At 38.8% G+C, this 144,179-nt stretch overlaps 3 protein-coding genes across 3 annotated transcripts; 1 reads left to right on the top strand and 2 right to left on the bottom strand.

Annotated features, from left to right (window-relative positions):
* Nucleotides 1–17,816: 17,816 nt before the first annotated feature.
* On the bottom strand, nt 17,817–18,392 carry LOC149072477 (uncharacterized). Its single transcript, XM_089247203.1, has one exon. It carries the CDS (start codon nt 18,390–18,392, stop codon nt 17,817–17,819), a length of 576 nt encoding a protein of 191 aa, XP_089103329.1.
* A 58,410-nt stretch (nt 18,393–76,802) lies between these two features.
* On the top strand, nt 76,803–132,480 carry LOC149072475 (uncharacterized). The gene is made up of 8 exons (XM_089247202.1): nt 76,803–76,907; nt 80,702–80,794; nt 129,959–130,013; nt 130,180–130,236; nt 130,528–130,581; nt 130,698–130,766; nt 131,079–131,135; nt 131,298–132,480. Exons 1-8 carry the CDS (start codon nt 76,803–76,805, stop codon nt 131,558–131,560), a joined length of 753 nt encoding a protein of 250 aa, XP_089103328.1. The 3' UTR covers nt 131,561–132,480.
* On the bottom strand, nt 127,105–129,962 carry LOC149072476 (uncharacterized). Its single transcript, XM_089246453.1, has 4 exons — nt 129,225–129,962; nt 128,662–128,853; nt 128,312–128,438; nt 127,105–127,546 (listed from the first exon to the last, which is right to left on the bottom strand). Exons 1-4 carry the CDS (start codon nt 129,264–129,266, stop codon nt 127,125–127,127), a joined length of 783 nt encoding a protein of 260 aa, XP_089102579.1. The 5' UTR covers nt 129,267–129,962; the 3' UTR covers nt 127,105–127,124.
* Nucleotides 132,481–144,179: the final 11,699 nt, after the last annotated feature.

Below are 144,179 nucleotides of genomic sequence, written 5' to 3'. Positions count from 1 at the left end.
CATTCTTGCGGAATGTAAACGTGCGAAATCAGGAATTTCAGCTACGTCATTCATGATTCAGGGATTGTATAGTTATTAAAATAAAAAATTTACTTTTTATATGGACAACCCGTGCCCAAAAACCGAATTAAAAAGTTGTAACGAAGTTGTAAACGAAGAAATTTCCACGTTTCTAAATGCAATATTCGCAGACACATCGGAATTCAAAAATCGGCGAAAATATGGGAAAGAAGAGTTCCCCGTCAGTTTTTCTCTCCGATTTTCTAATTAAAATATCTCAGTAAATACTTAGAAACAAGGAAATTCTTGTTAATTAAACTGATCTTTTGTTCCTTTCATTTTTTTTCTTTTCCTTATGCTACTTTTATATTGAAAGCCACATAATAAAAAAATATAACAATACAAACAAAGATTATATATAAAAATTATTTGAAAAGTTAATTTAGTATTTAAAAGGTTAGAATAATACATAAGTTATAGATTTTCTAATGTGTATAACAGGAATCAATTTTTGCGAAAATTTTTTACATGATAGTCAAAAATGAGCCACGTGATTGAAAATGCACACGCACGCGCGCGCACACACACACACCATGGTTTCCATAACTTGGTATGTTCATACGTTTCCAGACAATTTTCCAAAATTTCAATTCCACAGGTCTGAATAATCAAATTTATTATATTAAACTGATTCTAAATACGTATTGATATGGAATTTACTGAGTGGTAATTAATTTTTTTATCAAAATTAAAAACGAAATGAGCAATATGTAACATATATTTTATTGTGGTCTTTTGTTTCTATATTTCATTGCGTATATTTTTTTATTGCGGTACATGTAGTTCAATACAGTACCACATTTCTTGAAATAATCACCACATGACCGTATGTGTCGCTGTATCGAGAAAAAAAACCAATGTAATGAATGACATTTTGTTTATGAACTTAGCACAAGGTCCCGCATCCGCCGCACATTTCTGATATAAAATTTATTAAATGCTTATTTTTAATTTCGTAAATATTTGCTAAATGCTCAGTAATTCTTGTCAAATTCTTGCCAGTTTTAAAAACGCTACTCGGTTAATTGACTGTTGAATATCATGTGATTCAATAGGCCAATCTCTTGGAAATTGTATTTTTTGAAACGATAATGAACATACGCGTCGCATCTCTCAGTGCAAGCACCGCCAGTCTCTAAAATCACGTTTTTCAAAACGTAGACAACGCGATGCTCGTTCCATGAAATAAAGAGATTAACAATTAAAATACTGTGTATGGACATAGTGCCTTTTACATATTTTCGCCATATTTGAGATAACGCCATGAATTTGCTGTATATATATATATATACAGCATATATATATATATTTGCTGTGTGTATATATATATATATATACAGCATATATATATATATTTGCTGTGTGTATATATATATATATATATATATATATATATATATACACACACACACACACACACACACACACACACACACACACACACACACACTTTAAAAACACTTTAAATGGCTCTCTTGTAAAATTTCCCTATTGGCACATGGTGCCAATTATCTCCGATCATAGACTAAAGATATAAATATATTATAAAGATAATATATATTATAAATATATACATATATTATATATTATTCTTACTCTGTGTCTCCGATATACAGAAATAGTTCAAAATGCAAATGTAAAATATAAACTGTTCACCTGTCGTGTTTGTTGTTCATCTGAAAAAGAAGTAAGGCAGGACAATATAAAGATTGCAGAGAAAACATGATTTAATTGTCGTCTCTGTATTAAGACCAGGATGCGAGTCAACTTCATGTGGTTTTGCATTAGATTTTTGAACACATTGGCGCAAGGACCAATTTAGTCGAACTGCGCCAACGGTTTTGCAACCAAAATGAAACTAAATTACAATAAATATTTTTTTTACTTCAATTTCTTAAACTAGCGCTAGCTCAAACTTTTTCAATTTATCGATGTAGTATATAAAAAATATAATTCTTACACCTTATTGAATACAAGAATTACAGAGGATTCCAAACTACCTAAGATTGAATTATGGCGATTGTTTATAAATTATCATTAAAGAAAACTCTCACAAACTACAAAACGTATGAACTTATCAGAAATTGAGTACCTATATTTGATATTTACTTAGTTTGTTTTCGTCAGGAAAGTGTAGAATGAAGAGGAGTTTTCCCGTTTTGTTGGTAATCCTGCGTTTATAATCGAATGTAGTTTTGTAATACTGTATATACAATTCATAAAAATGCGGATTCTGCCGTCCCCCCATCTGCCTTTTTTCACCGGCTCCCCATTTGTCCCCCCCCCCTTTTTTTTTCAGGAAAACGTCACATGAGGAGAACTGTCCTTATAGGAGCAGTAAACTGAATTGCCTGACCCCACCTACCATTCTGTACCATGTGTGTGTGTGTGTGATTTCTTTATATTCCAATTAGTGACTGAAAACGGATGTGGTTCTGGGTTGACCAGCTTCATCCCATTTCGGTTCGCAAACAAGTTTAAAAAATCGTATTTTAATCGAATTCATCCATTCGATTTATAGCCACACACTTAACACATATTTCTATCCCCCCCAGATGGTCAACCATAGACCAAGGACCCAACAAAGCCCCGACCGGCGCCAATAAAATCATCTTTGTTGCAGAAGATTCTTTCTCATATGAAGGCGTCGTTAAAATCAATAGAATGTTCTGTCTTTTTACTTTCAAAGCGAGCCAAAATTGAGCTGTTGAAATTATCTTTGTGGTCAGCTGGGAAGGGTGCAGCAGCTTCCAGTCACGGAAAGAACCCTCTTTCTTTTTTTCTTCCTGACCACTGTACCAACACCCTCCATAGATAGCCCTCCAAAGAAGATAACCCTCCCTCTTTCTAGGGCAGGGGTTCTTAACCTATGGGTCCCTACCCAAACTTGGATCTCCGGGCTCCCAAGGTGGGTCGTTGTCCAAATCCAAACTGTCCAAATTCATTAACAACCAAGATTGGGTCCCGACTGCAACGTAATTCGCAGGGGCATCCGAGAGGGGTCGTACGAATCCATTAACCCAGGGACTCTCGAGCTATGGGTCAAAACACAGACTTGATTGGCAGGGGTTTCTGAGGTGGGTCAAAAATCCACTAACAGATAGGGAATCTTGAGCCCAGGTATGGATCACTACCAGGACTTGCTTGCTAGGGGCTTCCGAGGTGGATCGAACAAATTCACTTACAACCAGGGATTCTTGAGCTATGAGTGACGTCCGAAAGTTGTTGTGCAGGGGCTTGCAAGATGTGTCGTATAAATCCACTAACAGCCAGGGGCTCTTGAGATTACGTATGACGACCCAAATGTGATTCGCAGGGGCTTTCGTAATTAGTCGTACAAATCCACATAGTCCTGTTATAAATGCACGTATTGCGCCACTTTTTTCACTAATTTCGAAAAAACAGTCACAAGGGTCGCGAAGCTGATCTTGTTGCTGATTTTGGGTCGCGGCTGAAAGGGGCAAGAACCTCTGTTCTAGGAAATGTCGGCTGAACTCGTCTTTTTTCCAACACCATCAGTAATCTAAAATGAGTGCGGCTTTGCTTCGCTGTACGCCTACTCACCCTCCCACCTCTACTTTTGACAATACTATTTGGGAAGGCGGTGATTAACACTGTAAACAGGGAGGTTAGACAATCATATATTTTTTTACTTCAACGACAGTCTGTGTGGAAAAAACAAAAAATAAACAATATGGTTTAATAATTATATATTATTTACGATAGTAATGACACAAGGCACTTCTGTACGTTTACGAAACGAATTAAAAAAAAATATTCTCAAAATTGGCCGCCCCGCTAAATCTGCCCGCTTATAGGAAAGCCCAAATATAGCCCGCTTAGCTCCCCTGTAAATATACTACTGCACTCGAACTACTGAAGAATCATTTCTGCCCATATAACCCTCTGAAATTTATTGCAGATTTCAAACAATGAGTCCGTATATTCGTACGTTACCGAATTAAGAAAATTAGCTGAAAATTTTAAGTTTGGTGCTATTCTTGCTGAACGATTACGCGATCAGTTGGTATGTGGATTACGAGATGAAGGAACTCAACGGAAGTTACTGGCAGAGCCAAAATTGAATTTTGACGATGCTGTTGCCAAGTGCCTTGTAGCTGAAACTGCGTTTTCACAATCAAAACAAATTCATTCTCAAGTTTCTAATTCAGGAACTTCTGATTTCGTTGATCAAGTGAAGAGTAAAAAGAAATTTAATTCGAAACAAAAAAATGTTTCAAAGGATGATTTTTCTAATAACAGTTACGTATGATTTGGTTGTAGTATGGACGACATGACCGTTCTAATTGTCGTTTCAAATCAGCGACTTGTCACTGTGGCAAAAAAGGGCATATACAAACTGTATGCCGGGCCAAGGGTATTCAGAAAAATAAAGCATGCACACATAATACACATGAAATTAAAACCAAAAATGAATATTCGAATTCTTTAGTTAACTTTTCTAGTTTCAAACAAGGTATCAAGGTTTTATTGAACAACCATGCATTAAAAATGGAGATTGATTCTGGATATTATTATTCTATAATTTCTGAAGAAACTTTTGAAACTTTGTTTGGTTGCTGCAAACCTAAGATTAGAAACACTTTTGTGAAGTTGCGGGATTTTCAAGGAAATTTAATTTCACTTCTAGGTTCATGCATAGTAGAAGTACAGTTTGGGAACAAAGAAAGTCAGAACTCCCGAATCCATGGTCACTTCTCCATTAGAAGTGCTATTCATAGAAGAATTAGAAAATCCACCACTTCATGCTGTGGATATCTCAAAAATGACTATTAGAGATCCAATACTTTCCAGAGTGTTGCACTGGATACTAAAAGGTTGGCCTGTTGAGATGAAAAATTCGCGGTTCCGAACTTATTTCATAAAAAGGAATGAACTATCAGTGCATAAGAATTGTTTATTATGGGGAAATAGAGTAATTATTCCAGTGCCGGGTCGATCTCGAGTTTTAAGTGAATTGCATGTCGCGCATCCAGGCGTTGAATGCATGAAAGCTCTCGCAAGATCGTTCGTTTGGTGGTCAGGCATGGATGCTGATATTGAGAACTACGTAAGATGATGTACGAACTGTCAACGGACAAGGCATGCACCTCCCAGAGTTCCAATCTATCCGTGGGAAATAAGGACAAAGCCTTGATCCCGAGTTCACATAGATTTCGCTGGACCATTTCAAGGATAAAACTTCCTGATTCTTATTGACTCTTACTCCAAGTGGACTGAAGTACGACGAATGACATCAACTACTGCGACCGAAACCATCGATGTGCTGCGCGAGATTTTCGCTACTCATGGTTTGCCGGATGTTGTAGTTTCCGATAATGGACCTCAGTTCACATCTAACGATTTGCGCCGTTTCCTAGAAAGTAATGGTATTCGTCAAGCACTGATTGCTCCTTACAGACCATGTGCATATGGTCAAGCAGAGCTAACTGTCCAGTCGGTGAAGGACTCTCTAAAACGCATCGTTTCAGGTTCCTGGAGAAAGAGTCTTTCCAATTTCCTACTTCGTCAACACATCACGCCATCTTCAGTAACAGGGGCCAGTCCAGCTGAGCTGCTAATGGGAAGGAGGCTGATTACCGTCTTGGACCGTCTTCATCCAGACTTGGTAGCTGATAGAAGGTAGAAACAGGAGCAAGATGCAGCTACAGCGCAAAAGCAACGAAAAGTGAGACGATTCGATGCCAAAGATGCTGTCTACATCAGAAATTATAGCCAGGGTGCATCCTGGATTGCGCCTACTGTTGTGAAACAACCGGACCAGTGTCATACAAAGCCATCACCAATAACGGAGATGTTGTCCGACGTCACGCGGACCAAATGATCAACCGTTATCTTACAGATCCTACAAGTTCAGAGATTTCCGGATAGAGTCCAATTTCTGCAGATGTGTCAACAGAGATTACTGCAGAACCTTCAAGTTCAACGATTGCAAACGAGCAGATACCAAACGATAACGGAACTGTGGCAAAAAGGACTCCGTGACCGAAACGAACAATCATTCGCCCAAAACGTCTGGGAATCGACGACGTTCCTAACTAAGAAGGGAGGGGTGCTGTGATCTATTTCGTTAATGTAGATGGCAGCATCTAATAGACCTTATTCTCTGCTTTGTTTATAATGTTCAAGTGATTTAAGATTGCTGTCTGTTCTGCTTCTGTGTCTCTCGAGCATTCGCAATCATGTAGCCAACGCGTTAACATCTATTTCTTTCGTGATTCTTCCTTTATCATGTGTATATGTGTATTAAATGTAATAAGTCAAGGAGTTCACTTCGTCTTCTATCGTCTTCCACTCGGACGAATGTTTCAGCGAGTAATGAAACGTAAAAGGTTGTTGAGTGAAATAACAAAAAAAAAAATTTGTATGAGGTAATAGTTTAGAGTTTAGACAGAAAAAAGAAAACTGAATTATATTCTGAAAATCTACCACCAATAAAACAGTTGATATACATGACGTAATTTGAATGGCACATTTATACAATAAATTATTGAATTTAAAGAGATTTTTGACTAGAATTATAATAGGATTCTTCGTGCCTTTATTGCAGCAAAATCATCAATCACATCAGAGTAGTCAATATTAGAGGAAATAGAAATAATGGCAAGGGAAGATAGACATTCATTTGACATTGTAGATCGCAAAAGCGTTTTCGTCAATTTTAGGGTCGAAAACGATCGTTCAGCTGAAGCTACTGTTACAGGTACAGTCAATAAAATTCTAAGAGCTATAGTAAGGTTTGGAAAAATGTCCTGAAATTTATTTTTTGTTATATATCGAAGTGTCGTAAGTGGTGAATCAAGGGATTTTGTTGTAGCTGAATTCAACAGAGTTTTCAGTTCTGTGAAAAGCTCTAAGCCATTGAAATCTCCTAAAATATTTCCTAATCAATGGCATGATTTTGAGCTGCTCTTCATTTTCAATATGCGATATTTCAAACAAAAAGCCAAAATTTTCCTTCAAACTTTTCATCTGTTCAAATCGTTCCATAACCGACATCTGTGCTTGGTCCAGAGAGAATGATATTAAAAAAAATCACTTTAAAATGTAGTTCAGGGTCACACATCAATGTTTTCATCATCTCCTTTATAAGAAATTTGTTTTTTAATTTTTTTCCTCCGCTGCGATGAAGATTTCGGAAAAGCCAAAAAGTTCTAATCCATTTCTAATTCAATAGCTAATTTCTCAGCATCAGATTTTGAATTCCCAAACCCTTCTTTCCTGTATTTATCTAAAAAAATTGTCATATATTCAATTTGTTCAAGGGCGGTACTTATAGCAACATTTTGGTTTCGCAATATTGCAGTAACAAAACTAAATTGATTCAGAATTTCGTGCCAGATACAAATCGAGACTAGAAACTTGTAGTTTTTTATTTCTTTAGCCAATGATGCAGCTTCACTTCTGAACCTTGAATCATATCCTGTTTCTGAAACTTCAATCAGTGCATCATAGATTTCTCCAATCTGAAACCTGATAGCTTTAACACTACCTATTCGGCTCTCCCATCTGGTCTAACATAATGGTTTAACCGTTAAGTGTTTGACATGTTTCTTGAAAATTTCCCATCGTTGAATAAAAGCTGAAAACAACACGTACAAATGTTGTATAATCCAAAAAAACGTGATACTGAAGTTCGCGGACTTTGCCACGTCACTCAATACCAAGTTCCAATTATGGCAGCCACAAGGAACAAAAAAGCTCTCTAGGGATTATTTCCAGAATTCTGGTTTGAACGCCTTTCTTATTTCCGCGTATGTTGGCTCCATTATCATATCCTTGGCCCCCACAGTCGTCTATGTTGAGCTCAAGCTCTCGAAGCTTTTCTAAAACAGTTTCACAAAGATTTTCACCGGAAGTGTCTTCAACTTTCAAGAACTCAAGAAAAGCCTCGTTGATTATGTTCGTTTCTGAATGAATGTTCACATAACGAAGACTAAGCGACATTTGCTCCTGGTGGCTGACATCAGGCGTGCAGTCCAACATAATTGAGAATTATTTTGCTTTTTTTATCTTTCCAGTGATTGCATTTATTACCTTTTTTGCTATTAAATCTATGAATTCGTTTTGAATTTTGTAACTCAAATAGTGATCACTGATTTCTTTTTTTCCCATTCGACGTAAATGCTCTTATATAATCGGGTGAAAGTTGGCTACGAGCTCAACAATGCCTAGAAAGTTTCCATTTTTCGGACTTTGCCGTTTAGAGGCTCTGAAGAAATTTTGCAAATTTCTTTGCGCTAGAAATTTTATTATACAAATAAGTCTTTCTAAGACCAATCTCTTTTCTTCCTGATACAAATGTTGATTTGCAGTGTCGATGGTTTTGTTATTAGAGAGAAGATTTTCCAACTCAATCCATTCGTTATAACATTTCATGTGATTGGCAGAAACTTCGTGCTCTGACAATTTGTTTGACAAGTTTTGCCAATTGCTGACACCGCCATCACTAAAGCGGGTATCTTTTTCTGAAAAAAAGTTTTCAGCAAAAACAGAAGACTGCGTCAGTTGATTTAGCATACACAAGCCATCTCCTATCAATAGCTTCACCATTAGGCATCAGTCGTTTGTAATAAAAAGGTGAAAAATGTCTACGATTTTTATCCAGTGGGAAACTGTAATCTTGCACTGTAATGGGACCCTTTTCAACGATTAATGCCTTCGTTTGAGTTTATTTCATTTTTGGCCATTTACTATTGTCATCGAAGTCAACAAATTCTTCATTTTTTTCTAATTCTCCTATAGTCTGAGGGATATTTTATAATGAAATGGATGTTTGTGCAGGAGTGTGAAGTAGAGTTTCGTTTGCTTTGGGAGTTCAGTTCGATTTAATGTTTGAAGGATGAAAATGTTTGAAAACGGAACCTTGCATTGATAGGGTATTTGTTTGTTCTTCAGCTTTTCTGTCTTGCGTTTAAGAGCTGCAGAATCATTTTTTGATCCAACGCCTGTTCTACCCATGGATTTACGTAAAGTGAAAGGAATCTTGAGACCCTAAAAAAATGTAGATTGTAGGATGCTTGCATATAACAATAAAAATAAGTTTAAAATCGAGCGTGCCGTTTATTATATATAATATATATTAAGCTCTAGGACGGACCAAATGGGTCCCTAAGAGCTGCATAGTGTATGTTTTGTTTTTTGTCCTGTTGTCTTTATTTTATTTTGTATATCTGTGTCCATGTATTTATGTGTGCTGTTTTGAATTATTAATAAAAAAAAATAATAATAAAATAAAATGAATAATTTTTTTTTCTCCGACAGCTGAAACTTGAAGAAAATGATTCCCGAACGGTCTGTCGTTGCACCTTCAGCAGATCAACCGGGGGAATAATGAATTATAAACTTGCTTTTATGATTCCATTCATAAAATTAACCTTTTTCTAACAATTAGAGATCTAGATGTTTAAAGGCATTTTGAGGCAGTGTTTCTCAACCACCGGGCTATGAGTGCGACTCCCTTTTTAATTTTCCCTCATTTATTTTTCATTAGTCTCAGTGATGGTAACTCGTGGGAAATTTCCCATATTCGCGGGAAAAATTGGCCAAAATTGATCCACATGGGAAATTCCTTGGCGTTTGTGGGAAATTTTGAGAGTTCATCAAACAGAAGAATTTTCATTGAAAAAAAATATATAAATGAAAAGCAATATTTTTCTAGTGTAAAATACTTGACTGCATAATTCCACCGATAGATGGCAGGACAATTTTCAGAATGTGTTTTCAGAAAGGATTCCACGATCCTATGAGTAAAGAGAATTGAAATATTGTAAAAATCTTACGGGAAAACTTTATTTAATCATTATTTATTAAACTCCATTTTATAACACTTATTTTAGTTATTTCAGGATACTTTGTATGCGAGTATGGAAATTCGGGTCAAATATTTTCACTAAAGCTTTCATACAATTAAAGTATTGCTATACATACATGGTATATAGGAGAGCTGGACAAATCTCCAAAACTTTACATTCCCGTTAGGCATGAAACTTGAAGTAATACATGTCGGAATCAGTGTTTTATATACTGTTTTTTTAGCATTTTACATGCCAGCGTCGGGCATATAGTTGAAAAAGAAATGTCTGATCAAAATATTTACGTCCCGGGGAAGACAAGCTATAAATTTCTCCAGATCTGGTGTATAGATTCTCCTGAAATTAGTTTATGAAAAATAGAATGTGAGGGCGCCAATAGGCATAATAGGACGTCGTTCGAACGGTGGGGATGGATCACCGTGCGTACACCAAATCGATTGTCGACCTCCACGCTCTGACCTATGCTAATATTACAATTTTTTTAGTGAACAGGATGGTGATCATCATCGTTTTTCATCTACCCAAACCAATGGATCAACTAGGATTAGGCTGTCAAGCCATGCCATTGAAGGTTGAATTAGCTTCAACAAACATCAATGCAATTTACCATCACCGAGTAAATTAATTGCACCCGATGATTTGAAGAAGATCAGCAGACGCTGCTTCAAAAAAAACAAAACACACACACTTTCAACTTGTGCTTCCCACCTCACGTTCATTTATTAAAAACTAAAAATAACTCTGGTATTTCTTTAATGAATTTTCAAGTTTTCAAACGAAACTTTACACTTCAAAAAAGAAAGAAAAAAAACATTGTTTTGGTCCTTTTTAATATTTTGAGAAACTAGTGTGTGCAATATGGATTAAGACAGTGGTTCTCAACCTTTTTTTGTCCATGGCCCCCGTTCAACCATTTCTCATTCCTGTGGCCCCCTTGCGAACATGAATAATTTTCTACTCCCCCGTTTTCCCATTAGAAGATAGTTATTCAAAGATTGTCTGAAGTATAAATATTTTTGAATTTAATTTCATTAATTTTTAATTTATGAAAATAATGAAAAATCACAATAAACACAATAGAATACAGTAAAAAAAATAGAATAAATTGTTTTGAATCAATGAAAACGCTTCGCTTGAAGAAGGCACAATGTCATCAAGTTACTGTACTGGATGAAATTTGTATTTTTTCCAAATTAGTTTTTTTTTTCGAATTTCCTTTATATAAGATTTTTAAACACAGTTACAAAACATTTAGGGGCTAAGCAAGCTTGTGAGCCCACAAAACAATATCCAACACATATCTGTCGGCATAAATAATAACGAGAGAAAAAAGAAAGAAAAAAACACACATACATATATATAACACCAAAATATAAGTGGCAACAGGAATGGAATTGTTAAACACAAAAAAAGTTGCCAGTTAGCAGCGTATCTTATACATAAATGTGAAAGTCTGTCTGTCTGTATGTATGTCTGTTCTTTATACAAATCTACAGTTTTAGGCCGATCGTCGCCAGATTTTGCATATATACCAAACAGGACCGGGATTGAACCGTAGGCTACTTTAAAAGTTCGTCAGAGCTGGGCAAATGCCCCAAATGGGCGAAAAACTGTCGGACAACAATGGTTTTGGGGTCTCAACAATCACTTTCGGAACGTTTATTTTGGTTACCGTGGTTTCCAACAATGCGTTTCAGACGTGTATATATGCCTTTACAATGGTTTGTCACACCTATAATTCTGTTATTATAACAGTTTATTCCTTTAAAACGGTTTGTCACTTTTCCAATCCTCCCAGTAATTGAAGAAAACCCGGGAAGCGCCGGGTATTTCTGCTAGCCTATATACAGGGTATCCTGTAAGTGCTAATGCGGCCTTTATCTCATCAACCGCCCATCGTAGAGATATAGTTTCAATTTAAAAATTGCTTAAAAGGCGTTTGGATAATATTCGCTGCACAAGCTGGACGTATGACGTCGCTAACAACAGAGAACAACAACTACGACTACAAAACTGGGAATAAAAATGTTCATCGCCAGCTGATGAACTCAATGATTGCTTCAAATCATCAACCCTCTGGCACGAAGTTAAAAAATTATCCACCAACAATTGAGTTCAACTGCAAAATGACTCAGCACTGCTATCATTTTTACATTAGTTGATCAAACTTGCCAATGGTACAATGGAAGAATTGCCGTAGACCCAAGCACTGGACTGAATACGTTCCCAAATGGATTTTTTCAGTTGATATAAACCCAGTTCAACAACTTGCAAACAAAGTCTTCCCAAACATTCAACAAAATCACCGAAACCACGAGTGGCTTTGTGAGAGAGTGATTCTGGCACCGGAAAATGAGAGTGTGAACAAGATCAACGGAAAAATCCTAAAAATTATTCCGGGAGACTCCACATCTTGCAAATCGGTTGGCACTGTCACAGACTCAGCGCAGACAGTTCTATATTTTGCAAAATTTCTGAACTCTATGGATATTCCGGGTGTGCCACCACACAACTTGACCCTCAAAGTCGGAGCACCTATAATGCTTTTAAGAAATTTGGAGACACCGAGACTCTGCAATGGCAGCAGACTCTGCGTGAAGAAATTGTACAATTACATCATCGAAGCACCGATTCTAACTGGATGTGCCAAAGGAGAAGACGTCTTCATTCCACGTATGGGATCGTTAGCAGTGCCGGGTATCAACCTACTTGAGCCCTGATTTTCCCACGGACAGCTTTATGTCGCGTGTTGGCAATCCCAAAAATTTGGCATCTACACACCAGATGGAAAAACAAAAGATATTGTGTATCCACAAGCGATTCCCTGAAGTTTTTAATTAAAATATTTAAAAACTAAAGAAATTTTTACTTGATACTGAATTTTTTTTGATCGAGAAGTAATTAATAAGCTATACGTATATATATAAATTCTTTACGGCGCTGGCAACGTCACCGGGTATCAGCTAGTGCAAGATAAAGGAAGATTACATTACAATATCAAACAGATAATTTAAATCTTCTTGAGTTAACAACAAAGATTTTAAATTGATAAAAAAAGATGTACATGAAGATTGTTCTTTTATTAACTGAGGAAGTAAATTAAATTTTTGTGTAAATGATTATGATTTCATTGAGAAATTTCAGTTGTAGCTTCCAAAGTACGCATTCTTATAATGATAAAAATCGCAAAAACTGGTGGAAAGCAGTTTTATTAATTTTATTCTCTTCATGCGGATAAAAGTAGTAATGAGGGAGTAGCCACACAAATGAATCACAATTGGAAAGTTCAACCTTTCACATCCCTTTCAACAATAATACATGTATCAAAGATATGGGTTCATGTTGTAGCCCTACTATGAATTTTAAAAAATGAACTAACATACGTGTGAAAAATTTTTAAATATTTGTTTGAACCATTCATTCCAGAGAAACATGTACGCAGTGACAAAACTGTTCATGGGAACATAATAATGATTCATTATCAGGATTTCAAGCCCATCGGAAAATACAAATAATCAGATTTTCAAAGAAGAAAATTATCAGTTTGTTGATTTCATTGGATGACAAGCTACCTTCAAGTGTCTTTTTGGCCGCTCTCTCTCGAGCGAACGAAGCAACGCGCGAGTTGGTTTAAACACAGCACAATATTTCACATAACAGTCCGCACTATATTTAATATACAGGCGCATAGGTAACGGGCATATGGCATTTAACTGGCGAACCTTTGGTTCTAGAGGCATACTTCCAGTTGGAAAAAGTATCCGAATAATGTGTTCATTATTCGGTTCATTATTCAAATTCTCACATACAGTATTTGATTCATGTTTTCCAGGGGTTACATAGTTATTAAAATAAAAATGCTAACTTTTTATGCGGACACCCTGTGCCCCAAAACCCAATTGGAAAGTTGTTTCCCGGTCTCCAACAAAAAAATTCAACGTTTTTAAATGCAATATTCACTGAGATATTCGAAGAATGTTGAGAAAAAAAAATGCATTAAAAATGCGGGAAAACCATTTTACCCGCATTTAATGCTGTTTTTTCCCAAATTTCCCCAAATTTCCTCGAGAATTCGCATATCTCGGTGAATATTGCACTTAGAAACGTGAAATTATTTTAGTTGGCATCGGAAAAGACAGAGAAACAACTTCTTAATTGGGTTCTTTGGCACACGGGGACGGTATAAAGAGTTATTTTTTTTATTTTAGAGCTATACAACCCCTTACAACATGAATGACATATCTGAGTTGGACACGTAATTTGGATACTTTTTCTAGTTGGGTATGTCTCTAAGATTAATGGCTCACCAGTGAAGTGTCATACGCCCTGTTACACATGCAGCCTCCATATACACGTAAAAAAACAGTTTGAGACGAAATACAGTCAACTCTCATTTTAACGAACGAATACCGTTATAACAGGATCGTTATAAAAATATCGCTTTAACGAAAACTTTTCTGATCCCCCGAATAAGTTTACATAGGAACAATATAAAAATCTGGAATCTTCTTTATTACGAAGTGATTTCTCCGGTCTCTTGGAGTTTCGGTCTAGTGGGGTTTCACTGTATTTCCCCCCAAAATAAAATTTGATATTTTTGAAGTAAAGTAATTGAACTTGAGCAATTTGATCTGAAAACAGTCCTTTTTACTTTTATAAATTTAGGAAGGAAACAAAAGGAAGAAAGCGTGGGGAGAAAAAAAGAAAAATGGCCAAGACGGGCTCGGTTGTGCGCAAATGCCTCGAAATTCCACTTGTGCGCAAGGGGATTCACGCCTCACTCTTAGTTTTATGACAAAATTTCACATTTGAGACGTTTGACTACGGTCACGATTAATTTCTATATATATAGCTTTCAATATTAAAATATTTCATTTATACGAAGCACAATTTCAATTATTTGACATTTTCATTTTGATTCGAACTCCAAATCTTTGGCATCTAGACATCATTTCCAACTATCAAATCCACGCAGTTTTCGCAGATTGTGAAAACGCGTCGCTGAATTGGTTTTGCATGCGTATTATCAACACTAAAAACCATAAATTTTAGGTTGACAGGTACAAAGAGACGCATTAAGCGGGTTATGGACATTTCAAAGTGAAGACTTACGTGAGAATTTATTACACTTTTCTTAGAAATCAGCAGACGCAGTGAGTCTCTAATAAACGGATTTAAATTGCTTTAAATGTAGTCATACGCCCATTTAGAATTTTTTTTTTTAAAGCCCACAACAATATTCTTGCAGGATAGGAAAATTGCATTGAGATTATTTAAGATGTTGCAGGCCAGTAGTAGGGCAGTTAAAAGGAAGCATTACAGTATCGATTAGAAAAACCTTAAAGATGTAGTGTAGAGGAAGTCCCAATACAGAGGTGGCTTGAGCTTACCTGCCGCCCGGGTGCGAAGCCTCATGTGCTACCCCTAATGGAGAGCCTGCCAGGAGGCTGATAGGGCTTCGGTGAAGGGCACCTGGAGATAAACCTGATTTTTTTTCAGGAGAAAGCCGCAAATCATTGTTTACCGTGCAAAATGTGCGTGACCATACGTCCAGCTTTTGAAGTAGAAATGTTTTTTGTTCTAGAATTATTTTACCATTCTTAATATAATACCAGATAACTTAATTCTTGAAGCAACACTTACTTCTGTGAGCCATCATCACTTATCCTGTAAAAATGATATTTTAACGGTGTAATTTTCATTAAGAAAAGTTTTTCGGAAGTGTTTCTGGTATTCCAGGGGCCGGACAAGTGAAAACCAAATTTTTCCTTTGCCTTGATTTGACTATTGTGGAACGAATTCTGAGTGAGGGTATGGGCCCCTAGGTTGAATGAATGAACGCCAGAACTTTGCCACTAGACTTATCCCGTTGCCGAGATCTCTTCCAGCCCAGTTTCGTGGCAGAGTCTGGAACACTTGTTTTTTTCCCCCCATGATGTATATCGCTTATCGCGTATTTTTTTTTATTATTCATTATTCATACATCATATACATTTCGGAAAACAAATAAAATCACCAAGGGATCATACGATCCATACTGGTGATCATAGATTAAAATGTACGATTCGTTTCGTATAATATTATCACAAGTATATAAATACAATTCACCATGTATGAATGAAACGGTTTCTAATAATACTGTTATAATTCGTTTTTCTACTTTCAAATTCAATGTGATGACAATTCAATCAATTATGATGAAAATTTTTGAAGAAAAAAAAACACAAGTAAAAACAAATGAATATATTATAGAATGTTAGCACATCATTATGCGGCAAACAGGAGTGTCAGTTTTAATAAAATATTATATCAGTCGTTATAGTGTTATCTCAGAATTAGAGGGAAAAATAGATGACAAATAGGCACAAGACGTCAGATACGATATTTTAAAAATATTGTTCAATATCAGTAATGGAAAGTACGAACTTTTTAAGAAATTTTTTGAAGGAGTGTTCATTTTTTTTATTTTGGATATCGATAGGTAGCCTATTGTATTGTTTCGGAGCTAAGTAAATGAAGTTTTTACATAGAATATTTTTATTCGGTTTAGGAATTACTAAAATTTGATTTGGTCTTCTGGGATTGATAACATTACGTCTATTGCACCGAACTCGATTTCTGTGATCAGCAATGCATATTTTATAGGAATACAAATGTCTGATGGATAAGACATTAAGGTTAGTGCAGTTAATCAAAGTTATACTTCCATTAAAATTAGGTAAAATTTTGATAAATTTATTTTGCATTCGTAAAACGTCGTTAATGTTAGTGATATAGTCTCCTCCCCATGCTATGAGGCCATAATTTATTTGAGATTGAATCCAGGCATTATACAGTGTGTGTAAAAAATTATTTACTTTGAATTTTAGATAAAAAAATTTGCTTATAGAAAGAATCTTAATTTATGTGAAACATTTTTTATATGGGTTTTCCATTTTAGGTTAGAGTCAATGTAAATTCCAAGATATTTAATGGATGAGACTTCCTCCAAGTGTTGGCAGTTACAATTTGTTTGTGCATTACAGGAATTATCGTGATATGTTAGAGAGAATATGTCAGGAGTTATAATATTGTCAGTCTCTTTCAATTTGAAACTCATGTATTTAGTTTTGTTAACATTAATATTCATGTCGTTTGCCAGAAACCAGTTACGTATTTTTAATAAGTCATCATTTATATTAGTATGTATAGTATTTAAATTCTTTGAATATAAAAGCACGGTATCATCGGCGAAACTAATTAATTCTCCTTTTATGTCAAGATTACACAGATCATTTATATAGATAATGAAAAGTAGGGGGGTCCAAACTAGAGCCCTGAAATACACAACTTTTAATGGGTGTCAAAAAAAAAAAGAAAACATACAAAATTTTTACAACATATTTTCCCCGGACAATTGGATACTGTCGCGATTAACATCCATCTGTGGACAAAGAAATGACCTTTGACCGGGATACGACACTTCGTCCGCCTTTTCGAACTGGGATGTGATTTGTCTTCTCTCTCTTCATTGGACTGGGACGTGGCATCTCTTCCCCTGGCCATTGTATACGCCTTAAACGGACTTGGATGTGATTTGCTTTTCCCCTGCCATTGAATTTGTTCGCGTATCTTTTCATATATATGTAGCGACCTCTACTTGAACTTTCACCGATTGCGGAAAAATTATGACGTCGCACTTCGCAATTTTCTGATGCGAATATTTTGTTACCTAGCAACGCAAGTTGCGATAAAAAATCGAATGTTTTTCTTCGCAGTCGGCAAGCAACCATTGTCATGTGATGTCTTTCATTTTTATGTGTCCGTACCAAATTAAACATGTATTATATAAAACCTTCTGATTGTTATTATATTTAATAATGGAGCTCAACAACCGGTCCTACAGATAGGCGCCTACACACCGGTGCCCTGCATCGGTCCCTAAACTGGGTGCCTAAACTGGTGACCCGGACGCGATTGGCTGATTGCGTTCTCAGGTCGACCGGATGCTGAACAGATATTTGGAATGGCCAACTCAGCGATTTTATCTGCCATCGAAGCGAGTTGTGGAAGCCCTTCGCTCGAAGCAGCTAGTATAGCTTGGACGTTAGCGGGGAGTCGCGCTAACCACAACGATTTCAGCAAGTCATCACTAAAGTTACGTCCGGCAAGCTCACGCATTCGGGCAAGCAGATGCGATGGTTTTTGATCTCCTAGTTCTAAACCTTGCAGTAGCGTACGGATTTTCGACGATTCGCTCTCCGCGTAAACCTGAATCAATCGTGTCTTCAGCGCGTCGTATTTATTCTGCTGGGGAGGTTCTAGAACTAAATCTTGGACTGTTGATAAAATATCGGCATCGATACCAGCGATAGTATGGTTGAACTTCGTAGCATCGGCAGTTATCGCTGCGATCGAGAATTGTGCTTCTAGTTGGATAAACCACAAGTTTGGATTGTTTCTCCAAAATGGAGGCGGCTTTTTAGCGACGCGATCGACATTCGGCGGATTGTCCATTTGGAACGGAGGAAACGATTACTCGCTTACCTTGAGAAGCTTGCTGTTCGAAATCATGGCGCTGTTCGAAATCACGGCGCTGTTCGAAATCACGTCCGGCGTCGCCAGTTTATCACTGGAGCAACAAGTCGCAGCTCTGACCAAAGAGTTGAGTGAGCTGAAGGCCGCTATTCACACTTCACAGCGACAGCCTAGACCTCGATTCCATCATCGAGAACGGTATTCTCGCTCGCGATCCCACAGCCGAGCCCAATACAAACAAGCTGAAAATGGCTTCTGCTTCTATCACACCAATTTCGGAGCTCAGGCTAAGAAATGTCAACAGCCCTGCTCCTTCAAAACCTCACCGGGAAACTAATAAGGCAGTCGTCCACCGGCCAAGGCCACGGCTGCCAATTCGTCGACAGAGTCATACTGGCCGATCCTTCCACCAACTGGACTTTTTTGATTGACACGGGCGCTGATGTGTCAGTCGTCCCGCGAACTGTCGTCAATACCCACAAGAAACCCGAGAAGTTGATTCTTACAGCCGCCAATGGTTCCTCTATCTCAACTTACGGTACCAAACTTCTAACATTGAATTTGAACCTGCGAAGGACATTTGCTTGGCCATTCATCATAGCCGACGTAACCCAACCAATTATTGGTGTAGATTTTCTATCGCATTTCAACCTGTTAGTCGATAGCAAACATCATCGCCTCATCGATGGAACGACCTTGCTATCCACCACTTGTTCCATTGCAAGAAATATCGCAGCTCCATCTTTTTGCTTGAACGGTATCGATCTATTATCATCGCCATATCGGGATATAGTCAAAGAGTTTCCTGATATTCTCCGTCCACACATCCAAAATAAGAAAATTAAAGAGCACAATATCAAGCACTTCATTGAGACTACAGGTCCACCAGTTTTTGCCCGACCTCGACGGCTTTCCACGGAAAAGTTTAAAGTTGCGCGAAAAGAGTTCGAGTTCATGATGCAACAAGGACTTTGTCAGCCTTCGAAGAGCAGTTGGTCTAGTCCACTCCATCTAGTGCCAAAGAAATCTGGCGACTGGAGCCCGTGTGGAGACTATAGAGCACTAAACAAAATCACAGTTCCTGATCGTTACCCGATTCCTTTCCTCACAGATTGCTCGCACATTCTCCACGGAACGACAATATATTCCTCAATCGACCTGATTAGAGCGTATCAACAAATTCCAGTGCACGAGCCGGATATTCCAAAAACAGCAATTACTACACCGTTTGGACTCTTCGAATTTCCGTATATGACCTTTGGATTACGCAATGCAGCGCAGACCTTCCAGAGATTCATGAATACGATTCTACAAGGATTGGAATTCGTATTCTGTTATTTAGACGATATCCTGGTAGCTTCTCCAGACGAGCAAACTCATCTCCAACACTTACGTGAAGTATTCAGTCGACTTGACGAATACGGACTGTGCATAAATGTGCCAAAATGCATATTTGGCGTCCCGACCATCAAATTCTTGGGATATGAAATTAGCAAGAATGGACTCAAACCGTTATCCGCCAAAGTAGATGTCATCAAGAACTTTATGCAACCCACTTCCGCCACTTCCTTGCGCCGATTTCTGGGCATGTTGAATTTTTACCACCGGTTCATACCTAAGTGTGCGGACCTGCAGCGACCACTCACCGCTATGTTAGCAGGTCATGCGAAAAACAGCCGGAAACCACTCAATTGGACTCAACAAGCTTCACAAGCCTTCGCCGATGTCAAGGAAGCGCTATGCAACGCCACTTTGCTCGTTCATCCAAAGCCAAACGCGCACATTTCTCTCGTAGCAGATGCATCGGACAATGCCATCGGTGCAGTGTTACAGCAAGAGCATGACGGTGTGATCCAACCCCTCAGTTTTTTCTCTCGCACACTCTCCCAGTCTCAAGTAAAATACAGTGCGTATGACAGAGAACTTCTAGCTATTTATAGCGCAGTTAAACATTTCAAATGCCAGCTAGAAGGACGTCATTTTACCATTTATAGTGACCATCGTCCATTGATGTATGCCTTCAAACAAGACCTGAACAAAGCTTCGCCTCGACAACTACGGCAATTAAATTATATCGCAGAATTTACTACTGATATCAGGTATATTCCCGGACCAAACAATGTAGTTGCTGACACTTTGTCACGCATCGCAACTATTGCTTCTCCATCACCAATCGACTACGATGCGATTGCCGACTCTCAATGTGACGATGAATTACGTGAACTCCAACAAAGCTCATCATTGAAAATCGTCAAACTGCGTTTGCCGGACAGTAATATAACGAAGCACTTGTTTTGTGACATTTCTACGGGACACATCCGTCCTTATATTCCAGAATCACACAGAAGACAAGCTTTTGAATCACTCCATACTCTTTCTCATTCAGGTATCAAAGCTACTACCAAGTTGGTTTCTCAACGCTTCATCTGGCGCAACCTCAAAAAAGATTGTCAGGCGTGGACTAGAGCATGCATTGCATGCCAACGTTCTAAAGTTCACCGACACACTCGTTCCGCTCTGGCCGAATTCAAAGTACCAAACAATAGATTTCAACACATCAATCTCGACATAGTTGGTCCATTGCCATTATGCCAAGGCTCACGGTACCTCCTAACGATAATAGACAGATATTCCAGATGGATCGAAGCCGCACCTATGCCAGACCAAACTGCCGAAACAGTCGCCAAAGCCCTAATTGCGACCTGGTTTGCCAGATTTGGCATACCACAGAAGATTACCACAGACCAAGGAAGACAGTTTGAGAGTCATCTTTTCCAAACCTTAAGCAGATACCTCGGATTCCAACATCACAAGACGAACGCATATCATCCTCAGGCGAATGGACTCATCGAGAGACAACACCGATCTCTGAAAGCTGCCCTAAGATGCCGAATCCAATCCCATGCAGCTTGGGTTGACGCTCTTCCATTAGCACTACTAGGCCTGAGATCCGCAGTGAAAGAAGATTTAGGATGCTCCTCCGCCGAAATCCTCTACGGATCACCATTGCAACTGCCTGGCGAGTACTTCTCCGCAATACCAGACATCAAACAATCCGATTTCGTCCATCAACTTCAAAAACTAATGCCTTCAATGAAACCCATACCTACAACAACTCACGGATCTACGCCAACATATGTTCCTACATGTCTACAATCCGCATCTCATGTGTTCTTGCGTAACGATGCACCACACTCTGCCTTGCAACCAACGTATCAAGGCCCATTTCTGGTCAAAGATCGACGAGATAAATTCTTCGACATCGACTTCAACGGGACATCCAGGAGAATCTCCATCGATCGGTTGATCCCAGCTTTCTTAAGTGACCAGCATACCCAAGTGCCTTCGACGTCACCCATCCATCCAAGTACAGTACCAGCAACTGTGACTCGTTCCGGTCGTCATGTCCACTTCCCCGACAGATACTCGACCACGACATTTCGTTGACACTAGGGGGGGAGTGTGTAGCGACCTCTACTTGAACTTTCACCGATTGCGGAAAAATTATGACGTCGCACTTCGCAATTTTCTGATGCGAATATTTTGTTACCTAGCAACGCAAGTTGCGATAAAAAATCGAATGTTTTTCTTCGCAGTCGGCAAGCAACCATTGTCATGTGATGTCTTTCATTTTTATGTGTCCGTACCAAATTAAACATGTATTATATAAAACCTTCTGATTGTTATTATATTTAATAATGGAGCTCAACAACCGGTCCTACAGATAGGCGCCTACACACCGGTGCCCTGCATCGGTCCCTAAACTGGGTGCCTAAATATATATTATTTTGCATCTATGTCATTGTTATATTTAACCCTTACTGAGCTGTTCTTGTTCCCCGTGCAAATTTATTTTATATTGTCAGTTCCATTGCATATTTACTACCCTGAGCACGTTTGGTATTCTATTTTTCTTCTCTTTGTTCTACGGCGAAAATTTTTATGTCTTCTAATGTTTTTCGTAATGACATTTGCAATGTAGTATTTTTACAATGGTTTTTCGGAGGGTTTCAGGCTTACCCAATCCTGCCGCGTGTCTGCGGAGTGTAGTCATTATAGAGGAGTTCCCTTTTGTGGTATTGACTTGCTGGCACCCTATACATACCCTCATTTGAAGGTGGTGTAAAACGCGCAGTGATGGTAAGCTCTTCCAGCAAAATTTCCCTCAAAAATTTCTCTTTTGACTAAATTTTTCCCATGCATTCCGAAAAATGTGCTGCCATCTAGCGGGGAAAATGCATAATCAAGTATTTTGCAATAGAAAAAGTATAGCACTGCATTAATTTCTTTTTCTTCTTTTTCAAAAAGTTCTTTTGTTTGATGCTCTCTCAAAATTTCCCACTATTGCTAAGAAATTTCCCACCTGGGCAAATTTTGGGCAATTTTTCCCACGAATATGGGAAATTTCCCACGAGTTACCGTCACTGAAAACGCGGAAGAACTGTGGCTTTTTTTCTGTTCAGTCAGATGCTTGCCGATCATTGGCTGTGTTACTGAAAGTATGACGTCATTGACTAAAAATAGGGTTGCTGTAATATTGGCGATATTAGTTTCCTTCACCTCACATTCTGTCATAGTCCCGTTTTTTTAATGACGTCACTATTACAATTGGCGAATTGGAGGGGCTTTTGAGAGGTGATTTAGGGTTGCTCTAAATTGGAGATGACGTCAGAATGAGATTGGCGAGCTTTAGGGTTGCTCTAAATTGGAGATGACGCCAGAATGAGATTGGCGGGCTTTAGGGTTGCCCCTTTTCATTCGTTGACGTCAGACCCTGGATGAGAGATGGATTTGCTCCCCTTAAATAATAGCAACGGAACTGAGCCGACCTGTGCTAAGGTTTTAGGGTTTCTCTAGTTTAGGGAAAACGAAAGACTTAAATAATGGAGCCATTGGTCTCTTCCCAATAATCGAACTGATTAAATTGACGAGCTCTAGGGTTGCCCTTTTCTCACTCGATGACGTCAGACCACGTAACAGGAGATCCCCGATTGTTCCCTTCGCTGTGAACTGTACGGCAATTCGAGGTAATTCCCCCCCTACTGGTAATAACGGAACTGGGCCGCCTCCTGTCGCGGTCTAAAGTCGGGTTTTCCTAGCAGTAGAATTCGCCGGTTCGGGATAAAGACGTCATCGGTCTTCCCCATAACTGAACTAAACCAGCCCCTAAGGTATATTTTCTCATTGTTCCTCGACAGTTCTTCCTCCTTGAACTTCATTTAATTATATTTTGTCCCGTTTTTCATTTAAACCATTTTTTGGGAGTGAAAAATCGGGACTGAGACCTCCCTTCTGGAGCTCCCCAGGCCTCCCCTATCGCATGAAACTCTCCGAAATTTTGTAACACAAAAGTATTGTATTTGTACTTTCTTTTTTGTGCGGAAAAACGAGTTAGAAGTGTTAACTCCTATTGTTTTTCTTGAGTTTGAAATTTTTTAAATGTCCCGTATTTTTCTTTTCTCTTGACCATCCGTCCCGACTTTTTTTTATCGCATCATCGGGATCGTATTTGTTACTGCTGATAATATATGCAGGTATTTTCTTCATATGTGCAATACTTCGCACGCAAATTTGTCAAGACCGGTTATGACCGAGAAATTGTAGTCATAGTTGGACATTTTCTATTGTATTTTGTGTGTAATGTTTGTAACCGTTGCTGGGAATTCGTGGGACTACAGAAGACTGGCCGGATGGGAGCATGCCCCGGCTGACGGCCGGGTGGGTCTGCTCCCCAGACAGACGGTCAGGGTGGGAGGCTGGATCCTAGCCACGCGTTTTGCTAGCGACGGTCGCGTTGCTTTGTTCATCAGTTCAATTGATCTTTGCAGGACCCGTGAAGGTGCATAAGGCCTCCCGCGGATGTTCATCCTGATGTACGGCTCTTGAGCCTTTTTGTTTTTGGATCAATAAACGACCCTCCGGGCTTCGTCTCTGGGGTCGTTGGCGCCTGGGGGGGGGCTGCTTGGTCTGTGGGAGTCTGCTGCGGACCTCGGGGCCGTGTGACTTCTCCTGGCTCGTTTGGGTGGGCCTATCGGCCGCCTGGGGCGATTTTGCTGCGGCGTGGGATGCGCCTGCCCCGCTGCGGGATGGACCGGCCCGGATTGGGGCTTCGGTGCCGTCTCGCTCTTGGGATCCTCGTGGCGGGTGTTTTGCTTTTCCAGCGCACCTCCGATACATTAGAAGTTCAATAGAATATTAACGTGGAGGTGTGTCTGGTGTTTCTGACACGATTAACACATTTTGTGGTGATTACAGACGAGATGGGGTTGGGAGTTGGAGAAAAGTTTCGGGCTGCAATTAAGACGGATGAATGTATACATATTAGGATGGAGGTATGTTTTAAAAGCAATTGAGCCCCCCCCCCCATGCCATCTCATCTGTTACCTTACACTTGCCATATTACATACACAGGATACAAAAAGAAAAAGAAATGAGAATCTTATTGTGAAATAAAAAATAAAAATATATATATCCATCGGAGCGAGTCATCTCGCTTAACACCTTATTGGTGAGCAAATGGGTTTAGTGCTGTAGTGGTGGGTTGGTAAGATACGGAGTTAGAGATGGGGAGAGTTCAGGGTACAAGGGTTCAAGTCCACCCACCTTTTCTAGCTGTTGTTTCTTGGTCCCAAATTTGCTGTCATTTCTGGAGGGTTGCTTGTTTAAGTTGTCGCTTCAGGAGCGTTAGTGGGGAAAGAGTTATCAAGTTTATTGTCACAGTTGATTGCATCTTTGGCTAGAGTGTCTGCTCTCTCGTTTCCAAGATTACCTACATGGGCCTTGGTCCAACCTAGGAAAATTTTTGGGTTATTTAATAGACGCCGCCTCAATACACGTACTATTGTGTGTCTATTTGTTGGATCTAGAAATGCTTGAAGGGAGGAGCGGCTATCAGTTATTATTAAAACTCATTCTTCTGCTCCCATTGCGTATTGTGCAGCTGCTTCTATCGCTAACAATTCTGCTTGGAAGTTACTATTGTTTTTATCTAGCGCTGCTTGCCACGTTTGCTTTTCTGTATTGTTTGTGTATACACAATAGGCTGCCCCGACGCCTTCATCGGTTTTGGAGCCATCTGTGTATATGTGGGTGTTTGCTAGTTTTATATCGTGGCCGTCAATCGAAATTTGATTGGCGATAGTTCAGCATGAGGGGTGGTGGTGCCAGCCATGGTCCGGTGCTTCAAAGTTATTGGAGTCAAAGTCAAGAAGTTCTGGTTGAATGTTTTTCCTAAACCTAACTGCGTTTGTGTAGACTGCTTCCATTTGGAGCTTTAGGTGTAGTGGGCAGTTGCCTGTGATCACCTGGAGTCCGAGCGTGGCTGTTGTATCATAGGCTCCAGTTATTGTTAAAATAAATTTCCTCTGTGTGCTATCTAGGGCCTGTTGTTTTTTTGGTTGGATGCTTATACCAAGCTGATGCGCCATGGGCTAAGAATCTCTCATGGGCCCCTAGGCTGGGATCTTTTGCAAACCCCCAGTCAGATTTCGCACGCCCCCTTCTGTAGTTAATTTATAGCCTGGAAAATCCAAAAAATTATGAGAATTGTCCCGGAATCTTGTGAGGGCCATGGGTGAGGGAACCAAAATGCACACATGCCCCTTGTAATGGGGTTCAAGGGCGGCACTTGGCCATGCGACCCATTGCAGGCACCGCTAGAGAGGATGCTAAATCCGGGGTGAATGGGTAAAAAAAAATTCCATTGGCCGCAAGAAACAAAACTCGGCTCTGGAGGGGCGCAAAATCTGAAATGAAAGGCCGAAATTTTTTTTTTTCTAAGGAATTGTTTGGATAAATTGTGAGGGAGGGGCATGACCTTCTAAGGGTAGGACTGACAGGACTCTAGCTTGAGGCCCGGGACTAAATCCTTATAAATTTTCTTCTTCACTCTATAAATTAACTGTAGAAGGGACCCTATTTAAAATCTGGCATGGGGTCCACGAAAGATTCCAGCTTAGGGGCCCTGACGGAGGAGGTAGGAAATACAAAAAATGAGTCCCACACGGGTACAGATTTTGTCTCGAGCCGCTCAGATAGCTTACATTCTTGTTTCTGGTATTACGGTCAGAGGTCTTGTCTATTTTCTCAACGTTTTCGTTGTCGAGGTACAGTATGACTCAAAAGCGTGATGTCATGTGAATTTTTACTGTGTTAAATTTTGGGGTCTTAATGCTACGCTGCTGCCCCTTACAACCTGCCGCCCGGGTGTGCCGCACCCCTTGCACCCTCGCTTAAGCCGCCCCTGTCCCAATACATTATTACTGCAATGTAGTTTAAAAAAATTAAATTTCGCGTGTATTTTTCCTCATGTATGATTTGATCTCTTGGAGTTCATTATAACTGAATTCGACTTTATTTCTTTTCAGCAGAGGCAATGGATTGGCATCCCCTTTCAAAATTCATAAAAAAATACCCCAGAGCAATCATTCCCTATTCGATTTTTATAAATATATTCCCCATCAGACCACTCAGTGCTGGCTGAAGATAGTTTTGTGCTAAACTAGATATCTGTCCGTCTCTAATTGCATGAAAACGATGGGGGTTTTTTTACAAGCTTTCATTTTTCACCCATCTACTTCTTGGATTGCATTTACTACCAGCACTCAAAAGAATGTCAATGAATGGTCAACAAATCTTTTTCTGCTTTTTTTATGGCAGCCCTCTTTGAATGAAAGGTCTTCGAGAACACACAACTTTCTGTCTTTACAGTTATTCCATTTTGCTTAAACTTCTTCTATAGTTTGTGTCAGGGCCTACTGTCACCCCCAAGTCGTAAAACCACCGAGATTACATGAACCACTTATTTTATTTCCTTCCTCATGTTAATGTTACTTGAATAGGGGAAAAATTGCGAAAAAGATATTTTATGCACTCTGTATGAAATTAAATTTTTTTTAGTCAGAGTTACTAAAAAAAATTTAATTTCACAAACTTTTCTTCGTGGCCCCCGTATTAGCAGCCGTAGCTCCCCTTCTGCGAGATTTTCATCCTTGGCCCCCGGTTGAGAACCACTGGATTAAGGTGTTTGAAGCCCTAAACCACTTGTTCATGTCCAGGGCCGCAACTAGGGGGGAAGCATGCCGGTCTCGTGCCCAGAGAGCTGGACCCAAGGGGGCACCAATTTCAATCTGAAATCTCTCCAACATTACGGGGGTGTCAAAATGCGCGCTTGCCCCGGGTGACCAAGCATCTAGGGACCGAGTTGCGGTCCTGTTTATGTCCCCTCACACACTCCGCCAACCTCTGATGTGGTCCGCAGATAGCAAAACCACACAGCTAGATTTGCTTTGAAAAGTTCAACACTTCATCAGTACACACACATACATATCTATTGTTTTTTTTCCCCCATAAATCTGAGGGGAATTTTTTTTTACATATGTGTGATAGAGTTCTTATATAGTCAAAATTTAAGCATTCTTATAAAAATTTGTTTAACTACTTTACCATATAGCATTATTTTTTTGTTACAGTATATGTAAATATGTCAACGGTACAAGATTGGTAATAATTTGTAGTTAAGCAGAGGTGCCGCTGTCAAATACCCGGAATTTCGGGAAAAGAAACAAAAATTTGGTTCACGCGCCCCCACAAAACGCGTTCCTTCCTAGTTCAAAGAAGAAAAAGTACAAAGGAAAAAAACCTCTCCGCCGTTTTTCTTTTCCCCTCTTTCTACCATATATCAGTTTCTCAACCGCCGGGCCGCGGCCCAGTACCGGGGCCTGACACTAGTCACACCGGGCCGCGAGCGTGATTCGCAGTTTAATTTTACCCATTAATTTCTCGTTAGTTGTGTGTATGGCCGGGCCTTTCACTTACACAAAAGAGATTTACCGGGCCGCGGGCTTACAAAGGTTGAGAACCACTGATCTATCACATTCTCGTGATTTTGAAAAGTAATTTTACTACTTTGAAGAAGAAATGAAGCAATTTACTGTATTGTATTTATATAAGCCTTGGTTGTTGAAGAAAAAGATGGAGACATATAGTTGCGTCGCTGAATGAAGGACCGTATACCGAATTTTCCAATTTCGGAGTCCGCCCCGAAGAAAACATGGGGGGATTAAAGTGTTTTTATACGAGTTTTCCACAATAGTTTGAATTGATAGTTTTCAAATTCCCCAAGTACTTAAAGGTGTCAACTCTATTGAAAACCAGGGCTGAGAACCACTGGATTAAGGTGTTTGAAGCCCTAAACCACTTGTTTATGTCCAGGGCCGCAACTAGGGGGAAGCAGGCGGGTCTCGTGCCCCGAGCGCTGGAGGGGGCACCAATTTCATTCTGAAATCTCTCCTTCAACATTACAAGGGGGAGTCAAAATGCGCGCTCACCCCGGGTAACCAAGCATCAAGTTGCGGTCCTGTTTATGTCCCCTCACCCACTCCGTCAACCTCTGATGTTAACAAGTACTTAAAGGTGTCAACTCTATTGACAACCAGGGCCGCAACTAGATACTTTTTCAGCCGGGGCAAGAACGCATTTTGGCGTCCACATGCAATGTAAAAAAAGCAGTTAAAGGGTGCATTCGGCGCCCCCTTCCGTCGAGGGTCCGGGCACAAGACCCGCCTGCTTCCCACCTAGTTGTGGCCCTGTTGACAACTGTGCATATACAAACCGAGGTACAACCATATGCCATACTATGGTATTTTAGGACACAAAAATCATTCAAAGTATCAGAACCAAATGGTATATAAACTTAGTTTTACGTGCATTTAACTTAAATTTATTATTTCTAAACCAGAAATTTATCGAGCTGAGATCGTTCTGTATGATAATCCTCAAGTTAACTGAAGAGCTTTCCACCAGAGTAATGAAGAGTTAAATCGTCAACTTCGTTAACGCTTCAGAATGTGATTTTGAGTGAAATATTATATATATATATATATATATACACACACACACACACACATATATATATACAGGGTGATTATAAAAAAACTATCCCGACATATGGGCCCCTAACTATCATACCATTCACAGAAACTGAATGAAATTTTGGCATAAGGTATTTTGAGGTATGCGCTCAAGAATGATATGGGAAACAACAGTGTCACTCTAACAGTTACGGTTACAGTGAGAAAATTTCGAAAATATCAAATGGCAACACCAAGTTTTTTGTATTGGAATGTGATAAACCCTAAATAGCGTTCGAACGGCAACTGTAGCATGAAAATCACCGGCGGTAGATAGGGTAAAAGTGAGGACAACCAATAAGGACAGAGAGGCAGCATAAAATAAAGCATTTTATTGTGTTTTCCACATGACCTTGTGGAGGACTAATCAGGCTGGGATCTCAGCCGAAGAAACGGTGTGACGAATGAAACGAACATTAATGCTCTGGTGCACGGCAAAGTCCTTTTTACTTTTTCCTTTCCTAGCTCCGGGGATTTTCGTGCTACAGGTGCCATTCCAACGCTATTTAGTGTTTTTCAGTATGGAGATCGCATTCCAATACAAAAAACTTGGTGTTGCCATTTGATATTTTCGCAATTTTCTCACTGTAACCGTAACTGTTAGTGACACTGTTGTTTTCCATATCATTCTTGAGCGCATGCATCAAAATACCTTATGCCAAAATTTCATTCAGTTTCTGTGAATGGTATGATAGTTAGGGGCCCCATATGTCGGGATAGTTTTTTTATAATCACCCTGTATATATATATATAAATAAATAATTTTTTTTTTTTATTATTTATTGTTTTATTTATTTTATTTTTATATTTTTTTAATTTTCTGGATGTTATGCCGAAACTGATATTTTGAAAGAAAGGTGATTTGATTCCCGGAGAAGACAAATCACTTTTCTTTCCAAATATTAGTTTCGACATAACAGCCGGAAAATTCAATTTCTCCGTATATTTCAGGACGAAAAAATACTATCTCTTAATAAAAAAATATTGTTGGAGAGCTGTTTCGAAATATAATAAAAAATATCGTTATAGAGAGGATTTATCATAGTAAAGTATACAAGGGCTAAACTAGATGCTTGGTCAGAGCCGGGGCAAATACGCATTTCGGCGCCCCCCCCCCGTAGTGTTTAATTGGAGGAGGTTTAAAAGGGTGAACTTTGCGCCCCTTAGGTAAGGCGCCCGGGGCACCATACTTGCCTGGTCCCTCGTAGTTGTTGCCCTGTACTAAGTAGTACAGGGCACAAGCACTATAGACAATTCCAAACACGATTCGAGAAAATATCGTTGTAGGAGATTTATCGTTATATCGAGTATCGTTGTAGCGAGGTTTCACAGTATTTGTTTTGAATGAGGAATGTTTATTTTTTATTTTATTGTTGCTGCGCGCAGGAAAAATTTGGTAAGTAAGTAGTAACTTTGTAGTAAAGAATTTCAAACTGTAGCAGAACCTTTATTATCCGACCCAACCCGCAAGGGTAAAAGGCTTATATCCCTGGAGGGACAGAGCCTGGGCCGTGACTGGTTTGTCGGGGTAATGATGAGGAAGAAGAACATGAATAAACGAAAGCCACGGTTAAACCACCAGGCATAAGGGGCCATTCAAGTATTACGTAAGCACATTTTCAGCAATTTTTGACCCCCGCCCCCCGTTGTCAACAAAACACTGACTTCTCCTTCCCGGCTGTCAGCAAAATTTCGTCAGCAGCTTAGAATATTTCATACCTTCAAAAAGGGGTGGTTGATGAAATTCCCCTCCCGCCTTGTCATCAAAAGTCAGCAAATCCGAACCCCCCCCCCTCGATGCTGACGTAATACTTGAATGACCCCTAACCAAAAACAGGCTCGACAAACCGCGGCCCCTACAAGTTGAAGGTCCTGGCTGCCAGTAAAGCAACAAAATTTGTTTCTCATAGACGTTGTCTTAGAGAAATTAAAAAAAAAAAAAAAAAAAACCAGATCCCCCCCCCCCCCCCCCCACACACACACACACACACACACTTGCGTATACCTATGTGAGCATCCACGGATTGGAAATACTTCAGAGGCCTCTGCGCCGCGGGTTACTCGAATGATCTGAAAATGTTCCGTGGGGCACATAATTGATATGGAACTGAGCCACGGGTCACTCAATGGATCTCAATGTGCCACGGGTAGCTTGAGTAATCTGTCAATTTGCTGCGGGTCACTTGAACGATCCATAAATTTGCCGCACACACTCATGTGATCTGGGAATATGTGATTGGCAACACACGTGACGTGCAACTGCACCGCATGTCGCTTAAATGATCTGGACCAATTGTTACTCCAACAGCGACATGAAGGGCTCACCTGAGCCACCGAACCGAGAAGAGTAGACGGGGTACAGGACCTGACCTTTTCCCACTCTATCAATTTTCTTAACCAATCATTCCTCAAATTTGCCAGTCCTCTGAACTTGCCTCCCTGAGCCCGCAAAGCGCCCCCGTAAATGCGTCATTTGACTTACGTTAAGACGGCACTGGTTCTTTCACTAACACTTAATTTTCATGGGTGTTGGAATTATTTCTTTATTCTGAATTTTCGATTCCCCCTCTCCCATAGAATATATTAAATAAGGGCGAAGCTCCCCCACCTTCAGCTATTATTTTCGCCCAGGGTCCCGCGTGTGGTAAGGGCACCCTCACTGAGTGTATAACCACTTCTCGGGGAAAACAATGTGACTAGTACGGGATCCTTCCATCCACCACAGGTAATATCCCACGCAGGACAACTTGGTTTCGCTTTCCTGTAATTGCCGTTCTGATGGCAGTATATGTATAGGCAACTTGGTTTCGTTTTTCTATAATTATCGCTGGGCTAACAATAAGAAAACAAAACTAAGTGCTATAGGCAACTTGGTTTCGTTTGCTTATAATTAACGTTGAACTGAGAATGCTGCCTATAGGCAACTTTGGTTTCGTTTTCCAGTAATTACCAGCCCGGATTGGCAATGATCCGGGTTGAGTATAATTCTTCAGGTGAAAATAATTCTTCAGTAAGGATACTTTATTCCAATGGTGCTCAACGTTTTTGTGAGAGTGTGGGCCACTTCACTGGTAAAATCTCGAACGCGGGCCACTTTTTTGATCTGTAAATGTTACTTAAGTGATGTAAAAATCCTTAAGTGAGTGGAGTTGCACCGGGGGTCACTCAACTGTTAATGTGTCGCTTAGTTTATTTTTACAAAATTAGTTTTAAGGCCACCTGCAGTGGGCCATTTAAGTGGTCTGGGAATGTGCCATGGACCACTTGAGTTATGTGGAACTTCACCGTGGGTTCACTTAGGTTATCTGTAAATGTGCCCTAGGTCAATTGAGAAGTCTGTTCATGTTTTGTGGGCCACTTAAATGATCAGGAAATGTGTCGCGGACCACTTAAGTGATGTGGAATCGCACTGCAGGTCACTTAAGTGATCTAGTAATGTGCCGCGTATCATATCATTTAAGTGATCTTGGAATGTGCAGTGGACCACCTAAGTGATGTGGAATTGCACCGCGGGTCACTTGAGTAATCAGAAACTATGCCGCGGGGCACGAAAGTGAAGTAAGTGTTTAGCGTGGGTCACTCAAGTTAGGTGACCCACATTCTGTGTTCGCCCAGAATTCCACAGCACTGTTCGAGATGAGTGATCTGGAAATGTTCCTTAGGCCACTCAAGTGAAGTAAGAACGAGCCGCGGGCCACTTAAGTAACGTAGAAATGTACCGTGGGCGACTTAAGTGATCTGCAACATCTCCCTAGGTCACTTAAATGATCCGGGAATGTGCCGCTGGTTCCTTAAATGACGTGGAATCACCGCGGGTCAGCAAAATGTTAATGTGTCGCTTAGTTTTATTTTCATAAAATTAGTTTTGATGTCTCGGGTCACATCAGATGATTCCGATCATTTATAAAGCGTCATCTATCGAGCTATTTGTGAAATTCATAAAATGGTATAATTGCTTCGAATATTTGAGTAAACTGAAACATTTTGGTATGTAAAAAATGTAAAAACGTTATTTTATAAAATAAAATAAATAAACTCAAAGTATATAATAGTTTTTCAGTCAGCGGGATTACTTCAGTAAGCTATTTTAAATCAATAGTATTTTCATAAAAAAAATACAATACTTGAAGAATTCGTTACAACACTTGTTCATCGATGGGAGCCCTTTGTAAACTGAAGGGCTTCACGTTCGCACATGAAGTGAAATGCCAAAACAGTAGTCGGCGTCGTTCCAGATTGATGTGTCAGAGGTGGCAATTTTTGCTAGCGAATACTGTCCCGTAAAATACGGGACATTTATTTTACCATATTATCAGACTCAGATGTGGTGATCACCCCCCCCCCCCGGTTGGATATTAAGGGACGAATTCGGAAAAGCGCTTTCTTCCTAGAATGGGATTACCGCTATGTAACTTGTAAACAAGCATAACAATCGGACTCGTTTGATTTAATTAAGAGATTTAAAAACATTGAAAAAAAGCAAAACGTCACACATTTTTGCAGGATACTCATCACAAAGGATCAATCTTTTCATAATTAATTTCATTTTATGGTGAAATTCGTGCAGCACACGCATCGCGTACGGGCTAAGCTCATAATAAAAGTGGTTAAAAATTAGTGATATTTCCGTGCGATTTCTTTCATATTTACAAAATTTATGAACTTCATTTGAAATTATCCCTTTCAGACCCAGTTCTAAGAAACGGAAGGGGCAGGGAAACTCCAGCTGCTAGTTTTGGGCAGGCTCGGAACTATTCTGAGGCAACTTGGGCGGTGCCCCGAGAAAGCACGCTACGGCCCTGAAGAAGGGGCAGGGCCGTCTTAAGGGCATAATGGGCCCCCTGGGCCGAGTGATTTTTCTGTGTGCGATGTCCTACCTAATAAATTCTAGAAAATTTTAATTAGACCTCATTTTCGTGAGGCGCCTCTACTCTTGAGGATTGCTCCCGGGTGGGCCCATGCGTTAAGACGGCACTGGGAAGGGTTTTTTTTTTCTCTCTCTGCAGATTTTATTTTCAACCTCAGGGACTTATCTCAACGATAACACACAATTCTTGAAGTTTGGGCTGAACACCCCCGAAGCTAAAAAAAATAATATTTAAAGTGAAAAGCAACTCGCGCGTTTGTGCATACAGGGTCTAAATGGATTATGCATAATCGCCGGTAAAAGTGATAAATGTTGCGAAATTTATCAAACTTACCGAAACGATTGGTGATTATGCATTACCGATATGTTTTACCGATTCAACGCATTTACGGTAACATACATTTAAAAAATTCTGTTTCATCAGCTTCAAAAAACCTCATTTCAAATATACGAAGATACGTATCCGAAATTTCTATTATTCGAAATGGATTTGCCGCGGCCCCGTCTTTTCTGATATGTGAGGTACTACTTTATTTCCATGGAAATCCCAGTTAGCCTACCCTGTTCTGCTGCGTATAATCCGTGGATTTAGAAAAATTCAACAATCGATCAATCATTTAATTTCGCTTATGGGGCCAAACCCGTGCGAATGGTTGGCACGAATACAAAACATAGGTCAACATCAGCAATACAGAACAGTTAAATTTAAAAGGTTTAGTAATTTGATCGTGTCATTGCAATAAAAGTACAGATTTCGGATTTGAAGCTCATAGAACTTTGTTATAGAGGATAGAAGATTTTGTCGGTTAATGTTGGGTATAAAACAGGAATTTTTTTAAATATGCAGCACGTTGTAAACTGAATAACGGACATTCCATAAGCATATGGAATAAATCGAAAATTTGATTTGACGCATTACTGCAATTAGGGCAGTTTTTGTCCGGATCATGTATCACACATCCATTACAGGTGCGCAGGAATCGTTTCCATGAAAATAGAGCATTACAGCAAAGGTAGTTTTCCATCGTGAGATTCCGGAAGAGTTGATTGTAATAAGCGTAATTTGTTGAACGATAAACTGAAAATAGATCGTCTTGGAGATAGTAATGTCTACATACCTCGAGACAACAAGTGAGAAATGTTTCTTAAGTGAGTCTGGTGCAATTTGGAGGTCCCAAATATATGAAAGTCCGAGTGTTTGGAGCATTTTAAAATGCTGCAATTTCGGCTATTATTTATAGGGGGGCGTCGAATTAGAGCGTTATAACAGATTTTAGGAAGACGATTATTGGGCATGAGTAGTAACTTATACCAAAAAAACAGGGTGTATTTAAGGATTGCTATCGATATCGGGCGTCTGGCCGATCCTAGTCTTATTATGTATCCGGGGCAATATCTGGAAGTTGCAAAACGTTTGCATAAAAAATTATTCTGTGCCTTTTCAATATCTAGAAAATAATCTAGGGCTCAGATTGGAGAGGCGTAGGTCATGACGGAACTTTTCCGGTAGCAATTTTGGCCTTAGCTATAGTGCGATTACTGTTTTTCCGAAATGTTCCGGTGGTGGAAAAAATTGTACCCAGATATTCGTTTACAATTTCTATATTCTGTACCTTCCATGTGAAGCGATCGCCACTAGCTATTTTTCCGCATTTTCTAAAAATCAAAATTTTTGTTTTATTGAGATTTACAAGTAGCTTATGTTTATCGGAATATGTCGCGAGTCTATCGATTTTTTTCTGAAGAGATATTGAATGTTCTGAAAAAAGTACTATATCATCCGCGTAAATGAGGCTATGTCATTGATTCGTGGGATCAATGGAAACACCAGCAAATTCAGAGTTGAAGGTGTCATCCAGGTCTGCTAGGAATAAGGCGAAAATAAGTGGGGAACATGGGTCTCCCTGTAACACTCCGTTAGTTATACTAACGTGATTTGTTAGTCCTTCTGTTTTTCTTATCCTGGATTTGGCATTGACAAAGATATTGCGGAAAATTGTCAGAATTTTGGTACTTAATCCCTGTTCATGGAGTTTGCTCCATAGCAGAGAGCGGTCTACAGAGTCGAATGCCTGGGACAGATCAATAAAACATGTATATAGTTTTCCTTTTTTGCGGAGAGTGTGTAATTGTATAAGAGCGTTTAAGGTGAAGAGATATGGTCGAGACATCCCCTTCCTTTCCTTAAAGCATTTTGGTTTTCTGGTAATATTTCTCTCCGGACAGCCCATTGTTCCAATCTCTTGGCAAGAATTGAAGAAAAGATCCGTTCCATTAGATTTAGAAGTGATACAGGTCTGTAATTAGCAGGGAGGTCCCTATCCCCTTTCTTGAAAATAGGGGCGACGATCACTTCGCTTCATACGGCTGGACACGCACCGGATGAGATCACATTGTTAAATAGCAGAAGAATTTTTTCCAAAATTATGTCAGAGGAATTTATCAGAAATTCATTCAGCCGTGGTTATGTTAGCTCTTATATTTTTAGATTTTCGGAAACTATTGATCGATGTCCAGAATTGTTTGCCTTTGGCGAAGGATAATTTTTCTCGTAGATTTCGATAAAAGGCTATTTTTTTGGATCTACAAATATTTTTAAATTGATCCTTAATCTTTTGTAACGCTGCATAATTGTGGTTATTTCTAAAATGTCGGATTTCTCTATGGAGGGCTCGTCTAGCCAAAATGCAATCGATATCGAACCATTTAGCCCGTAAATACGAGCGAGGTTTTTTCCTAGCTATCAGGCCACATTCCGCGGCACAACAACCAAATGTTTGTGGTATATTTTCGTTTAGAATGTCGACCGAGTCGTTATACTCAGTATTGTCATTATTTAGTTTCGATTTGAACTGTAGGGCCTTCGTCGGGATCCAACGGAATTTCTTAACTCCATTTGTGTTACCTGTCGTCTTTATACTATCGCCTTTTAGCATACTGAGCTGTAGAGGGAAGTGATCCGATTCTATCCAGTCTAATGCTTCGAAGTCGGCAATTTCGTTACGGGCAAATTCCTCACGTGCGAATACGAAGTCGATAACACTATATCCATTCCCAGACGAATATGTCACACTTCCTTCCCTATCCCCATGAAAATTTCCGTTACACAGTATCCAATTGTTTCGTAAGCAACTATTAATTAGTATTCTACCTCGCTTATTAATTTTTTCATCTAGGCACCTCCCGATATCTGGTTGTCTCACGGTAGTAGACCAAGATATCTGAGATCCGCATCTTGCATTTAGGTCTCCCCCCCATCAAAAGATCAGCTCCCGATGAAGATATATCTTCACAAAAAAACCATTATATCTTAAAAGTGGTTGTCATTACTGCTATACGGTGGAATATATACTGAGCCAATTATTAGAGGTTTTCGTAGAAGGTTATTGTTACTCAATTTAACAAAAATAGAAAAATTTTTGAATAAAATCCCTGGGGACCCCAAACTCTTATTGAGAGCCATCAGTAGACCTCCGTAGGGGCGGCCATGTTTCGACTTTTCAGCTTTAACAGTGATTAAATTATATTTTGTCCATAATCCAGGGGGGGGGGATTCTCTATACGCCCATGTTTCACATAATGCGAAAAAATCGTACCTGGTAAGACGGTTGACAAATTCCATGTTAGATAGTTTAGAGCCAAGACCACATATATTCCAAAACAAAAAACGTTTATAATTTGTATCGAGAAGTCCAGGTGAGAGTTCGTGTGGCAAACAATGAGGTGATCCCGGTGTAACACTGTCACAAGATGACGGAATCGAGTTCGGACCCACTATTTTTCACTCTGCACTCCGGGTTTGATTAGTTACACTTTTGAGTTCCACAAGACGACGCGAGAGCATGTCGTACGTGAACCAAGTGTTTTCGATTCGAAGCGCATCCGTCTTGAGTTGCACCTGCTTGCCCTCCTGGATCGCCGTCCTCATGGCTTGGATGAGCTGCTGACGGATCATTCTTGTGTTGAAGCAATAGTCCCGTCCGTGATTGATATTTTTTGTTTGTTGTCATCTCTACTTGCCGATGCTTCATTTTTTCTCAGATTGCGAAAAGCTCGTAAGACGTGGTTTCTATCCTCTCGACATAACAACTTTACGATCAGTGGCCCACTGTTTGGTTGCTTCTTTGAAGTGGGTGGGCAGTGTCAATTAGAATGGAATCGGCGTTGTTTATGTTTAGGCTTTTATCGATGTATTCCCTAAAAACCGAGATGCATGCATCAGTGGGGCTATTTGAGTATATTTTAAGCCCGTGCATAATTAGATTCTGCGAGAATAGTTTTCGGCAGTATCAAGGCGGCTATTGAGAGAGTTGATCTGAGATTTCAAGGCGGCGTTTTTCGCTTTCAGAGTTTTTCTGTCTTGCGTAGTGACAGTCATTTTTTCATCCATTTCTATTAACCGGGATTCGAATTTATCAATCTTGCAGCTGAGCTCATGAATTGCGGATCCGTTTTTTATAATAAGTGGTTTTACTTCAAGCAGCAGTTCTGATGTTTTAGCTGCATCATCAAATCGGTAACTTGCACCCTCAGAATTCGGCGGGTTTGAGAAATCGCCTTTAGCCGTTCATTCTGCATATCCGATTCAGACGGTGATCTGACCAAGTTTTTGCGAGGCTTGAAAATATTGGCCAGCGTTGCTTCATCTCCATTTTCTGTTTCGTTCTTGCCTTTGTTTGTTTGTTGCGCCGTATGCGGACGAGGACTTGGGTTCGGCTCGACACCCGCTAAGAGTAGTAACAGTTTATACATCCACTAGTGTGATGCGTTTCTTGCACTCAGCATTATCACCTGCCCGACATATATTAGGGCCTTTACGTGAATGAAACACAATGAGTCACATGTTCCGTGACCAGCAGTTCGTAAGTGCATAATTTGTTATATCCAACCATATACATCACAAGTGCATGCTTGCCAAAACAATCAGTTTCACATGAAATAATTATTAAACACTCATTACACGGCACATACGTGTGATGAATACCAGAAGGAAATAAGCGCATAACATTTACCCGCGAAGTAGGCCTACGGAGCTCCAAAAAAACTTGTCTAGCCATGATAAGATCGGTGTTCGGATTTAAAAAATTAAGTTGAAATAAAAACAAAACGTCGGAAATGAACTTAGTGGGGATGAAACCTGCATGAAAAGGGTTTTAACTTTGAAGCGGCTTTAGTTTGGATAAACCACTGTATCTTAGGGGCCGTTCAAGTATTATGTAAGCAGATTTTTAGCCATTTTTGACCCCCTTCCCAGCAAAATTTCGTCATCAGCTCTGGCCATCTGAATCCTAACTCATATTTTCATAAAGGGTAGTTGATAACGTAAGCATTTTTCAAACCCCCTCCCCCCCCTTGTCATCAAAAGTCAGCAAATCGGAAACCCCCCTCCGTCGATGATTACGTAATATTTGAACGGCCCCTTATCTACAACTTTTTTTCTGAGAGAGGTTTCATTAGTTATAATTACGTTAAAAATTTGTTTACAAAAACATATATATATTTTTTTAAATATTTACAGATGGGGTAGATGTCAGTACAAAAAAATTGATATTTTCTCTACAAAACAGTGTTAAAGAACCCCCTACCCCCTTTAGACAGATTTTATATTGACAAATGAAAGTTTCTCCCATGGGTTATATACCGCTGCGGAAACTATATATGGTGCCTTTTGCCCCTCAAACTAGCAAAGTTTACATGTGTGGATTATAAGCAGCAAACTTCGATAGGTGTTGTTTGATTCTTATTAAAAATTCACATCGAGGACAGAGAAAAACGGAAAGAAGTGACTTTACCTTCAAAATGACTATCTTTTTAAGATGATTAAAATTCTCGCAACTTATAGTAGAAAACTAATATAACAAAAATTAAAATCGAAAATTTCACTGGGATCAGCACATTTTCATTTCGATCGAATTTATATTGAGGTTTTATGTCCCTTCTTGAAAGTCGGTTGGCATATCTTGTGAAGCAATCTCGGCACTGATTTGTGATAACGCCCTTCCTGTGCATCCTTCATTGGCTGACCTACCACTTCAAAGCAGGGCTGTGATCAAAATATCCCCTCGAAAGTGCTATCAAACCCTCATTTACGAATGTTGATGTGTCAACAATCTCTCGCAATATGTATATACTATTATACGTACACATACATTATTATTATTTATTTTTTTTTTGGATTTGAACTGTAATAATGCTAATCGCTTCAAATCTTTTTGTGAACTTCAAAAGTATGATAATTGCTTCGAATATTTAAGTAAAATGAACCTTTTTTTCGTGTAAAAAATGAAAAAAACGTTATTTTATAAAATAAAATAAATAACTCAAAGTATATAACAGTTTTTCAGTCAGCGGGATTAATGCAATAAAGGTATTTTAAATCAATATTCAATAATTATTTCAATGGTTACAATTAGACAAATGACACCTTTAACTATGTTTCAGTTGGAGCCCTCTGTAGGGCTCATCGTTCGCATAACCAGTAAAACCATTATTCTGCCTCTGTATAGAGAGCGAGACAGAAGTGTAGAGACTGTTTGGTCAGTGAGTGACCAAACGAATGACTTGCAGGGTTTGCAAGCATGCTAGTGAACAAAACGGTATGCAAGTAGCACTTGAGGGATCAAAAAAGTGAACAAGAGAGCAAAGAAGCTGACGGCGAGTGACCTTGAGAGTGTCTGAGCATGAATGACCTTGAGATCAAGGGACCAAATGAGTGAGTGACCAAAACAGTGTATAAGTATGTGAATGACCAAAGGAGTGGCCTGGAGAGCGAGGGAGCCGGATCAGTAAGGCCGAACACATACTGGGGGGGGGGGGTTATCTAGTATCCGACAACTCGTAGATTGTGCACTGTTGTATACAGGGTGACTCGTCAGATGTCTCGGAATCAGTTCGCGGATGGAGTTGCTACTATACTGCTCGAGGCGTGTTGAAAGCGCAAAAATCTATGAAGACAGTGGGAAAGTTTCCACTTCAAAAACACAGGTGGCCGTTATTCTCATTTTCACGTAGGTACTGTGAAGAAGGGATACGGGACGAAAAACGGGACGGCGTGAGGAATATGGTAAGACACGTAACCGTGATAGCCCGTACACTATGAATGAAGTGTTGTTGTAAAGTAGGAAACATTCGTATATGTGTTGAGAGAGAGAGACCATTCGTTAACAAATCTCTGCTTTGGAAGCGAACTCAAGACGATTGTTGTGTCCCGGAAGAAAACAGACTGTCCTGAGGAATTGAGGATATATGGCAAAAGGGCGAGTTGTTTATCAAGCAGGCTTTGGGCCAAGTCGCAATACGATGCGTGCGGGCTTTATTGTCCGCCAGTCATTTTTAACAGTATATTGCCTTTGTTCGCCTTATAACGATCACAGCGATACCAAACACCTTGATATTCTGTCCGTAGGGAGCTATGATCCGAGGTTTACCAATATCAATAATTTTGCGGCGGCGGCGGCAATTTTGCTCGATGTACGAGAGAGAAATGGAGATTGAATGGATCAAATGTATAAATTCGCAAAGTTAAGCGGCTATAAAGTTGAGCAAGCTTACCGTGTCCCGTCTGTTTATTGAAATAGAAAAATCCTTCTGTTGGTTGAAGCGTCGTTATAAGCAAAACACTGTTCATTCACAAACACATTTTCGAGCGTCTAAAAGCACACACATACACAGTACATAACACAAACAGTTTTGAGAGCGTTGTTGAGATGACGAACGCCGTACTTTTCACTGAGAGTTTACCATGTATTTTACCGTGGGGGACCCGATGAAGTTCCAAAAATCGAACAGAACAGCATTTCAACTCAAAGGAAAATTTCCCTTCCTTTCTTCACGAGAGCAGCGAGGGACACGTCTTCACTCCGTCGTGAACCAACACCTATCGGTCCCTTCATCTCAAGTGATCTGCAAGCGTGCCGCGGGCCCATAGACTAAAGATATAAATATCTTACTCTATTATTCTTACTCTGTGCGCGGGCCACTCGAGAGACCTGGAAATGAGCCACTAACCACTCAATAGGATAATCCGCAAATGTATCACGATCCACTTAAGTGAACTGGAGGTGTGCCGCTAGTCGCTCAAGTGATTTTGAAATGTGCTTGAGACCACTTGAGAGGTTTGTTTTGTTTTTTGTTGTCACGGGCCACATCAAATGCTTCCGTGGGCCACATTTGGAGCACAGGACATGGGTTGAGTATTTATGGCTTAACATGTTGCGTCTGATGTGAGTAACAAATTTAAAATGTCTCCTATATTTTCACATAAGAAAAAAACCCAAAAATTTTCGAACCGTTTCTATTTAATTTATGTTCAAACCAAACCAATTATTCATCGGAAATTAAACCCAGTTAGTTTTCCAAGTTTAAATTATTATTTTAACAAAAATCTCCCCGGCAAAATTTCGTTATATGCTATGCGAAACATAATTTTAAACTTTGTTTTCCCATCAAAGTTTCAACCATGTGTTTTCTGCATATTACGCTAGTGCCACAGAACCGGGGCCAGGTGCGCCTGAACAATTTCGGGGCACGAAAAATGTTTAGAACACCCCCCCCCCCCCTTTAACAAGATTTCATATATTTTGTGGGGAGGAGGGAATCTGCATACTGAATATACACGAACGCTAAGAAATACCCCATACAAAAAAAAACCAACTACACAAATGTGAATTAACACAAAAATTAATGGAGGCAATTTTTTAAATTAATGTGAGAAACCGTTTCCGAAATTAATGAAAAACTTTAGAATCGATGGATTAAAAATAATTGAAAGAAATTATTTCAGTACCAATGAAAAATTTTAGAATTAACAAAAGAAATAATTTCCAAATTATTGAAAATAACAATTCCAGAATTGATGAAAATTGAGAAGCGAAATTAAATAAAAATGAGCTCTTTTATAAAAAAATTTATCTGCTCTCTCCCGAGACCGCACCGTCACCGTAAAAATATAAAATAAACTACTTGGTGAGACGGTGCGGTGACGGTGCTCGGCTACGGTGCGGAGATGTGTGAACGGCTGCATTGCTTAGCAAAGAATAATTATTTGACCGTGTGATGACCTACCCTAGGCCGACGCACGGTGCGGATATGTCTCTCCAGACATTTACACGGGGGCCCCCAAAATGCGTGCGTGCTTGCTCTGGCTGACAAAGTGTCTAGTTGAGACCCTACCTGTTTCCAAGTCACTTTTGTTATCGCTCAAGGGCTTTCACACACTCTGGGCGTCACTATTTTTCGTCCCCCGCTCACTACCATGATCACACACTCTCTAGGTCCCTCTTTTGCGCTAACTGACCTATCCCCTCACTCTGTAGAGGTCAGTCTTAAAAATCGCTCACTGATCTAGCAACTCAGTCTTTAATTCATTTGGTCACTCTCATAATGCGTTCACAATGTAATGAATGCTTACAGCTTTCATAATATATCGGTCACTCACTCGTGTGGTTTCTTGTTTTCTAGTCACTCTCATACACACGCATTTTCTAGGTTTTTCTACACGCATTTTAACATCCACATCTGGCAGCTTAATCTGACCTACTTTACCTTACACCAATTCCAGTCATATATCGCCATACGGAAATTTCCAATCGGTGGAGTTGGGGGAGAAATGATCGGTGGTCGCACCGGGCTCGGTAGTAAAAGAACTTGTTTCTGATGTGCTTGCCCGGATTCGAACCCGTGCAACGGCTGTTGCTGTTTGGGGATGGCGTGGGGCTCCGACGGATATGGATCATATGGCCGGGCCTGGATGCAGGTAGGATTTTTCCAGCATGGTCCAGCCGAAAGGTGGACCGCTTATATCTCGCAAGGGAGTGTTTGGTGTTGGTGGATTCCAACCCGTGGGCCTTCATGGTGACCGTTATAGTAGAAGATGAGCACCTTACGACTGTGCCACTCGGGCGCTCACCCTCTGACCTGGCACCTCGCTGGTTAGGTAACTCTTTTGTTATGCTCGCACACTCTAGGTCGGGGTCCGTTTCTCGCATGCGCGAATGGAACCCGTGTCCAGGGCTGGCGGCACATTTGCAGGTCACTTAAGCGGCCTGCTACATTTTTATACATCATTCAAGTTGCGCTGTTGGAATATTTCCAGATCACTTAAATTACTTGCGACACATTTCCAGATGACTCAAGTAGCCCATAGCACACTTCCAAATCACCTTATTGGCCCGTGGCACTTTTTCAGATCATCTTGTTGGCCGGCGGCACACATTCAGATCGACCGAGTAACTTTTGGGGAACATTTCTAGATGATTCAAGTGGTCCGCGGCACACTTTTGTGTGAATACGAGTGTGGCGCTAGTGTAGTATGTCTGATAACGTACCTGTGACGTCGCCCACTCGATCCTGTAAATATCGAATGTATTGTTCAGTTGCGATTGCTCTTTTTCACTTTTGTTGTTGCAATAACAACTTTTTTTAGTTGGTTTTATTTTCAAGTTTTACGTTAAATAAACCTGTTAAAGTTTCCCGCAATGGCATGAATCGGTAATTATTTCTCGAGAATTCCTTTAAAGTAATAATGGTGGTGGTACCTACCCTACCCCACATTGGTGACCAAGCTTTTCATGGCGCTGGACCACGACCACGTCTGCATGGAGTCAACGACTGCCTGATGGTTCCCATGACGCCTGCCGAATGTTGCTGATCTGAAGCTGATTCTTCGATGAGTGAAGGACTCTGGTCTTTTTTCGAACTGTTTTCGTTCGCGTTCTGCTCGCTGGCTATTTTGTTGTTCAAACATTACCGACCCCAAAACTTTAGCCGAAAAAAAATGTTTTAGAGAGCGAGATCGCGAGATGCACCGGTATTTTGGGAAACCAATGTTGAACTTTGGTTTCTCCAAACTGAGAGTCGATTTATAATCGCGGCAGATTCAACCAAATTTCATTCGGTTATAGTGGCTCTAGACACTAAAGTTTTGTCGTATGTTAGCGATTTAGTGCGTAATTGAAAATTTGTATGATACATAAAAGAAACGTATTCTTGCACGATTCGCCTAGTCCGAGACCGCTCGTTTGAAATCCTTATTTCAAGAATGTTGTTTGGGTGACAAAAAAACGGCACAATTACTATGTGAAATGCGTAATTTATCCATCAATACCATCGGCGATGAAGCTTTAAGTACCTTATGGCAGCAAAGGTTGCCTGTTGTGTACAGTAAAGTTTGTCCGTATGTAGGGACTCTCTTGCAGAAATCGCTGATCGTATTGTGGATGTTTCGGGATTAAATGTTACAGCAGCTGAGGTTTCGAGGGAACATGCCCCAAATTGAATTATTGAGAAAAGAAATTGCTGATTTGAAATCTCGTTTTGACGAGTTTTCTCTTCAGAGTAATAAGCCTAGAAGCAAATCAAAAAATCGTGATCGTCAGAATTCTACTGATCGTTTGACTCATTTTTGACTTTGTTGATTCGCAAATTGTGTTTTTATCACCAACGCTTTGGTGAGAAGGCACACCGTTGTATAAAGCCCTGTCAATATTTGGAAAACTAGCCGGCACACTTGTTTTTGCGGTGGCGGGCGATTGGCATGCTAATAGTCGCTTGTTTATTTGCGATAAGAATTGAAAATTTCGTTTTTTAATCGACAGTGGCGCAGCGGTTAGTTGTTTTCCAAAATCACTTGTTGATGTTCGCAAAGCTGATGATTTTTTCTTGTATGCTGCGAATAACAAGTTTTTTAGTTTGTTTTATTTTTAAATTTACGTTAAATAAACCTGTTAAAGTTTCCCGCAATGACACGAATCAGTAATTATTTCTCGAGAATTCCTTTAAAGTAATAATGGTGGTGGTACCTACCCCACACTTTCAGATGACTCGGGGACCCCAGGGCAGCTAAAGAATCCCAGGCTGTAAGCGAATGTGTACGTCCCATCTCGGAACCCCGTTCTATCAAGTTTGAGTGGAAACCCATAGTTCAAGAGCCTCTGACTTCAAACGACCCATCTCCGCAGCCCCTACGAATCAAGTTTGGGTCGCGACCCGTAGGTTAAGAATCCCTTGCTTTGAAGTTTAGCGTTTAAAAAAAAAAAAAAACTGGGCAACTTAAAATATTGTAACATCTATCAAGTTTCGGTTTCTGTATTGAAGATCAGAAACTGCCTACGTTTCTTGTGGGAACCGACCCATGGGCCCACAGGACGCATAAAACAGTGTTTCTAAAGTTTTTTCGTCCATGGTCCACTTTGAATTCCCCCCCCCGCCCCATCAAGGAGCGAGACCCTTCTTGATTATTGAATTGCTTTTTTTGAGCGGGTTGATAAATAATGAACAAAAATTTCATATTTCCATGAGTAAGGTTGACTCCTGATTCAGTGGGGGGGGGGGGGGTCCTCTATGCGTTGCATTATTTTGGCCCTCGGGCAAAATAATGTTCTGAGGCCCACGTACTTAGCTAAAAGCAACATCTTACGTATTCACTTTCGCAAATCATGATACCAGATCTCATCATGCAGGACCGCTCCCCCCCCCCATTGACATCAAGTTCAGGGCCATGCCTGGGGGGACCCATGCGTTAAGGCAGGAGTTCTTAAACTATAGGTTCCGTGACGGGTCTTTGTGTACAATTCTGCTAACAGCGAGGGTATCGCTGTTAGCAGAATCGCGGTACTTGATTGACAGGGCCTTCTGTGAGATGGGTCGTAAAAATTCACTTACAGTTCTGTCCTGTTATAAATGCATTTTTTGTCACTGGTTTCACTAATTTCAATTCGAATCTTTTCCACCTATTATTACCTTATTTCTTTATCTCCATCGGGACCATTCCTGGATAGGGCCCATGCGTTAAGATGCCCCTGGTTCTACGCAGGGGCATTTTAGCGTACCAGACAGGGCCGGAACTAGAGGGAGGGGTTAACTCTGTATTTTATTTGCCCTCATATGTTTCACATTAATTGTGCGTACGACCGACCCTTTCCACTCACCAAAATAAATCGCCTGCCGCGGGCTTCCAAAGGCTGAAAACCACTGCTCTAACATCCACATTATTTTGTGGCATGGATCTAAGTAGGGCCGAAACTGAAGGGGAGCAGACAGCTCTGGTACTCTGGACTAATAGGGGCGCCGAATTCACCATTCAACCAGGGCCGCCTTAAGAGCATCATGGGCCACCGGACCAATGTGGCCCTACCAGGTACATTCTAGAAAATTTCAACCAGATCTCATTTTTCTGAGGCCCCTCTTCTCTTGAGGCCCCCGGGCCCTGCCCATGCGTTAAGACGGCACTGCATTCAACTGCTCCTTCGACATTATAAGGAAGTGCCGAAATGTGTGCTTGCCCCGGCTAAGTATCTAGTTGCGACCCTGGGTCTGAGCACCCCCAGAATTAATTCAGAAATCGAAACTTCTGAAATAACGATGAAGTAGAGCCCCCACAGGTCTAAAACATTTTCGACGCCTATGTGACAGTGTGGCTCCCTTTCACCTTGATCTTCACCTATGGTGCCCTTATACTACATCATAACCGCAAGGGGGGCCCCCAGGTTGAGAAACACTGGTGAAAATAATTCTTCAGTAAGGATACTTTATTCCAATGGTGCTCAACGTTTTTGTGAGTGTGTGCCACTTCACTGGTAAAATCGGAGCGCAGGCCACTTTAGTGATCTGTGAATGCGCCGCTGGTCACTTATGTAATCTGAGAATGTACCACAGACAACTTTTGTGATCTAGAACTGCCCCGCAGGTCACTTGAGTGATCTGCACCGGGGATCACTTAACTAAAGAAGTTGGACCACCTAAGTGATGTGGAATTGCACCGCGGGTCACTTGAGTGTCAGAAACTATGCCGCAAGGCACGAAAGTGAAGTAGTAAGAATGCAGCGTGGGTCACTCAAGTTAGGTGACCCACATTCTGTGTTCGCACAGAATTCTATAGCACTGTTCGAGATACGTGATCTGAAAATGTCCCTTAGGCCCACTCCAGTGAAGTAAGAACTATTTGCGGGCCACTTAAGCGACGTGGATATGTACTGAATGAATGAACGCCAGAACTTTGCCACTGGACTTATCCCGTTGCCGAGATCTCTTCCAGCCCAGCTTCGTGGCAGAGTCTGGAACACGTGGATATGTACTGTGGTCGACTTAAGTTATCTGCCGCGGGTTACTTAAATGACGTGGAATCACACCGCGGGTCACTAAAGTATTAATATGTGTCAAGTAGTTTACTTTCATAATATTAGTTTTGAGGTCGCGGGCCACATCAGATGACCAAATTTCCCGAGTTGAAGCATACGTACAAAACGTAAATTAATTTAACATCAAGCGCCATCTATCGAGCTATTTGTGAACTTCAAAAGTATGGTAATTGCTTCAAATATTTAAGTAAAATGAAACTTTTTTCTTGCAAAAAATGTAAAAACGTTATTGTATGAAATAAAATAAATAATTTAAAGTATATAACAGTTTTTCAGTCAGCGTGTACATTTCAATAAGCTGTTAAAAATCAATACTCGTTAGTTTAATCACATGATGACTAAAACATACTATAAACCATTACATGGAGCCTTCCTTTAAACAGACGAAGGGCTCCTCGTTCACATAAGCAGTAAAACCATCTGAAGTGGTAAAAAAGAATTATTGGGGGAAAAAGAGCTTTTATATGTATATACTAGCTATAATACCCGGCGCTGCCCGGGTTAGATCACTTAAATGATATGATAAGCGGCACATTCCCAGATCGCTTAAGCGATGTAGAATCGCACCACGGGCCGCTTAAGTGGTCCGCGAAACATTTCAAGATCATATAAGTGACCCACAAATCATGAACAGACTTCTCAATTTACCTAGGGCACATTTAGAGATAACCTAAGTGAACCCACGGTGAAGTTCCACATAACTCAAGTGGTCCGTGGCACATTCCCAGACCACTTAAATAGCCCACTGCACGTGGCCTTAAAATTAATTTTGTAAAAAATAAACTAAGCGACACATTACCAGTTAAGTGACCCCCGGTGTGCAACTCCACTCACTTAAGGATTTTTACATCACTTAAGTAACATTTACAGATCACTCAAGTGACTTGAGGTGCAGTTCTAGATCACTCAAGTTGTCTGTGGTACATTCTCAGATTACATTAGTGATCTGTGAATGCGCCGCTGGTCACTTAAGTGGCCTGCGTTCGGATTTTACCAATGAAGTGGCCTACACTCTCACAAAAACGTTGAGCAATATTAGAATAAAGTATCCTTACTGAAGAATTACTTTCACCAGAATCATTGCCAGATTTGCGGCAATTACTGGAAAACGAAACCAACACACATCACTGCCATCAGAACGGCCATTACATGAAAATGAAACCAAGTTTGTTTGGTTTCGTTTTCCAACCCACCTCTATTGGGAGTTCGAAAAAGCATCAAATATAATATCTTATATAAAAACGAATATTTTATATCTATTGAATACATTGAAAACTCTAAATCCTCTAATTTAATTTTTGTGTACTTCGATCACTCGGAGTGGGACAATATTTTACATAATATCGATAGTTTTTTGGAATTGTATCCCCGTAGATTTCTGAGTTTGGGTGACTTCTACTCTAGAATTGGTTTTTATAACGCCGTTTATATGACGGATGTAACGTGGAGTTAAGCGGCACATTCCCAGATCTATGGCCGCATATCATATCATTTAAGTGATCTTGGAATGTGCAGTGGACCACCTGTGATGTGGAATTGCATCGCGGGCACTTAAGTAATCAGAAATTATGCCGCGGGGCACGAAAGTGAAGTAAGTGTTTAGCGTGGGTCACTCAAGTTAGGTGACCCACATTCTGTGTTCGCACAGAATTCCACAGCACTGTTCGAGATGAGTGATCTGGAAATGTTGCTTAGGCCACTCAAGTGAAGTAAGAACGAGCCGCGGGCCACTTAAGTGACGTGGAAATGTACCGTGGGCCACTTAAGTGATCTGCAACAGCTCCCTAGGTCACTTAAATGATCCGGGAATGTGCCGCTGGTTCCTTAAATGACGTGGAATCGCCGCGGGTCACTGAAGTGGTAATGTGTCGCTTAGTTTATTTTCATAAAATTAGTTTTGATGTCTCGGGTCACATCAGATGATTCCGATTTCCAAATTTCACGAATTTACTGAGTTGAGCACATATGCTTCATTTTCAACGCGGCATCTATCGAGCTATTTGTGGACTTCATAAAATGGTATAATTGCTTCGAATATTTAAGTAAACTGAAACATTTTCTTATGTAAAAACATTATTTATTTTATTTTGTAAAATAAAGTCAAATTATATAATAGTTTTTCAGTCAGCGAGATTACTTCAGTACGCTATTTGAGAAATTGCAGTACCTGAAGAATTCCTCACAAAACTTGTTCATCGGTGGGAGCCTTCTCTTATCTGAAGGCCTTCACGTTCGCACAAGCAGTAAAACCAGTGCCGGTCTTACACCTAGGGGCTCCCGGTGCAAAAAACAATAGTCGGCGTCGTAGGGGACAGATTTATTTTATCATATTATCAGACTCTGGTGTGGTGATCGTCCCCATTGCCCCCACCTCTTGGTTGGATATTAAGGGACGAAGTCGGAAAAGCGCTTTCTTCCTACAATGGACATACCGCTATTTAACTTGTTTGATTTAATTAAGAGATTTAAAGACATTAAAAAAGCAAAACGTCACACATTTATGCAGGATACTCAGCACAAAGTATCAATTTTTTCATACTTAATTTAATTTTATGATGAAATTCGTGTCGTGCACGCATCACGTACATAGGCGTTAAGTTATTGAAAATGTTGGGGGGGGGGGCCCTCAGGTCTCATACAAAACCCTCATTTATACGACGCTCCGTATAAACAAGGTTTCAATCACGCCACCGAAACAGCGTATCAAAGCGTCGCATAAATGCAAAAATCGTATAACTGAAAACTTATTGAAAATACCCCCCCCCCTCCTTCCTCTTCCGCAAAATTTCCCTTGGGAAATCTCTTAAAATCCAAGACAAAAATTTCATTACAAAGAAATTACTGAAAACAGATTGACATAACATTACTGTTTCTTAAATCTCAAACACTCCTATGATATTTTTGAACAGGTTTTGATAAAGATTTAAAATTAAAAAAAATGCGTTATTTAAAAGCTCCAACAAAAAACTTTTTGCGGTTTCTATATCCAAGCAAAATAGTCAATAAAGCATTGAACTGGGCTCTATTGAAAAAAAATCCTGGTTTTTCAGAAAGAACAACGTTAAACGCGGCTAAATGGATTTTTTTCGCATTTAACGCTGTTCTTTCCGAAGTTTCCTCCGTTTTTTGAATTCGAATATCTCTGTGAATATTGCGCTTAGAAAAAAATGGAATTTTTTTGGCATCAGGAGAGACAGGGCAACAACTTTTTTACTGGAAGTTAGAAGACAAGGGCACCGTATAAAAATTTGGATTTTTTTTTAATTTTTGTATTTTAGCTCTCAAAACTGGCACAGGGTAATTTTTGAACGCCTTTTTCGAGCTAGAATCTTTCCTCTACGATGGACGGTTGATGAGATAAAGGTCTTATTAGCACTTACAGGACAACTTGTATATAGACGATACTGAATTCTGATGTTACTTACAATATAATTATGAATACTTTCGAAATACTGCAGTAAATACAAATGAAACACCTTTTGGGTGAGACAATATACTAGAGAGAAACAACGTAACTACACCCCCAAAATTAGAAGCGAACAACAGCTAGACGCGTTTCGGAACTGAATGAAGTTCCTTCTTACTGAAGAGAAGATAAATACTCCATTAATATTCATTACTTATGAAGATAAATACTCCTTATAGCGCGAGTTACTCGCTGTTCAAGACAGCGTCGAAATGAATGTTTATCCTAAATATTTATCTTTTGCTACTGAAGAAGGAACTTTATACAGTTCCGAACGCGTCTAGCTGTTGGTCGCTTCTCATTTTGGATGTAGTTACGTTGTGTACCTAGTATATTACTACAATAAAATAAATTTTCGGCGATTATTTTAATTCTAATGTTTCTTACAATCCCTAAAGCAGAATATGCCGAAATCTGCGACGTACGCGCAGAACAATTAGTACTACTGCAGAACAATCTGGAAGGGTTTTAAGAAAAATGTAGAAAATTTTAGCACGGCCGCAACTAGTGGGGAGCAGTGGGACTGGTGGCGCTGGCCTAGAGGCTGCGCCAATTTCCCCCTTTAATCTCTCCTTCAACATTACAAAGCGGCGTCAAAATGCCTGCTTGCCCCGACCGATCAAGCATCTACTTGCGACCGTTTATGTAACTGTCATTCATAAATTGAACAGTTTGAAATAATTTCGTAGCAAAATCTTGTGTGCAGTGTTTTTATGTCAGATTTTAGGCAAAACCTTTCAAAGTTGAGAAATACCTCAGGTATGGGTGATCATATATTCTGTTTTGAACATTGTCCCGTAACTCAAGTTTTGTAGTTGAAGAATCCTCACTCCTAGCAAAAAGAGAATTTTCCAAAAACAATCCTTTTTACGACTTATTCAAGTTTATTTATCTACGTCATAAACATGCATATTCATACAGAAAAAAGGGTAAATTAAACATTCAAATCATTGAAAATGCCCATAAAGACGAGTTATATGGTCACCCTGTTGATTTCCAGATACAATCGGAATATCGCCTATTATGGCGTCTTACCGCCTCATGGAGTTGGAACCAGCATCTGGTTTTAAAATTCAATAAAATCCAACAGATTTAAACATTGAACAAAAGAAGGGTTTGAAGAAGAAAAAATTGCCGAGCAATGTCATTCTTGAATTCTTTTCATGATTAAAATGTTCAGTTTTTGACCGACGACGAGCAACTGGAATTACTGTTTCTCAGTTAGTTGTTAGGTCATCCAAATGGTTTGTTGACACGACACTATTCCATCAAAATTAATAACCGCTGTAACATCGGTAACGAGTAAAAAAAAAAAAAACTTATTTTATTTATAAACTGTTATATCCCGGAATTTTTTAGGATTTCCGTGACGTTCGATTTTGCAGTACACCAAAAAAGCTCTTGCGGAACCCCAGTTGGACATTTATGCCATAGAATAGGGTTTTCCAACGTAAAAGTTTTCGTGGAACCTTTGATGGTACTGTTTCGCAAAGTGTGCGTCGCGGCTCCTAGGGGTGTCGCCAAACTTTGTCAGAGGCATCGCGGCAAGCTGGGTATATTACTTCATCAACTCTGGCCATATCGCTATATTGCAATTTACTGCCATTAGTGAGATGGGTTGGAAGTGAAGGCGCTGTCTATCGGTGGTCGCCTCGAGTTCGTTAGGGAAAATATCTTATCAATATCCTCCCTTGGGTTCGAACCCGGAACCCTTACAACAATCTTCACGATGGTAGACGATCATCTTACCACCATGCCACTCGGGCACTAAGCTGGGTATATTGGTTTCTGTCCCTATTTATGCTTTGAAGTGGTTCTTTTATACGGGAAAATATCTAACAAACTATTCTTTGGCAGAGGAAGGAGCCTTCCCCTAGTTGTAGCTCTCTCCATGCCTACCCTGGGATAGAGTTCAATGAGCTTTATTTTTGTGGGGGTTTTATGCATGGCTGTTTCAACATTAAGGGTGACCCATCATGGGTTTCCTGGGCAAAGACATGTTCTGTGGCCCCATACTTAGCTGGAAGTATAACAGCTTACATATTTACATAAACTCGAAAGTCGAAAATCTGCCCTGGTCGGGGAAGATATTGTTACCGTTTTCACTGTTATATTTGGTCATCCGAATTCGTTAAAATATGTGCCACTTTTTTGTCAAAGTGCAAAATAAAGAACAGCGTCTGTAACAAGAACTTTTTTTATTGGCAACCTCACCGGGTTCCAAAATGTTTTAGGGATTCATGACGTTTGATTTTGCGGAAACCCAAAAAATTTCTCATGGAACCCCAGGGTTCTGTGGAGCACCAATTGGAAATCCGTGCCGTAGAGTGCCATGATATTTTTTGGGGTGTAAAAACATATTTCAGGGATAAAATTGCATTTATTGAAAGTGCAGAGATTTCAGTTATCCGGATCGCTTCAGCTCCACTGAAAAAATTGAAGGCAGCGAAACAACTGACTGAACCGATATGTTCACAGGCAATGAAACATTTTAATACAGTAGGCCCACGCAAGTATAAAATGTGAACAAAATTGCTTTAATAGTCATCAAGTTACATTACATACTGAAGCAAAATTCGTTTTTCACTAAGAAATAACATTCATTTTGTGAATTATTCAATCATCCAGATGGGGACTGGTCCCAATTGATTCGGCTAATTGAGTGCTACTGCATTATTATACTGCGATTTTCAACCATTGTTCCCGGGAATTTTCGAGTACTTTCACGATCCCTCGGGATCGGATAGGAACGTTTTTAAGATACGACAGTTCTGATCTCATTCCCAAGGATGCTGCGAATGTCATAAATTCGCTAATCTCTACAGCCTGATGATAATTTGAAGAATTGTAGTGATAATTGAAGTGACGGATCTTTCTGACGAAGTCGGTTAATACTAGTACTTAACTGTACATGCACTTCGTACACATTCCTCTGCGGAATTTAACGAATCGGTACATGCTGAAACACGAGGCCAGAGAGTAAAGGCTGAAACACACTACACTGACGTGTGATGTGTTTTCACGTCGTGTCAGAGACGTAAATTCTGATTCGTGGAAATTCTGTGACGTGGGAATTTCGTGTCATAATTTCAACGTCGCAGAATTTCCACGAATCTGAATTCACAACGTCTCTGACAAGACATGATAATCGCGTCACATCAGTGTAGTATGTTTCGGCCTTAAGTGTGGCGACTGACGTATTTATGTTGTTAGAGTTGTGCCGAACTTTGCTACTGCCATACGTAAGCATTAATGGGAAATTAATATTAGCTCTCAAACATTTCAATTTTCTTCAAAAATTAGTAGTTATAACTTTCCCCACAAGCGCATTTTGCTATCGATAAAAATCTTTCTGACGTGTCTAAAAAAAGCCCAAATTACTTAAATTTTTCCTTTTCCCTGGGAAATGTAATAAGAATTTCTGGATGAATTTTTCTTTTTAGATACATTCAAAAACACGAATAAATAAACTGTCCGGCTGCTGGTATATATCTATTAAATTCACCGACAAAAAAAAATTGATAGAAAATTCCCCGACTTACATCACGCGTATGAGTTCGGCAGCATCTGTTTTAGTCGATAAGTATTATTAATATTCAATGATTAATGTATATTTGACATCAATAATATTTCGGCGTGGAGATAACAATTTGTCTCCTTAAACTATTAACAGTCGATAAACTACTGCCAGTTAGTATTCCGTGAATCAGTTACCGGTCTATCATCGTAATAGGAACACATCATGAGTGCAAACTTTTGAAATTTTAATTAATCTGTTAATAATTCTTCCTCTTCGTTCATATGCTTTTTCTTTCCTTTTTTTTTTTTCAGTCACATCTTTTTTTCAAATTCACCTGTAAGACTTTTGAATTTTATTTTCACCCTGCATTTCAAACATTTATTCAAGTATCTTGAAATGTTTATACGAATGAGACTGTATAGCAAGTATCGCACTTCGTTTTAAGAATTTGTCAAACCAGTGTGACCTTTTCTCTTCACGTATACTTAACGTGTAAATTGCATTTTCTTTTTAATTTTGTGATAGGTGTGTTGTAATCTACCCCAAGTTTATCGGAAATATTACACCGTGGAATTAATTTCCCCCAATAAGACACGACAAACCCCGATTTAACGGACCCAACTTTGGATTGAATGGATTGTAACCGGATATAATGCGGAATAAATAAACTTTCCAATTTTTTACTATGTGATCGTAATAACGCAAAAATATTAATTAAGGAGATTCCACCAGAAATAAACAAAAAATTCACGATACAAAAGGTCTATACATCAAAAATAGTGTAAATAATTCTATTCCTTTACTATCGATGATATTTATGAAGATTTTTTTACAGTAAAACATTGCAACTATTTAGTCTCAGAAGAAAATTCGGATTTAACGAGAAACCGTACGCTGCTAGTCCGTTAAACAAATACCGTCTAGAGCAGACTGGTGACATTGAAAAAAAAACAATTTTTGAAATAGATTTTACTACTCACATCTTAGCATAGAATCAAGGAAACAGTTATTTTCCTTGTCCCACCCGGGGGCCATTTCCTGAAGTTAAGAGAGGCTACTAATGCCTCTACTTCAGCGCCTCACGACACAGTGCGTGAAATTAGGAAGGCAGATTCATGTGTCTCCAGTGGTGTAGATGGTAGCATGCTTGCCCGGTATGCAAGAGGGCCTGGGTTCGAGTCCCGGCGGAGACGTGATGACTTTTCTTTCCGAGCTCACCTCAGCATAATATCCGGAAAATAACTGTTTCCTTGATATCTCTGGCTGAGAAAAAAGCCATCTATATCTCTCTTAGTATAGAATGTTATGCATTTGTGTATGAATGAGAATCATGCAATCATCTATATCTAATCCACAGTTTAATTTAAAATTTTCTGGAAGGAGCAAAGCAAAGTATATTTGTTTATTCATTCGTTCTTTTTTCTTCCTTTCAATAAGATACACATTACGTGAAAAGTCTGTATATATATTTTTTTAAATGACAGACATATGCAATATTCACTATATATTTTCAATCTTAAAGGATATTTTATACAGTTGAATTGGCCTCAAATTTCTTTCGGTATTCAATGGATATTTTTTTGGTTAAAATCAACAGCAATGACATTCCGAAAAATTAATTCCCTTGGGGAAATTTTGATGTCAAATGGTAATTTTTTCAAATATTGTCAAGTTTTCGTAAAAACTGTGGCTCTAATTGATACTTAAACACAATGTTGAAATATAAGTATAAACTCGTCTATTCGAGTGCTCAATTCTTAGCTAATTCAACCTTTTTTATAATAAGAAAAAAAAAAAAAAATAGCAACGCGCGTGGGTCAAATATATAACATGGCGTTACAGTGTGTGGTGGTGCTGCTGCTGGAAAACTATCTTACAGGGAAGACGATTCTAGGCACGACCACCTAGATAACCGGCCTTTGCGTAGGGTTGTGACGTCACAAGAAGTAGGCGAGGTCGTTTAGCACTAACGATCCTCTTAACAATATTTGACAGAAACCAATAAAATATACCATGATGTACAATTAGGAAAACGTTTATTTACATGCTTGAAACAGCTTTATTTTACATTTACATGAATACAAATCATTCCATTGACATAAGAAAATCCAATCTGTATACATGAAATAATTTCAAAAATGAAAAACATTCAAAGTAACATTTAAAAAAATCAATTTATTTTTCATGAAAGTCAGTGATTATGAATAAAATAAAACAATTCATCTTGATCATTTGTGGTACATATCATGAAAGATATCAGAATTTAACACGAAAATACTCATGTTGTCATACAAATATATATATTATCGTCCTCCTTAGCCAGAAACATGAATGTATAAATTTCAAAAGTTTGGGAAATAACGTTTGAATATTAAACTCTACCCAAATAATTCATGTTTTATTCCCCTCCAATGTGTTGTAAAATATGTGCTTCAATATGGGATACGGGTCATTCTCAAAAAAAGTGTACAAACTGTTTCAGAGACTAATTTTTTTTACAAAATTTCAGAGCACTCTGGTGGTAATTTTAATTTTTTTTCTAGTTTTTCATTTAATTCTGTCGTGCAGTGTTTCTTAATTTGTTTCGGATGGTATCTAATTCTTTTTAAAAATCATTGTTTGCAGCAAAACGTCAAAATCTGGTTGTCCCAGCTTCAAAAAAGTGTTAAACAAAGAGACTAGGTGCAAACCTGGAATTTTTGCCTTATGTGCCATAGATGAATAAAATATTTTTTTGTTCACATGGAGATATGCTTCAAAATATAATAAAAGTTTTGACAAATCATTTAAATTTGAAATGAAAAATAATTTAGACTAATTTGTCCACTCTCTCTCTCTCTCTCTCTGTTACGTATTTTCCAAAAACTCAACCAACGCAACAGAATGTTAACTATGATTTAAATTAAAGTTTTCTTAGTTAAGAGGTTTGAGATTTAAGAGATTTTTTTTTAAGAAGTTTTAAGTTAAATTTAATAAGTTTTAAAAACTCTTTACCCCATCATGTTATTTTTTAGTTAAATATGAAAATTAACTAGTACAGATCGTAGTTAACTAGACATTCAAGAAAATAGTGAAAACTATGCTGTTTCCTTTACAGTCGATAGCAATGAAGAAATGTCAACTGGTCATGAAAGCATGTGTTCATAAGCTCGTGAAATTTGATTCTGGTGGTGTATATAAATCTACATACAGATACGTTGTAGGCCAAAATGGCATTGAAGATGATAGGGAGGTCAAAGTTATGTGCCTCAAAACTATGAATGATGCTAGGAAGCTGTTCAGAGCTGATGACAAATATATCTCTAACATCCATTTTGACCAGATTTTAACAATTTTGCTAGAGCCAAAATTCGGACCACGAGAGGGTGTTTTTTTAAATTTCCTCAGCGCGGATGTTTTTCAGATGTCATACAGGAGAGTCTCTGGGATATCTTTCATATTGTCTATATAATTGTTGAAAAAATAAAAATGTATTTAGAATAATTGTGATTGCTTACTCTAAGTTAAACATTTCTGTCCACTCTGTTACGGGAAACATTTTTGCAGTTCACAGGCAAAAAAATTAAAACGCACTTCTAACTAAGATGTTAAATTATAAGTTACCAACCCATTGTCTACCAGAAATAAAACGAGTTATATTAATGCACATTTTAAATCGTAGTCGACTTAAGTGGGATATGGTTCTCATGTGTCAAGTTGAAATATCCCAATAATCGAATATTGTGGCAACCTTATAAATAATAAACGGCGAGATATCGAGGTTGCACTGTATTATAATTTAACGCTTTAAAATACTGATGTTGCGATAGATAAAAGAAAAGTTAATGAATAAATTTGGAGGTTGATGTGTCCTTTCCAAATCACAGTAATATTATATGAAGGCATGTTTGCATTGAACGATTATGTTTTTATCATTTTTATGTTGTAACAGGCTGTTTCGAATTATATCTGCACAAAAAACCCTACTTGGAAAGTATGAATGAGTAATAATCCTTTGCCTGATAGGCACACAATTGAAAAAGAAACTAATGATTGAGAAAGAAATAAAAGCAAAGCTATGATTCAAGCGAAAGGAGGGAGTCATGATTTTCTTACTCTGAAACAGAGTTCCTCACTCAAAATCTGAAAAATTTCGGAAAACATTAAAAATTCATGGCTTTTCCTTATTGTTTATCGTTGGTGACTTCTTCGAATATTTAGAAAGTTTTTGCATTTTTCTATTACCTTTCACTTGGCATTTTTTTTCTTTTTGTTTCAAATTCATCACAAATCACTTTTTTTTAATAGAAATTATTAAAAATCCCCGAATGAAATTTCTGGCTACGGGCCTGGGTGTGAGGAAGGTGAATAATAAGGCCCTGCTGCTGTCTGGCCTGGCGGGTGGTTTGCCAGGCTTGGATGCCGTTGGGTTTCTCCACCGTAGCCCACGTCTCCTGAGACGAACCAGCTTATATCCCCTTGGGGGACAGAGCGGGGTCGCGGTTGAGAAACACTGACCTACAGAGCATGGGACCGCGTCAATGAGCCACCAAAATAGTGACCGAGAGAGCGTGGGACCAAGTTTCTGATCTATTGTAAGAGTGACCTAGAGCAGTGGTTCTCAACCTTCGGAAGCTTCTCCCGGCTTGGTTTATTTATTTGGAAGGCACGGTCATACACACGACTAATGGGCAACAAATGGAGCGAAATGAACAGTGAATCACTCGCGGCCCAGTTTGACTAATGTCAGGGCTCGGTTGTACAGAGCGTTGAAAGGACAGGTTACACGAGAAAAAATAAGAAAGTGGTTGGAAAGAGAAATTTACTAGTAATCCCAGTTTGGTAGGTGCCATTGACCAACAGTTTCAAGCCGATCTGGTGCACATGAGAAATCCAACGGTGGTCAGCGATACATCCTCACTTGTACCGATGTATTCTCAAAATGTGCTTGGGCTATGCCGGCGAGAGATAAAACGGGGAGGGCTGTCGTGGAAGCGTTTCAGGAAATATTCCAGGAAAAACAACCACAAGGGTTACAGACCGATAAAGCCACCGAATTCAAAAAACAAGATTTTCCAGAAGTTTCTGAAAGAGAAGGGCGTAAAATTCTTCACGACTGAGAACGATGAAGGTGAAGGATGCCATCGTAGACACACTGAACATTCAACCGAACACTGAAATCTAAGATATGGCGGCACTTCACAGCGAAGAGCACGTATAGATATATCGACGTTTTACCGGACTTGATATTTAGTTTTGATAACACTCATCATAGCAGCATAAAGGGAAGGGTTTGAGGCGCGCCATCACCATGTGCCAGAACTCTCCTTTTTATATTACAGGCGTGGGTCATATAAGGCAGTTGTTCTCAACCTTTTTTTGTCCATGGCCCCCTTTCAACCATTTCTCATTCATGTGGCTCCCCCCTTGCGAACATGAATAATTTCCTACTCCCCTTCTTTCCGCCCTCTTCCCCCCCCCCGTTTTCCTATTAGAAGATATTTATGCTTCAATTTTTGTGAATAACTATGCTTAAATTTAATTTGATTAATTTTTAATTTATGAAAATTACGAAAAAGCAAAATAAACATAACAGAATACAGTAAAAAAATATATATTTTCAATCAATGTAAACTCTGCGCTTGAAGACGGCCCAATGTCATCAAGTACAAGCACTATGTCATTATACTGTACTGGATAAAATTTGTATTATCTCCAAATTAGTTTCTTTTTGTGCAAATGATTATGGTTTCATTGCGTAATTTGGAAGCAACAACTGACATTTCTCATTCTTATAATGATAAAAATTGCAAAAAGTGTTAGCAAGCAGTTTTATTAATTTTATTCTCTTCATGCGGATAAAAGTAGTAATGAAGGAGTAGCCACAGAAATGAATCGCAATTGAAAAGTTCAACCTTTCACATCGTTTTCAACAATAATACCTGTATCAAGGATATAGGTTCAAGTTGTATGAATGGTTACTATGAATTTTTAAAAAAATTAACTAAAATACGTGTGAAAACTTTTTAAATATTTGTTTGAACCATTCATTCCAGAGAAATCATGTACGCAGTGACAAAACTGTTCATGTGATCAGAATAATGATTCATTATCAGGATTTCAAGCCCATCGGAAAATATAATCAAATTTGCAAATAAGAAAATTATCAGTATAATGTTGACTTGAATTTCGATACGGTGAAAATGTGATATTTCGTTGGATGACAAGCTACCTTCAAGTGGCTTTTTGGTTCATAATGTGGCCACACTCTCGCAGGCGAAAGAAGCAACGTGCGAGTTGGCTTAAACACAGCACAATATTTATTGTTTAAACACAGCAAAATATTTCACATAACAGTCCGCACTATATTTAATATATAGGGCGCATAGGTAACGGGGCATATGGCATTTTACTGGTGTACCATTGGTCCTAGAGGCATACGTCCAGTTGGAAAAAGTACCCGAATAATGTGTAGTACTCAGATATTTGATTCATGTTGCCAGGGGTTACCTAATTATTAAAATAAAAATGTTAACTTTTTATGCGGAAACCCTGTGCCCCAAAACCCAATTGGAAAGTTGTTTCCCGGTCTCCGACAAAAAAAATTCCACGTTTCTAAGTTCAAATTTTCACTGAGATATTCGAAGAAAGAAAAAAAACCCATTAAATGCGGGGAAACCATTTTACCCGCATTTAATGCTGTTTTTTCAAAAATTTCCTCAATTTTTCGCATTCGCATATCTCTGTAAATAGACTTAGAAACGTGAAATTAGTTGGCATCGGGAAACACAGAGCAACAGCTTCTTAATTGGGTTCTTTAGCACACGTGGACGATATAAAAAGTTGGGTTTTTTTATTTTATAACTATACAACATGAATGACATATCTGAATTGGACACGTGGTTTGGATACTTTTTCCAGTTGGGTATGTCTCTAAGACTAACGGCTCTCCAGTAAAGTCCCATACGCCCTTTTACCCATGCAGCCTGCATATACACGTGAAAAAATAGTTTGAGACGAAATACAGTCAACTCTTATGTTAACGAATACCGTTATAACACACACACAGGATAAAAATATCGCTTTAACGAAAACTTTTCTAATCCCTCGGATAGGTTTACATAGGAACAATATAAAAATCTGGAATTCCTTTGTAACGAAATTTCTTTATTACGAAGTGATTTCTCGGGTCTCTTGTAATTCCGGTCTAATGGGGTTTGACCAAAGGGTATTAATAAAGGGTCTTTAATTCGCTGTGGGTTTGAATGTATTTCCCCCCAAAATAAAATTTGATATTTTTGCAGTAAAGTAATTGAACTTCGGCAATTTGATCAGAAAAAAGTCCTTTTTATAATGATTATGTCCTTTTTACTTTAAAAAGATATTCTATGCACATTTTGTTTGAAATTTAATTTTATAAACTTCTTCGTGGCTCCTCTTCTGCGAGATTTTCATCCGTGACCCCCACTGGAATATCCTATTGCCCCTCTGAGGCCATATGGGCCCCCGGTTGAGAACCACTGATATAAGGGATCTTTAAATGTGGCGTGGGCCACTTGTGTGATCTGTAAATGCGCCGTAGGTCGCTCAAGTGCTCAGCAACTAAGCTGCGGGAAACTAAAATGATCTGGAAATGTGCCGCTTGGTTAATTTATTTTAATAAAGTAGCTTTGAAGTGTCTGGCCACATCAGATGTCTCCGGGGGCCACATTTGGCACGCGAGCCATGGGTTGAGCATGTATGACCTGGACCATCTCAACGCATGGGGCCCACCCGGGGTCGTCATGCCCGTAGAAGGTCTATGATCTGGTACTATGATCTTCGCGAGAAAGTACGGAGATACATTAACTGTTACTTCGTGCTAAGTGTGGGGGCCCCAGAACACCACTTTGCCCGTGACGTCCATGCATAAAACCCCTTCAAGAAGGAAGCTCACTGACCACTAGCCCAAGGTGCCCTCGGTGTTATCAGATGTAGCCCGTAATAAATAACCGAGCCACTGAAATTGCCCACGAAAGATTATAAAACCACCCAAGTGGCCCGCGGCACATTTCCACATTACTTCAGTGGCTCGTGGCACATTTCCCGATCATTTAAACTGCCAACGATGCATATCCAGATCACTGAAGTGGCACGTGGTACATTTGCAGGTACTAAAGGCGCTGACGGTACATTTGCAGGTACTAAAGGGGCTGAAGGCACATTTGCAGGTCACTTAAGTGGCCTGCTGTATTTCTATACATCATTCAAGTTGCGCTGTTGGAGTATTTCCAGATCACTTACGTTGTTTGCGACACATTTCCAGATGACTCAAGTAGCCCATAGCACACTTCCAAATCACCTTATTGGCCCGCGGCACACTTTCAGATCAACTGAGTGACTTGAACATTTCCAGAGGTTTCAAGTGGCCCGTGGTTCACTTTCATATCATTTGAATGGCTCGAGACACACTTACAGATCACACAACTGTTCCGCGTCACACTAACATCACGCAATTGTCCTGCGATATACTTTTAGATCAAGCAAATGACTTCGAGCGCATTTTCAGATGACTCAAGGGGCCCGGGGCAGCTAAAGAAACCCTGGCTGTAAGCGAATCTGTACGTCCCGTCTCGGAACCCCGTTCTATCAAGTTTGCGTGGAAACCCATAGCTGGAAATGTACCGATGTACCGTGGGCCACTTGAGTGATCTGTAACAGCTCCCTAGGTCACTTAAAGGATCCGGGAATGTGCCGTGGGACACTTAAATGACGTGGAATCACACAGCGGGTCACTAAAGTGCTAATGTGTCGCTTAGTTTATTTTCTTAAAATTAGTTTTGAGGTCGCGGGTAACATCAGATGATTCCGATGGCCAAATTTCACGAGTTGAAGCATCCGTGCTTTGCTCCGCGGAACCGCGGGGGGGGGGGGTTGTGTGGGCGGGGTGCATGTGTGGTGTAGCAGTAGTAGGTAGGGCCTTCAAAAAATGGCCAGGGTAGGGCCTCCAAAAGTCATCCACCTCGTTGGGCAATTTACCTGTTGTGGCGTTGTATTTGTATTTATAACTTATATCAATCTTAAAGCGCCATCTATCAAGCTATTTTGTGAACTTCAAAAGTATAGTAATTGCTTCAAATTTTTAAGTAAAACGAAATGTTTTTTTTAATGTAAAAATGTTATTTTATAAAATAAAATAAATAACTGAAAGTATATAATAGTTTTTCAGTCAGCGGGATTACTTCAATAAGCTATTTTAAATCAATACTTGGTCATTTCTGGCAAGTGATGAACCCGCCGCGCCAACCCAAAGTGGAGATAATAGAGCCTTCGGTTGGCTGAAAGGCTCTTCGTTCGCATAAGCAATAAAAATCATTATTCTGCCTCTGTATAGAGAGCGAGAGACACTATGTCAGGGAGTTGAAGAATACGTACGTCGAAGAATATCCTAAGCTTCCGTTTATTAACAATATTAATTAACACATAATCATAATACTATTATTATTCACAATTCTAGATTACTGTCGCATTATACATGAAGACTTAACAAATTTTAGATGGAGTTCCAATAGAGATAACCGATGCTCATGTAGACCATATACATATGTCAGCTCGTCAATTTAGAGCTTAAACGCTATGCAGATGGGGAATCCGAATGTAATGACGATCGGTATCTTGAAAGCAATCAATCACCATCAGCTCCTGTCTTCTTTCTAGACGGGGACGTCGGAAGTATTTCTGTCCCGGGTGCTCACGCTGGCATAAGCGGCGGAAGGGGGGGGGGGCAGGCAGGTCTCGTGCCCCGGGCACAAATTTTATTGTCAAACCTATCCTACAACATTACAAGGGGGCCACCAAAATGAGCACTTGCCCCGGGTTCTCTTCCACAACCCCCCCCCCCCCGTTTGGAGGATCTCAAAAATTTAAAGTGTATTTGTAAAAAATATATATTTATAAAGTGAAAAAATTAAAAATACTTACTCAATTAAATTTTATAATTTTATTAACTCGTAATAAAAGGCTGGACAAATCTGAAGTGCTAGGTCACCATGGCGTCTAAAAAGTTGGAATTGGTGCCGAACATTTTTTATTTGAGATATATAAAGATAATATTTGAAGACTAAGTTCAGCAAAAAATTATCGGAAATTATGTTAGGGACCCCTTTGGATGCTAGCAGACACGTTAAGACTCCTTGGGCAAGTCAAAAAATGCACTAATTTGGACATTTTGCCGGAGAAAAAATTGTTTTATTCCTTTTTTTTGATTGGTCAACCCCTGCATTATAATACCTTTGTACTGTAAATAAATTGCTCATGAATGCATTTCGTGATGGTACTAACAACGCCACATTAAAAATTTAAAAGAGATGTCAGCAAAATTGTAAGTTTAAGAATTTGGGCAATAGCCCACCGCCCAACAAGAAAATTTGTATGAGTGGGCCCGGGCACTTTAACTGCTCTATTATGGGCTGACATGGCTCCAGCCTACGATTCTTATTTTTCTCCTTCACCCTGTAAATTCACCATAGAGACCATAGAGGAGGGTTCACCATAAAGCACAGCCAAAAGGGCGCGGTAGCCCAGGTCGATAAGATACTCGCCTAAAGTACCAAAGGATGTTTAGAGGTGTCGCGTATTCGATACCCAGTTCGTCCTTTTCAGAAAACTTTCCTGGCACAGGGGTACAACAGAAACGGCGACATGATCGCAGAAAAAATTGCTACCGCAGGTCGTCCCCCGTCGAAGGATTAGCGCACCAATCTCTCGATGAGCATAAAAACAAGCCTGAAGTACGGGATCGGCAAAAATGTAAGTCCCGGTCTAATTAGCCCTCGTTTGCAGAAAATGACCGTGGTGCGACAAAAATGATCAAATGATCATAGCCATGAAGCCATGTCTATAATATCTATACGCAGGCCACCAAAACGAATGAGCTTTCAAAGCTAGACGATCACTTCCCAGAGCCGCATTTAAATAGTATGGCCGGGGCAAACATGCATCCCCCCTTAGTATAGTTCTAAATACGTCGTTGAAAGGAGAATTTAGCGCTCTTTCTGGTCAAGCGCCCAGGGCATAAAACCTGCGCGCTTTTTTGGCTTGGAGGGGTCAATACTCTAGGCCTGTGGGTTCCCTGTCTGGAAAGAATTTTAAGCTATTGCTCTATTAATAAGTCAAAATGTAACTTACTAAAATTATTACTTTTTATTCCGTTTTGCGGCCCCTAAAATTTAGAGGCCTGGTGCGGCTGCACCTTTCGCACCTGCCCAAATCCAGCACTGATTTCAACCCCCGCATACTTCGCTGAAATGAAGTGGTTGAATAAAACCAACAGTGTGTGTGTGTGTGTGTCCCCTGGCGTAAAAGAAAAATTAGGCCCTTAAATTAGAGAAAAGTGTGAAATTTGGTATTTTTCTGGGTCCTTTAGAAGTCGGGGCGTCCGGTGCACCCACCGTTAAATTCGCATCTGTTACCCATACTTAAAAAAATTCTTTTCACCGTATAGTGCAGTTTTTTGTTAAAGATACAAAGGCCACAACAGGCGAAGTGCCCAAAGTTGGCTTAAAAAATGCTCATAAAAATATGAATGTCAAATATGTCTAAAATGCAGCAAGATATCTCACCTCCGTATAGTCCTCATATTTAAACATTGGCAAGCTAAATTATTTTTGTGAAGTTGATTTCTCAACTTGAACACTTTTCCCTATATTATATATCTCAATCCCTTAATTCTCACCCGCTAAAAAGCGACAGAAAAACAATTTCATCACAAAAGATATAGCCATGGCCCTCACAAGGGGCCCGGGACAGTTCTCGTCATTTTTTGCTTTTTCATGCAATAAATAAACTACAGAAGGGGCCCGTGAAAGGTCTAACCGAGGGCCCGCAAAAGATCCCAGTCTGGGGGCCCCGCTGCAGGACGTGGGGACCATGGATATAGCATTTGTAGGGGTTTGGTGATTCCTGCTGTGCTGCTTAAAGATTTAAGCATTGATGTATCTTATTTACAGCGGGGCATTTTCATTAAACAAATTATCAGTGTTTTCTGCGTACGCGGGATAATACATGCTGCATACATGTGACAAATACGCCGTATTTTCCCCTAAAAATTAATTTTAATGAAAATAACTGTAAATAAGACGACGATATAAATTTTTTAGTTTTGTATAATTTTGGCTGAACCTCTCCACCTAAAAATCTATAAGAGAATTTCATCATTACTTTTCAGACAATTTTTCATTCGTAGGCCTTGGTTAACTCACTTGAACTACAGTCGAATCCCCCTTTTAACGAATATCGTTATAGCGAAAATCTCATTTTAACGAACACTTTTCTAATCCCTCTCCTAAGTTTACATATTACAATGCAAAAACCTGGGATTCCTTATAACGAAATTTCGTTATAAGGAAGGGATTTCTCCTTTCTCTTGGAGTTCGTTATAAGGGGATTCGATTTTCTATACCTAGAAAACTTCGAAATCAATTCCTTAGAACAGTGGTTCCGAACCCGGTGCTTCGCAAAGCCCTTGGGGCTCCGTGTGCGCTTCCTAGGACCTCCACAACCGCTCGAGAAAAATAAAATCAGTAAATTTGATAAATGAACAAAAAAAAAGAATGGGTTCCTCCATATAAATTATACGTTAAAAAGGGCTCCTCGAGTGAAATAGATCTCCGCCATAGAAATTATACACTGAAAAGACCTTCGCGAGTTAGAGAAGGTTGAGAACCGATGCCTTATTAGAAATCAGGTTTTTGATTGTATTTTTTTTTTGAATGAAGAATACTTTTTTGACTGCTTCATGCGAGAAAGCTTAGTAAATAAATAGTTATTGAATAGTAAAAATTTTCAACTGCAGTAGAACCTCGATTTTCCGGGATAATGTTGGAGAATAGGGCCATCTAAGAACCATAGTTAAACATAACAGTAATCACGAAACAGTTCAAATATAATATAATATTCATACTAGAATTGTCCGAACCACCGAATCAGTTGTTAATCACTGTTAAAATTTTTGTTGAGTTTATCAAATCCATCAATTCGATTAAAATTCAATAAACATTATCCTCAAAAGTTTGTAAATTAATTCGGTTACTTTGACGAAACTGATTAGAGGCCTTAAATTATGTTTCTGTACATAACATTTCAAATAAGTGATCCCGTTTAAAAATATTTTAATCGAATTTTTCAACATTGGGAATAAAGCACAAATTTATTCAACAAAAACGAATGGTGATTCAAAGGGAGCTTGATGAGAGTTTTAGAAGACAAAACCAAAATTTGTTACCGCCACAGTGAAGAGCATTTTTCGTGTTCGGGTAGCATCAGCTCTCCTATTAGGTCAGTGGCTCTAAAACTTGTCACCCGTGGCTCCCTTGTCCATTTCATTATTCAACTGCGCCCCCCCCCCTCCCAAGAATATAGTTCAGTATACCGTATATAGGGTGTATATATACAGTACAACCTCCTTTTTTTAATTAGCATGCTGCGCTTACGTTTTTGCGGGGATAACGAGAAAGAGAGGGGTATGGCACTCGGAACACAAACGATGATCACGTGACCAACTGGGCCCTAACTTTCTTCCCTGTTCCTCAAGCACACCCGTAACATGGCTTTTTTGCAACACATCCTCTGCAATAACCAAGTTCTTCGAACGCTCTCTGCGATCTTTCGCAGTATATAAATACGCATTCTGTTTGCAATATATGGCATGTTATGCCCCAAACAGTTTATAAAAAAACAATGATTTAACAACTTTAACGGAATATTAAAAGCTTCTTCCACAAAATTCTTTCTACACAAAATTTGAATGCTATTTTCTCTCAACTTTGGATAGAATTATTTTCTTCTCAGTAGATAATTACTGTATATACAAATCTCATCCCCCCCCCCTCTCCACATCCTGCCGCTAGGCTATCTTTCACTGGCCCTTTTATAGTGAATTTATAAAATAAGCAAAAAATTGTCCTGGGGCCCGCTGTCAGCCCCTCTTGTGAGGGCCGTACAGATTTAATTACATTTTATAATTACAGTCAGTTACATATTTATAACTTGTATGCTTTTACAGTTCAATGTTCCTGATAATCCTTTTTATTTACCTTTTAGCAATAGTTAACACACACATGACAATTATATACAATGAATGCAATTATTTTTCGAGTGTTGCAAAAACATGTGTGCATAATACTCCCCACCCCCACTTTTTTTGGAAAATTATAAACACTGGAAGAATAAAAACTGCAACGAAGATTTTTATTTTACCCTAAAAATATTGGGATTATAACCGTTGAAAAAACACTGCACCAATTTACCTGCTTTCAACAGCTCGCTAAACTCTCTAAAAATAAAGATATCTGAAAAACCCTTCAATTAAATTTTCTTCAGATTCACAAAGTATTGTAATCCATTGCATTTTCATAACCAGCAAATGACAATCTACAATAGCACACACATTCTGAAACTAAGTTTACTTGCATTAGCTATACAAGATCTATCATTCCATGTAGTGAAATACAACTTTCATCTCATTAAAAAAAATTGTAAACTATTTATTTTCAGTATGAAGAAATATTGAAATACGAGAAAAAAAAATCAGACATAGAGAAAAGTGTATAAGGTTTTTATTTATCATTTCATGCCAATTCATCATAAAACTGGAGTTTTGTAAGAGAAAGAAATACCACCAAAAAATATTGAAGCTACAAAATACTACAAATGTGCACAACAGCGTTGTAACATATTAGGGTAATTATATATTCTATATACAGGATACAAAACAACAAACGAGAATTTGGAAGCTACCAAATACTAAAAATGTCAATGACAGTATTGCAATAGAAGTTGCTCTAATTTTCCTGCTGCTTTATTTTTTATGCATAACACTGAGAAAACATCAACTATCATTTATGAAAAAGTTTTAATTTCTAACGAAAACTAAATTTAGAAATACAATAATTTTGGGAGTATTATTTACCTTGACGTCTTAAATAACTCACAAATCACTTATCTCAAAGCAGTTCTATATTTGGGAATTCCAAATTATTTTCTACTCTTGAAACTGTTAGATTCTGCTGGACAAGCTCCCCAAAAAAATCTTTCAGGTTGTTTTAATTATTGCATGAAAAACGCACAACGAAATTAAGTACCTGTTATAATGTTTATATATGGAAACATTTTTGCCAAAAATTTTGTCTCAAGAACAGTAGGGGTTTTACATTCATGGACAGTGTTATATACCTATCTTGCCAAATTTTAGGCCTAAAAAGTCAGGGGGAGTTCTTTATACACGTTAAAATACAGTATTGTGACAATGCGATTGCACAATACCGTACTTTACAAGTGAATTTTGTGTGTTTTGAGTGTTGTTTCCGTACTTTACAAGTGAATTTTTTTCAATATCATACATTAGTTCTAGATGTTTGAACAAGGCGGTAATTACTTCATTAGGTTTTTCAATGTTAGGAAATTTGATTGATCTACTCCCATCTCGTTTAGCTTGCCAATTGTTACGAACACATTTTAGAATGTGAACTGTGTCAAAAGTGAAGAAAAGCTGCCTATTTGCATCACAAGGATGTGCCACACTTGAATGTAAAATGTTATTACCAGAAAAAAGTTCAAAAGCTTTGCGGTTTACATTGTTATTGTCTGATATTATTGAAAGCACTTGAAAACCAAGATTCTCTAGAGCTATAATAACAGACATAAACATATCTTTTAACTGCTGACTTGTCAAATTTTGAACTGGTACAATGTTAACTACATCTTTATATTTTGGGAGTAATGAAGAAATCATAAAGACTTGAGCTGTTTTTGCAACTTTCTCATGATCAAAAGCACTTTGGCCATAAATGGATCCTCCTTTGAAAGACAAATCTTGCTGAATATAAATTTCGTCTATGTGCAAATTGATCAAAAATTCATGTGGTTTCAAAAAAAATTCAGTCTTGATTTCAAATATGCTAAACTTCCCTCTAATGTGGCTCAATTGAGAGAGAAACTACCAATCAAATTTTGTAAACTTCTAGACTGGGGAAGGCATAAAACTCCAGATTTCATAAGTATGTTATATATATGATTGGAATGGATATACAAACAAGAAGCAAATATAATAGTTTTATTTGTATATCTCCTGCCATTTTTTTCAGTTTTTAACAATATTAATTGTTTCACAAAAAATTGCAATTTCATCGAATCATTATACATCTGTAAAGATTTCAATAAATTTACAGCAATTTCAAACGCATTGTCGAAATCGGGTGATGAACATGATTCTACATAAAACGTGACATCTTGCAGAATTGACTTGGAACAGATTAGTTTTGCTTTTGAGAATTTTTTTTGGTTCAATTTTGTTACCACTGTATTGTAAATTTTCATATACCACAATGCACCCAGAAACAGAAGGGCATTTATTATCTGTCCTCATATGGCAGGCAGCCAGTTGTGATTCTTTCTTGAGAAGAATCCAATTTCACGTTTCTTGTTGTTTGAAAAAATCAACCACATCATCCAAGTTCGTAATTGCATTGGAAATTTCAAAATTATTTTTTTCTAGCAAACTTAGTTCAACAGCAAGATTAAAATTTTCTTGTTCAACATCTGCGAACCTACGCGATGATGTTGACTTAGAACTCAGATATTCTGGTAATTTCTCAAAAATTGTTGGAACAGCATTGTCTTTGTATTTTGGAATTTTTCGAGGGAAAAACTTTACCTCACCATTAACAATGCATCTATCAGTCCTGATTATACAGCTTTCTTCAAAATGCTTTATACACACTCGTGGATCCTTCAACCCTTGCAGGTCGGTTGGAATTTTCCGAAGCCATTGGGACCTGATGGCTACTATTTTGGTAAACAAAACGTCGTGGTATGTTGTTCTGAATGGTAATTAGATCTACAACCTGCCTGCCACACTACATCGCTTGGGCATTTGAATATATCTGTATACAGTGTATACAGAAGAAAATCTGTTAGCCAATAAGCATTTTTCCTTTAAATTCACTTTATTGAAATATGCAATAGCAGCAAAAAAGGTGCACAATGCTAATAAAAAGTCTTGTTCAAAGAAAACATTGCTTTCATTACCTTTTAAATTCATAACCCCCCCTTGCCATCTCGCAAAATTTTATATACAGTTTACTCCTCACAGCCATTGCTCAAGAGGCAGAAGGCAAAGATAAAATTACTATTTTTAAACATGCAAAGTACCCAAAAAGAATTAGAAATTTGTTTTGTGACGTTTCTATCAACGTTTTTCTTGATGATTTGAATAACATTTATTGGAAACTTTAGTGCTTGAACAAATATATGAACTAAAATGCAATCAGGTTTTTAAATAAATTTCTACTTTCTTAACATAGTCCCGAAATCCATGGGGGGGGGGGGGGTATCTATTTACTAATATAGCATGAAGAGCGCATGTAGTGTTGTGAAATTGTAATTTACTACTTTAATTTCTTATGGTACGTAAATAATACAAATTTATCACTATTAATCATTTTGGATTTCATGGGGAGACAGCGTGGAAAATGACCTTTGCTACAGGGAGTCTGTGGTGCCTTGACTTTCACTGACTGGGGGGGGGGGGCGGCACAACATCAAAAAGGTTGGGAAACACTGTTGTACAGTAGAAACACTTCTAAATGAACAAAAAATAAATGTTAATCATAGGCCAAGTTCTTATATAATTATTTAAACTTATTTTTTACTGTTCATTGATGATTACACAAATGTAAAAAGGGTAATATTTTGTAATTCATTAATGCATTCTTTTTAAACTAGGCCGGATAGTCGAGAGTCTACTGTATGTATATATAGATAAACAGAAAATATTTTTAGCCGGTATTGCAGAGGTTTTCAACCTTTCTTGAGTTATCCATCATTAAAGTTTCCTTTGACATATGTATACCTGAAATCTACATAATTATAATACTTTTATGTAATTTTTACAGGACGTTTAATTGAAGCGTTGATCAAGTGCTCGTGTGCACGAAATATATATTATAATATATGCAGTGGATTCCACTTATAACATTTTCAAAAAACCATCATGAAAACACCTAAGTAGGAAAACGCTTTAAACTGGAAATCTTAATAAGAATTACTTAGAGTTGAGACAACGAAAACAAGCTCTACGAAGCAGGAAAACATTAATAAGCGGGATCAACTCTATATACACTGCTGGCCACCGTAAATGCAACACCCTGAAGGAAGCATGCAAATTATATGAAATTTACAACATGCATTAGCGGAGGTGAGATATGCAAATGATTAGAATTTCAGCGCATACGCACATCACGCGCGCCTGTGGCGCCACTTCAAAGCGCTATTTAAGGCTCGGAGATTTCGACGATTTGAAGTACGGCAATTGTGTTTTTCTTGTGGTTTTTTCAAAAAAACGATCAATTATGCCTCGTAGAAAACAGCGATCATCTTTTGATCAAGTATCCGAGTTCGACAGAGGAAGGATAGTGGCCTACCGAGATTGTGGATTATCTTTCATGATGATGAATCGCTCAGCCACATCACGAACCATAGCACAGCACGTTCAGTCTGTACCGCATCATCCAGTGTCGGCGCGTACCATTCGACGCCGTTTACAGCAGAGTGGTCTGTCCGCAAGACGTCCATTGCTTCGTCTACCCTTGACGCAGAACCACAGACGTCTCCGCCGCCAATGGTGCGATGAAAGAAGGATGTGGACGGCACAATGGAATGAAATTGTCTTTACTGACGAGTCACGCTTCTGTCTGCAACACCACGATGGTCGGATTCGAGTCTGGAGACACCGTGGAGAGAGGATGCTGAACAGCTGCGTTATGTACCGCCACACTGATCCTGCACCGGGTATTATGGTATGGGGCGGTATTGGATATCACTCTCGCACTCCTCTAGTACGCATTGCCGGTACTTTAAAAAGCCAGCGCTACATCTCCGAGGTGTTGGAGCCAGTTTCCCTTCCTTACCTTCAGGGCTTGCCCACAGCCATATTTCAACAGGATAATGCGCGACCACACGTGGCACGCATTGTCCAAAGGTTCTTCGTCAATCGCCAGATTGAATTGCTTCCCTGGCCAGCTCGCTCTCCGGATCTTTCGCCGATAGAAAACATGTGGTCCATGGTTGCTCAACGATTGACCCAGATTACATCCCCAGCTGCCACACCAGATCAACTTTGGCAACGCGTGGAAGCTGCTTGGTCTGCTGTACCCCAAGAACACATCCAAAGTCTCTTTGAATCAATGCCGAGGCGTGTGGCAGCGGTGATCTCCAACAATGGCGGCTACTCTGGCTACTGATTTTGGCAGGAACCACACTTCACAGAAGTCTATAAATTTAATCATTTGCTGCTTGGTCAACATGTTATCTACAAAATAAATATTGTTGCGATATCTCTTGTCTTTCTTGGTGTTGCAATTTGGGTGGCCAGCAGTGTAGATAAACAGAGGGGAAAAAATGAGCTAATATTGAATTTGAAGGAAAATTGCTTACTTTATTGGGACCTAAGAGGCTCCTCTTTTGGCAAACAAAATGTCGTGGTATGTTCTTCCGAACGGTAATCAGCAACCTGCCACACTACATCACTTTACACATTGCAATATATCTATAAACAGAAAAAAAAACTGTTAAACAATATAAAATTTAAAGGAAAATTGATTATTTCATTGAAATATCCAATAGTAAAAAAAATTGATACGCAATGCTAATAAAATGTTTCGTTCAAAGAAAGCAATTGCTTTATTTAGTGCATCATTAATCTTTAAATTCATAAACCCGTCATCTCATAAAATTTTGTTTGCATTAATTGCCATAATTTATTTACATTATTTTGAGTTATTTACATCATGAGTACCTATATGCATTTTATTTACATTATACTCATCATAGGCAAAACCTTTCTGAAATTTGTACCATACATGTGTATCAACGCTTTTTCCGATGAGTTGAAAAAATATATAACACTTATTATTACTTTAGTAACTATTAAAAAAAACGAGTGTGCAAGCAGAATGCAAAATAAATAGAAATTGATTCAAAATCCTGACTACATTTTTGCACACTTTTCACAGATAAATATTCGGCAATGAAAACGACAAAAAAGTAAAGAATCTCTGCACTAAGAACTCCTTAATCATCATCGCACAAGCTTAATTACTTTTTATACACTACTAAATAGTTAAATCATGAAATTTTTCCACGCCAGAAACACGATCACTTTAGCACGTGTTGTGATGTACACAATTTGTTTTACTTTATACGGACAACTCTGTTTTAGATTTAATATCAATAAAGATGGTTGAAAATGTATTCAACACTTACCATGTATTTGGATGTTTCTCAGGATCTATAAATTCGCAACGAAAAAATATTTATTCAGCTTCATTCTTGGATCACACGTTGGAAGAACTGAAAAAAATGTCATCCTTTCAGCTAAAAAAAGCAAGCAGCAACGTGAAGGAGCTAGGGCCCAGTTGGTCACGTGACTTTTGAGTGCCATAGCCCTGCCTTTCTCGTTAGCCCCGACGTTTTTGATACTGTCGTGAGCGCGACTCAGAAATAAGTCGAAAATTTTATCAAATGGTAACAAACATACATGCAGAGCCGCAACTAGATGTTTGGTCATCCGGGGCCATTGCTCATTTTGGCGCCCCTTTGTAATGTTGAAGGAGAGGTTTAAGAATAAAATTTGCGCCCCCTCTGGTCCAGCGCCCGGGGTACGAGCAGAGCCGCAACTAGATGTTTGGTCACCCGGGGCAAGTTCTCATTTTGGCGCCCCCTTGTAATGTTGAAGGAGAGGTTTGAGAATAAAATTTGCGCCCCCTCTGGTCCAGGGCACGAGACCCGCTTGCTCCCCCCCCCCCCAGTTGCGGCCCTACATACATGATACTGCTTTTTCCGGCTGGAATCAATAAGTAAAGAACAATTCATCTCGAATTTTGAAGTGCCAAAAAAATATATTATTTAGTTTGTTTTTTGAATTAATTTTCAAAGAGTCAGAAAAACTATTAACCATAGTCTAAAAAATATATACATATAAAAGAACTTATAAAAATAAATTAATGTAATTAACTCCAAAAACTAAATTTCATAACAAATAGAAAACGTATTACAGTATCTAAGGGGGTGCAGGAAGGTAAATCGTATTGCACTGGGGGTGCAGAATGGAAAAAAAGGTCAAGAACCAGTGATGTAGATATTTTATCCATATAAAAGAACTAATTGCTTTGTAATACTCGGGTAGCCCTAGTTTCTTAATCTATTCCAATATACAGTATTTGTCTATTTACTATATTTATCAAATAGGTGTGTGAAATGAATAAAATATATTTTATGGCAACAATTATTATTATGAAGATATCAATATTACATTTATTATGAATGGTTAGTGTTTAAAAAATTCAGTAAATCTGCTGAATAAATGATTAAACATTTTTGATTAATCAGTAAAAAAATTTTAATGGAATTGCGATAGCCATCCTTCGAAGGTTGCCGCCCATGCTCGTCTTTCACTATGAAGGTTGTCATCGTGGTCCATGGGTTCGAATCCGGGCATAGAACATCAGAGGCACGTTCTTTACCTACAGAGCCTGGGGCGACCACCGATGGATGGTGCCTTCATTTCCGACCAAACTCCACAGGTTGGAAATTGCCGTATGGCGATATATGACCGGAGTTGGTGTGCGGTGAAGTAGTAGCCATCAAAGCTGCATTGAAAAGCTTCTTAATACATTCATTGATGTTTGTCGTAAAAGCTCAAGAACATCCGTATAACATGTGGTATCCAAAATGCGCCCAAAAATTTAAGAAAAATTGTTAATGAAATATCACTTACCAAGATGAAATTGTGGTCGATACCGATATATATGATGATATGCTCGCACTACAACAAATTGCGTAGGAACACTCAACGATGATGAAAAATAGATGACTGTGGATATGCCCTCCTTTTCTTAGGCCGGTATTACACTATAAAAGTTTGATAAAAGTCCTTTTATAAAACTTGAAAAAAATACAGCAAAAATAAGATCACTGGTTGCATTTTCTAGAATGTAACCAATAACCTTATTGGTTAGATTTTTCAATTTTTATAAAAAGGGATTTTATAAAACTTTTATAGTGTAATCCCGGGCCTTATAAATATACGCACCACTTTTCTATATCCTACGCAAAAATTTATCATACCTCCATGCACAACCATTTGTCGGCTTTTACGTTTTGTTTACTTCAGTAGTGTGAGGTTGTTTCGTCTCTTTCACGAACTATCCTTTTGGGAACAGCCGTCCACATGTATTATGCTGTGTTTTTTCTTATGGTGGGTTCGTGTCTGGAATTGCCTGGAGATGCGACAATCAACATACAAACATTTAATTATCATGTGAACTATGTACATGAAAAAATGGTTCAGTTTGGCGGTGTCTTTTCAGACACCGGGGAGAAACAGACACTTTCTGGGAAGTTCTCATGCCTCCCAGAGGAGTGTACACAATCATGGAGGACTGTTCAAGAAGAAATAAAGAAAATATAATAGAAAGCGATTAGCCCCGTCTCTACTAGGGAGGCAAGCGAATTACCCACCCATTCCAGACAAGTGGGGGGGGGGGGACGCTATTGTTTACTAAACAATGAATATCTATAGCGAGTCGAGGTTCGGCTATTCAGTTAGTAAAAAGGGGCATTCCGCTTTTTTTTAACTCGAGCACCCCCGGCTCCGACGCCACTGTTTCTAGAGGTGTACCGACAGTTCCGCACGGTACATTTCCTCGCATGGATAATTTGGGGACGATTCCGCACAGCCCATTCCCGCACTAGCGAAAACAAAGGCCCTTCTTGTCTTTCTTTTTCTGTTTTTATTCCTGTTTCTTCCCTACCATAAATGGCCTGAAGTTATAAGGGGGTTGTATCCTCATGAAATTGTGCCACTTAAATAAATCATCTTTGACTCGTGCTTTTTCAACTAATTTCTCATAATTTGAAAAATATATATAAGAAAACAATCTTTAATAGGTGAATACATCATTATTGTATATGCTAAAATATATATTCACTTTATTTTTTACCCTAGATCAGAACAACAGAAAAAACTCCAAATCACAACGCTTCCTTCTGAGGCTTGCACAGTAGGCGCATTAAATTATCTTACCTCTTTTTCTACGCAATGTACTACATGAAATTAATTCTTCAATAGACAGAAGTGTGGAGGTGAATAATTCGCCCCCCCCCCTCCCAGCCTGTAACCGCTTACGGCAATATTCATAGCATGTTTTCAAATTTGACACATGGACACATTTCTCTTCAAATCGAGATGAGTTCTATTTATTGCAGAAAACTTTAAAAATTTCTGAATCTGAAACTTTCACTGATATTTTAGGGGTTTTGACTTGTTTGCAAAATTTTTAGATTAGACTCCGGCGGTGCGTTAGTCCGGCCGGTCCAGTAATCCCGCGTTTTTATTTACGGTTTCTTCGTACGCAGATGAGGAAATCATGTCACTGCATGTCTTTGCAAAGAATTTTATATTATTTAAATGGACTTTTACAATTAACTTTCAGTATTCGGGTGATTTCAGAAATCCGGCACACTCCGGTTTGATATGTGCCGGATTAGCGAGAGTCTACTTTATTTCAATCCACAATATATAGGATATACAGGGGATATCTGCAAAAATTCGAAATACATCCATTAACGAAACTTGAACGGTTCCGATAGTCGAAGACTTGGTGCCGCGGGCACCAAGGATCGAGAACTCGAGCTTCGGCGAGCACCATGACGCTCGCGTGGAAAAGATTGAATATGCCTGCTCTACATTCAGTGTCGCAAGCTTGTCACCATCATCACGTTTGCTGTAGAAGATTTGTTTTTCACCTTCCAGTAATTTACGGAGGTGAGTTTTCAAAATTTGTAATAATAATTATAAGCATGCCTAATCATTTGAAAGATTTTTTTCCCCCTTCGGACGGAGAGCAATATAACTTCACAAAATGAGTTATCATGGAAGAATGGAAGTAAAATAAAAATAAAACGAAGAAATTACCGCTTATGTCTATAGCATATACAGTCTATAGCAGTGTCTTCTAAATGATGTGCCGGTGCATTGCTAGGTAGCATGAGATCGTTGAGGGAATTTAACAAGATTTTTCAAGACCAACTTTATATTCATATTGGTCTGTGATTTCCAATAAGTGTGTAAGGAATTTTAGAGTGCTGCAACCACGCCTCAAGAGCAGGAAAAGAAGCCACGAGATACTTAAAATTTTGATCCAAAGGATGCCGCAAATATGAATAATTTGGAGAATTTTTGGTTTATAGCCTGAAGATAATTCAGAAATGATTGTTAAGCACATCTCCCACATTCTGCAATAGATCTTCATTGAGAATGACGAGGATGTGCTTATTGGCATTCGGTTTTTCTCTCCTCCTTGTAGTATTAAAAGGATTTAACTGTGTTCTAGCTCAAGGAATATAGCTCTTCTCATGAAGAGCTTGTGATCCTGATCCAATGTGTGATGCTGTTAAGTATTTTCTATGCTATTCTAAACATAATTTTGAACTGTCGTTGGAATTATTGACTCTCGTTTGAAGCTGGCACATTGCTGCCATGTGACAATATTCGGTAAAGTTGGTGTTATTCCACAAGTTATAAAATTTCTTCCCAAAAATATATATATAAGTCTTGTATTTTTGGAAAATTATCAGTTTTAGCTTTAAAAAAACATTCTTTCTCATGACAAAAATTTCTCCGATAATGTCAGTGATTATCTTGTTCATCAGCTAGAGTTCTTTCTTAATTAGCCTCCATAATCCTGGTAAATTTTGGGTAGTATTGGGTAAAAGCAAACCAGGGAGGAAAACAGTTGTCACTGCGAAAGCTTCAGGTTTTAGACTGTTGACAGGTACGAAAATAAGCATAGAGCCGGCTGATGACCATCTTTAGATTGGACACTCAAGTGTTTTGTTGATTGCTTTTTTTTTTTGAGAATGCAACAGACGCGGCGAGTCCCCAAAAGACCAGATTTCAATGATGACCACATGCGCTTTCAGAGTTGAGACATTTTTCCCAATGTTTCCGGCGTTATCCCTGGAGGGTAGGGAAGTTCATTGAAAGCATTTGAGACGTTACAAATATGTACCAGTGATGGTAACTCGCGGGAAAAATTGGCCAAAATTTGCTCACGAGGGAAATTTCTTAACATTTGTGGGAAATTTTGAGAGTTCAAACAAAAGAATTTTTACAAAAATAAAGAAATTAATGCAGTACAATACTTTTCTATTGTAAAATACTTGTTTACGTATTTTTCCCGCTAGATGGCAGCACATTATCCTGAATGCGTGGAAAAAATTTAGTCAAAAGGGAAATTTTTGAGGGAAATTTCGCTGGAAGAGGTTAGCATCACTGATATGTACATACAGCACCAGTTCTTGCTTTCATTCCCAGGGGTATTTTCTTTGGCAATACTACAAGCCGAGCACCATAATCAATCTTGTAAGGGATTACTATAGGAATACTCAAGATTTAAGCAAAAAAAAGGTAATGTATTTATCCATCTAGTAGCCTATTTCTAGTTATTCAAAGAATTCGAAGCATGATATAATCAGTTTTACGTATATATTTCCTTATATAATTAAAATGATTCTTTTATAAGAGAAATGAAAATGTCATCAAAACAATTTAATTTTTGCAGTATATTTGTATGAGGCTTACTATAGAGAAGGGGGTTTATATATTTTGAAATAAGTTTCAGTTGTATGGATTACGCATTTAAACGACGTTTTGCTAAACTTATTTCGATACGATACTGAGATAGTCTTATAACAGTGGTTCCCAATTTGTGGTGCATGGTTGTCTGGAACTAAGTGACAAACCATCCAAGGGTACCCGAAAAATATTCAGCTATAGCAAAAGAAAAAAACTGTTACGTAATATAAAAGTGTAAAACATCACACAGTTATTGTGCAGTATACCATATTTTAATGTGTATAAGGTACCCCTTTTTGCTAAAAACTTGGGTCTCAAAAATAGGAGAGGTTTCTTCATATATATATATATATATATAATCTTTACAATTTCTTTCCATATTTTAAGCCCAAAAAACAGGGGGTTTCTCATACACATTAAAACACGGCAGGTTTCGTAGGAGTACAAAAGCGCCCCTTACGTATTTATAGAAGTACTCGTCCCTGCCGATGCATTTGTAATCGTGCCATGGTCTGAGATACCATCGGAGATGTGAAGGGGCATGGGGGCATTTCCCCCCCTCCCCCAGCGTCAAACGTGGAGCCGACTGATCCAGTGTATATGCGTATATATGAACTGATATCATCATGCCCCCTCCCCGACTTTCAAGCCTATCTCCGACCAATGCTAATCGTGCTCAATCCTCTTACCAACAATTTGTAGTATGCGCATATCTTTCTCACACTTCTAGTGTTGTGCATGCCTCTTACACATTTTTAAGGGTACCTGAAGCATGAAGGTTTTGGAACTATTGGTATAAAAGTAAGGGAATAGTAGTGACGGGGCATCATGTTGTACGGCGAAAAATAATTTTTAATGTAAAGAAATTAATGTATTTCCCAATCTGTACAACATAAAAAAAAACTTGTCATTTACAAATTTAATGAAAATTAATTAACAACACTGCTCAAACACAAGTGCATTCACAGTAATAAAGAACCTTCCGCTTTTCTGCTGTCCTGGTTACCGTTGTTTGACCATTTCGGACGTTTCACTGCACAAGTTAAAGATTGCCAATTAAAAATTCTAGTAATAACTCTTGATAACGGCTGCTAGTTGTGCCGAAACACGTAAGTTCTTTCATTACCTTGGATATTTGTCTTTAAGCGTTGTATGTGATAGGAAGTTTAGAAAATTTAGTTTTCGAATATAATGTAAAATCATTCGATTCAATTATTAGAAATTCTGATTAGTTCCAGTAGAATTTCACTTCAACGCAACGATACTCGACATAACGCTAAATCCCTCTTCATATTTTCGAGTCGTATTTGAACCTATAGCCTAATTTTAAACTGCTGCCTCTCAATATAACGGTAATCCCTCTACTCTACAACAATATATTTTTTTCGTGTCGAAGTTCGTTGTATCGTGATTCAACTGTACTGTGTACTAACTGAAATTTTTAGGGAAAAAATCGGTTTTTTTTTAAAATTTTTGAAAAATTTATTTCGTAAGTTTCAAAAAAAAAAAAATTGAAAATAATTCAAGAGGAGTTTAACATTAGACTATAGGCAATTCAAACAGGACGTAGTAGCCCAGGGGTCTATATGATATTCACCCAAACTGCCGAAGGACGTTTAAATATTTCGCATGTGTTCGATACCCGATTCATACTTATCAAAAACTTAACTGACGCGGGGTACAATAGAAACGGTGACAACATGACCAGAGAAAACGATTGCTACCACAAGGAGTCCCACACCGAGGGGTTAGCGTACAAACCTCTCAATGAGTATAAAAAAGGCAAAATGTTTAAAGCTTCCGTTCGGAATCGGCAACAAATTGTAGGTCCCGGTCTAATTACCTCTCGCATGCAGAAAATGACCTTGGTGCGACTGAAATGGTAGAATGAGCAATTCAAACAAAATTTAACATTATTTAAAATTTAACATTAAAAAAAGGGTAAGATATTTTACTGCACCTACTGTGCAAGTTTCAGAAGGAAGAGTTGTGATTTGGAGTTTTTTCTGTGTGTTGTTCTGATCTAGGGTAAAAATTAAAGACAGACAGACAGAATTTAATTTTTCTCGTCGCTGCTCAGCCCGAAGGGGCTGCCTGGCGATTTACAAACTGCTCTTGCTAGCTATGAAGGGGGTTATAGACAAGTTTGTGCGTGTTTGTGTAGATGTGAAGTGCTTGTAAGTTAATAGAAAAAAAAACCGTATAAACACAGTCCGATACATGCTACCATCAGAATAGTACAAAACACAAAGATCAGCCACACTTCATCAAAATGTTACTCTATGCAATAGAGTTGATCAGCAAAATCAATAGTAATTAAAAAAAATTATGCGATAAATACAAGTATTATAATGGATACAAAAATGAAATCACTTATGTACAATTCAATAAAATACCAAAATGCTACATAATGCATTAAAGAGAAAATAATAAAAAATAAATCGAACATACAAAAGAAGTAATAGAAAAACAAGTGTGTTAGCCGAAATTATACAAATTGGTACATTGCGACATCACTCATGTACATTTGACCACAGTGTTACTCTATGCAATAGAGTTGATCGATAATTTCGATAACAAATTAAAAGTACAAAAATATTATGATAGACAAAGATTATACAGCTCAGTAGTTCAGACCCTAACGCACCGACCATAGCACGTGCAGCACGTTTTGAGGCCTGAGAAATTGTAGTCTTTGACGTGGGTTGTAATCGACCAGCTCTCTCAGATGCTCGTATTCTGAGTTCCTCATCCTTTCAAAGTGATCCTCTGAGATTTGTTGGATGTAGCTGAGGATAGTTGGAATCTTCAGGTCTTTTCTAATGTCAGCCCCTCTGATGTACTTTGGGGCACGCACAAGAGTTCTCAGTATTTTATTCTGTTGACTTTGCAGACGCTGCATGTTGGTTTTTGAAACATGAGCCCATACTGGGGCGGGGTAGGTCATGATAGGTCTAATGATTGTTTTAAACAATATGACTTTGTTTTTACGAGTTAGTCTTGCACTTGGAAATGTAATGCGTGACATCATTCCCATGGTTTGGGTAGCCTTAGTTCTTACGTGATTTATTTGAGGAACGAAGGATAATGATTGGTTTAGAATGCATCCCAAATATTTCACTTCCTTCACTGGTCTTATGGCTTCTCTTCCCAGGTAGATTGGTGGATCTAGTGAATTTGGTTTTTCTTGTTAGCCAGATGAACTGACACTTGGCATGATTAAGCTCAACAGCATTATCTTCACACCAGTCTTCAACCTCCTCCAGAGTCTCCTGAAGATTCTCTCTGCATTTATCAGATTTTCTGTTGTTGGTGATAATAATTGCATCATCCGCAAAGAGTCCCAGTATGCCCATTTGGGGGGCAGGGAAGTCATTGATGTAGATGGAGAAGAGCTGTGGCCCAAGAACTGATCCTTGGGGAACCGAGGCTCTTATTGGACGAACAGAAGAACAAGCATTTCCATTTATTACCAGAAAATGCCTGTCTTTAAGATAGCTGTTGAAGAACAACACGTAGTGGTCAGGGAAACCGTATTCAACAAGCTTGGCCAACAGAGTTACATGATTCGTTTTGTCAAACGCCTTGCTAATGTCCAAGCACATTGCGCAGGTGAATTCCTTGTGGTTGAAGGCTTGTATTGCGAATTCCACAACTCGATGCAGCTGTGTGACACAGGAGTGATTTCTTCTGAATCCATGCTGCTCAGGACGAAGAAAACTAGAAGATTCGAGATAGTTATTGAATCGTTTAAGAAGGATACGTTCAAACAGCTTAGATATATTGCTCAGAAGGCTGATCGGTCGGAAATTTTTGGCTATGAGAGCGTTAGAGCCAGATTTGTGGATAGGTTTGATTACTGAAAGTTTCCAAATTTTCGGTAAGTGACAAGTTTTTAACAAGCTATTAAAAATGTTGGTGAGAGTCATAAGGGCAGATAGGGGCAGATTTTTGAGAGCAAGATTGGAGATCCCGTCCAGGCCAGAGGCTTTCTTGATCGAGAGCTTGTTAATAAGTTCTCTAACTTCCTCCATAATTGTTAGTTCTGAATCTTGAAACCCACTAAGACTCTGATGACGTGGTCTGTTGAGAAATTCCTCAGTTATATTCAGGTGTTCGCGCTGAGTGCCAATCGGTTGATTCGTGTTAGGTTTGAATTGACCCTCATAAGTTTCGGCAAGCACTTCCGCTATCTCAGCATCAGTGAAGACCAATTCACCTCGTTCGTTTTGAATTTTGGTAATTTTCTTGCTTTTCTTTTTGCAGATCTTCCAAACTTTCCAAAGGGAGCCCTCACTCGCAGTGGCCTCTTCAACGAAGTTCGAAAAGCGCTCGTTGACGAGTCCTTTGATTTCTTTCATGATTTCCTTTTCCAGTCGATTGAGCGCAACTTTGTCCAAAGGACGACGAAATCTTTGCCAGGATTTTCTTATTTTATTTTTGAGTCTAATTTTTTCCTTTAGCTCAAAAGCGATTCCAAATTTATTTCCCGGGTATTTGATTTTTCTAGTTGAATTGTGTAATGCGGATTTAATACTATCCGAAAAGATGCCCGTTGCTGCTTCAACTTCCTCCTTGTTTGCATGCTGGAGCTCGAGAACTTCGTCAACATTTAGCAGATCTCTGAATTTATTCCAGTCAGTGGCATGGCAGAAAGGAACATCTTGAGGCCTTGTTAGATCAATTGTGAATATGATTGGATTATGTGTTGAGTTGAGGCCAGTGAACGATTCTAAGTCAACATTATTCCGAAAGTTTTTAGATAGACCATAGTCAAGTACATCCGGTGTACCCCGCCCTCCAGGGTGGTGGGTTGGTGTGGAACTAGAGTGTATTTGTAGGCATTTGCTTCTACACCATCTTTCCAGAACTTTACCACAGGAATTTTATCTGTTACTGCAGAAGGCAGGACTTTTGCAGTTTCAGTCCCCAGCCAGTAGAATTGGATTGTTGGTGTTGATCAGAAAGTTAAGTAGATTCAGGTCGAGTCTATTTCTAGATGGTTTGTATATTGCACACAGAGATATTGGGTGCCTGTTAATAAAGATGGTAACTGCCAGATTTTCCATGGAGTCGGAGTCGGGTGTATCAAAGTTCTTTAAATGGTATATCATTTTTGATGAAGACTGCTACTCCACCTCCTCTTTCGCTTAGTCTATCTTTTCTGAGGCAGGTGTAGTTAAATATATTAGTGGTGTGTGAAGGCTTCAACCATGTTTCGCATACGAGGGCTACATCAATTTCCATGTCGTAGAGTGCCTGGCCGAACTCTCTAAGGTCATTTCTCAGACTTGTGGCATTCATTCCATGCCAAAATACGCAGGAAATGGGTCTATCCAGGGACAAAATTGAATTCATACTGCAATTTTTGATAACTATAATCTCACACTCCAACAATTAGCTGGCAAGTCTTGGCGTGCTAATTGTTGGAGTGTGAGATTATAGTTATCAAAAATTGCAGTATGAATTCAATTTTGTCCCTGGATTTTCCTTCATTTCCCTCAAGAACGGTTCTAAGAGGTTCAAGAATTGTTCAATATTTTGAGCAGGGGAATGAGTTGCTGCTGTTGGATGGACTAAAACTTTATTTTGTGAGTTGTCATTTTTTGGTAAGTCTCTGTCTATACACTGTTCTGTACTTTCGACTATGATGTAGGTTTGATCACATTTGTTGTCGTCATAGTTCCGGAAAAGTGAAGGCCGTAGAAGGGAGAAGTTTGTTGAAGAGACACCCCTCTCCTGATTCGTCACTTCCAACTTCTGTTCAAGTTTGTCCTGTACAGCAAGATGGGTCATGAAATCTTCTACGACTTCTTTATATCTCATTCCTATTTCACTGGTTTTGACTTTAACTAGTTTTTCACGCTCTGCCTCTAAAACTTTGTTCTGCAGCTCCACTGATAATTCTTCCATGGAGAGCTGTGGCTTGCCTTGCCCCAAAATGTGTAACCCTTTCCTCGTTATTTCCACAGGTTTCTTGGTGTTGAGTCGGCTGCTTGTCAATGTTGTTCCAAGAGTTGAATATATATTTTAGCATATACAATAATGATGTATTCACCCATTAAAGGTTGTTTTTTTTACATATTTTTTATATTTGTTTAAAATTATGATAAATTAGTTGAAAAAGCACGAGTCAAAAATGATTTCAGTGGCACAATTGTATAGTGGAGGATACAACTCCCTTATAACTTCAGTCCGTTTACGGTAGGGAGGAAGAGACAGGAAGAAAAACAGAAAAAGAAAGACAAGAAGGACCTTTGTTTTCGCAAGTGCGGAAATGCACTGTGCGGAATTGTCGAGGACGGCTTCATAGGCAGTTTTATGTCATTCTAAAAGAAGTCGCACTTCTTCCCACCATATTTCACTTATACACTTTTATTTTTTTGCATTTGAATTTTTGTTCACGGCTGTAGGCAGGCCTCTTTTACAGCCTGTCAAGCCTACTTTCCAACTGGATTCTTCCCTGTGGTCCAGGGCAGTCTTAAGATCATCATAGCCCATGGGCAAATGGATTTTTCGAAAGCCCTCCTTCTCGTTAACTAGACAGAAACATGGCTCCCACGAATAGGGCTGACAGGGCCCCAGTCTTTTGGCCCGGGACAATAATGCTATAAATTCACTATAGAAGGGCCCGTGAAAAGTCTGACTTATAGAAGTCCGCCAAAGATCCAGTGGCCCTGCTACACGATGTCAGGGCCGGCCAGAAATATGTCTGCCTACCACTTAATATGCATACTCTCGAGAACTGTAACTACATCTCAGCATCATGAGTTCCCCCAGCATTTGCGGACCCATGCCTTAAGACGGCACTGTCATGGTGCCCCTCACATATATCATGGCTGCAATTTTAGAACCAGTATAGCACATTTTTAGGGGTAAAAGAGAAATATATAATAATGAGAATCATCCCGGTGCCCAAAGCTGGGGACCTGTCAGCTCTACCCTCATGGCACCACATCCTGTAGCAGAGCCCTTATACTGGAATCTTTGATGGGTCCCCCAAACCAGACATTTTACGGGCTTTTCTACGGTGAATTTATAGCATAAACCTCCCAAAAAAAATTATGATAATTGTCGCGGGCCCCAGGGCTGGAGCCCTTTCAACCCTACCCTCATGGCGGAGGGAGGGCTGAAGACCACTGATGTTAAGAAATATGTGGTCCTGGTTTCTGTTCAGGGACATTTCAGCAACATCAGCAAGGGTACTTTCTTATTTAAAGTGCCACTCTATCGAGCTATTTTGCCAGCTTTATATATGTTAATTTTTTTCAAACTATGCAAAATACAACTTTTTTTTAAAATTTAAAGATATAGAAACGTTTTTTTATGAATTAAAATAAATTATTCTCAAGGTACATAATAACTAAAGAAAACCGCTAATTATTTCAATGAAGTATTTTTATTTAATACTCAAAAATTACTTTATTGGTGATACTCACGCGGAAAAAGCCAAACGTGTTTGTTAGCGAGATTTCTCTCATCTTCTGAGAGGTCTCCGTGAAAGTTTGTGGTGAAATGGGAGCACCTTACGCCATTATCGAGGGGGTTTGCGATTTGCTTACTTGTGATGACGAGGGGGAGTTTGGATAATGCTTACGTCATCACTCACCGTTTATGAAAACATGAAATACAGTCGAATCCCGTTATAACGAACTCTAATAGACCGGAGAAATCACTTCGTTATAACGAAATTTCGTTTTTTTTTGCATTGTTCTTATGTAAACTTACCTGAATGAATGAACGCCAGAACTTTGCCACTGGACTTATCCCGTTGCCGAGATCTCTTCCAGTCCAGCTTCGTGGCAGAGTCTGGAGCACTTTATTTAGTGTCAAAAAAAAAAAAACATACAAACTTTTTTACAACATATTTTCCCCGGACAATTGGGTACTGTCGCGATTAACAAATTTTGTGGTGATTACAGACGAGATGGGATTAGGAGTTGGAGAAGTTTCGGGGTTTAGTTAAGATGAATGTACACATATTAGGATGGAGGTATGTTTTAAAAGCAATTGAGCCCCCCCCCCCCAGCCATCTCATCTGTTATCTTACACTTGCCATATTATATACACAGGATACAAAAAGAAATGAGAATCTTATTGTGAAATAATATATACTATATATATCCATCGGAGCGAGTCATCTCGCTTAACACCTTATTAGTGAGCAAATGGGTTTGATAACTTGCGGACCAGAAGCCAGCATCAGTTTTATTGGGTTGAGTTCACTCGCTCCGGCGGATTTAATGAAAATATACAAAATAGAAGTATTGTGTGGGGGAATATATACCATTAGGGAGCACCCGTGGCATCTCGCTTAGCACCTTATTCGGTGAGCAACATGAATCCGACAATATGAGTACGCACGTGTGTTGTGGACATGTAAACTTACCTGGGGGGGATTAGAAACGTGTTCGTTAAAACGAGATTTTCGCTATATCGGTATTGGTTAAAACGGGATTTGACAGTATTTTTAATGTAAATATTTTCATCTTACTTGGTGCGCTAAAAACGAGAAAAACCTTTCGATAGTTTGCGGTGCCCTACAGAGTCACTTTAGTTATATCTAAATGTTTCGCGGATCCAAGTGATCTGGAAATGTGTCCGGGCCGCTTAAGTGCTCTGGAACTGTGCCCCCACAAACGCATCACTCAAGTGATCCGTAATTATATGCCGCAGATCACTCACTTAAATAATCTGAGAATGTGACGCGGGTAACTCGAGTGCTCTAAAACCATGTCACTCAAGGGATTTCTGAATGTGTCATGGATCGCTTAAGTGTTCTGGAACTGTATCCCGGGTCATTTAAGTGATGTGAAAATGTGCCACGGGCCGCTTAAATGTTCTGGAATTGTACTACGGGACACTTAAGCGATCTGTAAATGTGCCGCTTAGTTCATTTTTACAAAATTAGGTTTGAGGAGGGCAGGCCGCATCAGACAACCCCCAGGGCCATATTTGGTCCGTGGCCCAAGGGCTTTTATGCGATTTATCATTACATGGCTTAGAGGGTGGGTCGCAATGAATTTATTAAGGATAAATTTTAAGTTCTTACCCTTCAAAAGGTATTGTCTCCTCTCTTCCGAAATTTCAAGTTTAAAAAAATATATTTTTTTGCATTAAAAAAAATGAATTTTTGATCGTGAGAAGGGGGCACGAGGGCCCCCCACCCCGTGTACGTCTCTGATCCCATCAATATGCGTTAGGATTCATAGGGGCAGAGCTGATGAAATTTTGTAGACAAGGGGGGGGGTCAAAAATGGCTAAACATTTGCTTACGTAATACTTGATCAGCACTACTCGTTCTTAGGGTCGTGCCCGGGTGGGCCAATGCGTCAAGACAGCACTGGCTGGAGCTCTGTCAGCCCCGCAAATTCATGGTCTCACATCCTGGAGCAGGGCACCGAGCCAGACTTTTCACGGGGCCCTTTCATAGCGAACTCATAACATGAAAACACAAAAATTGATGGTAATTGTCTCGTGCCCCAGGGCTGGAGCCCTGTCAATCATAGTCGTAAAGTTATTCAAAATGTTGGGGGGGGGGGGGGTGTCTGTTTCAATATAACGAAACCTCGTTTATACGACGCGTCGTAGTCCACATTGTGGTAGGCTGTGTGTCGTGGACAAGGCCGCAAGTTTCGATATGAACACTTTCTTTGTGCCTTGAACCTCGTTGTCTCGGTACTTACTTTATTTCTTTCAATAAGAACACGCGGACTAGGCTCTATCGGATTTAGCCAATTTCAGCCATTGCCCTTGTGAAGGGGCGGGACCGAGATAAAGCGCTAAACAATTTTGCTACGGAAGCGGGACTCGTGTCCAGACCGGGAAAGCTATTTAAACCAGAGTAGTACCCAGGGCCGTAACTAGACGCTTGGTCAGCCGGGGCAAGCACGCTCCCCGGATATTTTGGAGCCCCTTTATAATACTGAAGGGGTTAGGTGGTAAAATTTGTGCCCCCTCTGGCCTGGCGCACCAGACCAGCCTGCTCCCCTTAGTTGTGATGCCCTGGTAGTACCATTAGATTTGCCTTAAAAATGCCTATCATTGGATTATATTTGCATTGCGAAGCCGGGCCTTTCACTTACACAAAAGATATTTACCAGGCCACGGGCTTCCAAATGTTTGGAACGACTAAAACTAACCTATACTAAGAAGGCCGCAACTAGATAGGTACTTGGTCAGCACGGGGCAAGCACGCATTTTGGCACCCCCCTCGTAAAGTTGAATGATAGGTAAAGAGGGGAAATAGGCTCTCGGGCCGTGCCCGATTGGGCCCATGCGTTAAGACAGCACTGATCTGTGGTCACTCATCATTTTAAATCAGCGAAAAAATTTAAAAGTTGGTGACTCACAAGCTGGGATTTTTGGTGGGTTTTTCTAGATTAAAAATTTGCCTTCCCCCGTTCAATAAATTTATGATGTAAAAAATAAAACACAATAATACAATTCGTATCCCCTTCACCCTTCTTAGCCCTCTGCTGCTAGAGCCTTGTCAGCACTACCCTTGAGGAAAGCGGGCGGGCATGGCATCCATCCCAAGAAAGTAGTGAGAGATGAGAAGGCCTAGACATAATCCCTCTCCTATATAAAACAGTTTTTCTAAACCTTTTTCAAACCGCGACCCGATGAAGCAAATTTCCATGAGTCTACGGCCCGGTCTGCAATAATTTACTCGTTCATAAGGTAATAAATAATTAATAAACAACCAATTATTTTTTAATTCAGTGCAAATTAATTGATTAAAACCATTCACACAAACAAATTGATCAATTAATTTAAACACTTTTAAGAAATTAATTAATTTAAACACTTTTAAGAAATTAATTAATTTAAACACTTTTAAGAAATTAATTAATTTAAAACCCTTTTATCAATTTATGTTACGGTCGTAACGGACTGTTAGAACGTTTTTCCGTTTCGGTGATGTATTAATAACGCACAGAAGTCACAATAGTTACGTATGAACGAAACGTTTCATCAGCAACTGCAAACATCATCATTGGAAAATATAATTGATCACAAAATTAATCGGAAGGTCTTAATATTGAATTTCATAGAATAATTTTGCAGTTTTCATTCGCAGCGGGAAATGAGAATCTCGCCATACATTAAAATTTATTTGTGCTGACTTACATCGACGTAACACTTATTTATTAGCACGTTTTGTTAATAATTTAGTGTAAACTATATTTGATGACCGAATTTTGTATTTTATCTTAGCTAGAAAAAAGTAATGATATAAAAAAATTCTACATCGTAATTCACCATAAAAATCAGCTGAAGAGCAGGAGATTGTTCAATTTTAGGCGAAACACTCCTTTAAGTGTATTCACGATAGATGCTCATATAAATTGTGTAAGTTTATAAATTTCAAGCGATTTTTCTACTCTAATTTGAAATTTTTTCTCCAATTTCGTAACAAAAATTTTTATTTGTTAACCTATCATTTGAATAAATGAACAATACAACACTGGAAAAAATTCACAAAATGGAAACTCGCAACGTAATCCACTGCATGCAAAGAAAACTGTACGGTACATCACAAAGTCATGTGCACCTTTATGACCGATTCAAAACACAATATATTCAGCTGGTACTTCACTGATTAGTCGCTTCACTTGCCATGCATATGTCAATGACTTCGTTCATTTCTGAGAACAGGTTAATACGTCCTCCATCATTATAATTGGACTGCTAGAGATTTTTTTAGGTGATTAGCGGCTGGTCGGTCATAAATATCGGAAATTCCCAATCACTCAACAGATTTTCCTACTTTGAAGTTATGCGGCTTGGCCTCTGGCGAGTAGCAAAAATGTAAAACGTGTCTGAATCCCCTGTGCTATTGATGCACCCACTGTATCAAGAAAGCCTCCACACAACCGAAAATTTAGAGAAAAAGGTGGTGAGGGGGAATGCCTCTCTCTCTCGCCCCGGGTCCGGCGTGTGGTAAAAGGGCACCCTGACTGAGTATAACCACCTTTCGGAAAATAATGTGACTAGTACGGGATCTTTCCATCCATCACAGGTAATATCCCACGCAGGACAACTTATTTTCTGTTGCAAAGTGTTGAAAGTTTTGTCACGACTGAGGTTAATAAATCCTATCCAAGCTGACGAAATAGGTGGCGTGTTTCTTCCATCATTAACGAGGAAATTCTGGCATGTTCTGATGAAGTATCCCTCGAGAAAATTCAATTCAGAATTGTGTGTTGCTTTTTTAAAAACAAACGCTATTTCGATAGCTTGGACAGGATTTATTAACCTCAGTCGTGACAAAACTTTCAACACTTTGGATGCGAATTGGGGAGCTATCTTTTGCAAAGACCACTCGGACGCAGCAAATACAAAGGCGAACTCTCCGGACGACCAGACATAAACATCACCCCTCCACGACTGATTCGTGTGAATTCTGACCACGAGGTCCTGATGACGGCTCTCCATTGAAGAGCCGAAATGCGTCGACCATTCGACCAATTGAACTTATTTGTCTTGAAAACGTGGCAATTTTTGTATAAAAAAAATATATGAATTTGTTTTAAAATTTAATTTTTTTTCCGTAAAATACTAATTTTGCTTTAAAAAAATTGATTTTGGATCCCATATTTTTCAGGAAACTGAGGGATCCAAAAAGTAGGGTATTTTTCTCAGGAGTACGATTTTTATGACCATTATAGAGGAAATGGAAACGTGTTTAGGCAGGGTCCTATTTCCATTCAACAAAATAAGCTGATGCTTAGGGCGTCAGAAGAAAAGGGCACCACAAAAAGACACTGAAGGCTTTTTCCCCCTATACCACGTCCTATACTGAGTGTTACTATTGTCACTGTAGTTCAAGTGGCGACAAGGAAAGAAAATGTTATTAGTGGACATATATATATTGCCGCTATTAGTGAACATATATATATACTGTCTGCGGGCCAGACAGTTGGTAGACCCCTCGAAATAAGGAGGCGTGAGAACATTCTCGACACTGTTATCACCACCATCTGATTTCTGAATCATCCTTTGCGATATATGGGTATGGCACTCCTTCACTCTTCCTAAAAGAGTCAGGATGGCCAAAAGGTTCACAGAAGGATAGTTCACTGAACCGGCCGAAAACCTCCTCTAAGTAGTAAACAAAAGGTAGGAGCAAACAAATGGTTGTACACGATGTGAGAGAAATTTTTCTATAAAAGAATCGACGATACCGAAAAGTAAGGCCGTAGCGGGGGGGAGGGAGAAATTGGGATCTGGCCTTCCCCCCTGAAATGTGAGAAAATGCCTAAAAAGATGGCCAAATCAATTGTTCTATAAATGTAAGTGGCGCCCCCCCCCCCCGAACGAAATTTCTGGGTAAGGGCCTGCCGAAAAGAATGGTATATGGATAAGAGGAGAAAGAAACGTCCACATACAGTCATTTCATTTTATCCAAGACATCGTTGAGTGTTCTAGACAATTGGTATATTGGTGCCTAAAAATTTTATATACGCAATTGCTAAATTGCAGTTTAAGAGTAGTACAAATTTTTCTGATTTTATGACAGCGTGCGTCCTAACACGAGAACAAGTGATATTAAATCCTGAAAGTCGAAAAAACATTATTTTGAACCACTTTTCTTGAGCAAAAACTACGCTCGGATCTCAAGAAATTTTGCTGTTGTCTAACATTTATTTTTCAAAAATTGGCCAAACATAACAGTAATCACAAAATATTTTGAATAAAACGCATATCAATATGTTTTGTTTGTTAAAAATAAATATTCATTGTTTTCTCTAATGTTCTTCATGTCAAACAATCACATTTAAAATGTTCAATTTCGAATATGGCATTTGTTGGAGCCTTTATAATTTTCGACATTAAATTTAGATAGCATTTACTTCATTCCCTTAGAAGCCAAATACTTTTGACCTGTTTGGGCGGAGGGCTCTAAATGCTCACTTTTCCTAAGGCCCCTGCAAGTTGCAAGTCGAAGGTCCTGGCTGCCAGTAAAGCAATAAAATTTGGGTTTCATATAGATGTTTGTCCTTAAAATAATTTATTTTTCTGATATATCTTCGGTTTCTCTACTAGAGACCGCTTTTTACGTAAAAATAGTTCTATTATAATAGTGTAAAAATAAATCACGGAAAATCCACCTCCTGGATAATCGAGATTCTACTGTATCTAAATTCTGATATCTGGCCTTGTTTCCATCGATGATAGTCGTAAAAGCTTTAGGCCTCTAGAATATCCGAGGAAACGGTTAGGCTCAGTCATACACACGACTAATGGGGAGTAAATGGAAAAACTTGAACGGCGAAATTACTCGCGGCCCAGTATGAATGATGTCGGTGCCCGTTATTGGGCCGCGGGCTTCGGTTGAGAAACACTGCTATAGAGTAGAGAAGCTAAGATAGCACTTACCGAAATTAAGTCATGGACGGCAAAGCTATATTGGTGATCTGCTTCCAGTTGAGTTTGTTGAAGTACAAGGAGAAAGGATGAGATACAATTATCATTGACTACACAAATTGGTATGAGAACACTCAACGATGTCATGGATTAAATGAAATGACTGTATGCGGACGTTTCTTTCTCCTCTAATCCATATACAATCCTTTTCGATATAGTTTCTTTTTTTACAGAAAAACTTCACATCTTCGTGTACAACCATTTATCGGCTACCACCTTTTGTTTACTACTTAGGTTTTCGGCACACACAGGTCCAGTGAACTATTCTTCTGTGAACCTTTCGGCCATCTAGACGCTTTTTATTCTGTGTTTGTGTTTTGATGCTAGTCTGTTTGGACACCATAAAAATGTAACATTGGGCTGGTGTTGCCTGAAGGACTTGTGCATATATATATATATATATATGAAAAAGGATGATTCAGAAATTAGATGGTGATGACAGTTTAGAGCAGCGGTTCTCAACCGGGGGCCCCAGGATATTCCAGGGGGCCCCCATGGAGGAAAATATCACGAAAGGGGAGCCATGGCTGCTGATAAGGGGGCCATGAAGAAATTTGTAAAAGAGTGGCCAAAAAAATTTAATTTCAAACAAAATGCATAGAATATTCTTTACGCAATTTTTTCCCTATTTCAGTAACGTTAATATTCGGATTCGATTGATTTTTGATTGGTTGGCAGGATATTTTAATGCCGCCATAAGGATCTGAATAGTTGAAAGATGGAATTTAGCACTTGAGTTTCACGAAAACAAGCACAATGATTTTTGTGTGGCGTGTGTGTATCCAATTTCTCATAAGTAGGGCTCTGGTTTTTATGGCCTAAAGATGAAACGTCGTTGCTGATAAGTTATTAGCTACTACGTTTCGTCTTTAGGTCATTCTTTTAAGACAAGGGCTCTGCTTTTAATGTTCAAATATTTATAGATATTTTTTCAAATTTACTTTTTTTTTTTTACTTTCCTCGAGCTTCCGCCGAGCACCGGTTGAGTTATGCTGCTGTAGGGTGAACGTGGTTTGCCAGTAAAATACCATACGTCTTGTTACCTATGCACCCTGTACATTACATTGCCAGGGTCGTTTCAAAAGGGCCCTTGGGCCAAATGATTTTTCAGAGGCCCTCACTGGCAAATACACACGCTCAATATCGAAAATTTGAAAAAGATCTCATTTTTGTGAGGCTCCTCTTCTCTTAAGTGCCAGGCCGTGCCCGTTGGAGGGACGATGGGGGGCTTTCGTTAAGACAGCACTGGTCAGACACAAGAAATACGATTGAGAAACATGCGATTAAAATAAAATTATACAGCTTTTGATGAGTTTTTTTAACAATGAAAAGCACCCTCACGGATCTTTGGGTTCCTCCGAATACCATGTTATTTCATATACCGTGCATCACCTAGGCTCTATCGACCATTGTCTATTTTACCCATTGCCCCCGGATGAGGTGCTCGGCAGTGTCGGGTGCTTTATTATGCATATAAAAATTACAATGTACAGTATTACATGAACGACAATAAAACACATTAAGAAAAAACGGTGCTCAAGCTAGCCCTTTGTCGTTTACCGTGACCAGACCAGGTCCTGCACCACGTCAACTCTTCTCGGCTTCATGGCTCGGGTGAGATTTCCGTGTTGGAAAACCATGATTTAATTCATATACATGCTCAACCCATGACCCGCGAGCTGAATCTGGCCCTCTGAGTCATCTGATGTGTGGCCCGCGACCGCAAATCTAATTCTGTCAAAATGAGTTAAGCGGCACATTTCCAAATTATTTAAGAGAACCGTAGCACATTTACTGATCACTTAATTAAGTGACCCACTGTGCCCCTAGTTTCACATCACTTGAGTGACTGTACAGTCCCAGATCATTTAAGTGACCGGCGGTGTATTTAAAGATCACTTGAGTAGCCCGCGGCACATAAAATTGCACACAGGAACATGAAAATTTTTTTTTTCGCCGTAGAATAGACAAGGCAACAACTTAAAAAGTTATAAAACAGGGAAACCGTAAAGAACTTTATTATTTATTTTATTTTACGACGCACTGTATAAATTTGCCACAGACCACATAATTGGTTTTGGAATGTGTTGCGTGTCACTCAAGTGGTCTGGGAAAATGCCGTGGGGTCACTTATATGATCTCGAGAAGTGTAATGGGTCACTAGTGAAGTAAAAACACGCAGTGAGACACTTGAGTGATATGGAACAGGCCACCACCACAGCCGCTGTGATGGTCGAGTGGTCATAGTGACGGACTCGCGTCGCGAGGTCCCAGGTTAGAACCCCACAGTGGTGAAGTGTGTTTTTCGTGGTTCCCAACTTCAAGGCGCGAATGCGAGCCGTTCTTCCCTTTAAAAAGTCTCGTTACAGAGAGCAACAGACCTACAAACAGTACAAATGTTATTCAATCATAACACATTACTCACTTCACTTCTGAAAAATAGATGGCAGCACTGAAAAATCAAACAACGCTACATACGCACACACATTTACACTTCCGGCACAACTCACTAGGTAGTAAATCACCCGTAGATGGCGATAGACCTGCGTTGTGCTCGGTTTGAAAGAGAAGTGCACCACCTCACTTAATTGGTTTGTAAATGTGCCGCGGGTCACTTAAATGATCTCTGAAATATATATATATGTCACTTAAAGAATTTTGATATGTGATGCTTCAATTCATTTTTAGTCATCATAGTTCATTTTTACAAAATAAAGATTGAGTTTATGGGCCATATCAGATGACTCCAAAGACCACATTTGTCTCACGTTCCATGGGTTGAGCATGTATGGACTAGAGCAGTGTTTCCCAACCGGTGTGCCCCAGCACTCTAGGGTTCCGCGATCTATTTTGGGGATAAAAATATTAACCCACTTAAGGTCTTAAAATAAATTAAGCTAAATTAATTACTCTAATGCATGACTAAAATGTCAAAAAATAGCATTTTTCGTAAAACACGTTAAAAATTTTTATTCACAAATTACTTGAACGCAGAAACGCAACTTTAAAGTGGACGTAACTTCTAAGCGCCGTAAAAACAAGACAAGGCCTGTTTTGCAATCTCGAAAAAAAAGGGGATTTCATAAAAAAAAAAAAGAATAAAAATCGATGTTTTTTCCCAAAAAATGACGTTTTAAACGTTTTTCGTTTACGAAGATCATAAAGCGCCATCTAGTGGAATAAAACAACAAAAGGTGGTAATTACGTGCGAGTTGTGAGAAATGACATATTTGACAATTTTTGATTTCATTATTATTATTTTTTATGAAATTAAAATCTCACAGAATTTGACCATTTGTCTTATGAAACTAGATTCTAGGATGTTTCTTACTTTTTTAAAAGGTATTAAAGTAGAAATAAAAATACTTTTTCATTATTTATATAATATATCTACGCAATAAATTGCATAATGCGCGCAATGTCCGAAACTTTCGGTAGTTGCGACTGTTCGAAGATGCAGTAAAATAGTGTTTCCCAACCGGGGTGCCGCTTTATATTATGGAGATAAACAAATATTAACCCACTTAAGGTCATATGGGTGAGAATCACTGTGTATTTAATGATATCGGTATTTCGTAATTGATATGGTGTTCGAGATGGGAGTTATCAAGCCTCGATGTCATCTAGCTGATAGCTGAGACTCGTAAAATTCATGAAAAAAAATTCTCGAATTCTGTCCCTTGGGGCCACATAGTGTGTATTCGTTATATATGTATGTCTTTTTTTTCTTTTTCTTCTGTATTCCTTTTCGTGTGTTATTGTCCAGTGTTTTTTTGTGTAATGTGTGTGTGTATTTGTTTGCTTACAATAAAAAAAAAACCATAAAGAGATAATAAACATTAGAGAAACCTAGACGCAAATTTGTTTTTTATCGAAAATGCAAGTTTTATCTAAAAATAATTCTTTGAAACATCGCGAATGATGAAATCCAAGAATAAGTTTAAGTTTGTATGCAAAGAGTAAAATAATCGAATCCGTATTTTAGTAACTCAAAACGATTAAAGAATGAATTGGTAAAGATGATACAGAAAAGTTATACATAAGTGTCTTTTTATCAAAAAATTGGTGATTTGAAAAATCAAGTAAAATGTATGGAAATAAATTAATGCATTGAAAGAATGTCACGTGAAAGAACTGAATTAAATCTCATCATATTGTTGAAAATTGTATGAATCCAAATCCATTTGAAAAATTTAGTTTAGAAAATGGAAGTTAATTTGGGTTTAAATATAAAAGTGGAAAATATATTATGGAGTAGAGAAAAAAACAAGCCAGAGTATGAGTTAAGAGAAGTTGAATGAATCGATGATCTAAGTAAAATACCTTTGATTTCGCGGCAATATAAAAGTTAAAAATGGCAGTATGGATGCAAATGATTGCAATATCAAAGCTGGATGGACAAAAAAAAATGCAGAAATGTATGAGAACAAATACATGGCTAATCATCATATGCGAATCACATCGAAAACTATATCATTTCAAAGAGGAGAGAAAAATGAATTCATAACCACGGTATGAAGATAAATTAAAACGAAAGATTCATCTTGATTTGTTTGAAAATAATACATGCAACCGACGTATTTACTCCGGATTCGAAAAAAACTCTAACAAAGTGTATTTTACAATATTAGATAAATATGGCAATTTTTAACTTTAGTATTGCTGCTCTTGTTTGGCAGTCGGAGAACAAACCAATTAATTGATTCGTTTTAAAGCGTAACGGTTAGGTGAGGCCTTGAACATCACTGTGAAATCTATGAAAAACTAGAAAAACGAGATTTAACCCATATCGTTGAATATGTGAAAAAAGGAAAATAGTCTAAGAATAATAATTTATGTATAAAAAATCATTTCATTTCGTTAAATCTTGTAATTTTGTGTGAAAGTAAATGTAAAATTTGTCTTGTTTCAATGTTTAAAGCCTTGTTTCTTTTGCACTTTCCATCATAAGATAAGAATTTTGTCTTATTTATGTTGTGTTTGTATGTGTTTTTCTTTGTCTATTTTATATTTTTTATTTGACATTAATAATTCTGTCTTGTTAATGTGTGTTTCTTTAATATTTTGTTTATTTTATTTATTTCCTTAATTATAATGTAATTTGTTTAATCTTCGGTGCCTCTAGATGGTAAACATGTTTCTCATAAATTCACGTTTTGCTGCATGTATAAAAAGAACAAATTCGATTTGATTTGAAGTGGATACTATTGTGGGGAGCTGCAAAAGGGGCAATGTCGCTATATTGGCAATCATTCTGGCCAGCAGTAAACATAGTACTGTACTTTTACTCGCTATCTAAAACATGTAAAAAAAAGACGACAACTAAGGCAATTAGTGCAATGCCGTTGCTGTAGGCACAACCACCCTACACAAATATACCCCCTGCTACTTCAGCTTTCTGGCACCCAAGGGGATGTCGGTCAAACTGAAAACCCTGTCTTTGCATATGCTCTTTGGAATTCCTTCACTAATTGTAATAGCCACGAGCACTTTTTGCTGTTATCAGGTTTTGAAACTGGAATCTGTTTCTTCTCCCACGAAATGTAAGTTTCAGGAGGAGAAAAAAAAATCACGTTTCTCATTTCAGAAGTAAAGGATTTTTCTTTTACAAAAATTGTGGTTCCCCCTACATTTTGCGGCCAGGTGCGACCGCACCTTTCGCAACTGCCTAGGTCTGGTCTGCTTCAACAAAATGGAAAGCGAAAAAACAAAGATTAGTATAGGTTTGAGAAAGGGGGAATTACTTCTGCCACACGGAACACTTGTGATCGTCCTAGATGCATACCCCTTTAAATAATAATATTCGGTATATAATAAAAGAATAAAAAGTGAATCGTTTCCTCATCCAAGATCACCGACCCTCCTGAAATCCTTCGGAAGAACCGAAATAAAAAATGTTCGAGCCCACGTGATCATGCGCAGGGCTACCTTTGAACTAGGGATCTAAAAATCATACCCCTAACTGATGGGGGGAGGGGGCTAACAGGGTTCCTACCAAGAATGAAAATTTGTTTTGGCACCTCCCCCCAAATTTCCCGCCACGAGCCGCCAATTCTACCTTGGAAATACTGTATACAGCGGCACCCTGTCTTGCTCGATCTCGTGGCACACCCCCTTTCAAGTAGAAACCGTGGTTGTACTCGGCACTGTTTGATATCCGAACAAAAATAATGCTCCAAATGGAACCATGGATCCAGAAGCGTGCGCAGGAAGGAATGAAGACTGGGCCTCCATGTGATCAGAAATAAATAACTGAAAACACTGAAAATATTTAAGAAAATTTAATTAAAATATCATATTGGTATATAGAGAAAATACCCATGTATGATATTTTAATTAAATTCTTTCATCTTAAAATACTAATTTTTAAGTTTAGTATCGCAAGATTTTTCGGAAGATATTCCCCGTATCCTTTCTGTGGCCTCCCTCGTCCAGCAGCAGAGCCTCAGACTAAACTTTTCATGTGCCCTTCTATAGTTAATTTGCAATGAGTAAAACAGAAAAAGGATAAGAGAATCGTCCCGTGCCTGTTCCGTGCTCTAAATTGATTTCTTTCAGCGCTTCTAAAAGGCGGAGGAGAAACGATGGCTAGGACCAGGACCCCCACAAGGGTGGGGCTGACAAGTCTGCAGCCCTGGGTCCGGGACGATCTCGTCATTTTTTCGTTTTTCACGCTATAAATTCATTATAAAGGGGCCCGTGAATGTCAGGTTGCTGCCCCCCGCAAAAGATACCATTCTAGGGGCTGGCATCTTTTGCGCCCTCACAATCTCATGGCCTCCACATCCTGGAGGGGCGATGCACGAGGGAGTCGCGGTTGGCAAACACTTAAGAACCACTTCATATTGCATAAGTGGACCTATTGCTTACCTAGCTGCTTTGAATGAAAGAAGGTCCAAACACTCGGAGGACTGATATAATGAGATAATATGGAAGGGTACCTGCGTGCAGGGCCCCAACTAGATACTTTGTCACGCGGGACAAGCCGGAATTTTTGCGCCCCTTGCATGTAGAGGAAGCAGTTACAGAATGAATTCGGCACCCCTCCTGGTTCAGCGCCCAGGGCACCAGACGTGCCTGCTCCCCCCTAGTTGCGCTCCTGCCTGCGTGGACAGAACGGTAAAAAAAAAGCGGGGTGTGGGCTCCAAAAACACCCATCGTAGGTGCCTGAAGCTGTACAAATAACCACTGGATAAGTAGAGCAACACGACAGAACAAGACGTATAGGATGAAGAAAAATAAATTTGTCATTAGGTTTTTGTTTACTGCAAAACACTGTGGGTGCTCAAGTAGTAGCAGCAGCACCCCTCGGTTCTGACGCCACACCAAAACTTATGCATCTGGATACTCCCCATCCCTTAGGCAAAACAGGGAAAAAGGGCACAAGCAAAACTGAGAAAGCGTCGGGGGGGGGGGGTTGCGTATGGGCGCACTACAGTAAAATGTTTGCTGTATCGGCGCCTAAGGGCTATCAATTGTGATGGTAACTGGGACTCCAGCAAGATTAAGACTCAGAGAGGAAACAGTCAGTTTTTCCCTTAATTTTTTTTTTTTCCGTGTTCGATATTTACGGGGGAAAAAAATCAGAAATCTACATAGGAGGTTTTTATTCCTGAATCAATTCTATGGGTGCTCTGCCCCGTTTTACAAGAGAGTGTGTGGGTGCTGGGTCTAGGTCAATTTGTCGCGGGACAATTCGTCGCATTCAATTTGTCGCAGCGTCAATTCGTCGTGCTACAAACTCGTCGCGACATAAAATTTGCCGCATACTGATTACGTCGCTGTACAAATTTGTCCGGCCCTAGGAATCAACTTTAGGCATGAGTCCCGTATACACGAGGTGACTAGCACCTTTCATGTTAGCAATTTCCAATAGTATAGTTTTATGCTGTCCTCAGACTTCAATTCAGTTATTGTAAGTAAAAAAATTAGGCGACAATGTTAACTTCTTAGTTGCCATGGCGACCGTGAGCATGGGATTTATCAAACCCTGGACTAGCAGCATTATTATAACTTCCCACGTAATATCATTGTATGAACTCAACGAAGTGTGATTCAAGAGGATTCCAGCTGTGTTTTATTTCCTACTAGCTATAATACCCGACGTTGCCCGGGTATAAAAATGGAAAAGAAAATATGTTGCAAACTTGTATAATTACAAAAATGAAAGAAAATTTTATAACTACAAAAATGAGAGTAAAAACATGTTGTGAACTTGCACAATATAAAAAATTAGAGAGAAACATACTGCGAACTTGTATAACAACAAAAAGGAAAGAAAAAATATTTTGCGAACTTGCATAATTACAAAATTGAGAGATAAAACATGTTGCAAACGTGTATAATAACAAAAATGAGATAAAAAAAAACATGTTGCGAATTTGCATAACTACAAAAGGGGCCGTTCAAGTATTACGTAAGCAAATTTTTAGCCATTTTTGACCTCCCACCCTTGTCAGCAAAATTTCGTTATCACTGCCCCCCTACCTCCTAACACATATTGGTGGGATCGGGAACGTACGCGGGAGGGGGCATAGGGGGCTCGTGCTCCCCACTCCCCACAGACGAAAAAATAAATAATTTTTTAATGCAAAAAAATATTAAAAAAAAAAAATTTCGAAAGAATATACCTTCATATGTTATTATAATCGATTTCTGTCAATGCTATTTAAAGGGTAAGAACTCAAAATTTATCTTTAAAAAATTCATTGCGACCCACCCTTTAAGCCATATATGGTAAACCCATGATCCGCGGACCAAATGTGGCCTTGAAGTTTATCTGATGTGGCTTGCCGCCCCCCCCCCCCTCCCAACAAACCTAATTTTGTAAAAATGAACTAAGCGGCACATTTTCAAATCGCTTATATGACCAGCGCCAAAATTTCAGAGCATTTAAGTGGCCCGTGTATAACCCCCCCCCCCTCTCATGTCCAAACCAGCACCAGTTATAGTGAATATGAACAAAAACTATTTATTCTTAAGCTGATGATGATGACAAGATGAGCTGAAGCTTCAAAAAATAAGAACTCAACGAAACTACAGCCAAATCGCTGGATCACGTCCCTTGTGATGAAAGAGCACAAACTGATATCGTGGCCTCAGAGGAGTGAAAAATTCCAACTTGAGCAAAAACACGAAAGTGAAAGGACGTACAGTTTTTAGCAATTGACCGTTTTCCTGGAGCATGCTAAATGTTTGCTTGTCATGGGATGTTACATGACCAATACTAATTAGACATTGACGATTATGTGTTATTACTAGAGGTGGGAATATTGACATTTTCGGTGAATTCACCCACATACAATGACGGTCACTCGTGGGAAATTTCCCTTACGCTTTTCTTTCAATATTAAACAAAAGGATAATTGGAAGAAAAAAACGCAGGTCAATGTCAATGCCTTTCTCGAGACCTTCTTCCGAGAATGATCATTTCTATACATTGAATCGATGTAATTATTGTGGATTACAAAAATGTATCACTATAATTGTTTTTCATTGCATATTGACAACTCAAAAGCCCTAAACTTTGATGATCGACTAATTGACTGATTGTTTACAGAGGTATGGTATCAGAGGCTGCAACCAGATGCGAAGTTAAAGAGTGAAATTATCGCCCCCTGTGGTCCGGCGCCCGGGTCACCAGAACTCACTCCCAAGTTCCTCTTTGGTTACAGCCCTACTCAGAATAGTTTAAAAAAACACCCCTTTAAAGCACTGAATAGGCAATCAGCAATGTCGACAGCTTACCGCGATGCCCTTGACAAAGGTTGGCGATGACCCTGAGTGAGTTTGAGAAACACTGATATTCAGTATTTCGGTTCTTCTCTTTTAGACAACTTTTAGAAAGTTGAACTCGATGTCCAACTATTATCTGCTTTGCTCAGATATGGAAAGCAAAACTTTTTCAAAAAAAGTGGAAAGTTACGTTGTTTTTTTTCAAAAATCTTCAGAAGAACAATATAAGAATGCTCGGGATTTAAGCAGCGGTGATGAAATTCGAATTAGTTATTTAAGTAATTTATAATACTGTTTTGAAAAATTTAATATTGTGGCTAATTTTTCTCAAGAATTATTATATTACAACAAACAAAATGCAATTGAAACCATTGAATTTTTGCGATATTTTTTGTGAGGTCTATGGGATGGGGTCATTTTCAAAGAAGTTTCAATTGTACGATTTTCACCCTTATACGACGTGGCCTCTTGAACGTTGTGTAAACGAGGTTCCATTTGTGGTAACGAATCCGTAGCATGGGAGAATCTGGTGGGGGCACAGAATCAACACCACCTATAACTACACTACATCTAGCTATAGATAGCGTTGACAGAATGCAAAGGAACAATTTAATACTTCCGTTATAGTGACGGACTCGCGATGCGAGGATCCGGGTTCGAACCCCACAGTGGTGGTCGGCTGAAGCTGGTTTTCTGTGGTTCCCAACTTCAAGGCGCAAATGCGAGCCGATCTCCCCGTTAAAAAGTCTCGCCACAGAGAGCAACAGTCCTACAACAATAAATCATTCAATCATAATACTTCACTCATAGTTAGAAAAACTAGTGGCAGATGGCAGCACTACACATAACAAGCATTACAGAGAAACAACAAAAAACTTCACGTCAGGTTTCACTACACATGCACACACATTCCCGCATGTACCGATTCGGTGTGGGCTGGGTACATGTGTGGTGTAGTAGTAGTAGGTAGGGCCTCCAAATAATGGCTCGGGGATCCATGATGTTCTTGGGTCGGCCACCTCGTTGGGCAATTTGCCTGTTGTGGCGTTGTATTTGTATTTGAATCTTTGAAGGAAGATCCTCATAAAAATCCTCATGTAGGTCTTGAGAGTTTTGGGAATACCAATTCCCAGGAAGTCATCTTGACTGTTGTTGTCTGAAGGTCTTGTGTGCGAGAATAGGAAGAAAGAAAGGAGCCAACACACGAATATTGTTTGTCTCCTACTGGTCGATTATCCAATATTTTCTCTGAATTATTATAGAGCACCCGTTCTCAACAGAAATAAAAATAAAAAAATGCTTCAGGTGAAATAGTAACAAGAAAATTTTTCAAGCTTCCGGGATTTTGGGGTTCCGTCCCTTTTGATTCCGCGGAACCCCAAAAAAGCTCTCTTGGAACCCAAGGGTTCCGCGGAACACCGGTTGGAAAACCCTGCTGTAGGGGAGTTATCAATAGGTAGAATGTTAGTTCAGGTGCCCAATAACTATCGAAAGATTTTTTTCGTTTTTGGCGCTCCGAATAAGATACCATTAAGAATATTTCATATTTTCATAAAGGTTGGTTGATTACGTAAGCATCATCCAAACCCCCCCCCCCCCATCGATGCTGACGTAATACTTGAATGACCCCAAAAATAGATAAGGGAACACGTTGCGTACTTGCACAATTGCCAAAATGATATAGAAATGCGAATTTGTATAATTACATAAATGCGGTGGAAACATGGTGCGAACTTGCATAAATACAAAAAACGATATAGAAATGCGAATTTGTATAAGTACAAAAATGCGGGAGAAAACATGGTGCGAACTTGCATATTTACAAAAATGAAGCGTGTTGCGAATTTACAAACTATCATTCTAAAGCTTTGATAAACAATGTTTTAGTCTTTCCTTCCGGAGTAAATACATATAAGTTTTCAGGTGCTCCCACCCTGGAGCAAGCGACGTAAAGTTGCCCATGGGAAAAACATGGATTTTCCAGGTTGATACCTGCAACTTTGAGAGATTGTCCTTGAGCTTTATTGATGGTAATGGCGAAGGCAAGTCTTATCGGGAATTGCAATAGTTTGAAATCAAAAGGCAAGTCAGTTGGTATCATAGGAATTCGTGGAACAATCACTCAACTTCACCTTTACCACTTCCAGTCAATATTGTCGCTTCTGTGATGTTGACCATAAGTTTCTTGATGCTTAGCCTGGTTCCATTACACAGTTTCGGAGGATCCAGATTTCTCAGAAGCATAATTTTAGCTCCCACTTTTAAAACCAGTCTATGAGGTGGTAATCCGGGTGGTTCTAGAGAGTTGAGGAATTCTGTTGGGTAGTAGGTGGCTTGATCATTTTCAACAACAGTGTCGAAAGATTTATAAACAACATCGAGGTCAGGAAGCTTGTTTTGTATTATCATGTTTATTGCATTAACATTGTCATTTTTAGGTGACAAAATTGCTCGTTCTCATAGCCATTCGGAGTTTTTAAAATTTTCACGGATGTTGGGAAAAACTTTGTTGATAATTTCTTTTTATTTCTTATTTAATTTAATTTTTTTTATCTCTTATTTTGCTTGTGTAAACAGATAAGATATAATTCTTATCGGCTTCCTGGAAGGACAATTGTCCCTTGGGGCCACACAGATGTCTTTATTGTTTGTGTGCGCGCTCAGCGCTCAATTTCATATGTATATTTGTGTATTGTTAAATTAATAAAAAAAAAAAAAAACTTCCTGGACCGACGGTAACAGCTGACAAAAATCGGGGGGGGGGGGAGAAAATAGCATGGTGGTCGGATCCGTCGGAAAATTTTCATTGCCATGACGCAGCAATTCGTGCGAGAATTTTTGCATGGACGTACAGCCACCATGCACCTCGTTGCAGAGCATTATTTCGTTTGTGAATGACTATGTCCCGGCAATCGAATTCATTCCCAACCACGATTATTACCACTTCATTAATGGTGGGAGAATTAAAACGTCGCTCATGTTCACCCGTAGGTTTCGTGTCCGCTCGTATAACGATCTTATATTCATCAGAAGGCATTTTTTCCAATGCCGTTTTGAACAAAATACCTAAATTGTTATTAGTATGAAGAAGTCTCTGCAAATTTAGTACTATATCTTTTCTCATTCCTGAAATATTATCGCAGCGTTGGTTGGCTTCGATTTCTTCATTGCCCATAAAATACACTTGTAGAAATTTTGGGCTTTGAATTTTGAAAGTTGGCATGAAACCTGTTTCTTTTACAGTTGCTGTTGTGCCAAAAGATGTCATTTGGAAGCATGAATTGTACTTTCTTATATTTTGCAAAAAATGTTTTGATTCTGATGTTGTGCCCGACACATAAGAAAGGAATGGTTCCGGAGGTTCATTACTCCCCAGCGCGACCCAACCCGCAAGGGTGAAAGGCTTATATCCCTTGAGAGACAGAGCCTGGGTGGTGTCTGGTCAGTCGGAGGTTCATTTAATGGCAATATTTTCACTTTTCCACTTGAACAAATTCCCGGTGATTCAGTTTTGAATTTTTTAGCTTGACAATAATTGCATTTCTGATTTATTTTTCCAATTACTACTTTAGGATGGTACTGATTGTTGCAGTTTGGATTATAACTGAATGCTGCTAATTTCAAGTCAGATGCTGTTTCTTGTGGTAGGCCATGACGATTACGGTCTCTTTCTAATCGATCTCGGCACTGCTGAGCTGTTTCTTCCACTCTAGCTGCCGCGGTTCTTGTCGGAGCCTACTCCAGCCGGTTCAGTCGTTGATCCGTCGTCTCTTCTTCTCTGGCTACTGTGGTTCTTATTTTATTTTCTTCAAGTCGTATTCTGCGTCTGTTCGTTGTTTCCACGGCTCTCGCTGCTACTGTTCTTTTGTTTTCTTGTCGTCGACATTGGCGTTGGTGAAAGGTTTCGGCGGCTCTCAGTACTTCAACTCTTCGTTGGTTTTCACAAAGTCGTGATTCCCGATTTTGCAACGACTCCGATTTCCTGGATAATCTGATTTTTTTTTGTTTTTGGATTGATAAATCCTATCGCTTTTCGTTTTTTTGGAGGCATTCTGGTTACGCAATAGCACTAAATAAAAATTATTTGGAATTATTGTAAACACAAAAAAAAAATCAAGCGTTTAGATAGATATACTGCATCACTTCTCAATACAGAGATATTTTTCTACGATACTGACTTGGCCTTTGTAACAGCTTGTACTTTCATTTCTCCTAGCAACAATGAATACCTGATGCTACACGATTTTCTCCATGTACTGGCACCATTAAAGAAGTGACAAACCATCATAAAGGCATATGCACGTCTGAAACGCATTGCTAGGGAACCACGGTAACCAAAACAAACGTTCCGAAAGTAATTGTTGGGGCCCAAAAACCATTGTTGCGTGACAGTTTTTTTTGCCCATTTGGGGCATTTGCCCTGCTCTGACGAAATTTTAAAGTAGGCCTACCTATCGTTCAAGTCGGGTCCCATTTGGTATATATGCAAAATTTGGCGACGATCGGTCTAAAATTGCAGATTTGTATAGATAACATACACACTCACACACAGACAGAAAATCAATTTTATATATATAGAAGATTTCGCAGATCGTTACGCTAATCAATTTATAAATTCTGGAAAATTCGAACGGGACTAATATTATCATAGTGGTTCTCAAACTGTGCGTCACGGTGAACCGGCGACATTGATGAGTGCTTATTCAGTGCCTTCGAAAAGTTCTATTTTAACCGATTATCATTTCTTACCAAACTATTCTGGGGAGCCGCGAGTGACTTAAGTTTGAGAACCACTGAAAAGACTTCTCAGGCAAGTTTGAATAAGGTTTGACGAATATCGCTACAAACAATCAAATATTCGCCAACTATCGCCAAAATACTTCTTTTCGTGACTTGCAAAGTTCATAAGTCGAGGAGTGACTGATTTTTAGGGGGAGGGGCGTAAAATTACTTTTCGCACCGGGCCGCAAAATTCCTAAGCCCGGCCCTGGACCCATAGCACAATTCCAGAGCATTTAAATGGCCTGTGGCTCATTTTCAGATCACTCCAGTAGGAAAGTGGCACATTCAGAGACCGCTTGAGTGACCCATAGCATTTCATGGGACATTTCCAGATTATTTACGTGATCCGTGGCATACTTACAGATAATTTGAGTGACGCGCGGCACCATGGCCCTCATAAGGGTGGGGCTGACAGGGCCCGGGATGATTCTTATTTTTGTTTTTTCACGCTATAAATTCACTTTAAAGGTGCCCGTGAAGGTCCCAGTCCGTGAAGGGGGCGCTGCTTCAGTGTGGGAGGGGGCATGCTGGGCACAGTTCCAGAGCATTTGAACGTCCCGCTACACATTTCTAGAACACTTGATCCGGCCCGGATACGAAACACATTTCCAGCTCGAAGGAGCAGCGGGACATTTAGAGATCACTAAAATAATTCTATAGAGGACTTATCGATAGGAAGAATGTTAGTTCAGGTGCAACACACAAACTAGGGAAAGGGTTTTCTCGTTTTTGGTGCACGCAGTAAGTCCCATTAAGAATATTTCATATTTTTTATAAAGGGTGGTTGATGACGTAAGCATCATTCAAACCCCCCCCCCTGTCATCAGTAATCAGAAAATCGGAAACCCCCCATAGATGCTGACGAAATACTTGAATGACCCCCATATGTATTTTCTCGGAGGGCAAACCCAATCAGAAGAGTACGCAGGATCGTGGGGGCACAAAAGGCTTAGGGGGTGGATCGCAATGAATTTCTTTGAAATGAATTTTGTTTTTTTTAGCCTTCATTCAGCAGAAATTGATTATATACTATTTAATAACACAAAAATATTTTCTTCCGATATTTCAATTTAATTTTTGTAATATTTTTTGCATCAAATAAATTTTTGATCGTCTGAGGGGGGGGGGGCATAGGGGGCTCATGCCTTCCGGGTACGTCTTATCTCAATATGCGTTAGGAGCTGGGGGGCAGAGCTGACGAAATTTTGTTGACAAGGGGGTCAAAAATGGCTAAAAATCCGCTGACGTTAATACTTGAATGCCCCCCCCCAATTTGTAAATACGGTAATAAGGTGTTTTTTTTAGATGCCGACTCTCCCCCCCCCCCTTCCGCAAAAATATTCTAAAATTGGGGGGGGGGGTGGTTCGAAATAGATGTATTCGAGGGGAATTTTATTAGCATGACCCCACAAGAATGGGGCTAACAAGGCTACAAATATATTTAGGAATTTTTGCATATACATTATGCATTTCTACTTTATAGATTGATTTCAGACTAAATTTATAGTTTAAATGCTTTTTATGAATAATGTCAGTTTTCGGACACAACTCGGGGATATGACCTGTAACGTCTACGGGTAGTTCTGGGATACTAAAAGTAATTATCTCACTTCTTCCTGCAATGTTAATTAACTTGAATTCTTTATTTCTTTACCTGTGAATTTTTCCCCCCCTGTCAGTGTCCCCATTACCCAGGGCCGCAGCTAGAAATAATTTTTGAAGAGGAGTTGTGTGGGTGGGCAGACAGAATAATAAACTTATTCATGTGATAAGCAAGTAGATACATCTAGTAGATACAGACTCACAGGAATGCACTGGAGGCCCCCGGGGGGAAAGATTCTCGTCATTTATTTTTTCACGCCAAAGCCTGTCGAACATCCCAGCCGAGGTCCAAGATGTGGGGGCCATGGGTGGACGTCAGTGCAGGGGCGGCTTGAGAAACAACTTGAGCCATGCCACCCATTCCATCCCATACCCCGTCGAGAAACAGCGCTACCCATTTTTGGCGCGACCAACCATTTTTTTAGTCGACAAAGCTTTACGGTGCCCTTTCAACTCTGATTTAGTGGCCCTACAAGAGCGGCGCCCCCAAAAAGCCGCCCCTGCACCAGTGTTTCTTTGGTCACTATTTGACTTGTTCCCTTGCTTGCTAGGTCATTCACATGCATTTTACACACTGTCTACGTCACTCTTTTGATCACTCACCGGCGAGGTCCCTCAGTCTCTAGGTCAGTCTTTGCAGTTCACGAGCTTGCACTCTGTTTTGCCACCCCCCCCCCATGCTTACACTGTTTTTGGCCCCCCCCCCATGCTTACACTGTTTTTGGCCCCCCCCCACCCATGCTTACAAACTCCATAGGTCACTCTTTTGTAACTCACTGAACTCTCTAGGTCATTCACATGCTTGCACACAGGTCACTGACCCAGTCCCACGCCCTCTAGACATAGGTGGTTTATTGTTTAACCGTGCAAGGGCTAAACACTTCCATTTTACTAAATTTTTTGACCACTCATTCTTTAAATTTTCCGCCCTGGGTTAGAAGGTCAAGTCCCCCCCTCTTCTAATGCGCTTCTTCCCACTCGGAAACGGCCTCCATTGCAGAGGGAACCTCATGAAAACGAGATCTGGTTGAAATTTTAGCTACACTCATGTCCATAAATTAAGGATAATTCAGAATCACACGGAAATCGAAATCTAAAGTAAAAATTTCACCTGTAGAATTATCACACACATCTGCAAGAATGACATGCAAATTTCAGGAAGCCACCAGATTAAGACGCCTTCATATACTAATTATGGAGTGTATTAAGGAGTTCTACACCAGATGATGCCGATAGTACGTCACAATGACAAGAGTGTAAGAGGGGGGTATATAAGGAATGGTGGCACAGAAGTGAAATTGTTCACAAGAGTTCTGTAAGGCGCTCAGTGCCATAAGCGAATAGTTATGACACAGAGGATGCATGTGGATGATTTTTTACGTGGTAGAATTATCGGCCGCCTGGAATGTGGGCGTACTCAGATGGAAGTATCCGAGGAACTTGGAATTGCCCAAAGTGTCATCTCTAGGCTTTGGCAACGATTCCAAGATAACGGAAATGTCAGTAGACGTTACAGTACAGGTCGCCCCCGAGTTACAACGCCGAATGAAGACCGGTATTTGGCAGTAACTGCCAAAAGAAGCAGACGGTGCACAGCATCCGACCTGTCTCGTCAGCTATCTGCAGCCACGGGTACCACAGTTTCAAGGCAAACCGTGCACAGACGTTTGGGAGAAATTGGTCTATATGCTCGCAGGCCTGTCAGATGTGTTCCGCTCACGGCAACTCACTGTCGGCAGCGATTAGCCTGGAGTAGAGAACATGCAATGTGGACATCGTCACAGTGGGCTTGTGTGATGTTTTCCGACGAGTCCAGGTTTAGCTTGCAGTCTGATTCACGTCGGACTTTCATATGGAGAACGCCAGGTACCCGTTACCACCAAGACAACATCATTGAACGACTCCGTTACGGTGGTGCAGCATTGCTCGTTTGGGGTGGAATTATACTGGGTTCCAGAACAGATCTGCATGTTCAAACCGGAACCATGAAAGCCCAAATTTATCGGGACATCATTCTGGAACAACATGTACGTTTGTTTAGGGGTGCCATGGGTGCAGAATTTGTGTTTATGGATGACAACGCCCGTCCTCACCGAGCAAACATCGTAAACGAATGCCTTGAATCTGAGGATATAACCCGTATGGAATGGCCAGCATTCTCACCTGACTTGAATCCGATAGAGCTGTACGGACTGTATTTCATCGCATGGGAGACATACAATGTATTAACCATCATACCAACCATGTAATAGAAAGTTTTTGTAAAGGAGATATTTTTTACAATTGCTCCAGGGAGCAAAAATTGTAGTTTTTATGAATGGTATCATACATACACCATCGTTTTTGTTCTTTATCTTTTGTTTAATAAATGGGCTTTATGAATAAGTAACGTTTGTTTTGTTTCTGAACCTTTATTTGCCGGAGCTGGCATTATCCTTAATTTATGGACGTGAGTGTAGATAGACATTTATAGTCGGGTGTAGGGTCTCAAAATCGCTTAGCCCGTTACCCACAATGCTCTTAAGACTGCTCTGGTGATAATCGGCGCTTAAACATCAACATTCAGATACCATCGATATGATTCGACGGTTACGACAACGAAGAAGAAGAAGATGAGTAATGAAAATGAAACTATTAATTTATTAAACATAAATGCTCTGTTAATAAATTAAATTAATTGAAATAATTATTTTTTGAATTAATTATCAAATTTTTTAATTTTTCTCTTTAATCAAACAATGTTTTGTAAACAAATTTTTTACACGTCTCCATTTTAATCATTTAAAGTAAATTTTTCCATCCCATTTGAATTCGCAAAAATGCTTTAATAGATGGCGCTTTACATATTTCAAAAACTGAGTTGTGCATTAAAAACCGTATGGTAAATGATTGGTTCATCATTCAGCCTTTGATTATCATTATCATGGTTTCCCCCACATCCTGCAGCACGGCTCCTACGCCAGTGCCGTCTTAATGCGTGGGCCCAACCGGCCTTCAAGTGCAGGGAAAGGAGGGGCTCATGAAAATGAGACCTGGTTAAAACTTTCGGGAATAAGCATGTAAATTTTAGCCGTGTAGGGGGGGCCAGAGAAATCGCTTTACCCGGGGCTCCATGATGATCTTAAGACAACGGTGCAAAGGGCTGGGATCTTTAGTCGGTCCCCTCCCCCCCGTCTTCTATAGTTGATTTATGGCGTGGAAAAACAAAATGATGGGAATTGTCCCGGGCCTCAGGGCTGAAGCCCTGTCAACCCTCTTCCCAGTGGCTCAGCCAAGTTTTGGTCCGTGGGGGAGCGAAATTGTGAATGGCGCCATTTTTTTGTTCGTGCTTAAGGCGCAAACTTAAAATTATGCATTAGTGGAAAGAACTTTAAATTTTCCAATTTAAAAAAAATCAAATTTATTTTGTTTTCAGTTGATGTTATTTTTCAAATTAAATTAATTACCTTTCAATTGATTAATGTATTTTAATTTTTTAATTAATTTTAAATTTCATTTTATGTTTTGTGTACTTATACAAACACCAAAAACAACTGGGAAGTCACCCTAAAAGTTAGTTGGAAAAAAGTTTAGATTAAAATATAAAAAATGATAGGAAAGTAAAATAAAAAGGGAAAATATATATTTTCGGTCTAAAATTATTCCAAGATATGAAATTACAGATAAATCTTCATGCTTTCATTTAATCGCTTTTATCATGTTACACTCTTATCGTAAGCACGTATCACATGTACAGTACGCACAGCTTTTAACCGAACCATGTCAATATCTTGGGTTATATTTATTGTAAAAAAAAAAGAAAGGTAGAATTCTCTTCTTCGTTTAAGATCTTCCATAAGTGTATTAAGTTCATTTTTTCTTAAGGGACATCTAGATGTTAAAACTAGATCCAACTTTTGAAAGTTCAATGGTAACCCATTTCTTTCTTCCATATTTGGATTTAGAATCTCGAGAAATGCCGAAATACGAAATTTCATCAATTTCGAACGAACAGTTAGCGAAATATAAATTATTGAAAAACGAGTGACGTAACAGAAACATCTACAAGAGTGCAGATCACCTGGCTGGCGAAAGGTCCTCTCTCATCAGCGATGACGAGTATTCGGTGCTCTCGTGGACGGTTCTCGGCAACGGTCGCAGGATGTTCGGGACGATTCCTTTGCGGGCGGCGCAGGTGTCGCAATCCTTGCACCACTCTTTCACATCGGTCCTGGACTTGTCCCAACAGAATCGTTCACGGACCTTCTGGAGAGTCTTAGTCATACCGAAATGTCCACCGGTCAGGCTTTCGTGCAATTCTTTCAGCACATCTTTCACACGGCTCCTTGGCAGGACGAGTTGCAACCGGAACGTCTTTCCATCCTCCAACTCCAATCTGCGGTAGAGCACGCCATCTATCATCTCCAGAGAGTCCCATAGCGTCCAGTGTCTCTTGGTCGTCGGACTGGCAGAGGCGACGTCTTGCCATGTTGGTTTACCCCCGGTGGATTCCTTCAACTCCATGATCGGTCGTATGTCGGGACCTTCTAGCTGGGCCTTCCGAGTATTCTTGTCGCTCCAAGGATCGTCACTTGAGACTTGAGCTATCCGTCTCACTATAGGGCTCACCGGTCCGCACTTCTCTTCTGCCTTTTTGCAACGACGACGGTTCTGTGTACCCGGTCCTCTCGTCAGGACGTCGGCATTTCCATGCGGTTTCTCTTTACGAGGCCGGATCGTCCTCTTCATGCCATCTGACTTCCGTGAGAGAACAGTTCCGGTCCTGCCATTTGTCTTGTCTGCATCGGCGATGCACTCTTTTTCCGCCTCCGGAATGTCCATCACTTTCCTTGGAGGTACTTTGTTACGACCACATCCGAGCAAGGCGATACGCTCCCTCGGAGTGTGCAACTGGTCATTTCTCATGTCCTAGGAAAATCCGTGTTCCCTCAAGAAGTCCACTCCGATGATGCACGGGTCTTTTATGTCTGCCACGAAGACGGTGTGTGGGTAGGTGACCGTGGCGAACTTCACCGAGACATCCAACTTTCCTCGCACAGTCATTTTCTCGCCCGTGACTGTCTGCAGCATCAACGATGGTGGTACGTAGAGAAGTCGTTGCTGGAATTTCCGAGCCAGGTCCGTCCTGACGATGCTCGCGTTCGCTCCGGTGTCGATGACCATCCGACACGGCAGACCATTTATCTCGCCTCTCACGTGGACCCCGTGGTCTCCTCCGTACATCTGTGTGATGTAGTACACTCGGCATGGTGCATCTTCCGTACCGGTAGCTGCGACTGAGCATGCGCTCCGCAGGTGGCCTTTTTCTTGACTTTTCCAGGTTCCCAACGACTTGTCTTTCTCATTTTTCTCGGTCCCACGATCGTCCTTGGCACTCTTCAGATCTTTCAGCTCTCTGACGGCAGTAATGGAATCTCTGAGGGCAGCAATAGAGGTGGTGACATCTTTTACGTCTGCCGTCATGGCCTCTAGCTTTTCTTCGATGCTTGATTTCATCTGGCCCATCAAAGACATCAGTTGATTCAGCTGTTCTCGCATGTTGAGAGCCATCAGAAGAAATCGGCCATCTATCGCCTACAGATCGTAACAATATATTTATATTTCACTTATATATTAAATTTAACCGCACATCACATGAAGCGTATTTTGGAATAATCATAGTTTTCGCGAGCTGGATTATTACATTTATCAGGATAATTTTAATTTTAAAAAAAATGCATATCGTCCATAACCACTCCACAATATCTAAACCTTTATTTTAATTATCTTTAAGTAAAAATTCAAATAAAGAAAATTGATAATAAGCTAATTCATTCAACTGCATTAAAAAATTGTAATTTCGGAACATGAAATATGTGGAAAAAACAACCTTTGAACATACAAAAACAAACATATTTCCACGTTCGGTTGTGCAATATTCCATGTTTTTGCCAACAGAAAAATGTACACAAGCACACCAACCTTTAATACCAAAAACTTAGATGCTATATAATGAAAACTATCTGAAGATATTCATACAAGCCAGGCGTGGTCCCCACAAGGCTCCAGCCCTGGGACCCGGAACGATTTTCACAATTTTTTGCTTTTTCACGCTATAAATTCATTATAAAGGGGCCCGTGAAAGTCTGGACGGAGGGGGGAGGCCCGCAAAAGATCCCAGCCTAGGGGCCCTGCTCCAAGATGTGGCGGCCACGAAGCGAGGCAAAGATATGAGACTCACCTTATATTCGTCTTTCTTATTGGCGATTATATAGTCTTCGTCGGTGCTCATCTTGTGGGCATTATGAAAGCATCATTGAATCGTCATTCATAGGAAGTGCGGCTTATACGGTGAAAATTGAATTTTGAAAATTTATTTGATTGCAATTTATTGGAGAGCAACAACTCCCTTCGCTGCGAGAAATGGAAATCCCGACAGAAAGTGGAGAGTGCGGCTTATAAAACTAAAAATTAATTAAATGAAATTAAGTATTTCAGGTTCTTTGAAGATATTATAGTAGTAAACGATGGTGGGAGGACTCTCGAGCCCATGGGGTGGATACAAATTTACATTTAAACAGAGGCTCCACTGTCGGACAAGAATCGGCGTTTCAACGAATCGACTGCGATAAATTGACGTCACGACGAATTGACAGTGCGACGAACTTATATCGCGACGAATTGGAACTGCGACAAATTGGCACTGTGACGAATTTGTACCACGACGAGTTCAGTGCGACAAATTGATCGGCTACGCTAAAAATGTTCTGTAAATCTTACGAGCAATTCAAGTGATCTCGAAGTGTGCCGTCGGAGTCTGATTGGATGTGTGAAAAGTCTCGGATACCTACGCGTGTCTAACCTTTGGTGATTTTTTAGACCGTGGCCTAACAACCCGAAAAACGTATGTAGCTCACTAAACACCGGCGATGAAAGCCCGAGACAATACCCCAGAAAGAGTGAAGTTTTGAGAAAGAATTTTGAAAAATTCCATCACCTCAGATTATCTGGAACCTCGAACTTTCAAGACTCGGATTATAGAGACTCTACTGTATATGGAAGGATATAATCAGTAGATACACGGTGTTTGAATTCTGATGCCCTGAGCAAATGCCCTCACACCTATTAAAAAAGCCAGGAGTGGGTTTTTAATGGGGAAACGGAACTTCTTTGTACAAAATATTCGAGCAAAAAAATAAGAATTAGTCCCGTAAAAAAGTTCATGTGGTCAGAGCAATCTTAATTCAAGGTTATAACCGTCTCTAGTAGCCATTAACGTCACAGCAAAATCCAATAGACGTCTACGCGCTGGAGCCACTGGAGTATCAGTCGCCTTGTATACGCTAGACGATACGGAGGTCGTTTTTTTCTCTTACTGCGGCCAGTTATATTTTTCGCGCTGTGAAAAGCTTCTCGTTCGGGGAGACAATTTTTTTCAAAGAGAGTTGGAACATTTTATATTCTCTATCTATTGAAATAGATTAGAACATTTTGTATTTCCGCACAAGATGTCAAATCAGGAGCAACTAAAGCTTATGGTGCAAGACTTGCCAAGATCCGACTTGAAAAATCTGCTGGACCATGCAGATTGGAATGGTATAACCCGGAATGCGGAACTTGTCGCTCGAGCCTTGGACTTGCTGAAATTGAAGAATCCTATGATAGAAAATAAAGTCATGGAGCTCCATAAAAGGCGATTCTCCATCAGGAATTCAAATGCTGCTGATGTCGGTCCAAATCGGCCATCGACGACAGAGGCAACGGGTCAAGTTACACAGCAGACACTAACTATACCTCTACCTACCCCTTCTACTTCTAAGATCACTCCTATCAGTACGGGCGTGAGTTGTGCTCCGGATAAAAATGAAGGCCCGAGTCTTTCCAGACCGAAAAGAAAACGTACCGGTGAATTCAAGAAGCAAGTGAATTTCAAAGACCAGCCGTTCTACGACGTCCTCTCGACTCCGATGGAGCCAAAGTTGCTGCTGTCATCTGAGACCTGCAAGGTCCAAACAAATGAGTTCAACTTCAACTTGACGGCAGGTCAAATGAATGAAATCTTGTCCTCCAAGGTCAAGGATTCTTACGGTTCGATGGTGCAGCTGAGGTTCTGCGTTTCCAATCTGGAGCATCAGAACGACGATAAGTACCCAGAGAACCTGCAGGTGTGGGTGAACGGTTACGCCCAGAGATTATGCAACAAGAGATCCAACAAGCCCGTCGATATCACGAGCTTGTGCGACCTGTCCGCGCGAGGGGGCAACTCGTCGTCGAACCAGATTCGCTTGTCTTGGACTATCGAAAGAGAAAAGTTAGAATACTCCGTGGCCGTGTTCCTTGTGCGCCGCCTGAACCCCACGATCCTTCTGACGAGACTGAAGTCGAGAGCAATCTGGGGCCCCCAGTTCTCGAATGCCATCATCGAAAAGAAGCTGCGCTCAACCGAAGGTACGTCTACGATGTCGCGAAGTAGAGGACTCGTGAAATCACTGTTGTGCCCCATCGGAAAGATGCAGATACGCGTGCCATGCAAGGCTAAGACCTGCTCTCACGCCAAGTGCTTTGACGCGATGGAGTACCTGCAGATGAACGAGGTTATTCCGAATTGGATGTGCCCGATCTGTAGGCAGCCAGCGACATTCAACGACTTAGTGATCGACGGACTCTTCGTCCAGGTTCTGCTCTCGGCCCCAGAAAACTGTTCGCAGGTCATATTCCAGGGCAACTTGAAATGGGACTACGTCATCAACGACAGTGAGATCGCCGAGGACTCGGCCGTCGCGGACAGTGATGAGTCCATTGACTCATAAGAAACCTTTTACTTTTCTTGTCCTACTTGCATATCCAGGTGTTTTGAATTAAGCCTATTGTTCTACTTGCATCTAGTTGAGGAGTTAACCACTGTATAACACCTCAGTTTACATCACACCTGTATTTATGCAATATTGTTCAGTAATAAATGTGCATATTGCATGATATTTGCATTGCTACAGAAATTCATTGTAATGCCATGTCTGTATTGACCACACTGACATATTCATGTATGCACGGCTGTCTCGACAGAATTTTGGACTCTCCTACAAACATCATCGAACCAGATCCAAGCTCAGGGCTGGCTTTAAACAAAGTAGCATCCTATGCAAGATCTAATTTCGGCACCACTTTCATCTTGTTTATTAATAATGATGATTCCCAAATGGAGTTTCGTGGCATCTAAGGGTGCCAGACATCTGTTAGGATTATGAAGAGATATTATAATGACTAAAATGAAAATTATATCTACCTATGCATCACATACTATTTACATAGGCCAAAATTGTCTCATCATACTGTTAAGATATTATGTTACAGCATTTTACAACCTGTAGTTCACCCGGTTGTTGCAGGGCATTTAATTTTCATACAACTTCATTCATACCTGGGATGTGCAATATATCTCAGGCTCTTAAGGGACATGGTCCAAATAAAATTTACCATGAATATATGCAATGTTACTTCTTTTTGATTGTGAGCACAATAACCCAGGAAGAAGCATTTCCACAGTGTCATGGTCTCCAAGAGCATAGAGATGCTCTGAGGGCCTTTTGCAGCCCAAAGTACCACTTAACGCCCAATTTAGAATCATCCCTCCCTATGCACTTAGGGTCAAGCCAGACCATTCCCTGAGAGTGCAATGGCAATGGTTACATTCTTAGTTGCATCAGAAGAATGCACGCAAGCAATTGGTGCCATCAGTAAAGAAGATAGTAAGATGGGTCATGGGAGATGGAGCTTTTTGTTAACTTTGATACTGTGAAACTGAAAAATCTTGCGTATAAGTGAAACAATTTTTTTTAATACTACTGCAATAAATTCTTCACTTTAATAAATTTTTAATACATTAGAGAAATATGAATTTCTTATGCAGATTAAATACCACGCTGGCCTGTTTTCTGTGGTTTTTTTCACCAAGAGATTGAAAGGGAAAAATTGTATTTAAAAAAGTTTATAAAGTAATTATCAATGATTTCTGAATAATTAAAAAATTCACATTCCAGTAAAAAATAAATATTTTTTTTCTGTATAAACATGACAAAAACTTCTTTAATTCCCAAAAATTTCATTGCTGGTGAATGATATTTACACGTGCAGGCTATATGATGAACAAGTTTTTTTTCAAAGTGGCAAAATTTGTATCTCCAAACTTAATGCAGCCGCAGATTATTCACAGTAAATTACCATTTCTATTAAAATTGAAGTCATACAACACTGTCAGCGCTGACCACTTGAGAAAAAAATTATGGAAATTTGTTTCTCAAAGAAAATAATTTTTTTTACATCAAAACTCTCTCAAACATTGCCTGATAAACTCTCAAAATTGCCAGAAAGGATACTTTTTTGAAAGTACTTTTCCGTGTGAAACCAAAACTAAATCAAAGATCGTCAAAAAACAAAGATGAAAGGGGTGGGGGGGAATCTCAATGCTTAGAGTGAGGTTCGAATCATCAATCTTCCTACTGAAAGTCCTATGCTCTATTGACCCCACCGGAAATGATATTGGATTCCTTTTGTAATTAAATACATCAATTGTTGAACTAAAAAAACACCATTTAACTTCGCAGAATGTAAAATTCACCAAGTAGTTTTCTACAAGTGATGTATTGGTTCATAGCAACCAATCATGTGAGGTGCTAAACTGCTCATATTATATCCAGTATATTAAGGAATGTAAACTTTGCTTTTACTTGCCTGGGCCTGTGTGCTAAGATGGCCCTAGTTTATAAGATGCTCACCTACTCTACTAAAGGACGCTCAGGTGTCTTGAGCTCTCCATGGATTTTCACGAAACATTTGATAGGGTCCAACATGGTAAAATCTTGAAGCATTTACATGAGGTTGGGATTGGGGAACAACTTGTTTAACTGATTCTTGGTTACAGGATAAGTAATAGTGGGTCACGGTAAACTGGGAATTTTCTGATTAGATGGGAGTCGCCAGTGGAGCCTTGTAGGTACCATTTTTTTCACTTTTTATCAATAAACTGTATCAGGGTATTGGGGTTGTTAGCGACATGAGAAATGTAAGATTCTAGTCATTCAGTGAGATACGTGATGGGCTTTGTGGAAGAGGGAAAATATGTCTTGTGGACTTTAAATTAGGGTAACGTGAGGAGTTGACCCCTGGACAAAATGGTCATGCAATATGGATTGTTTCACTGATAGTCTAGCAACTTGCTAGGTAGTTTCAAAACTCACAGGTTTAAGCAACAGGAATTGTTAAAGTTCCATATTTATTGTTAAATTTATCCATATTAAAAAAACTAGTGTATGTTAAAAATCAATCGTTACACCAGCCCACACCAACATAAAGTGTTGTCACAGCACAGAAGGATCAGGACTGGGCCCTTGCCATAATTGATCATGGATTGGATAATAATTATCAACATTCCCTTTACTTTTTTCCCCATGCATGGACCTGCTGCTTCTGTGTGCAAAAGGGCAATATGTCCTGTCCACCTATGGTATATTTCAAGATTTTGAGTTTGTGGAAACATTTTTGCTGTGCACGGCTGTACACACATGCAGCTTAAAGGGAACAGTGATCATCAATGTCTACAATAAGGCTTCAGAACAGAAATGGAAAGCTTGACTACCGAAGAATCTGGCGAGCATCAAAACTTTCATCTATACCGAAAAGATCAGTGGTCATGTTTTTTGTACGATAGGCAAAACTAGACTATTTTATGTAATGTGACTACATTGTATAAGGTATCAATTTGAAAAAGAAACAGCGTTAAAAATGGCTTTCTTTGTCAAGGGACAAAAAGAAGACTGTTCATTTTACACAGGTGGAGGTAACTGAAAATGCAAGGATAACAGATTTAAAGGAATTAATCATTTGAGCCAGAATTTGTAAAAGAATTCCTTAATAGGATTATTTATAAATGAAAGCAGAGGCGACACAAGAAAAATTCTCTACCTGTGCTGGATCTAATTTTGGCACCCCCAGTTCACACCACCCTACTCACAATTTATCCCCTTCCCCCAACAATTCCTTAATTTTTTTTTTTTTTTTAACCATTTCAGTTTGATGTTTGGCAAGAACCAGCAAGGATATTTGCCATAATATGGTGGACACTGTCCAAGGAAATGAAAGTGGACCATCATGGGACCTAAAATTTTGGCCACTAACTTTTGGGGGCTTCAGTTAATGCCAGGGTCTTCAATGCGTGGACTGCTGACCATTTTTAGACAATGGCTACAAACATTTATAGCTGATCAAATTTTAAAAAAATAATTTCATTGAGCCTGCAGACCACTTATACACTGCTCAAAACAATTAGGGGAGCACATGGTTTTAACAAAATTACGCAAAGATGTATACCGATAAGTAACATAAAATGAATCATCCATAATTTAAAGCCTAGCAGGAAACGGAAGAAGAAAACTTCATATGCAAATCAAAGTTCATGACGTCAAAAACCAGAAAAAGGAGATAAGGGCAGAAATCGGGATGTTGCAGAAACGTCTGTTTTACTTGTGGTAAGTTTACTTGTGTTTTACGGTAAACATGATTTACCGGAATCCATGGCATGGCGTGTTATAGGCAGACTGGAATCCGGGCAAACACAACGTAGTGTCGTGGACGCTGTTGGAGTCGCCAGAAGTGTTGTTGCGAGGCTGTGGAATCGATTCCAAGAAACAGGAAATGTTAGACGTCGACCAGGGCAAGGTCGGCCACGCGCCACTACAGCAACTGATGACCGGTATATACGGTTAACAGCCCGTCGAAGCAGAACAAAGAATGCTACGCAGCTGCAAAGACGGTTGCTCTTGGCAACAGGACGAAGGGTGTCCAGCCAAACAGTACGTAATGAGGGATAGGCAATACAGCACAATAAGTGATGCACCACTATATTCATATAACGAATATCGTTATGGCGAAAATTTCATTGTAACGAAATCTTTTCCAATCCTTCAAATAAATTTACATAGCAACAATGTATTACGCTATTCCGGTACAACGAAATGAAAAATCCATTATAACGAACTCAAACAAGTGTCCGAAAAACAACAGAGTCAATCTCCATCTAATCTTTCAACGTTTTTGAAAGAATCGGACGAAATCGAAATTCAAACAGTAGTTATACATTTTGAGGTACCCCCACTTTTGCAATTGATACTTTAGAAAAATTTGTTTTCTTGGCTTCTACAATACTTGTACAAAAAAAAGTACGAATTATTTGCCTCTAAAATGTTAATTAAGTAAAACTTATACAAAAAACTGCAATGCTTAATTGGAGTTGCTTTTTGTTTTTAAAACTCAAATTCATTTTTTTTTATTATATAGAACGTCAGTAATTTTTTCCCCCCTAGAATCAAATTCTGCTACAACGATTTTTTTTTTTGCGCGTGTTAAAAATTAGAAATTCCTTTTACAACTAAATTTAGTTATAATGAAGTGATTTCTTCGGTCTCCTGGAGTTCGTTATAACGGGATTCGATTGTGCAAGAAATTTGTTAATTTAATGCTGTTTGAAGGATAAGAACTACATACCACTTGAATGGGGTCTGCTGTACAATTACAGATCACTAGTTTTTACCATGTGTTTGTGTTTTCATTGCACATGTACCATTTCTGTGTAATCTTATTTTGTCTGTGAAGATCAGTGTAATGTATTTTATGTATATGTAATAGTGCTGTGTGAGATAATTTTATGGAATAGGGATATGTTGTAAGCGAACTCGACTGGCAATTTCAATAAAAATTTATCAATTTCTGTATATCATGTGTGAATACTCCATTGCTTTTTTTCTTAGTGTTAATCAAGTGTAGTTTTTATAAATGAAAATTCAGTAGAAATGCATTCATACATTTCATTAAGAGAAAAACCATACTAATAACTTCATGGAGTCAAAACGCCAATTTGAGGCATTATTTGATAAAACGAACTTTGAACCTCCAGTACTGAGGGAGCATAAATATTTGCGGCGGCTCACCTAGGATTGTTGCCAAGTGTGGAGATGGCGTGAGAGGATGCTGATTCAATATGTTGTGTTGTCTATGATTCATTAAGCGCTAATTATATTTTTACAAGAGTTCATGTCCAGGTTTGGAAATGGGTGTGATATTTCCTTTCCCTGAAACAATTATAATTCCATGTTTTACACCTGACATGAAATTTTCAATGAAAAATTCACCATGGATCTAGTGCAATGTCCCTTATGGGAGTTGCTTGCCCGGTTTGAAATATCCAGTAATAAAGTGGCAAACGACAAGTGGAAAATGATTGCAAATAAACTTTCGCATGAAATATTATTTATTCAATTTAATTATAAAGTTAGTCAATTTTAACAATAGATTAGTATAACGTGGAGCCCTCTATTTGACGTTAACAGAAAGATACTGGCTCACCAATTGATGATCATCAACAGTCAACTTTTATATTGATCGGACATCCGATGTTGTTAGCCTTTCCCCGCAAGTATCAGAGAAGTTTTCTCAGTTGAGAGCCGGAACACCTTGATCAGCTCCAGGGGGGCCTCTCGGTTGAGGGCCGGACCACCTTGATCAGCAATGAAGAACTTTGACTGTGAAGATTATTTAATATTTTCGATTCCGGACCTGCCGGAAAACGAATTCAAACACTGTAAATTATTGCATTTTAACTAATCAGCTTAAGGCCAATGGATACGGTAGCAAGACGGTGAACCGTCCTACTAGAGGGCTTCAGTTGAATAGAACAAACAAAAGATGAACGCAATGTGAGAGACAAAGAGGGAGGAATTTATACTCCTATTTCACAAGAAGTTTGGGACCACATGTCCTCGCAAGGCCTTTTCGCCTCAACAAAAATATCAAATTTACATATTCATGCGTCACTATATTATAAACATTACAATTAAATTATTACATTGGAATCTGGCAACATGACACAATCCGGAGAGCTCCGGATTGTGGACTGGACAATCCGGACTCTCCTGACTATGTAAACAATATCAACAATACAATAAGAAATGAATTGTTCCGACGGAGGTCTGCAGCCCCCCGCCGAAAATAAGTGAGTACAACACTATATTTTCCGTACAACGATACATGTAACAACTCCCCCGGGAGGTTCTTTAATGAAAATAAAAAATAATTAACCGGGCAAACCCTTAAGCCTCGCCCAAACTATACATATTCTGGACCAAACCCCTCCACGAACATAGCGACATCGTCGTCATGAGAGAAATTAATTTATGTGGGACATCAGTAGCCCGACCTCTGGCCCGTTCTCGTTCGACAGCCGAAAGACCCCACCTGCCGACTGCCGAACTAAGCGAACATTCTGGCCCTTACCGGTTTGCCAGCGGGTCCTCGGGTGGTTTCCGGTAACTGAGAGGTCCCTGGGGTCTAAATTAAGAAGGAATTTCCCACATAACGACAAGATCACCATTAACGTAGAGGGATCGGATCACGATACGTTACACTAGATATGCTCACAATGAGCCAGCTTCACAGCACTGCAGCATGGCAATAGAATTATTCTCCATCTTTCGGAAGTGATGCAAAAAAAAAAAACTTTAATCAACGTTTCAGAACTTAAATGAAACTGATGAGCATAATTTAAGAAAAAAAAAAGGCATAAAAACAGCGCATAAAATTTATTTTATTTCTTTTGAATCAATTGAAACAATAATTTGTTTCTCTCCTCTTCCATTTTTATTCGTCTCTCTTCTAATTGTAATTTTTTTTCCTCAAGTGCAAATAATTTTTCTAAGCCATCAGCCACATTTTTTAATGCTGCTGCGTTAGTTCCGTGGGCTTTGGCAGTGGCTTCATGAGCCTGCGCTGCTGCTTTCTGCGCTTCGATGAGCTCCAGCATTGCGTCTTTTTTTCCTTTTGGGTCAGAGCTACCCACAGGAGCTGGCAATGGATTTTGGGCAGCATCGAGGGGTTGAGCTGGCAGTGGTGCTGTGGCGGGAGCTGGCCGTGGTGCTGTGGCAGAAGCTGGCCATGGTGCTGCGGTGGAAGTTGGTGATGGCCCTGGGAAAGGTGCTGGCAAAATTTCCCCATCAGAGCAATAGGGATCTGTAAATTACAAGTTTGATTTGATCAATAACTCTAGTAATTCATCATAATAACAATGTAAGCAAACTTCAGACATTAGTCTAGTGTAGTGGTTTTTTACCGGTGCTTCACGGAGCCCTTCGCAGCTGCTCCAGAAGATTGAGAACTGCTGGTCTAGTGCAATGATTTCCAATCTTTTGAAAAGTGAGAGTCCTTTTTTTATTTACCAATTTATCTTGGTATGAATATAATGTGCTATTAGATTTTTTCATACCTACCCTTGAAGGGAGACAATTTTTTTTGCTTGCTCAAGTATCTAGTATAAATTAACTAGCAAAAACAGAAATAGTAATGCCTTTAAAAGTACGTTTTAACGAAGTGATTTGACAGAATATTGATTATTTAGCTTGTTTTCCTGAAATATCAATTTCCTTACAATTCATTGCAATTACCAATAAAAAAAAATTTTTCTGATTAAAAATAAATTTTTTTTTTTTTAAATGATTGATATTGGATTTTAATTGTGCTATGCAATTATTTACGTAAATATTGAACTGGTAACCAACTGATTTTTTTGTGTGGATTGATTTTGACTGATCCGAAACATTAATGCTACAACAGAGCGAAATGAAGCTAAGCAACGAAAGTTCAGTGTTAAAAATGTTCACAGAGTTATGCCTTGATTATGGGTTTTTTAACACAGCTACCCAATTCTGTGTAGAATATATACACAATGTGAAAAATGCGTAGTGTAAAAAAATAGCATAACAAAAATTGTTGCCTTACCAAGCTCTGTGGCTGTAATTGTGAAACTATTCATGAAGATCCTAGAACTCTCCATGACATTCAGTGGCTCTTCTTCTTCTGCAGGATAGAGGAGAACCTGCTGCTCAACCATACCAGAGGTTGAAGGCTGGAAGAAAAAGCAATGTCCTCATGAAATATTTATTGATGATTTGTATAACAAAGAAATTAATCACTCACTGATATCATTATCTTACATTATATCAGCTTATATCACGATTCACAAAGGGACTATAACAGTTAATGGGTGCATACATTGCTAAAAATGAGAAAAATTGATCTCCTGAAAAGAAGGAAGTAGCTGAGGAACTCTGCATCGAAATTATACCAACCTGACTCTGATACGTGACAGTCTCAGCAACCTCTGCATTTCCATAGATAACAAAATCTCCAAGAAGGGAGACCACCTTCTCCTCCACTTGCGTCAATGGGCAGAACCTGGACACGCCACCTCCAGTTTTTCCCATGTTCTTTTTCTGCGCAGCAGCCTTTTTTTTAATCTCGCTCTTGTACTTGATCCAAGTCTGAAATCAAGTTACGGTTGCCAATTTCAGAAAAAATAACATGAAACAATGTTTTGAACATCAAACAAGATGGAATGGTGTTGCAAATTTTATAGTTGTGTGGTAATTAACCCTTCAAGTGACAATGACGAGATATTATATATTCGGGTGAAAAAAATTTTGGCGCTTTAAAGTTTTTCTAATAAGATTTTTAGGGGGATTTGTCTATATCTCCATAGTAAACATTACTTATTCTTCTTAAGAAGCTTCTCAAATAATCAGACTATATATTGAAGTAAATAGCAACACACTGTATGCAAGGATTATTTAATTTGATGAAAGATAGAGCGGTTAAAAAAATGTATTAAATAAAGTATATAACATTTACTTACGGTTTTCCAATCTAGCCACGTTTTCTGCGGCCCCATCGGCATGGCATTTAATCTGTTGGCCAACCGCAACCACAACACATCTTTATCCTCTCTAGTGAACTGAGAATCAAACTTCTCTAGTGAACTGAGAAAACAAAATGATGAAATTTACCATTACCTCAAATTGAGCTGAGGTGGTTTTGGGCCGCCTTGTGCTGCTTTTTGCTGACATCGTACCCTATCAGCTTGTGCCTATGTGTGAAAACAAATATTTTGCACGTGCAATTCAAATGAATTTGTTGCCAACCTCGCTGAACAAAAAAAACCTGTAAATGTTAATAGTAGTTGTATATCCCAAGCCTAACGTTGATTGGTCAGCAGTCGATCATCCAAAGGGAAAACTGTCTTTCCCTACGCAGAAAGTCATTTCTTTCAATTTTCCCTCTTTTACGTCACGTGACCTTAAGGATGATGAAAAATTTCTTGGTAGTGTTTTTCGGATTATTCTTACCGTCGTTCTTATGAACCAATGCTTATGATTCGGATGGGATGAGAATGAGGAGCTAGTACTGCCCCAGATATTGAAGTAGGAACGGAGCAGGTTTGTTTACAACTTATTCTTGTGGCAACTGTTCATTTCTCTGTACTGTGGTATTGACCTTCATTTTCAATACAAAATAGCTGTGTACATATTAAAACAGTTTTTATAAGTGCTTTTTAAATTTGCAACAATTATTTCTGTCTTTTCTTAACAGGAAAATGAAGAGATTACAGTAGATGTAGTGCGATGCACACAAGTTTTTCAAGAAGGTTAGCTAATATTTCTTTCTCATACTTAATTAACAAAAATCACTAATTACATTGTTGCTTGTACTTGCACATTAATTGTGGGTAACAGCTAAATACCTGTATAAAACGCTCTACTTTTATGTAAATAACTTCATATTACACCTTTCTTCACCTTTTTATTCATTAGCTGGAACAACTGCTGTATTTCTGGATGCAATTGATTCTGGTTGTCCTGCTGATGAAAGTTAGTGTCCTTACTATTACATTTAAAATATATTTTTTTTTATGTGTTTTTTATGTTAAGTTATACGTAACACGTTATTAACACGTAACTTAAGCCAATGTTTGCAGATACGAACATATTCTATTTTAAATACCTGCGATTGTATGTTCTGTAATGTGAACAACTTATATCATGCACTTATGTGCAATGGGGTTTAATTTCTTATGCGGAACATTTGAATTGCCATTTCTGGTTTCTATGATTTCGTTGATCTACAATGTTATAACTAAATTTCCCCCAACCTCTTATTAGGTACACAGTTGATCACCGCAGATGTGACGTGCGGATATAGTGCCTGCACACCAAGTATGTTTTACATAATCACAAAGTTGTGTGAATTACACATTAATCAATCTTTTTCAGACTCATTCAAATTAACTAATTTAAAGTATCTTAATTTGCACTTATTTCTTCTTGATTAGGTACATCTACAGCCAGTCCGATGACGATGAATCAGCCAGTCTCTGTGGCAGCAGTGAATCAAAGCAAGGGTAAGTTGAATTGAAATGCTAACATTAAATTTCTCATGATAAAAAATAATATTCAAGTTAGAAATGGGCTTGGGTGGAGGGCATCTCTGAAATAAATTGATGTAATACCATTCTACCACATTGAAACTTATGTGCAATGCTAAACCTACCTATAACAATATTTTCTTCAGTACCTACAGTATCGTTGCGGACAGGTATTACTGTATAATCACCTAAAATCAATGTTTTCAAAACCTGTTATGGTCAGATCATGACAGGTTTTTCTTCAAATACGTGACACTGTTTGAAAGTGGTTTTTTTTTTATTCTTCAGATGGAATAAGTGAAACACCTGTGAGAGTGAAAAGGAATTTGAAAATATCGAGTGTTGGTATGCATTTTTTTTCCCTTCATGTTCTACCATTCACGTGTGTTATGATATTCGTCATTGTTTTTGAACTCCATTTTTCATACTTTAATTGTGATATTCATAATTTTAAGCAGCACATTCGAAATATTAAATTCTTGTTTCCCACTTGACAATTTTCTAAAGGGATGAAGCGCAAGAGAGAAGTGGAAGATGCAGATATGGAGAAAATTTTGAAGACTGACCAAAAGGTCGAAGAAAGTATTGGAAAGATGGTAACAAACATTGCGGAAACAAATGCCCTCATCAGGGAATTACTTTTTGAGGTGAGGGAGAGTCGAAAAGTAGACAAGGCCAAATTGGCAGCGGCAAAAGAACAATCCTTGCATTTACACAATATTTCCTCGCAATTAGGAGATATTGCCAAATACTGTAATAAAAAATTGTGAATGGTGAATGTGTTTGTTACTTTAATTTAAAACATTCTAGTATTTAAGCTGTTTCTATGCTTATACAGTGAAACATAAGGCAATGGTAATGCTATATGGGAATTGTGTTTACAGGTGGAATTGTTTGCATTGCATGACATATCACTCATCAGCCAACAAAATTAAGTTCAATGCTGAGCATATGTATACCATCTTTTTCAATTAGATAAATTTTTATAGCCGAACACCCTCTATTCGGTGTAAATCAGCCCTCTATTGTAACCTGTTAATGCATTTGAATCCTCGGGTTTAATAAGAGACTGAAGATATTCTGCTTCAGTAACCTCTTTTTGAAGGTTCAAGTACTCTAAAAAAATTACTTAATTTCATTCTGTCACCCTGTTTTAGTCATCAACAAGCGCTGCATCTCGAATGGAAACTAGTGACGAAAACTTTTCCAATTTCCTTCTGGTAGAGGAAAAAAGTTCGTTTCACCATTATAATGGTGCTGTTTGGGAAAGAGTAAAAACTGAGAACGCTAAGAAAATTTATGAAGCCAACTAAATTTGTCTGTAGCTCTATAATGAGTCTGGAAGTTACAAAAAGTGAAAACAAGTCAATATGTATACACATCATGTTTGTGCATAGCAGCTCCCCATGGATGACCTGTCTCAAAGTGAGTTTGATAGGCGCGGGTCATTACATTTTCTAAAAGCGTATTTCAAATTAATTGTTTTAAAATCATTAATTCTTTAATGTTACATGCTGTACTAAATGTGAAATAAGGGAATTTTCTTTCCACAAATCGAGTTTCCTTATATTTGTTTTTCTTTCTGAAAAATTTCATGTTTAAAAATGGGGTGGGGGAGTAATACATGTGTGATAATAAAGTTAACAAAAGAAAACTTAAGCTAGAAAATCTGAACAGTAACAAAAATTTATTTACACATTATCAGAACTTTAAAAGGCATGCCAAAACCTGTAATTCAACAAATGCAGAACGAGCTGGCTGAAAGATGGCCACATCACATATGGATGTCATACATTTCAAAAATACAGCAACCCAATTAAAAATGCAATTACAGACAGTATATATGCATGAAAAAAAAAATATTGTAATGCCCATAAACAATACTTATGGTTGTCTTATTCTAAGTATGGATAGCTTCTCGATTAACCCCCAATATGTTTATCGTATTTCTTTTCGAACATGTCAATTATGTAGGAATTTACCACAGGGTAAGCTATTCCGTTTATTAGCAACCCTATTAAAGAAAAATTTTCTGCGACACCATAACCTTGCATTGTCCCTTACCAATCAATACTGGTATCCCCTTGTAAAAGCAGTCGATTGAGAGACTGTACAAATAATTCATGGTCCATCATATCTATCCTGATGGAAATTGCGAACACGTCAATCATATCTCCCCGTCTCCCCGACACCTGCATTTATTCAATGTAAGCATTTAAAAAATGAAGTCTCTCCATAACTCAAGTCTCCATGTGCCAATAACATAGCTGCCAACTTTTGAAAATGAAAATTCGGGAGATTTTCGCGCACACCCGTATTTTATGCTAAAACCACTCCCTAATAAATACAATAGGGATTTTTCCAAATAAAATAGGGATTTTCCAAACATAAAAGTTGAAGCGTAGGGAATAAAATCCCTACTCAAAACCTGAAGTCAAATTAAAATAGGGATTTTACACACATGGAAGTTAAACCCTTGGGAATAAAATTCCTACGCAAAAAAACAAGTGAAATTGGAGACCAAAACTTCAATGATGTAAAAATAAATATTGTGTTCAATCAGAAACGCTGTGAACAAACATTCTCCGCGAATGACCCCAAAATCATCGAAAGATGAAGGAAAACACCGTCAATTTTTGAAGAACACTGACTTTTTGTGACACTTTCTAGATGTTTTTTTCATTTCACATGAGTGATGATGGCAGTCTTTCCATGACCGATGTTTATGTCCGTAACACAACTTGTACAAAAAGGAAAAGTCGGCCCTCTTCTGGAACGTTTGATGAAAGGAAATTCATCGGAATAAGTATCTTTAAAATTGATTAAATATATTTTTGCTTATCAGTATTCATGCTTTGTTATATCGCACGTACGCAACTTCAACAAAAGAAATTTTGACCACATGTGCATCACCATAATCTTCAATTATTATCCAGGACTATTGGCTGCTAAGCTATTTCCCTGCACAATAAGACAAACAACTTCCTTGTTACCATCAGAGGGTTTGTAAAACTTCCTTAAAAAGGGAATTTCCCCATTTACGACGTGTGACGTCATTTCGAAAGGGAAAAAAAAGAGGCTTCATGCTCCACAAGAAATTCCTTAGGGATTGTTTTCATAAGCGGGGATTTTTTAATGAAGTAGGGAATTTTTAGGGACAATTAGGGATTTTTGTGATTTTCGTAAAAATTCGGGAGATTTAAGAACTTTTCGGGAGATCGAGCGATGAAGATAAAATTCGGGAGATTCCCGAAAAATTCGGGAGACTTGGCAGCTATGCAATAAGGACATGAGTAGCTCTTCTGTGCACCCCTTCAACCAAGTCTATGTCCCTCCGTAGGTATGGTCACTACAACCTTGCAGCATACTAAATTAATTTACCATTATTTACTGCTATATAATATTATATAGTAATTACAATTATTTACATACTATTCACACCCAATAGGCCAACACTATCTGTAGCATAAGGCTCTGTGCGAAGCTGGTTTACATCATTGCAAAAGGCATAGGCGGAGATTGACTTGGAAGTCTGGGGGGGCAAGGTGGTGATGATGTCAGCTCATATATACATTAGATCAGTCGACTCTACTTGTGATGCTGGGGCCCCCCCCCCCACGTATCTCAGCTTATGAAATAAGGTAATATCACCTCTGGCAATTGGATATAGCAGGCTGATGCATGCACCACCTTTTCCATAGTATATCCAATGCCAACAGGTGAGATGTCCTTCAGTGATGTCACAAGCTTAATGCAGAGGCTTTCTGCTATGGATGGTCTTGGTTAGGCTGGGATTACACTAAAAGTTTGATAAAAGGTGTTGAAAAAACTTGAAAGATGCAACCAATACCTTGCTTGAATGTAACCAATACACTTATTGGTTTAATTTTAAAGATGTTACGAAAGATCTTTTATCAAACTTTTGTAGTACAATCCCAGCCATAAGGGAAAATCTTTCGAGAGAACTGGCTGCCTTAAGAGAAATTTTCCCGGATCACTATCCCTAACAGCAGTGGCCCTTCTGTGCAGATGCAAATAGCGTGAAGATACTGTTGGACCTTGAGCAGCGGGATCCTGTGAGGCAGACATTGCATCCTCGTCATCATTGGAAGGCATTCCCAAATTATTGTCCATGCAGATGTTGTGCAGCGTAGCAAAGGCTACAGTGAAGAGGGATACTGCAGTTGGGCTGTACTGAAGGGTCTTTCGTCCAGCCAGACATCTGAAACGCCCCTTCAATACCCTGTTGCATCTCTCCACAACACATCTCGTTTTCCTGTGTGCCACATTGTATTTGCGCTGCGCTTGCGTGGTTGGATGGGGCACAGGGGTCATTAACCATGGCTCCAGAGGATATCCACTGTCTCCTGTAGGCAAAATATGTATGAAAGTAATCATTAGGAAAAAGATATAGGAAATGGAAAATTATAAAAAAAACTAATGGCTATCACAAAAAAGCTATGGCAGTGGTTCTCAAACTTTCCTTACCCGCGGTTCCCCAGAATAGTCTAACAAAGAACAATTTCAAAACAACCAACAAGCACAAATGAATATAGCAAGCTCACAGCAACACACAATATGAGAACCACTGAGCTATGCCATCATATCAATATTACGGCAAACATAGCTAAGTATGCTTCCTTAGTTGTGGCTAACGTGGTGACATAATTAAGTAAAGGATTAGGGACAATCACCAAGATAAGCAATGTAAAATTCTCGAGCATAATCTTTAGTAGAATATTCTCTGGAAGGACTACTTTTATAATATACTGGGGAATATTCTTATCAAAAAGAATATGAATTATTCTCAATATAGTTAATAGTCAACTATATGTAGTTTTTCCAGATGATTATCTTCAGTTATTTATAATATAGTAGTCCTTCTCAAGAATATTTGTTATAAGATGTATTATGATAAATAATCACCTTGAATAACTGGAGAATAATTCTTATTATTTTCTATAATAATATTTATAATAGTAGTCCTTTGAGAGAATATTCTCTGTCCCCCATCAAGAAGACAAAATATAGAAATTTGTAGGACACAATATCAAAGTTTAAAAGGAAGAAAATGAAACAAACATGGCTGAATTACACAATTTACAAATAAATACGAGTGATACAGAATTTAAGTGTATGAAGAAAACAATAGTTGTATCTTAGAATGAAGGTGATTATTAGAATAGCTTCCTTTTTTTAAATCAATTTTGTTTCAATTTTTTTGTTTTGAATTAATTTCTGAAAATTTATCGAACTTAATTCGAAAATAATTTGTTAAGGTGTAATATATATATATAATACTTTAAGATTCTTCAAATCTCCATAACCAAACTTTTAAAACCTCTCATCATGACCAATGTTATTTAACTTAAAGTTGTCATTGGTGGGTGATTATGCCAAAAATTTTGTTTCAAATACTTCAGGCAACAAAAACTAATTTATACTTCTTATGAACAAAACCAGTAAAAAAAAAATGTAATTATTTAAAAGAAAAATGAATATTAATATACAATATAATTAAATGAATAATTAATATTTCTCACATCTATTGCCAAGATTAATATTGCATACGTTTATATTTAACAAGAAAAAGTTTTTCACCATCAATTAATTAAGCGGAGAAATGGTTGGGGAAAAACTAATCTGGCTCAACAGCAAAGTTCACTTAAAACCTAAGTACCACATTTATGACCAATTTAAAATTTTGATTTTAATTACCTATAAGAAATCCGGCATGATCCCGGCCAGAACAAAGGCTCTCGAAATGATCTCTTATTGCCGAGGATCGCCAGATGTGAGAGTCATGGGCATTGCCCGAAAACTTTGAATTCACACTCATGATTTTCATATCAGCATCACAAATCTGAAAAGAAATGAGATGAAGTTGTAAGGTTCAAAACTTGATAAGTCAGAAAAGTTAAAACTATCAATGCTGAAAGCAAAATGAAAAACCAAGATACTGACCAGCTGCACATTTATAGAGTGATAACCCTTACGGTTGACATAAATAGGCTCGCTGACATGTGGGCCGATGAGAGAAACATGAGTGCAATCAATGGCACCTATCACACCTGGCAAAGCGTAAGAAGGAGAATCTTCATCTCTTGCCTCCCCGATAGCCTTGAACTTGGCTTGTATCTCCGGATACTCAGAAGGAGACGGAAATTTTATTTTCCGTTTGGCCAAGACTTTCACGATAGCGTTTGTCACAGCATGAATGCAAATGCTTACGGAGCTCTGTGACATAGCAACCGTGCAGTCTTGGCCAATGGTTCTCTGGTCGCTACCAGAAGCAAAAAACCTCAAAGCACATAGAACCTGAAACAATATATAAATAGGAAAATTAAAATTGCAAATGGTTTCAACATGAATGTGCAACTCAAATTACATCACAAAATTTTAATGTATATGAGCAACCACTTTTTTCCCTAAAATTAGGTACCAAAAATAAAGGGGAAAGGGGGCAAAAAATCGAATGCTGTTTCATAAATAAAATTCCTAGAGTCATTCTATTTCTCTGGGGCATAGTTCATCCTGCACTGGAGTATGCTGCTAGGTTTTGGAGACCTTACCTACAGAAGGACATTGACTTGGTTGAGGAGGGTGCAGAGAATAGCTGCGGGTGCTCTGGGTGGCACACAAGGCTTCAGCTACGAAGAGACTATTTCTTGAATATGATCGCATAGGCAGGTGTCAGAAGATATGATCAAAGTGTTTAGAATATTCAGCGGGATGGACCATGAGTACACACAGTATCAATAGACCATCAATGCCAACTACTTTGACAAGGGGACACCGTTGTGCAAGGGACAATCCCAGGTTGTGGTGCAAGGAGTTTTTCCCTAATAGGGTTGTCTATAAATGGAATAGCTTACCAATGTGGTTGTGAGTTCCAACACAATTGATATGTTTAAAAAGAAGTATGTTGGACATAGTGGGATATTGGATAAATCGATAAGCCATACATACTTAGGTAATACGAACATGAGCAGTGTATTATATACCATTATTAATTACCATATTAATTACCATAAATAATTCATTATTATTTTTGTGATATGTATGCTTTTACACTCTGCATTTTGGTGATACTTGACATCCATAATTTTTATGGGCATTTGGATTGCTGTATTTTTCAGACATAGTATAGATATATAGTCAACAAATGCAAACAATGACTATGAAATATTAGACAATGAAGCATTCAAATTTTTGATTTTTTTAATGAATAAAAAGCGAACTTACCTTAACTTCTAAAGGCAAAGTGCTTGCTATGCTTCTCAGAGGGTCCAACTCTACTCGAAGTTCTTCGCAGAGGTAGGTCCCAAACTAAAGGTTTCGTTAGCCGAAATAATCGAAAAAACTCATCATCAGGAAACTCTGCGAAGGCATCCTGGCGAATTCTTAAAATAAAATGCTCGATCCTACGAGATCGTCGCCTTTGCTGTCGTCTCATTCGCAACAGGTAAGCGCGAGCGGCAGCCATGTTTATTCCCGTAACGCGAGTGTAAAGAGTGGTCTCCGGTTCTCGTTAGCGAACGGCTGCCGTAGCGATTTTGATAACGAAAATCGCTAGTAACGCAGTGAGAAAAATCAACCTTTTACGATAGTGACGTAAATCTATCCCACAATGCACCACAAACCCCAAATACGTTTGAAACGCGAGCATAACGACATGAGCGTAATAGACCCCCGGGTTCAAACCCCATCACCACCACAGTAGTGGTCGGCAGAAGTTGGTTTTCTGTGGTTTCAAACTTCAAGGTACAAATGCGAGAGCTGATATCTCCATTAACCGTTTAAAGACCAATGTTCCATAGAGGGAACATAGTTTTTATTTACAAAAATATCAGATAAAAATTGATTCAAACATTTCAGGTGTTTTATCGTATATAGACAAGAGTTCAAAGTATTTTTTGAAATAAATTCGGAAACTTTAGGTTGATATAAACATTTTTGACAGAATTTTGAAGTAAATTGAAAATTATTTTGTGTGTTTCTACCACTTAATGTATCAATCAAAGTAAATCAATTTGTTTCTTTGTACTGTTAAACGTTAAAGAGCTATGCACATTCAAAAATGCATGTTCCATTTATGGAACATTGGCCTTTCAAGAGAGCGGGATTCTAGGGATATCTAATGTGCAGTGCGCTGCTTCGATTTGCCTGTTCTAACCCCAGGGTGGTTGTCATTGTTCGAAATGTGTATAGGGGCTAATTCTGGGTAATATGACACAGAGGAATGTGCTTCCTGGGGTGGATTGTTTGTATTGGGAGAGTACTTTTTTATTCTTGAATTCTTAGAAATGTATATTTTTGCAAAATTCAGACAAATCGAACCAAGTTTGACAATCTTAGTTAGTCTTGTTGTGTTCAGCTGAGTGTAACCATATCAAAAAGGTATCTTACATTAGAAGCAGCTGTAGGATATTAAGAAACTCTTTCAGATTCTGAATTACAGGATGCAGATATATGTCAATTACATGCTAATGAAAATGGGAACATCGTGGATGAAGATGATATTGTTGAAAATGATCTACAGTAGTATCAACGGTTAAAACGATTGCATGTCAAACGCTATGTAATTTTGCAACAACGAGGATGAGGTGTTAGAAAACTAATGAAATGTGTTCTTCAAAAGATGTAGGGCAGAAAAAAAGAGTAAAATGCAAGTGCAATACTCAAGTTTCATGAAAAGGCAAAACAGTTTTGAGCGAACAGAAAAAAAAATTATTACACGGGAAGAAAGTTTTTTTTTCTAGAATCCAATCAAAACCTCGGCTCTGGATTCCATTGGAAAAAAATTGCCATATGACCATTACAGTACGTTAGATAATTCATTCAGAGTTGCGAGAAGCGGATCGTATTTCACATTTGGAATTCCGAAGAGAAGTGACAAATGAAACTTCTAAAAACGAAGGAGAAGTTAATTATTTATCCAGGTTCATGTTGTCAACTGAAAAAAAGATGTCAGGTCATCTGTTGGCCATCATATTGTCTGTGACGAAAGGACAATGTGCGGTTTGCCAAAAAAAAACAACACTATGTATAAATGCTGCCAATGTGACAAACGGGTCCATCAAATATGTTTTCCTTCTTTTATCACGGACATTAGAAAAAAATTTGAATTTTCAGCACTCACACATTTTTATGTTAAAACAACCAGTATGTGTTGCGAATTTGAATTTGTAGTAGAAAATAAAAAGTTTCGCGTGATAACTGTACTCCAGAAGTAAATAATCGTTAGAATACAGGCGATACCAGTTTCCGCTTTCACCTCTCCCCTAGTGTCGTGTGGAGAAGTGAAAAACAAAGAAAACAATTTTTTCCTTCAAATTTCAAAGTTGGTCTATGTATAGGCATGCAAAAGGACCTCAAATTCCAAATTTCAAAACAATAAGTGACTTTGTTCATAGTTCAGCCTTTAAACGGTTAAAAAGTCTCGCCACAGAGAGCAACAGGCATACAATACATAGAATTATTCAATCTCATTTGAAATTTCTTAAAAATGACTCAAAGTAGCTGACATTTATAGTAATAAAAATCTATAATTAATGAAAGAAATGACTTCAAGATCTTAATTCTTCAAGATCTAGATTCTTATTAAATAAATAAAACTCTGCAATTATTTTTGTGCTTGTTTAACTTGGAAACTTGCGTTGGCCATCTATTAAGATGGCTGTAAATTAGATGAGAAGTTCTTTAAATCTTGATTCTTACTATTATAAGTTGAGTTACAATTATAAGTTGGTTTAATCATAAGTTTCAATTAGGCCCCGCGATGTCTGAAACATTGAAGACCCCTGCAGAATAGATGAAATAGATTTAAGCCCTATTCTGAAAGATTTAACCTTTTGTCAGCACAAATAGTGGTAATTATGTTTTTCTGTACATATATTCAATCTCATTTGAAATTTCTTAAAAATGACTCAAAGTAGCTGACATTTATAGTAATAAAAATCTATAATTAATGAAAGAAATGACTTCAAGATCTTAATTCTTCAAGATCTAGATTCTTATTAAATAAATAAAACTCTGCAATTATTTTTGTGCTTGTTTAACTTGGAAACTTGCGTTGGCCATCTATTAAGATGGCTGTAAATTAGATGAGAAGTTCTTTAAATCTTGATTCTTACTATTATAAGTTGAGTTACAATTATAAGTTGGTTTAATCATAAGTTTCAATTAGGCCCCGCGATGTCTGAAACATTGAAGACCCCTGCAGAATAGATGAAATAGATTTAAGCCCTATTCTGAAAGATTTAACCTTTTGTCAGCACAAATAGTGGTAATTATGTTTTTCTGTACATGCGAGGAGAAAATTTTTCCCCCCGGCATCCCTTCTAGAATGGACTGCAATGCAAAAATTTACCTAATTTTTTTTTATCAATAAATTTTTTCACTCTTAACCTCTGATTTGGCATCCCTCCTGCAGCGGCATGGGTAACATGACCCAAGAGACATCGCTGAGTGAAAGAACAGTGAGAAAAAATAAATCAGAAGTAGAAAGAATAAAACAGAATGAAAGGATCAAATTATGAAACAGTATAAGGTCAAATTACGAAACTGTCCAGGGTTGAATTATGAAGCAGTCCGAGGTCAAATTACAAAATAGTCCATGTTTAAATAATCAAGCAGTTCAGAATTAACACATAGCCATGATTATTTAAAAGGGTTTAGACAAATGGCTTATATAAAGATGAATACAGGAAAGAAAATTTGACTGCCTCTGCAGGTGTCAGAGCCAGGAGTGCTTGCCAGGAGTGCTTGAGCCAGGAGTGCCCACAAAATTTTCCAGATTGCCCCCAAAAACTCCCAGAATCAATTTAGAAATAAAAATCCCTTATACGAAGCTTAAGACATGCACCCACAGGTCTAAAACATTACTGATGCCTGTCTGCAAGGGAAGTGATTCCCCATCCCCTAGTAATCCAGGCAAATGCGTTACAAAACTATGCTCAAGAAACAGCAAATTTTTTTGCCGTTAGAGCAGTGGTCCTGAAACCTTTTGAAGCACGACCCCCTTTCGATAAAAATTTCATTGCCAATCCCCTTCCAGCAATAATTTAATCAGAACCTTTCCCCTCCCCCAACCTTCTCTTCCTGCTTTCGGTAATACCCAAGAGACATCGTTGAGTGAGAAACCATGAATAAGAAAGAATAGGTATGATGTACTATACAATTTATTAAATTTGATTATCAATATCATGACACAGAAATGTTTTTAATTATTTAATTAAAAAATAAATGGTTTGATAAAAGTCAATAGTTTGAATTTCAATAGTTTTAACTTATCTTAATGTTATTTTGACTTTAAAACTAAAAGTACCAATTTTATTTAAACTGTAATGAATTTCAATAAAAGCCAGTATTTAGCCACAAAATATTTGGTGGACCAATATCATATTAAATCAGTGTGCCAGTTTTTAATGTTAGATCAATTTCAATCATTTAAAACTATCCTTAATTTTCTTTTAAAACGAATTTTGGATTGGACTGGATTTTGATTTTTTTGGCGCAAGGACCTAAAACCAATTTTATTAATAACCGTAATGTTTTAAAAAAATAATTGATATTCCACCCCAAAATTAACCATATTCGTCCTATCTGTAACTTCAGCCAGAATTCATAAAAGAATTACTTAATAGCGTTTTCGGTGAAAGGGCAGAGAGAGAAACCATGAATTAGAAGTAGAAACAAAATAGATTGGAAAGGTCAAATTATGAAACAGTTCAAGACCAATTCATAGCAATAATGATTTTTTTAGTGTGTCGGGTATTCTACATTCTTGTATTAAATAAATTCTTGTATTCATATAAATTCTTGTATTCATATAAATTCTTGTATTCATATAATTCATATAAATTCTTTTATTTCAAGGAAAGGTGGCATGTTAGAAGTGAACATAGAGGATACTAAGTACAAATGATAGTCATTTGTACTTCGGAACAATTAACAGAGTTTTGCCCTATGTCGCCCACCTGGAGGCTAATTTCATTACGAGCTGCTGCTGAGTTAGTATGCTGTCTACGGCACAGTCCCGTTCAGCCAAAAGGAACAGTGTTCTTAGGAAAGAAAATGTTTATCCTCTGCAGTTTAACGGTAGAACACGCGCCCGGAAAGTGCAAGGTTGGTAGTTCGATTTCCCACAGAGGAATGTGACTTTTCTTTCCAATTATCTTCAATTAGTATTCATCCATTTGTATACTTTGTACTTATTTACACTTATGGCTTACCCCAAGCTAGCAATTTTGATTCAGACAGAAAACAACCGATTTAGATACTAGAACATAAATTAAGCTGTTCGTGGTTGTGTTGAGGGAAGGGGGAGGTTCTTTAGCAAGAACTTTTCAAAAGCTCCTTGCATTACTTTTCTAATAAATTCCATATTTCATAAATAAAAAATAATGAATTCGACCCCCATGGCTTGTACAAGTCTTGTTAGTCTCCCCATGTGTATGGATTATGCGCAGGATGGTCATAAAATAACTTGAGCAGTATACAAGACCCTAGTGGCAGCAAAAAAATCAACGAATGCAGATGAAATTTGAGACATTCTGAAACACCCGTGAGCTCAAGAATGTGAAGAAAACAAAGTGATGTGAAGTGTGATGGCACCAATGGCGTAGACAAAGTGGGGGGCACTGGGCTGAGATTTTAGAGTTTTTTTGCAGTAAAAAATGACACCCTTCACCCCGGAAGAAAAAAGTGTACAGTACAAACCCAGAAATCCTGCGTATTCTTTAGGATGGCTCTAACTAGAATGAACAAGATTGGAATGGGCTTGCACTCATGTGATTTATTGAGCTTGCAAATAATATACATAGATAGGATTGCAAGTTACTGGACAAGCAACGCAGATGACTCAGTGGCTTGGTAGGCAGCCTGTTTTTGAGCAAAGAAAAATTTACACGACCGTATAAATAGATAATTACATAACAGAACTCAACAAACTAATGCCACTTTCGTATGATTGACAAGAGCCCTTAAATGATACCCTAATAGTAAAACTAGCCCTGCATGTGTGCCGTTGTTTATAACATGGTTCGCTGAAGTCATGTTGGAAAAAATATTCTTATATATTTTTATGTAATTATATCATCAATTCAGATATTATCAAGTGTGTATGGTTTTTTTTTGTTAGCTATCCATCTTGTTGTTCTTGTTATGTCGTTTAAAACTTCTAGTGGGTGGTCTTGGTTAAAACAGTGGTTATATATATAATGTGTCTTGAGTAACTTTAGACTAAACAAAATAAATTATGGAGATTCTTGTGGGTGAACTTCCCTATAAATCAACCCTATCATGATGCTCCTATGAAAACCATAAAAAAAAGTTACACAAATGACGACTAAACAAGAGACAAGGGAAACTAAAGTATGTTCTGTT

Source organism: Pholcus phalangioides, unplaced genomic scaffold, assembly GCF_987345545.1.
Source record: "Pholcus phalangioides strain wild (caught in Gottingen) unplaced genomic scaffold, Ppha-v1.0 ptg000017l_1, whole genome shotgun sequence".
Classification (NCBI taxonomy): Eukaryota; Metazoa; Arthropoda; class Arachnida; order Araneae; family Pholcidae; genus Pholcus; species Pholcus phalangioides.
Note: the sequence above shows the minus strand (reverse complement) of the source record. Positions and strands in the feature narration are given on the sequence as shown.

What these genes read in the sequence shown, in the direction of transcription:
- LOC149072475 (XM_089247202.1), top strand. Translation starts at nt 76,803, where the DNA reads ATGGGTTCGAATCCGGGCATAGAACATCAGAGGCACGTTCTTTACCTA. An exon ending in TTTCCGACCAAACTCCACAG is followed by an intron (nt 76,908 to 80,701) that starts GTTGGAAATTGC and finishes TTTCATTCCCAG; the next exon opens with GGGTATTTTCTTTGGCAATA. An exon ending in AGCAGTGAATCAAAGCAAGG is followed by an intron (nt 130,767 to 131,078) that starts GTAAGTTGAATT and finishes TTTATTCTTCAG; the next exon opens with ATGGAATAAGTGAAACACCT.
- LOC149072477 (XM_089247203.1), bottom strand. Translation starts at nt 18,392, where the DNA reads ATGGACAATCCGCCGAATGTCGATCGCGTCGCTAAAAAGCCGCCTCCA.
- LOC149072476 (XM_089246453.1), bottom strand. Translation starts at nt 129,266, where the DNA reads ATGCCGATGGGGCCGCAGAAAACGTGGCTAGATTGGAAAACC. An exon ending in CTGTCACGTATCAGAGTCAG is followed by an intron (nt 128,439 to 128,661) that starts GTTGGTATAATT and finishes TTTTTCTTCCAG; the next exon opens with CCTTCAACCTCTGGTATGGT. An exon ending in AATTACAGCCACAGAGCTTG is followed by an intron (nt 127,547 to 128,311) that starts GTAAGGCAACAA and finishes TGTAATTTACAG; the next exon opens with ATCCCTATTGCTCTGATGGG.